The 131,519-nt window shown below is 42.5% G+C and overlaps 4 protein-coding genes and 1 pseudogene across 5 annotated transcripts; 2 read left to right on the forward strand and 3 right to left on the reverse strand.

Moving 5' to 3' along the window:
• Positions 1–538: 538 nt before the first annotated feature.
• LOC139464253 (neurogenic differentiation factor 4-like) lies at positions 539–19,102 on the forward strand. The gene is made up of 2 exons (XM_071245776.1): positions 539–717; positions 17,786–19,102. Exon 2 carries the CDS (start codon positions 17,791–17,793, stop codon positions 18,889–18,891), a length of 1,101 nt encoding a protein of 366 aa, XP_071101877.1. The 5' UTR covers positions 539–717; positions 17,786–17,790; the 3' UTR covers positions 18,892–19,102.
• A 7,296-nt stretch (positions 19,103–26,398) lies between these two features.
• On the reverse strand, positions 26,399–61,263 carry LOC139464846 (PAN2-PAN3 deadenylation complex catalytic subunit Pan2-like). Of its 2 annotated transcripts, XM_071246380.1 has the most exons (28): positions 61,207–61,263; positions 58,618–58,929; positions 56,406–56,575; positions 55,496–55,619; positions 54,807–54,884; positions 53,846–53,964; positions 52,650–52,936; positions 51,676–51,752; positions 49,649–49,776; positions 48,792–48,985; positions 48,148–48,308; positions 47,071–47,199; positions 46,831–46,980; positions 45,921–46,111; positions 44,843–44,881; positions 41,083–41,222; positions 40,310–40,416; positions 39,383–39,481; positions 39,075–39,205; positions 37,072–37,198; positions 35,501–35,698; positions 34,823–34,913; positions 32,724–32,878; positions 32,239–32,324; positions 31,026–31,083; positions 30,239–30,418; positions 29,172–29,265; positions 26,399–28,747 (listed from the first exon to the last, which is right to left on the reverse strand). In XM_071246380.1, the coding sequence occupies exons 2-28, from the start codon at positions 58,876–58,878 to the stop codon at positions 28,542–28,544; spliced, it is 3,780 nt and encodes a 1,259-aa protein (XP_071102481.1). In that variant the 5' UTR covers positions 58,879–58,929; positions 61,207–61,263; the 3' UTR covers positions 26,399–28,541. The 2 variants fall into 2 exon arrangements, with proteins under 2 accessions (XP_071102481.1, XP_071102482.1); XM_071246381.1 differs by lacking the exon at positions 44,843–44,881.
• Positions 61,264–65,207: 3,944 nt separating this feature from the next.
• On the forward strand, positions 65,208–67,979 carry LOC139464254 (ankyrin-1-like). The gene has a single exon (XM_071245777.1). It carries the CDS (start codon positions 65,208–65,210, stop codon positions 67,170–67,172), a length of 1,965 nt encoding a protein of 654 aa, XP_071101878.1. The 3' UTR covers positions 67,173–67,979.
• Positions 67,980–70,475: 2,496 nt separating this feature from the next.
• LOC139464255 (MOB-like protein phocein) lies at positions 70,476–81,598 on the reverse strand. The gene is made up of 8 exons (XM_071245778.1): positions 81,530–81,598; positions 78,925–78,987; positions 76,994–77,094; positions 76,577–76,619; positions 74,882–74,971; positions 73,801–73,880; positions 73,074–73,185; positions 70,476–72,396 (listed from the first exon to the last, which is right to left on the reverse strand). Exons 1-8 carry the CDS (start codon positions 81,596–81,598, stop codon positions 72,271–72,273), a joined length of 684 nt encoding a protein of 227 aa, XP_071101879.1. The 3' UTR covers positions 70,476–72,270.
• Positions 81,599–86,912: 5,314 nt separating this feature from the next.
• On the reverse strand, positions 86,913–124,939 carry LOC139464257 (uncharacterized; annotated as a pseudogene).
• Positions 124,940–131,519: the final 6,580 nt, after the last annotated feature.

Below are 131,519 nucleotides of genomic sequence, written 5' to 3' on the forward strand. Positions count from 1 at the left end.
ACTTATACCTACTTATTATTATTCAGAAGATTTAAAAGTAGCCCACGTAGAGTTATGAAAGATACAATCTACCAGACGATACATTTCTTTGTTGCTTGATTTGTTTTGACTTAAGCAGCCGTGAAACAATGACAGGATTCAGGCACAAAGAACAACTCGAAGATTGAAGACGTGATAAAATTGTAAATCATCACTAGAAGCGACCGCATCCTGCCTAAAGCAAATCTTTGTCTCCAGGTCGCTAAATGTCCCTATAACTCACAGACGGGACATCATTTCCCCCAGAACATTTGTCATTAACAGAGTTTCCCTTCCGTTATCTGGTTATCGTTACAAAGTGGTCTTATCGACGATGTTCAATACCGCTCCAGCTACCGGCGGAGGAATACGTGGCCTCAAACAGTGACAGATGCGAGGTAGTGATGCGGTCGTGGCGGACTAACTTCTGAAGGAGTATGTAAATTTGCATAATAAACGCTGGGTGAGGTTGTGAGATATAAACGAGTGGCGAGTCGTATGGATTAAAGGAGCAGTGATAACGCTACCTCTCGCTTGCCTGTTGTTAAAGGGGACAGTTAACGCTATCTTGGTTCCATCCGGATATAGTTTAACATTAATGGCAGGAACTTGCTCTCTGCTTTTGGACTAGAAAGTTTTCGCTCTCGGCATATGCTCCAAACAGTGACATCTTTTGGAGCAAGTTAAAAACATAATAAGGTATGTAATTTTTGTTTCTTTAATATATTCTGATTCACAATGTATGTTTTAATTACTGCACGACTCGTCGCCAGGGGTTGACGATACCGCCCATGTTTGCATCGTTACGAATTTAGAAAAATATTAAGTATTTTCATTTTCATTTTCCATCGAAAAGAATACACGATAGGCTGAGCATTTGATATTCTGACAAATTGATGAGAAAGTGCACTCAGAAATCAAACCACACAACAAAATAATTTTGACATCGGAATATTTTCATAGATATTTCCCCCTAGAAGCCGAGAAGAAAAGAATGATTTGTTGTTTATTATTTTTTAATAAAACGTCTATATTCTTGTGCTTCATTCAGTAGGAATCATTCCATGAATGTAAACATTTGGTTATGCTCTCCATTTTCCCGTTTTCAATTTAATAGTAATTTGTCATCAGTAATATTTTCCGATTTGTTTATTTTTTCAATTTGTTATTCATAAAAAGTACGTCGTGGAAGATCTTTATTGGTATAACACATTTATAATGGTGATGTAGGTGTTAAATACTCCTATATTTATATAGCTATTTGAATGCATTTAAAAGAATTATATCATTGAAAACCGATATTGCTCACTGTGAATTGTAAGGTGTAACTGTCGCTTGATGCATAATCTGCACTAACGGTTGCTTGCTGTAGATTAGTTTGACAGACAACAGACTTGATAGTTGACTTGTGTAATAATATACGTACACGTCTTGAAATTGTTCAATTTTGTCCACAAGTAGTAGCATAACTGTCATAGATATAATTGTCCATAGCGTTATTTCACGATTAGTCATCCACAAGGGTATACCTTACTATAATGTGTCTAAAGTAGAAAACCATACCGGATTTGCAGACACGCGAATTACTGAGCGTATCTAACTACAGATTATATAGATTTACATTTATGAATAAAAAACAAATGCTAAAAACCATTGTCTATAGCAGAAGTTAAAATTATCAACGTCGTGGTAGTGGTAGTCGTTGTAGGTGTTGTTGAAGTTGAAGGCCATTATTAAACATAACGGAAAAAGACTCCATATTTATTTATTGAATAATGTTGCTCATAATAGTTACTATTTTATGGGGTTTTTTTTGTTTAACGCCACGCTCAGCATTTTCACAACTATATGACGGCGGCCTATTAATTATCAAACCTCGTCCAGACAATCCAGTGATCGGTAGTATGAGCCACTATCTACGCAACTATCAACCAAGACACCGAGCCGACCTCCGACCCATTAAGACCCCTCATACGTCCAGCATTGGTTGTTGAGGACCAAATCCAGCCTGGAATCCCCACGGGCTACTTTAAACATCTACAAATTGATAATGAAGTTTATTAAGTGATAAAAAGGCGGTCGGGTAGCCTGCTGGTTAAAGCATTCGCTCGTCACGCCGAAGACCCGGGTTCGATTCGATATGTAAATTGTGTGGAGCCCATTTCTGTTGTCCCCCGCCGTGATATTCCTGGAATATTGCTAAAAGCGGCGTAAAACCATACTCACTCACCTACTATTAAGTGATAACAAGACAAGGGGGAGACAACTGAGGCAGGGTTGTGTTTCATTTACTCTCTCAAGCAAAGGTGATGAAGCAACTGGGCCTCGATTCAACTTCGTACGGAGAGTGTTGAAAAAACCATTCACCTTGAAATCTACAGTGAAATGCTTTCATTGTCACCCATAGTGGGCGGGGTGGGCAAGCGGTCAAAAGCGTCAGGCTAGCATGCGCCAGGTACTGAGGTATCCCGCTAGTGACTGGGTTGTTATACAGCCTTGGGACCAACAATGTTTCCAGGTCCTTGCAGTGTTGTCACTACCCCTAGTGCACAGTACAGTCACCATGCACACTCGCTCGTCCGATGGTAGATGACCAAATGGTGGAAACACGAATACGTACATACACCCGAAACCCAAGTGTCAAAACGTGTGGTGTCACCCTGGGCAAGTGACGTAGTTCAAATGTGCCTCTGTTCACCCAGCAGGGAATGGGTACCCGATATGTGAGGTGGATGTAAAAACAGTCTAGCGCCCCTGGGCTGCTTAAGTTGTATACTCCCCAGGGAGTTGAGAATGATAACTGGAACGCAAATGTATCCACTGGTCGGAGATAAAAACAGCCTTTGAGCGGATACTAGTACCTGGATACCTGCGGTATATATAGTTTAAGACAATGAACATGTTTAGGGCTTTGAGACAAGCTACTTTTTCATATATATAACCAGTAATAATGCAACGTTAAGAGTGAGTGAGTTGGGTTTAACGCCGTTTTAACAGTATTCCAGTTATATCACGGCGTGTCAGCTTAATGTGGGAAGAAAGCCTGAAGTGATGCAGGTCTCAGACGGTTACTACTTCCGTGAAACCCACGAGTACGGGTATGTTGCAGACAAACCTAGAAACATAATCGGGGTGAACCGGGATTCGAACCCACAATCATAGGTTTCTGGCGTGAACCAAGGGACGCAACTCTGCACAGGGAAATGCGGCGCCTTAGACGACTGGGCCACCCGTGCCCCCGAAGCGTTAAGAACGTAACAAATTGAAGTCGCGTGTTAGATGTGCCATGAATATCATTAGCAAAAGTACAATAACATATAAATAAAATGTATAATTGACAAAAATAACAAGTTTATATTCATATAACTGACTATCAACCCAAATAAAACCTTCGCACAGCGACATCGTGTACTTCGACACCGTGAGGGAAACTGCCGGGCAAAAACCTACTTGAAAAAATTACGAAAGTTGTCAAAAACATTGCCAGGCTGAATAGGCACCGAAACACTGCAAACGTTAGGTCCAAAACACAACTATGATACCCGTATCAAATAATCACCATCACAAACCATTTCTTGTTTGTGTCATGCTTAGCCAGACCGCCTCCGTGGTCGGAGAGCGGAAGGTTCGGGGTTCAATCCCCCGCCGCGTAATACCAAAAGACAATAAAAGATGATACTTGTTGTTACCCTGTCTGGCGCTCGGCATTAAGGGGCTAAAACAAGGACTGGTCGGCTCGGAGTCAGTATACTGTGTCTGAGGGGGGTATTCATGTTAAACTGCGGCATGGTATCTCAGTGAGCTAGCACTATAAATCGGCATCAGTCCGGACCAGTACAAGCAGACACACACGTGAATGCACGTCGCTATATGAGTGCAATAATCTTGGACGCGACGTTAAACCCAATTTCACCACCTCACCTTATGCTTAGCCACCATCAAACATGGGAGTGTACTTTCTTTTGCCAAGCTGTTCAGACCAGGCCAGTAAAACACATCGTCCTATTGCGGCTCTTCTGGATCTTAACTAAATAAACACACATAAATAAAGAATTATTCCACCGACCTCGTGAAGTGGAATGTCTTAGGCTCTAGGCCATATCCACTTACTTGTGCCAACACGAATAAATTGATTGCATAGATTATTATTCTATTCCTTTCTTTGTTTTTCACAGAGAAGCGTCATGTCTCTACGACATAATCAAGAATGACTTTTTATTTATTGGGTAGAATAATCCTTTAATTTCACTCATAATCATTTAAGTCCTTTTAATCATCCGCGATCGATGTTGCAATGTAATTCATCTGTCCTAAATTCGATCACCGTGTAATTCATCTGTAAAATCGTCCGTGCTAAAAATCCACTCAGATCCAGTTCCAAATATTTGAGAAACCCGTTAGAATTGTTGTTGTCTTCCGTGTTGGCCGCTTAAACCACGCCATATGTGCAGTGAAGATTCGGCTCCCAATTAAACCAAACGCAGAAAAGTCGCCCTAACATCGCGACTCAATAGCCGGCACGCGCCCGGACCTCGATCCGGTATTGTCTGCGCGTGCAGTTCTTTGAAGTTGCCGATCACATCTGTCCGGTTTTTACGAGTGATTTCTCGTGTTATGATATATCGCCGTTATTGGCGACGGGGAAAAATCATGTAAAACATTTAATATTTTCCTTTACTATGTATGACTAGTCGGCTTTGTCAACGTTAGATATTGTTAATTTACTGGAATATTTGTATTTATGGGTTAAACACCGAGTGTCAATTTGTGACGTGCCCTGATATAGGTAGAAGCGTCCGCTTATCATGAATACCTAGAACGTCACTTTGTAAAAGCAATATAGACGACGAATACGAGATTATCATTCTTTGTCCCCGATATCAATTCATCCGATTACGACATCTATACATGTTATTAATTATCATTTAATTTTAAAGTTTGTACATTTATTAGAAGTGACCAACTTTGTGACTTAATCTTTCCAAGTGTGTTCATTATATCATAAAGGGGACAAATAGAATTGATTTCGATAATTAATTAACTTTGGTAACCTCATGGACTGTAGTTTCGGTGGGGAAGTGTAGATTAGCTCTAAGTAATTGTACTTGCTGTGCGCAATGCTGTTGGTGTTTTGTTTGTTTTTGCCAACCACTTTTGACCCGTGTCCCATGAAATAAACGTTGTCTTGTCACATTAAACACCCGTCACAAACACATGCAAAGGCAAGTCAGTTATTCACCAGAAAAGAAAACACGGGAAGATAAGGTACATGTCAAAATATGGAATTGCATCGGACATCATTTTTGTCACTGATGCGGCTAATTTTGAAGTGTCCTCCACATTTCTACCATGAAACTTTCTGAAAGCTTTACTGAGGCCTTGAATGTTGTAACCTTGATCAAACAACGTATAAAAAGTCCTATGAAGCTCTTTGAAAGGTCTTCTTAGGTGAAATGGTGGGAGCGGGGATATCGCGTTCAGTGTGATTGTGCGTGTGCGTGTGCGTGTGCGTGTGCGTGTGTGTGCGCTTGCTTGTACTAGTCCAGACTAATACCTGTTAAATAGTGCTAGCCTACTACAACACCATGCCGCAGTTTAACATGAATACCCAACTAAGACACAGTATACCGACTCCGTCTTCTATCCCATCAATCCGCCAGGCAACAAGTACCATCTTTTAACGTCTTTGCTGTGATGAGGATGGGGATCGAACCACAAACCGTCTGGGCAGACGCTCTATCCTCTTGATGGCGGAGACGGTCCCTACCACGACAGCATGTGACGCCGACCGTCCTCTCGACCACCTGTTTGTCTGTTTCAGACTCGATTATTTACAGGCTGCTGTGACATGGCGAGCGTAAATAACACAAAAAACAATGTACATACGGGTACCGTTATTACGCTTCACAAAGAATGTAACGTACATCAAATGTAATTTTATAACTATTGGTAAATTTCACAGACCGTGCCACATCCATATTTACAATCGCTGTGACGAACTTCGAGTAAAATCTGAATAATAACTGCGCCATTCAAACGTTAAAATAGTTTTTGGATCAGAAAATATGAACACAATCAAGAGTCGCCAATACTGTTTCAGCAAAACTTTCATTGTTCACACATGTTTACATTACATCCATGTCTTATGAAATTGAACAATGTATATACATTAGCAATATTTATTTTCTAAATTGTCATATTGTTTTGAATTATTCGAATGTTTTTTGGTCAAGATGATTAAAAATACTTTCAATAAGTATCTATCTCTGTAATCTAACCATCAGAACGAAATTGAGATAGTAATTTTGTCAAACATGTATTGTTATCTTTTAATAAGCTTGAGAACGATATAAGTTTGTTGTTATTCCTTTGATTCTTATATTTACATTACATCTGATATTTCAGTATTGTAGAATATCGCCACTGTGCCTACCAAGCTCTCGATCTTTTCTTCTATTTACGTAATTCGTGATAAGATCGATAATCGAGAAATGCTCCCACGACACTCGCGGACAATTGTCTTCTAATTAATCCAAGTGAACAACACCGTCACTGTGATGTCGACTCCCAATACCCCGGCAGATGGGGCTCATGCAAGTAAAATAATTTACGCACTTGAAAATAAACAGAGTAAAAAGTGTCTTTAATCATTCATATTTGCCAGGCCTGGTCCTGAGTCACTGGTACCAGCTAAGGGCACGGGAAGCTGGCCTGAATAATGCATTGTGGTGTGTGGCAGGGGGGTCTTCTCACGCCTTCGCCTTTATTACTAAGATCAATTGTTTTCGTTGAAAAGTATTAACATAATCCAATCCAATTGTGTTTTAACTTTTAGCTTGGGACATTTTTGTGTTACCATTTCTATTTTTCATTTATGATGATTAAAAATATTTTCAAAACATTTGATATAATAACCAAAATATATTTTAATGACTGGGATTATTTGTATAATGTCTAAAACAGGAAGTATTGAATATTACCTTACAATTCATAACAAAATATTTGTACTGATTTATACGTCAAATATGACAGCATAGTTGATGTGTCAATATTACCCGCATAAAAAGGCTTTGTTTTCAAATAATGAAAGTTTTTGAAAAAATAATGATAAAAAGGGCCATAACCCAAATAACATAATCACCAAAGCTCAATATACTTCATTTAGATTCATTCATATTAAAGTAAATCAAATATCATTATTCCTCGTGATCGGGTTGAGCATCAATTTAGGTTTTAATACATTGTTTTTCGCCAAACAAGTATGCAGATTGACAAAAGAAATTGATGGGATAAGGAAACGCACTTTTACCATTTGTTGGTGATATAAAAGTAACAATTCAAATCAAGCCGGTTCTAACTAATGCATGTCATCAATTCATTTCACTGGGTAATATCCCATTTAATGTACAGTTAGATCAAAACAAGGGGGGTAATTACAGTGCGTCTGAATGTGCACGTTGGCCCTAATGAATCAGACATTGTCAAAAGCGTCCCATGGGGATTCCCCGTCTGTCACGTGACACAAATCGGGGCTGACTATTTGAGCTTGATTAGGTTTGTGAGACTGGGGTTCTTCTAGAGGGGCTATTGTTTTACGTGTCGGGGCATTGTCCCGCCACGAGGTGTGACGCTGAAACGCTCCTTAAAATCAGGGGAGGCAACTCATGCATAACTAATCTGATTACCCATCAGCGTCAAGTAATTAGAGTGTTGATTGGATGATCCGGCACACCAATCAGAGAAATCTATTTAGAATGTTTGGATATTGTCCAAAGCTTTGCTCAACATTCATTTACAAATAATAATGTTCAATCTCAAATGTCTACCAAATGATGGTCCCGAAGCATCTGATTGTAAATTGAATGACTTGTAATATTACATAATAGTCATGTGCGTAAATACGTTACACCTGTTTTAATCATAGGAACCGTTTGGTCTGTTGTGAATTCAAAGGTCTGCGGTGGAAATTGTCATTGATGGAGAGAGTGTGTCTGTTTTTACGCATCTTTTGCAATATTCCACCAATATTAGCAGGCGGAAACCAGAAATTCCACATGCGGGGAATCAAACCCGGGCTTAAGGCTTGACGACCAGACAGTTTCATCACTAGGCTACGTTGATGCGTGGTTAGGGTCGATTTCCGAAACGTGACCGAGTTTGGAATTAAAATATAACGGTAAACCAACTTCAGAACAGTGTGACTTTTTGATAGAATACGCCACAAGACTCAGATTTGACAGCTGCGGAATATAAAACCTTTTATTTCAGAACAGCCTACTTTTTTGTTATCTTATAAAGCAGTTTTATGTATCCTTTGAATCAATTCTGAAAGAATCGCCACGATGACAAATGACATTCGACAAGATTCGGTTTGGTATAACTGTTTTCAATGTTCATTGTCCCATTCGATAAAGTAATAATACTAAACGTAATTTGATCGATCGTAAAAAGTCCAATCAATCAGCTGATACATGCGCCTCACGTGTTGATCCTCCTGTCAATAGCTTTCTGTGAACTTTGAAAAGTGATAAACAAAAAGCTAGAAATTTTTATTAGAGTTGGCAAGATTAAAAGTTAATTATACTAATGAACAGAATCAATGTCACTGAAAAGAGCGCACGCGACACACAGGAGTCGGAAACAGGGGCAGATGGCGTCTCGTGGTTTCCACCAGTCACGTGCTATGACGTCATCAAATATTGTGTCATACACGGATAAATAACGTTATGAATACAAATATTATAATATTCGGTTTGGTTCCCAACTTGTTTTTCGTTCCCACATTCACGTACGTTATATTTGCGGATTTAATCCTACTTAACGAGGCTAAAATCTATAATGAAATGTCAACCCTATCGTCAGTCGTTACCGCAAGCGCAAGCCAAGTGGAAGGCAATATTGTAGGCAGCATTGAGTTTTTCTCCTATTCTCAAGTGCATGTGAATATAACTTAGCGCTTAAAGAACTATGTAAAAAAATATGGTATTACGGATGGACGAAACATTAAAGTTTATGTTGGACTAAATGACCCACTCATGTATATAATACTACTGCGACCCGAGATGTTTGTTTGTTTTCTTTGTATTGTGGTTTCTGTTTGTTGTTTAACGCCGCACAAAGCAAGATTAGAGCTATATGACGGCGGTCTGTAAATAATCGAGTCTTGACCAGACAATCCAGTGATGGACACCATGAGCATCGGACTACGCAATTGGGATCGATGACATGCATCAACCAAGTCAGCGAGCCTGACCACCCGATCCCGTTAGTCGCCTCTTACGACAAGCTTAGTCGTCTCTTACGGCAAGCATAGTCGCCTTTTACAGCAAGCATGGTTGCTGAAGACCTCTCCCTCCCGGATCGTCAGGGTCAGCCCGAGAGGTAACCTGTGCTGTGTGGAAAACTGAGATTAGAATAATCATTGCTGATTGGTTGATATTTATGGTTGTGGGGTGACATGGGGTTTAACGACAGTTATCGTTATTGTTATTGTTCTTATATTGCGACGGACCGCCGTGGTCTCGTAGTAACGCGTCATCCCGGAGAGCGGAAGGCCTTGGGTTGATCCCCTGATGCGTTATACCGAAAGATATTAAACTATGTTACTTGTTGTTACCCTGTCTGGCGCTCGACATTAAGGGACTAAAACAAGGACTGGACGTTGATCGTGGTGTCGACCACCTGTGGATGTGGTTCAGTTGAATCATTTACAGGCTACCGTGATATAGCAAGCGTAAATAACACGTCTTTAAGGCGCTGGATCTACTACGTCCACGTCATCCCAATGAGTTGGGCTTTCGACCTCTGAACAATATTTCAGTTACATCTCAGCATGCCACGGGTAGGCTCGGTGACTCAGTTGCCTACTGTCATCGTACCATGGTAGTTATCATTACTGATAAAATTATTAATCACTGGATTGACTAGACTGTTTCGATTATTTACAGGACGCCGCGATATAGCTGAAATATTTTTAACTGCGTTAAAGAACATTCGCTCAATACGGTTTCAATCATATTGGTTTTAATATTCTCATGGAGATATGAAGTTCGCGGTCCAGCCAATTTTTTTTAAATATGGTGAATTCCATAACTCCTACATGAAGATTGGCAACAATCGGATTTCACCTAAAAAATAAGACCACTGTTTCCTATTTCCGTTTGGGCGAAGAGCCAGACACGCAAACGTTTCATTAGTTGTAACGAGCTTATTACATGCCGGAAGTGACAGCTTAGTGGAGCATGCCGGGACGGCTTGTAGCGGTTCCTCGATGAACAAGTCGACTCCTAGCGCAGGATGAACACCGTGGTAACACTATTCCTACAACGGGTCAGACTACTGGTATCAGTGCCGGGTCAGGTTACAGGTTCGTCAACTTGGGTGCAATATTGCCAAAAGTGATGCGACATCATGCTCACTCTCTCACTGGAATGAACCGGTCTGTGTGGGTTTGGAAGCTGACATGAGCAGTTTATGAGTTGTGTTTTATACTTCCAAAAAAAACGTTAAGGACAACCCGATTCGGGTTATGCTTCACTTGTTTCAAGTGATAGATGTTTGTTTGGCTGATGGTACATCTTAAAGTGACTTGTATTTAAACGCCATCTTTATTAAATATTTTTTACTCGCTTCCATCTACTTGTGTGAACGCTAGGTATTTTCATGTATGTTGAATACATTGCAGCTGATTAACGGACCGTGCAAGTGTGTCGCTGCAAGAATATTAAGCAACAAGGCTTTTTTTTCATAAAAAACAGACACGAGCCATGGATAATGGACAAATAACTATATTGGGCCGACAGCGACTTGTGTTTTTCCAAAGTGGTAAACATGTACGTCCTGGGTCACTCTAACATAAATAGAGATTATTACAGGAGCAAACGAGTGTCAGAGTTCTTGTATTTACCGAGCGAGAGCGAGGATAATACATGAATACTTACAAGAGTTTCGTAAAATCGGTATGACACACATTTGAGTGTAGTAATGTCTTTATTACCAATTATATCTTAATCCTTTTGAGCTATTCTTTACTAAAATAAATTATCACCACCGTTGTCCTAGGAAACAACAATTTGCCGAATGACGTCATCAATCCTCAGCTATGGCGTCATTTCTAGTGTGACGTCACAATGAGAATCAAATGATGTAACAATGCCGTCCGGATGACGGAAACAATGCACTGGTGTTTGAGAGGTGATATTTGCACGCGTGTCTTTTAACACCACACTCAGGGCTATTTCAGATTATGACGGTTTCGGCCTGAATATAATCAAATCCAGTGATCAATATTGTGAGCAACCATCCACGCCGTCGGGTAACGATGACACGCCACCAACCAAGTCACCGAGCATGAGAACCCAATCTATTCAGTCACCTCTTACGTCCTGTATAGGTTGGGGACTTTTTCTAACCCGGAATCCAACAGGGGGGAGTGGAACGTGATATATTGAGCAATGAGCGGAACCCAAACTATATCCATGATGCTTCTTCTATTAAAGGGCCGGGGGAGTAGCTGAGGGATTATAGCGTTCGCTTGTCACCCCAAAGGCCCCGGTTCGATTTCTCCAATTTCTGGTATCCACCGCAGCGATAGTACTGCAATATTGCTAAAAGCGGCGTAAACTCATACTCACGTCTTCATTTTGTATTCATATGGAACAGTAAAATGGTTTAAGTCTTCAGGGGACACGCGCCGACACAGACAACTTGTTATTTTGGAGATTAAATAAAAGGCTATCACAGCATGTTTATTTGCAATTTTTCACTCTCTGTCATTAATGTAATGCCACTTCTCCTGAAAAGTGTCTCAAGAAATAAATCACTTTTAAGGGCCTGTCCTTTTAGATTAACAACACTGGAAGAATGAACAGTCTCGAGTATAATCAAACAAGCGCCCGATATGAGACACCCGACAAAATCAATCGGACGATATCGATCATCTGTATCGATGTTTACTTTTCTCATCTCTCGCTGGGCTGAGAGGGGATGCCAGATCGAGGGTTTCAATTTATCACCTTCTGTTTATTGGCATTAACAAAGCTCCACTATACTCAAGTCCTATGCAAACCACACGTCTGGGAGATTGTGGCATTTATATGACTTTGTGAGCAGAGAAAATGCTTTGAGATTTAGTTTATGATCAGTAATTGCCTGAATGGTCGTAGCGTTTTCATAACAGGTTTTGCAAATGCAGTTCAGGTGTTTTATTAAAGATGCGGTTAATTATTTGAGGGGGAAGTGGTTGGAGATACAATGTGTTGCCGTGTTTTATTAAAGGGAGCTAGGCACAGAGACACTGACGGCCCAGCCGGTTTGAATCAAGTCATTCAAACACAACTTAACCTGTCACTAACTGACAATTAATGATGTTTATTCTAGCAATACGCGGTGTCCCAAATTAAACAATTGTGCTTCATTTTACATATGAAAACATTTACATCATATAGGCCTGGGCTCTTTTGCACAAAGCATCGCACCACTAAGAGTGTAAACATTACTTTACTTGTCTGCTAACTGACAATTAATTATGTTGAATCTAGCTATTCGCGATTAGCCACAATAAACAAAGATGCTTCCTTTTACATATGAAAACAATTACATCATAAAGACCTGGTGCCTCTTGCACAAAGCGATCGTACCACTAACACGCGTGCAAACACTAATTTACTTTTCTGCTAACTATGTGAAAGTTGGGACAGACAGACATTTAAAGATTTTAATTGTGTCTCACTCGTAGGATATATGGTTAAAATATATTTGTCCGCACAGAAAATACCAACGACCAATCGCCAGCGATTTACGAGATATATATTATCAAAAATACTTCCCTTTAATGTGTTCTGAATGTTTCATCATGCTTTTTCAGCCAGATTGTAATTCTTTTCATTAAGAGCTACCTGTTTGAGCACGATGTCAAATGTGTCTTTGTAGGCAGGTCGTAGACGATCGAAATCTGATTAAACCACAAGCAGGAAACGGTGGAAAGAAAAGGACCATATTGTAAATAAACTGGTATTCGAACCCACTCGTATTCGATTCATCGGATCCTGTCACAACTAAGAAACACAACTGTGCTCAGCGCATAGTGGCGCCCTAGATAAATGGACCACCCATTGTATTTGCAGTCAGAAAGAGATGACCTCATGTGGTATACATAGAGAATTTCCTTTGCCACTTTTATCAACGAGTGTTTATATATTTGATATCAAAAGACACGAGGGTGAAATTTCATTTATAATCCAACATCATTCTTCCAACCTTTTCAGTTTGTAGACAGTAATTAGCAGTGTCTTCGGTGTAAAAAATACTGTAAACAGCTTCAGTAGCAGAGCAATTGGTGATGTCATTTGATTGTGACGTCACAATGGTCTGCAAAGCATTGTGATGTAATTCCATTGCAGCGATATTTACAGTGTAGATATCGCTTGATCTCATCCAAGCGATATCTCCTGTGGGAGCCAGTTTTGGATGATACATGACATGGATTTACTGAGCTATTCCGCATGTAATGCGTGTTATAGATGGAAGCATGAGTTTGGTATGAACATTTGCGACTGATGAGAAGGGGCCTTATGGGTGCTAGGATACAATTGTGCTGCGACGTCATAGAGACGTCTGACGTCAACTTACTTCATTAAAAATCGCCATGTGTGTGAACTGTACAAAAATATCTTATTTCTCTCTCCTTTGTTCGTAATGTAATAAAACAACATTTCAAAACCGTTCACTATATACGTCTACTGTCAATAAATCAGACATTATTTCTAAAAACGTCAATTATTTTTTAACTGTTATAAGGTGGAAAATGAGTCCAAATTATTGATGCCATGTATCTCTGTCATAAATAAGAACTGAAGCTTGTAAATTGTATGTTTGTGTTCCTTAGATAATGTAGTTTTGAGAAAATATGAATAAGTGCGTTTGTTTGTTTGTTTGTTTGTTTGTTTGATGTTTAACGCCGCACTCAGCAATATTCCAGCTATGTGACGGCGGTCTGTAAATAATCGAGTCTGGACCAGACAATCAAGTGATTGACACCATGAGCATCGATCCACGCAAATGGGATACGATGACATGCATCAACCAAGTCAGCGAACCTTACCACCCGATCCCGTTAGTCGCCTCTTACGACAAGCCTAGTCTCCCTTTACGGCAAGCATGTGTTGCTGAAGGCCTATTCTACCCCGGATCTTCACGGATCTATAATTAGAAGTGAAAATGTTTGTACCAATAAGGTCTCTTGTCACATGTGTGTGTTCGATGTGTCAGGCCGCACTTTGTAATATTCAAACTTTGTCCAGTAATCTGTAACTAATCGTGTCCGGACCAGATAAACCAGTGAACAGTACTATGAGCAACATGCCACGCCTCCGGGGTACGTCGGGAAAGTCTCTAAGGCAAGCATAGGTTACCGGACTTCCCATAGGGATAATTTACATGTATCCAAGATTATTCCAATATTGTTAATATGAAGCATTTCCTGATCGAGCAGAAAATATTAGTTTCCAATCTTTCCGAGAACTGCCTTGAAGTTGTCTATAAGTAAAAACATTTGGTTATTGTCATATGAACAGAAGTCGGGTTAAAATGGTAAAAATTAACCAAAATGGAACAAGTTGCGATGGATACCAATTCCTTAATCACTTATTACCACTGACTGAATCGGAGTAAGATACTTATTTTCTTAAGGTACAATGTTCGCAATTTTCCTATTTAAACATTTTAAGAACATCGAAAGATTGTGCACAAGTAATCATAAGTAATCGTTCCCTCCCATGGATTTACAAATATATACGTAATTAATATATTAAATATCAGACAAGAGACAAGAGAACTAGAAAAACGCATTTACATTTTAATCATTCACTCAAACCATTTTGTTTTGAATTTGTCTCCATTTAGATAACTTTATTAATGGTGTGTAATATGCTCAGTTTTTCTCATTAAGCGGACAGTTATAATAACAGTTAATTATGCCTTGTATGTTATTCCTAAGTTCTAATCTCTGACAGCTTCAGGACCAAACACAAGCACCAAGTCGGTATGGGTTTTGGCTGTTCTATAAGCGTTCTGTAGTAGTTAATATCTAATTACGATTCTGCTCTTTATAATCTAATTAAACAGTATCATTAAGAATATTTGCATTAGCCAAAAATACGCGCACAAAACCTGAAAAAGTCAGGCGAGAAGAGTAATTGTCCTACAGGGGCTTAGTATAAAAGGGAGGCAACTGCTACACAGGGGCTTGTTAATTAACTTTCGTATGAAACCCGAATAATGCAAACAACAAAAATGAGAAATTTCCGTTATTCACTATAAGGAAGGGAGATAATTGATTAAGGAAAGAATTGTTACGCCATGGTGTAGAAATACCGCTTGTGACAATGCACCCGCCCCAGCCTACACAAAATGAGATGAACTCCCGTCCGTCTCCGTCCGCCTCCAGGCCTTAACACAGCACGTGCTCTATTCAGCGCGCGCAGTGAGGCTTGGCGAGGACAATCGCCGCGAAGAACAGCATCTGTCGGGGTAGAGATGGCCAAATGGTGGCCCGTTTATGTCGACACAATATCCACTCCAGCTTATCATAGGTTCTATAAAAGTACACTTGTAGTTGCAATGATACAAATTTATATGAAGTAGAAATGTTTTCAGTAAATGTATTATTGGTATATACACTAGTATTGCAAATGGATCTATGCGCGGGACTCTTCATTGGAACTGCAGAACAGGAGGGAAATGGGCCTTATCATACAAATTGCAATATTCAAGCGACATCACTGGGAAAAAGAAATAATCGGCTTTGTACACTGGAGCAATATTGGACCTCAATATGAAAACACCCTACAATATATCAAATATTGTGTCAATGTAGTCCTTGTGCATTTATCTCTTATGAAAATCCGGGTTAGGATTTATCTTTCAGCAACCCATGTTTTGTTTGTTTGTTGTTTAACGCCGCACTCAGCAATATTCCAGCTATATGACAGCGGTCTGCAAGTAATCGAGTCTGGACCAGACAATCCAGTGATTGACACCATGAGCATCGATCCACGCAATTGGGATCGATGACATGCATCAACCAAGTCAGCGAGCCTGACCACCCGATCCCGTTAGTCGCTTCTTAGGACAAGCATAGTCACCTCCTACGACAAGGTCTCTGTATATGGTCTCTGATACATGTCACCGTATACCAGTTGCGTGGTATTGCTGAGTACGGCGGTGAACAACAAACAAATCACGTGCACTTCTTTATTGCCAGGAAACTATATAACTTATGACATGATGGTATGGTGATCAATTTCTTTATCATAAGTTGATAATACAACGAATAAGTCCATGTAGCGCTAGTTCCACATCACTGAGGGACATGCTCAATGCGCAACACGAGGCACAACACGAGGCATAACATACACAACCGGGCCCGTGAAGAAGCGACTATGCTTGTCGTAAGAGGCGACTAACGGGATCGGGTTGTCAGGCTCGCTGACTAGGTTGATGCATGTCATTGTATCCCAATTAGATCGATGCTCATAATGTCAGTCACTGAATTGTCTGGCCCAGACTCGATTATTACAGACCGCCGTCATATAGCTCTAATATTGCTTAGTGCGGCTTTAAACAACTAACAAACAAGTAAATAAATACTAGTAAACAAGTTAACTTATGTGTTTGTTTGTTGTACCACACCGCATTCATCACTAATCAAGCTATATGACAGTGGCATGTATATAACCAAATATGGAACACACAAACCAATGATTGGTATTATGAGCAACGATCAATACCGTCGGGGTACGGTGACCCACAATCAACCATTCACCCACCATGACCACCTGATCCACGAAGTCGCCTCTTACCAGCAGACCAATTCTGGCTGAGAAAAGGATATGGAATTATTTTAATGATATTAATGCCAACATGTTAAGAACATATAGGCAATGCCAGCATGCGTTGTAGAACTATATGTTTAAATGAAGGTAAAATGTAGGTTCTTGAGCCAAGTTTAGAAGTGGTTCTCTCCCCACTGCAGTAGAACCATCACAGTTGATCTACCACAAACTACATTTAATTGATTACCATCATTCTCTGAGTATTAATAAGATACAATACAGATTGATAGTCTAAAAAGAATTTTATCTGGAACGTCGTTATACATGTAGAAAACTTTCTCTCATGTCCTAGTTCTATATAAACATCATGACAAGGTTAAACACAACTGCGAATCAATTTTCTATATACACTGATTGCATGGCCGTATTTATGTAATACTGTGGCACCCATTTATTTATCATGATTATGAAGTTGTTATGGAAGCCTTTTAGGGCCATTTGTTTTTTTTGTTTAAAACAATTCTTGAATTTTCAAGGTACTAATCTGAAATTTCAAGATATATACTTCGTTGAAATTTTTAGTTACAATCTTTAAATTTTAACTAATTATATTTAAATTTCAAGATTATAACTTAAAATTTCAACGCAGTATCTTGAAATTTCAAAGAAAAAAAAGACAAATGGCCTTAAGAGGCTTCCGTAAGTTGTACAGCTTTTATAAATTATCTTATTGATGTTTTGACCGTGTCTCTTACGCTTTTTACCCATACATTGTAATCAGCATCTATTGCAACCAAACCATTATTAAATAAATAAAACTAAATTTAAAATTTTGGAACTTTTGCAATAAACTATACGTGTTTGCTAATTTGGCAATGACACATTTTGTCTTTATTGGTCATTTTAATTTAATTGACTTTTTATGTCCCTTCCAGACAAGATGCCAATCAAAACAACAACAGTCGATGACCTGAAGATGGATGATGATTTCGATGAACCTCTCTCTGATATAGATCTCGACCTTGACCTTGATGATGACGATGACCTTGATGATGAAAGTGAAGGTGAGGATCGCCCCGACTCAACAACGGACGACAGAGATGGAAAGAAGAAAGAAAAGAGTTCGAAAAAGAAAGGGGGAAAGAAAGGCGATAAAAACTCTGACGAGCCTCGCGTACCCAAGAAACGGGGCCCCAAGAAAAAGCGAATGACGAAAGCCCGTCAAGCGAAACTGCGCCTGCGCAGGGTGAAAGCTAATGCACGCGAGAGGAACAGGATGCACGGGTTGAACTCTGCACTGGATGACCTCAGAACGCACGTGCCGTGCTACTCCAAAACTCAGAAACTTTCCAAAATTGAAACCCTGCGACTGGCAAGGAACTATATTTTCGTTCTGGGGGATATATTGAAGAACGGGGTTCGCCCTGATAGCGTGACGTTTGCCAAATCCTTGTCGAAAGGGATGTCACAGAACACAATGAATATGGTAGCAGGGTGTCTGCAACTCAATCCAAGAACCCTCCTCCCTGAAACCCCCTACCCCAAACCATACCAATTCATGTACGAAAACGCTAACGAGTTCAGTCCCTCCATTGGTAGCGACTCCTTCGCTCCAGCTTTCCCATCCATCACCGATCCCGGCATGCCTTGCGGTCAGCAGCGCCACCTATCTCCAGCCCAGTTATCTCCCTTCCAGCACCCTGCGCATGTCAACGTAACTGTGTCCAACCAAGGGATGCCCTACAACTCTATGCATCAAAGAAACAGCCATCATGGCGGAAACCGAGAGCCATCCCTCCCGACAGGCACAATGACGCCTTCGAACTACATGAGGTGCGACATGACTTCTTGCGAGGCGTACCCATCCATTCAACATCCGGGTCACGGTTACGGGGAAGTGGTTGTGGACAGCACCCAGGATTGCAGCCAGTATGTCCTCCCTGAGGACCTCGCGGACTTCCAGCCAGAACCAGTCCTCGAACACGAGTTGGGAGTCATCAGCTCCACCAGTGGTTTGTTCGACGTCAACGTATCCGGTTGATATGATGTCATAGTCACGCCCTCATCAACCAGTCCCTCCACCGCACACACACATCTTAGTACGTTTGGATGTAAAATGTTCTTTAATTAACATTAACCCGGCGGTAATTCTAGCAATAATCAGAAACGAACTACGCCGAAACTATGAATAATTAATGTAATGCACAGACACACACAAGTGGAGTGTATGAATATATGCCTCACTCGTCTCATTCCGGGACGCTCGGAATTTTAAATAGGGTGTAATTCGTAAACACTCGCACCTTTCCGTAAATTGTAACGACAGGTCCCGGAATAACCCGAGATGTCCCGAACTGTAAAGTGTGTGTGATGATGATACTTGTCTTTACATGTGTGACTTGAGTGATTACTGCTGTTCAATGCATTGTATAATCAAAGATGTATATTTAACAACCAGTGTATATAGAAGTATCAGGGGGTTTATACAGAACTCCCTAAAGATGGCAGGCGAAACATGTGTTTTGATTGCTTTATTCTTCCAGGTTAGGCGGAAACGGCTAACTTTTATTTATTTATTTTTTACGGGTTGTGCAATAATTGTTTTGTGTTCTTGTCCCGAGATAGCTTGTACTATATAGCGGTATTCATAGTGCAATAATGAATTATGTGTGGTATTCTCTGCTGGTGCTGGATCTCGTTTAGAACATGTAGATATAATTATTGCTAGTTAGATCACCTAGCTGTGCCCCATCACAATATAGATATACAATGTATAATGACAACTCATAAATATTGGTAGAACAATCTGTGTTTTGCACACGTAAAGTTGCAGCAATACGATGGTCGGTGTTATTTACGGGTTACAGTTGTCTAAGACAATTTGCTGTGCAGAGTTGCGTCTCTTAGGTGTGCCAGAATCGGATGATCCTGTGCTCGAATCCATGATTAAACCCGGTTATGTTTCTAGGTTTGTCAGAACCTTAACCCTGCTCGTGGGTTTCTTTCAGTGTTGTAACGTCCAAATGTGGTAGAGCTGGTATGCTGTTAAAAAGTCGTGGTAAACACAACTCACTCACTCACGCTTATTGAGCACACGATACTATTGCAAATTACCCCTTTGACATAATCTTGCGGCAATGACCGCCTCCATGGTCTAGTGGTAGAGCGCCTGCCCGACGCTCGGGGGTTAGATTCCCGGCCGCGTCAAACCAAAAGGCTCCTGTCTGGAGCTCTGAATCAAATGGATCAAACAAGGACTGGTCGGCTCGGAGTCAGTATACTGTGTCTGAGTGGGGTATTAATGTTAAACCACGGCATTGTATCTCAGTGGGCTAGTATTGTAAAATCGGCATTTGTCCGGCAAAATTCACTGTAGCAAATGGCCATAGGTTTCAATAGTGAGTGAGCTGCGATTAACGCTGACTTGAACAGTACATATTTCGGTTGTATCACGGCGTGTCAGCTTGATGAGGGAGGAAAGCCCGAAGTGATGCAGGCCTCAGACGTTTACCATTTTGGTGAAACCCACGAGCACGGGTATGGTGCTGACAAACCTAGAAACATAATCGGGGCGAACCGGGATTCGAATCCATAGCCGTAGGTATCCGACGTGCACAAGGGAAGCAACTCTGTAAAGGGAATTGCGGCGCCTTAGACGACTGGGTCACCCGTGCTCCGATAGTGTTCAATAAGGATTAACGTCATTTAATCTGAAATTCTTTATATACGTGTACTGGTTTAAGCACAAGTGTTAATATTTTCTTTAACTTAGAATGTTTAAAATATTTCAGTAAAACCAGAGCATATTATTTATCCGTGAATATTCGTGTAAAGACATACGCGTGCCTTACATGCCTTAATCAGTAGAATATATTTTAAAATCAATAAAAAATATATTTTAGAAAATTATATAACCAGCCTTAATCGTGCAATGTGAGTGTTTTCTAGTCAACATGAATGCAGATAGTTTACTATATATAAATATATTTATGTCTACAATTGGCCATATTGCCTTACACATATGTACATTGTACACAAATACTTCATTTCACGTTATGTGGACGCTGGAAGGACAAAATTTGGTTTAAAGCATCCATTACCAATGTTATCAAACCAAACTTTATAAACAAATAACTGATAAAAGATTTTAAACACTTCCTTGGGTCCCCTTAACATGAAATACGGGACACATTCGTCGCCACTCCCGATCTTCCCAACTTGCCATAGGCTTGTCACGGAATGACGCGAGAGGACACGAATGATCCTGGATTCTCAACCAATCGTTACCATTCGTTCATTTCCGTAACCTACAAGATGAGGTCGGAGAGACGCGAGTGGTGGCTGATGTTCACGTCGCTGACGCTTCTTCGGTTATCTCCCTTGTATTATATCGACGAAGAAGCCTTTGTGGTGTTTTGTAATCAACATTCCAGTGATATAAACACATTTTTTTGTCAGTATTGAGAAACAATCAGTATTTGTGTGATTACAAACTGCTGATAGTGATTGTTGATTAGTTAGAATGTCTTCCTATTATTATGATTTACAATAAAATATACCAATCATACATTTGTTTGTCATATACATGTGTGTATAAATATATAACTCAGTGAGTGAGTGAGTGAGTGAGTCGGTTTGATTTATCGCCGCCTTGAAGAGTGTTCCAGTTATATCACGGCGTGTCAGCTTAATGTGGGAGGAAACTCCGAATTGATGCAGGTGTCAGACGTTTACCTCTTTTATGAAAGGGGCGGTCGGGTAGCCTAGTGGTGAAAGCATTCGCGCGTCACGCCGAAGACGCGGGTTCGATTCCCGACATGGGTACAATGTGTGAAACCAATTTATGGTGTCACGCGCCGTGACATTGCTGGAATATTGCTAATAAACGGCGTAAAGCCATACTCACTCACTCACTCACTTTGGTGAAACCCACGAGCACAGGTATGGTGCTGACAAACCTAGGGATTCGAACCGACAATCCAAGATTTCTGGCACGTCAAAGGAACACAGCTCTTAGGCACCCTAAACCACTGGGCCACCCATCCCTTTGAAACCATATTTCTCATATAAACCTTCTGACTGATAGCCGGGATTCGAACACACTGGCATAGGTTTCTGGAGTGCCCAAGGGATGCAACTCTGCACAGCGATCCATGCCCCCGCCATATTGAGTGAGTAAGTAAATTTTACGCCGTGTTTAGCAATATTTCATGCTTGCCGTAAAAGGCGACTTGCTTGTTAAGAGGCGACTAACGGGATCCGGTGGTCAGACTCGCTGACTTCGTTGATGCATGTCATCGTATGCTCATGATGAAATCTTACCAATTCAGTGTTAGTGCAGCAAATTGCTCGAATAGCATTACGAGCAGTTCCCATAAAACCTCATGTTATATGCTTTTAATATTTGCAATATTATGCTTCATCTTTATTAACAATACATTATGCTAAAAATACCCCAAACCCAGCATTTTAGTAAGTCATTTCGCTACTATAGTGAGAGGGAGACGGTTGTCTTCAGCGGCACTTCCTGCAAGAACATTGTTCAATGTATTTTACGTACGCTTCAAATACCACTGAAGAGGGAGTAAGTGAGGGAGAGAGTATGGTTTTACGCAGATTTTAGCAATATGACAGTAACAGGGAAGGCCAGAAATGGGCTTCGAACAGTGTACCTCTGTGGGGAATAGAACCGGGCCTTCGGTGTGACGATCGAACGTTGAACTACGAGTAAACCCCACGGGCCTTACCGTATACATAACGTATGCAAACAAATGTATGTATCGACAGCGATGGTATGTATATATTGTAATGTTGTACAACCGCTGCCTATATATATTGTATTGGAAGGGGGTGTACACCATGTTATGAATTCAATCTATTGTACAACCATCCTGATGTATATTTTAGAGGAAGCGGATGTACAACATTTTATGAAAGTTAACTCCCCTCGGCCCATTATTTCTGAAGTGTCGACAGTCAGGAGTGCTTGTGTCATAAACTGTGATTTAAAAAAAAATGTTAATTAATGTTTACATTTATTCCTAAAAAAACGTTTAAATGTGTACAGTACATGTTATCGGCTGGATATTACTTTTTAACAGTGCATATATTATGTATTGTTATCATGTAAATGTTACAATGTGCGACACTTTAATATTTGTGTCACTCCCTTTCTCTCTTCAGTTGACCGAGTGTTGTGATGAAGCCACACAGAGAGCGTCTTAGCGCCGTCTTGTTGCATCGCATCAAAGGCTTCCATAATCCCTCTAATAAACACCGTGCCTGTATTTGTTTCTGAAGGTCCTTTGACCCGGTGTTTATTCCAGACATAGATGTCTCTGCAACGTCGGTTGAACTGGCGTTTATTCTCAGATTTGAACTAATAACGCCGGAGATCGCTTCCGACATATGGTCAAATGTGTGTAGGGTTCATTTGTGGAGCTGAATTCATAATCTGTTCAATATAACACGTGAAGCTATGCATAAAAGTCAGGCAGGTGCTTATTCGTGTTTCCATGGCAAATAATTGGACTTGGGCCAAACGTAGGTAGAATTCACTTCCGGAACATAAATCAAATCATTTGGAGAAAATTCTTGATGTGCTTCTTATAAAATAACCAAATGACGCTGCATGTGTTCTTTTCAACACTGCTCCCATGATGTATGTTATATTACACTTACATGGCCATAGCCACGGTACACGACAAGGAGATTGTAGTAGGAAGTAGATACAAGTTCTTTTCACTTGAGATAAAGGGGAAAATATTATTATAGATAGGGTGTGTTACCGAACTGCCCAAGCTATTGGACTTTCAAATCATACCAACAAGTCTGCGGTATGACATATAAAACTAAGCAGGTATAGGGGTCGTCTCAAAAACAAAACCGGGACGTAAAAGGATATTAGACAGCTTTGATACGGGGTGAGTGAGTGAGTGAGTGAGTATGGTTTTACGCCGTTTTTAGCAATATTCCAGCAATATCACGGCGGGCGACACCAGAAATTGGCTTCACACATTGTACCCATGTCGGGAATCGAACTTGGGTCTTCGGCGTGACGAGCGAACGCTTTAACCACTAGGCTACCCGACCGCCCCTGATACGGGGTGATTAGGTCTATAGTGTAAAGCTTTATGAGCATAAAGTACCTCAGACTTAAAGTAGAATTCGGTAGGAAATTTTAGACACAACTTATGTTCCCTGCACTACATTAATCATTGCTCTATGAGATGGGATTCAGACTTTGAAAGGTAAGGTTTGAAGAGTAGTCTCCCTTTGACTCAACGTCAACGGTTGAAGTGTCAAGTTTTCATTTTGACATGACGTGCGATATGGATACCAGATAGTGTAAACTTTTCGGCATAACACATTCGTTTTGGTGTCTTTAGTTGCCGTATGTGGTGATTTGCCCAATATTTTTCTGCTTACCTTATATGAGGCAACTAAAGTCATCATATTAGCAGAGGGTATGATGCTTCGTTCAGGCCAGCCAGGAGACTTTTTGTTTTTGTACTAGATTCCTGAACCCTTAATGATGATGGCTAGCGCTGATAGTCAACACTCGTGATGATCCAGGTTAGAAGCCATGCTTGTCGTAAGAGGGATGAGTGCAATGTTCGAAATAACGCCTGTCCGGAGGCCGAGGCAGGTAGTTTGTGTTGGGCACATAGTTTCAAATTTGTATGGGTCCTTATGGCTTCAGTAAACCAACATGTCGATTTACTTGTCACAATAAGCTGCACTTTTTTCTTAAACAAGGGCCTGGGTACCGTTTCACACAGCAGACGTAAGCCTTTCGATTGTTCGTGAAAACTACGAAAACACCGGAATTGCTGCCAACTTCTTTGTTGAGAATTTCGACTTCTGTGGCCTAAAAGTTTCTTTTCCTTGATTTCTTTTTGCAAATGTCCTCCATTTTACGGCGTTTCGTCGTCACGCACGTGTTTGGTGGCCTCGGTTATTCCAGTTTTAGTGTAGCTTCCTGAAACAGTCTCAGACCATGGCCTAAACAAAGCCTAAACTCTACGAGCGTTTAAATGTATGACTGCTTTGTGAAACGATAGGGCCTTCAGCCTCTGTAGGATGTTGGTCCTGTTGGCCGACTGGCAATTTTTAAAATTTCAAACCCTGGTGGTCAGACCTAGTGATGCATGTCATCGTATTCTTTGGGCGTAGATTTATGCTCATGATGTCAAACACTGAACTGTCTTGTCCAGATTCGATAATTTACAGACAGCCATCATATTGCTGGATTATTGCTGAATGCGTTAAACAACAAACAAACAAACATGATAGTAAATAATATCCCTTTGTTATTTTTTTATTTCTCCATTTTCATTACAATACTGGCAGTGTTGTAAACATGATCATGATGACAAACAACATACAAAAATATTTTGATCTTGAAGCAAATGTACAGGTGGGTGTGGTTAGTGTGGACACATCTCCAGCTGTCCGTGATGTTTCAAATTAAAACTACTCCTATGTATAACTTGAAACCAAGGAGTAAAAACACAACTACAGTAGTCCCATTACATGGGAGTTTCAAGTTAGTAGGTCATATATTTCCCCCCTCAAACACACTTAGTTTACATTATTCTTGTCATGTCATTTGTTTTTGTATGTACTAGGGCTGGGACGGGTAACCCGGGTAATTTGGGTACCATCTGGGTCGAATAGGATCCGGGTACCCACAGGACTATCTGGACCCCTTGCTAGTAATGTGATATATTGTTTAATGACAAAAATTACCTAGAACTCCATGGTTGCATTACAAGTCACAAACTTTCGCATTTCTTTCTGACTATGAACCAATTCCTTCTCACCTTTATAGGTTTGAACAAAGATAAAACTTCAGTCAACTTCAGTGTATGCATGACCAGATCGTTTAAAATGTGTATCCAAATACATTTTGCCAGGGCAACCCTCAAACTATTCCCAATCGAACATCTACTAGGTAATAGGGGGTCTGGTAGCCGGGTAGTAAGTTTGGACTCGTCCCAGTCCCAGTCCTAGTATGTACACCACCAACACATAGGGCTGCAGGGTAACGGAAACGGAATACATTCACCCAGTATTCTCCTGATGAAGGGGCAAGAAGTGGCCCTGAAAAGTCATTATAAAGAAGATGTGATCCCTATAAAAGTGTCATGTATTCATGTTCTTCCAACTTCTAAATGCCTAACAAAGACTTCACACAACATTGTTGATTTAAGCTGAAGGGAGGGATTACTTAATACTCTCAGCCAGGGATTACTGGAAGGGACTACGTTTTTGGTCACTGTTTGTTTTCTCTGAAAAGAGAACCCACCTTTCTTTTTGTGATCCAACACAATAATTATTGATTTATTTTAAAAACTGAGCAAAAACCACCTGGAAAAAAAATTCACATATACTACTCAGAAGAAGTTAAGGATCATCGATTCTTTCATATTACATTGTACTATGGTTAATCTGCCCTGAAATGAGAGATTACCTGCAGTAATATGAAAGAATCGGGTGATCCGTAACTTCTTTTGAATAGTATATGTGAATTTTTTTTCCAGATGGTTTTTGCTCAGTTTTTAAATGAGTTTAGGTTGCTGACTGAGTTATGTCATGGCATGTTAACATTGTCCCCATGTCGGGAATCGAACCCGGGTCTTCGGCGTGACAAGCGAACGCTTTAACCACTAGGCTACCCGACCGCCCCGTAAGCCCAAAGTGATGCAGGTCTTAGACATTTACCAATCTGGTGAAACCCACATGGGTATATTGCCGACAAACCTAGAACCATAATCAGGGCAAACTGGAATTTAAACGCACGATCATAGGTTTCTGACCCGCCAAAGGGACCCAAGTCTTATCCCACCTAAGACAACTTGTCGACCCGGCCCCTAGAACCATGTTGGACATATAAGCCTGTTGAATGGCATCCTGTATGGACTGACAATACTGATGTGTGAACAAGACATCCTTGTTTAACAAGTAACCATAATGCTTACAAGTGAATAAATGTCAGACTCAGTGGATGATGAGGGAGTGGGTATGATTGTACGCCGCTTTTAGCAATATTCCAGCAATATCACGGCGGGGGACACCAGAAATGGGCTTCATGCATTGTACCCATGTCGGGAATCGAACCTGGGTCTTCGGCGAGACGAGCCAACGCTTTAAGCACTAGGCTACCCGACCACCCCCTCAATGGGTGATGAGTGAGTATGGTCTTAAGCACTAACAATAGCACTCAGTCAGGAGACACCAGAAACTGGTTCCACACATAGTACATATATTGGGAATCAAACTTGGGTCTTCAGCTTGATGAGAAAACGCTCTAACCACAAGCCTACATAACTACCCAATCAAGTCAATAAAACCTGATGCAATTTCAATGATGAAGAAGAAATTCATTGCAATATTCTCTACATATCACTAACAGTTACATGTGATTGATCGAAACAGTTCTTTCTATAGCTACCAACATTTCCATATGGCAATGGTTGAACTGCAATATATGGATGAAAATTTATGTTTCAAATAATAACATTCAAAATATCCTGGCAGTCTAACTGCATTCCACTTTGATGAAACACATACGATCTTCAATAACATCATAACAGACATGATTTACAGCTGTTGAAAAGTCTGTGTGATACTCTACGACATAGATACCTGAATATTGTGGGATGCACCCCTACATTCCGGCATGAGTTGTAGTGTCTGGGTGGAGGGCGTGGGGGGTGGTGGAGGATGGGTTTTATGTGGATTGGAAGCAAGAGAGTAGAGCTTACAGGTCAATATACCAGCAATAATGCAGCAGGTGACACACGAATCAGCTGAATTCTTTCACCTATGTCAAATGTGGGGCATCAAACCCAACAAGAAACGCTTTAACCTCTGGAATCAAGCACCATGGTGGTTGGAGGAGTGGCATCTCAACGTGTTACTCCAGTAGGGGTCCAAAAGGATGAGTATCCTTCCAACTTCACCTGTGTTCTTAAGTCTGCCATGCTCAACTAGTCCTGTGACGACCATCCATTAAATATGTACCTCATCTCAATCTTGTCTGATATTACAGCAAACTGACAATAAACAGTTTCAATCAATTACCAATAAAATGCAACACATGCATTCATCTATGATAAATGTCTTCTTGTTCATTGTGGGTATCTACCAAACTTCGCCCTACTGGTAAATCATCATCACAGGTACATGGCCAACCCCATTGTTGAGTATCTACCAATCTTAGTCCTACTAGAAAATAGTCATCACATGTACATTGCCCCTCCCAGCGATGTCCCACACAGACACGCTGGATCAGATGTCTTACACTAAAGGAGAACTGGATGGGACGTAACAAGCTCCTTTCACACACAACCTCCACCTAGTCAATGAAAAGTTCGTCATATCTAGCAACATTAGTATGTTCAACACGTAAGGCCATCGCCATGGGTTAATTGTTTCAACCCAAAGCTGCCTGACTAAAATGTACAGCAAATGTTTACCAGTTGAGAGGAATTCTACTTGTTCCTGGGAGGGCCACCTGACACAGGAGGTCTACCAGACCACAAGACGCTCACATTCGCTTTGCAAACGACCATCTTACAGAAAGGCTATCTGACCCCAGGAAGTCCACCAGACCACAAGACGCTCACCTTCTCATTGCAATCAACCATCTTACAGTAAGGCTACCTGACCACAGGAGGTCCACCTTTACAGGAAAGCCACTTGTTCATCATAGTTTTCATCCACATCAGGTATCTTCCACTGACACTTGCGTCCAAACTCGTACATCTCCTTGATGGTGCCCTGAACCTTGTCCTCCCCCTCATCCTGCAACTCCTTGTACTTCTGCTGCAGCTTCAGGGCAGTGATGGCATCCTCCACAGAGTCGTGAGTAAACGACTGGATATTAATTTCTGGCAATGACACACAAACAAGCATAAGTCAACCTAGACTGGAGTGAGTAAGTGAGTGAGTGAGTGAGGGAGGGAGGGAGGTTTTGCACCACTTTTAGCAATATCAAGGTGGGGGCTTGAAATTGGAAATTCCAGAATTGGCTTAACACATTCTACGCACGTGGGGAATCGTGGCATGACGAGCAAACACTTTAACCACAAGCCTACCCCACTGCCCCCACGTAAGGAAGAGAACTTATGGATTTCAACTTCTTTGGAGTATCTACTTACTCCTTCATCAGATGAATGTACTCCGAAACGTGTTCCTCATAACAAAGAATTTGACATACATAAATTCTCTCCCTTAGACTGACGCCGTTTCAATTTTATTATTATAACATGTAAATAATATCACAAATAGTATATAACACACAAACAAACTCACTGAGGAAGTACCACGCTAGGAACTTGAGTGAGATCATCCTCTGCCTGGGGAGGTGAAACAGCTCCACTGTATCAGTCACCTGGTCCTTCCGCACCTGCAACATGAACAACATAGTGTCAATCATGATTGATTGTTTGACTGATTGTTTGTTGTTTAATGCCGCCCTCAGCAATATTCCAGCCATATAATGGCAGTCTGTAAATAATCAAGTCTGGACCAGAGGTCCAGTGATTGACATCATGAGCATCGATCCACGCAATTGGGAAGGCCTATTCTACCCCGGATCTGGGCGGTCGGGTAGCCAAGTGGTTAAAGCGTTCGCTCGTCACGCCGAAGACCCGGGTTCGATTCCCGACATGGGTACAATGTGTGAAGCCCATTTCTGGTGTCCCCCGCCGTGATATTGCTGGAATATTGCTAAAAGCGGTGTAAAACATACACACTCACTCACTACACCGGATCTTCGCGGGTGGTCAATCATGAACAACAACTTGACGATACAGGCATTGCTCTACCATCCTCTTATACATTCACGTGTAAACAAACTCTCATTTAAAATAATAAACAACAAGAGCAATAACTGTTAAATTTTTTATGGCAGCTTTCAGATTTGAAACCATATATTCATCACTTCATGATATCAGCATGTCATCCTCTTCATAGAGGTTTATGACAAAATGTGCCATTTGGGAGTACAGTCAGCTTTAGAAATTGGCACTAGTCCTGTAGTCCTTGCCAAAATGCCCAATAGTCATAAGGACTGGTAGAAATTTGCCATTTCTAAGGGTTTTGCTAAATACTATCATTATAAAAACAAGTGCACTAAAATGTTAGCTTCTAACGCTGACAGTGGACCATGTCCAAAACCATAAGACAAGGGGCATAACTCTGTAAAATACTAAGTCTAGACAATAGTTTTGAATTTTCCCCTCACTATTCACACTATTTACACACTATTCCCTCAATGATATCACCACAATGTCCCACTTTGTGGCATAGGATGAAGAAGACCTCAGTCTATTTGATTGACTACCAGTCTGAGCTCCAATCAACAAGTGAGAACTCACCAGTATATTGATGACCCGGAAGTCCTTCTTCAGTCCGTGGCCCACAAACACAACCCCAGCATCAATGAGGTAGCGTAGTTTCTGGTAGGTGGACTTGAGGGTGGTGAGATGCTTGGTGGAGACTGCAGCATCCAGGTCACCGGGCTTGATACCAGAATACTGGGTCAGGTAGTCGACCACCTGAACATGGACACCAAGTCATGGTTATTGGGGGGACAACAGAAGACATAATACTGAAAGGGTGAGGTGAGGTGAGGTGAAATGGGGTTTAACGTAGAGTCCAAGATTATTGCACTTATATAGCGGCGTGCATGTAAGTGTGTGTGTGTGGCTGCTTGTACTAGTCCGGACTGATGCCGATTTATAGTGCTAGCTCACTGAGATACCATGTCGCAGTTTAACATGAATACCCGAATCAGACACAGCATACTGACTCCGAGCTAACCAGTCCTCGTTTTAGCCCCTTAATGCCGAGCACCAGACAGGGTAACAACAAGTACGATCTTTTAAAGTCTATTGGTATGACGCGGCCGGGGATCGAATCCCGGACCTTCCGCTCTCTGGGCGGACGCTCTTCCATTAGATCACGGAGGCAGTCCTCTTTGCAATGGAGCATGGTCCATAATTTGGGGGTGTTTATGGGGGAAGCCATCAGATTTTAACAAATTTGTGGTCACTAAAATTTGCGGATCCGCGGAAGATTCACAGCCCCGAATATACTGAGTTTGTGTGTGCATGGTATTTTTGGTTTTTCACTGAGGAGAGTAACAGCTAACATCCGTCTCACCTGTTCTGGGTTGGCGATGTAGTCATCTATGAAAGGCTCCCCGAACTGAGGTCCCTGTCTGTCAAACAGAAATGTTGTGACACAAATAACAACACCATGGCAACAGTGACTGAGCTTCATATTCATTATTTACACTACATAAAATAAGCGACTTGAACAACAACGTTTGTTGATGGAATGCGGTCACAGGGGAGTGGACTGGAGTGGAGCGGAGCGTGTGGCGTGGAGTGGAGTGGAGTGGAGTGGAGGGGTGTGGAGTGGAGTGGAGTGGAGTGGAGTGGAGTAGAGTGGAGTGGAGTGGAGGGGAGGGGTGGGGAGTGGAGTGGAGTGGAGTGGAGTGGAGTGGAGTGGAGTGGAGTGGAGGGGTGGGGAGTGGAGTGGAGTGGAGTGGAGTGGAGGGGAGGGGAGGGGTGTGGAGTGGAGTGGAGTGGAGCGGAGTGGAGTGGAGGGGAGTGGAGTGGAGGGGAGGGGAGGGGAGTGGAGTGGAGGGGAGGGGAGTGGAGTGGAGTGGAGGGGAGTGGAGTGGAGGGGAGTGGAGGGGTGGGGAGTGGAGTGGAGTGGAGGGGAGTGGAGGGGAGGGGAGGGGAGGGGTGGGAAGTGGAGTGGAGTGGAGTGGAGTGGAGTGGAGTGGAGTGGAGGGGAGGGGTCGGGAGGGGAGGGGTCGGGAGGGGAGGGGAGGGGAGGGGAGGGGAGGGGAGTGGAGTGGAGTGGAGTGGAGTGGAGTGGAGTGGAGTGGAGGGGTGGGGAGTGGAGTGGAGTGGAGTGGAGTGGAGTGAAGTGGAGGGGAGGGGAGGGGAGTGGAGTGGAGTGGAGTGGAGTGGAGGGGTGTGGAGTGGAGTGGAGTGGAGGGGAGGGGAGGGGTGGGGAGGGGAGGGGTGGGGAGCGGAGTGGAGTGGAGTGGAGGGGAGGGGTCGGGAGGGGAGGGGAGGGGAGGGGAGGGGAGGGGAGGGGAGGGGAGTGGAGTGGAGTGGAGTGGAGGGGAGGGGAGTGGAGGGGAGGGGAGTGGAGTGGAGTGGAGTGGAGTGGAGTGGAGCGTGTGGCGTGGAGGGGAGGGGAGGGGAGGGGAGGGGAGGGGAGGGGAGGGGAGTGGAGCTGAGCGGAGTGGAGCGGAGCGTGTGGCATGGAGAGGAGCCACATTAAACAGGTTTAAACGCGTCAATCACGAGGCCACTGCCTCCCCAAGGAACATCTGAGAGAGAAATGAATCACCTACCCCCTTATACATGTAATCCTGGCGACAGCCATGTGGGACGGTTTGATGGTGGAGCGAGTGCCGTCACTGCGTAGCTCAGATTCCTCCTGCAGGACAAGGAAGGATTTGGTTATAATCCTGAATTTGAGCAAATGAATGTTTTATGCCAAAGACAATATGTTCCAGCTATGTTGTAGTACAGTCTGTGACTTTAGCCACTAGTCTAGTAGAACTCGGTCTAATTAACTCAGCTAATAAATAGCCCATAAATTAACATAAGCTCTGCTGAAAATGATGCTAAGAGCCCAGTGATTGACGCCAACAGCATTGATTGACACAATTAGGATATGATGACATGCAATCAACAAAGTCAACGATCCGACCATCCGATCCATTTGGACACCAAGCATGTGTTGCTGGGAATCTATATTCTTACCCGGAACACCCATGAGTTCATGAGTCAATGAAAGAGAATCTGGCATTGAAATAATCAATGAGTTTCTCACCTCCTTGAGTGAAACAAACTCAGCATCGAGACCAACGATTTCCTTGGCCTTTGGCAAATCTTCTGGCTGAAGGGGTGTGAATGTCATCTTGCGCCTCTTTGGGTTCATCAGCGACAGGTCATTGAAGATACAATCTGATCCAACCTGATTTGTTACTGAAATATCAACGCCACAGTTTTAACAGATGTGATTGGCATTTCTTCATATTATCTTGTCCATACTAGGCTAATTAAAATAAAGGTATTGGTCTTCAGGCACCGCCCGCATTATCATAAAGTGCGCTGCATGTTTCGTTTTTATTTCCATTTTTAAAGAAACAAAAAAAGTCCAATGGTAGTCAAGTACTTTATTCCAGTATTTTCCTCATCGAGAAATGCATTTATGTACATGATGTTGGGAGGCCCTTTCCCAGGTTGATTGTACACAACTATTTATTTGGTTAAACAGTGAGTGAGTATGGTTTTATGCCGCTTTTAGCAATATTCCAGCAATATCACGGCGGGGGACACCAGAAATGGGCTTCACACATTGTACCCATGACGGGAATCGAACCCAGGTCTTTGGCGTGACAAGCGAACGCTTTAACCACTAGGCTATCCGACCGCCCCATTTGGTTAAACAACTGTATATTTGGTTACATACTAGTTTGAATAACACCCCCCCCAAAAAATAAACACAACCTGCCTGCACTTTATTTTCAAAAGCCATTGCGTGAAAACCAATTCTTTTATTTTTTTAAGCCCTATGCACATAAGATTTTCAACCAGCATTACCTAGTTTCACTTCAGGCAATATATTAACGGGAGTGAACAAACGTAGTTGAAACGTGCCAATGTTACTGTACATATTAGCAAGACAAGCTTGCGGGACACGTTACTTAGAGCATCAACAGCAACTCCCGCCCTTGACTTGATTACTTACGGGACACGTTACTTAGAGCATCAACAGCAACTCCCGCCCTTGACTTGATTACTTACGGGACACGTTACTTAGAGCATCAACAGCCACTCCCGCCCTTGACTTGATTACTTACGGGACACGTTACTTAGAGCATCAACAGCAACTCCCGCCCTTGACTTGATTACTTACGGGACACGTTACTTAGAGCATCAACAGCAACTCCCGCCCTTGACTTGATCACTTACGGGACACGTTACTTAGAGCATCAACAGCCACTCCCGCCCTTGACTTGATTACTTACGGGATACGTTACTTAGAGCATCAACAGCCACTCCCGCCCTTGACTTGATCACTTACGGGACACGATACTTAGAGCATCAACAGCCACTCCCGCCCTTGACTTGATCACTTACGGGATACGATACTTAGAGCATCAACAGCCACTCCCGCCCTTGACTTGATCACTTACGGGACACGTTACTTAGAGCATCAACAGCCACTCCCGCCCTTGACTTGATTACTTATGGGACACGTTACTTAGAGCATCAACAGCCACTCCCACCCTTGACTTGATTACTTACGGGATACGTTACTTAGAGCATCAACAGCCACTCCCGCCCTTGACTTGATTACTTACAGAGTGATGTTATATAGCTAGAATATTGCTAATATTGTATAGTGTCCGAAATAACTGCCTGCCCGCCTGCCCGTGGCTGGTAACTTTTCTGTCGGGCTGCATGAAATTTTCCTCCACCTGCCCAACTGTCTGGCAGATAATCTTAAGACTACTTACGTATTCAGTTTTAATATTACTCATCGTAGACTTTCAAGTAATTGTTTGCATTAATTCAACTGAATCAAGACACAATTCTTATATTTTGTGATTTTTCAACAAATATTTCAGGTAACTTTGAAGATGGGCAGGTAACACTTATGGGTCACCTGCCCGACTGTCTTGTAGGATTTCAAAATTGTTTCAAACTCTGATTTTATGCACAAGAAAGTAAAAATTGACCAGTCAATACACCTTCAAAGAAAATAACCTTTCAGACACAAAATAGCAACTAAATGGAAGAATTTTTCTCACAACATTCAACAGATGCTTCAAAGTGCAGGCCAACACTGGCATGTGTGAATGGCTGAATGCAGCACTCAAACCTGTATGAGAATGAAATAAGTATTAGTAAAGGGTTCCTCACCTGTGAGATCATGGTACCTGGTGAGATTCCTCTTGACGAAGTAGATGGCACATGGCACCTTCCAATCCAGGTTGAAGTGAATCGCCTCATACTGTCAACATGAAGATCGTGATTAACATATGCATCTGGGTTCATACAAACTACACACAGTGTAACCAATTGAGGCTGCAAACAATTGTGAGTTAGCGGCCATTCAGATTACACATGATTTGCCTTAAATAACAGACCTGTGAAGATCTGAGGTAGAATAAGTCTTCAGCAACCCATGCCTGCCGTAAAAGGCGACTATGCTCGAGGCGACTAACATGATCGGTTGGTCAGGCTCACTTTCATCATATCCAAATTGCGTGGATCGATGGATGCTCATGATGTCAATCACTGGGTAGTCTGGTTCAGACTTGATTATTTACAGACTACTCAGTCACTACTGTCATATAGTTGGAATATTACTGCGGCGTTAAAAAACAAACAAACAAACAAAAAACCTTAAAAAACAACATACACCATCTTATCAGTAATAATCTAAATGAATCTGGACAAGACAATCCCCGGATTGATGTTATGTGCAACGATGCCTGGCCATCCGATTTAATTAGTCGCCTTTTTCGACCAGCATAGGTTGCTTGGGAACTACCGGTACTTTAAACTCCTATCCCGATGCTGTAACTCAACACTCACCTTCTCAATAGGTGTGATGGAGAAGTCATTGAAGAGGTACCACTGAGTGCAGGTGACCTTCTCCTTGCGCTGGTGGAACTCCTCGCCCACCAAGATGTGACTGACCAGATTGCCTCCCGTTTTGTCGTGGACGTGGGTGACAGTGGCGTAAAGCTCATAGTGCTTCACCTTTTCATCCTCGATCTTTGGCAGCGGCTCCTGCAAATGTGTTCAGTCTTTGAGCTGGGCATGTAACAAACTGTCTTGGAATCAAAATGTCTTATGATCGATTCTTTAAAGAACATTTTAGAGGATGATAAGAAATGTTTTACTCTGCAATTACAGTGGACTCTGTAAACCGGCATCTGAGCATTCCGGCACTCTCTCATCATCCCAAGTGTTCACTAGTCTATGTCAAACTATTCTAAGCTCATTCACGGTGTTGTGCCCCTTGTGATGAAAATGCAATGTCCAATCAGACAATCAGACAATCAGAATGCTGTTCTTATTTCACATGGCTTCACAAAGCTGGCGACTACCATAGAAGACGACCAGGTCGATCAGATAACAAAAAGATTTGAGATTTCATCCCTGACAGACAAACAAAATGACACACATGGTCGTGTGTACAACACACAGGTCACAAATAAGGCAAAGTAAAACAACATTGGTCTCGGGGAGTAATTAGATGGGTGACCGCTTGACTTGAGAATTTCTATGGCTTTAGTCCTGCCCCACACAGAAACACATGTAGTAACATGTGGATTCTCCTTAGGCAAAGATATAACGTGCCTTGTTCACCCAGCAGTGAATGGGTACCCAGTAGGATGAAATGAGTTAATGACTGTTAACCTTTTAGCATCTCACAGGCAGCATGGGTTGTGTACTCCCTAGGGAGCTGAGAATGAAATCGCGTGCACACTGATCCACAAGTTCCTCACAGCGCGAGCCCGTTCGTGCAGCTCTCCATACTATCGCTGCCAACAGTCAAAGCTCCACACTGTGATAGGTGGCCATAATCGTGCTTGGAGTTGAACTCGCAACTGACTGACCGTTTTGTTTAAAAGCAAGTGATGACTGCCACGACACCAAATCCTCTTACCTCTGCTAAATTAATTTCTATGTTTGTAAATTTGTATTTCTGTTTCATTACAAGTATCATGTAATCAGATATAGTAAGAATGTAAGGGGGAAATCTTTCCAAACAAACAAAAAGGTAAATTCATATGGGAAATATGGTCAGTAGTAAACCTCTTAAAAATTCACTATGACTGCATTGCCAAAGACAGAAACAAAAGTATCAACATTACTACATTTGGGGTTAGAAGGCAAATTTCAAGATACTTGTAATGGCCGCGCCTACACATATGGCAGCGATATTACTGAGAGGGTAACGAAGGTGTCACATGCTAGGAAGGAGCTAGGCAGCAATAGTATAGATAGCTCCATGAACTAGCTATTGCTTTGAGGAGCTTGACTGATCCACTGACAGGGACAATAACAGTGTAGTGTTTTGAACAAGCCCATGTGTAGCATGGATATATAGGGCAACTTAAATGGCTTATTATAATTAACATCAGGATTACACTGACCTCGTCCGACACCTCTGTGATCCTGACTGTTCCATCATCGTTCAGTCCCATCCTGAGCCCCAGGGGGAGCCACTTGGGGGACGTCTCTTCATCCTCCACTTGTTCCAGAAGCTCATCCAGGATGCTACTGCAAGGGGGGAAGGGGGAGACATAGTAACTCACAGCAGGGCTTGATGTCATAGAAACTGTGTTCAGTGACACATGGTGAACTTCAGTGACACATGGTGAACTTCAGTGACACATGGTGAACTTCAGTGACACATGGTGAACTTCAGTGACACATGGTGAACTTCAGTGACACATGGTGATAACCACCAACAAAGGGACCAGGGACTAGTTAGTTGCAAGCAGACCCTGTGGTCATGCTATACATGGGTGTGGTGCTGCCAAACCTAGAACAATGACCAGGGTTACACTTGCATTTGAGCCCATGATCATAGTGTGTGAGTGAGTGAGAATGATTTTATGCTGCACTTTGCAATATTCCAGCAATATGAGGGTGGTGACAAAAACATTGTACCCTTGTGGGGAACCAAACTCGGGTCTTCTGCGTGACAAACGTCTTAACCACTAGGCTACCCACTGGTCCCCATGGTCAGAAGGGAAGTTTTAAGGGAGGAACTGTGCTCTGCAAATACCAGCGCCTCATGCTACTTGTGAGGGTTAGAAATTTACTATATTATCCAGTGGTCAGAATGTGCTCGGATCTGAGCAGGGATTGTGGAGTTTCAAGTTACAAAATGACTCCATTAACAGACTCAGCGCTGGTCCTTATGCAGAGGGGCCTTGGGGTGGTGGATCTTTAAGACAGATAATGGAGATCCTATTACCAAGCAAAAAACACTGTGTAACAAAGTAAATTAGTGATAATGACTGCTGCAGAATGGTCATCTGTTCAAAGTCCACAAGGAAATGTCACTAGTCCATCCTGAATCTTACCATTCTCAGACTAGCGGACTTTCAATTTCAAACACTGCCCATTGTCCTTTAAATGAGTGAGTGTTACTTCACTATATCCCTGCAGCCTGTATATATCCTGGGCTCGAGAAACCAGTGATTGAAAGAAGGAGCAACATGTTACTGGGCATGATGACATACAACCAGCCAGATCACCTATGTAACCCCCTGATCCTCATTTGTCCGCTAGTACAACAGGCATGTACTGAGGCCTGGTCTACCAGAACACCCACAGGGTGCGGGTGAGCGGGACGAGGATGTCAGGTGGTGAACACCCACAGGGTGTGGGTGACAGGGACGAGGATGTCAGGTGGTGAACACTAACAGGGTGCGGGTGAGCGGGACGAGGATGTCAGGTGGTGAACACCCACAGGGTGCGGGTGAGCGGGACGAGGATGTCAGGTGGTGAACACCCACAGGGTGCGGGTGAGCGGGATGAGGATGTCAGGTGGTGAACACCTACAGGGTGCGGGTGACAGGGACGAGGATGTCAGGTGGTGAACACCTACAGGGTGCGGGTGAGCGGGACGAGGATGTCAGGGGGTGAACACCCATAGGGTGCGGGTGAGCGGGACGAGGATGTCAGGTGGTGAACACCCACAGGGTGCGGGTGAACGGGATGAGGATGTCAGGTGGTGAACACCCACAGGGTGCGGGTGAGCGGGACAAGGATGTCAGGTGGTGAACACCCACAGGGTGCGGGTGAACGGGACGAGGATGTCAGGTGGTGAACACCCACAGGGTGTGGGTGAACGGGACGAGGATGTCAGGTGGTGAACACCCACAGGGTGCGGGTGAATGGGACGAGGATGTCAGGTGGTGAACACCCACAGGGTGCGGGTGAACGGGACGAGGATGTCAGGTGGTGAACACCCACAGGGTGCGGGTGAATGGGACGAGGATGTCAGGTGGTGAACACCCACAGGGTGCGGGTGAATGGGACGAGGATGTCAGGTGGTGAACACCCACAGGGTGCGGGTGAACGGGACGAGGATGTCAGGTAATAAAACATGGGATCCCTGTGTACACCAGAGTGGTTCACTTACTCATGCTCAGGGTCATGCTTGAACTTGCAGTCCTTGCGTTTACATGCGCTGCCATAGCGACAGCTCTTCGCCATCCGACGAGAGGACGTAGCAGGATGCACCTGGTTCTCTTCATCTTCTGCTCTCACAATCTGCAATATGAAGTTGATGTATCATCCAAACACTTAATATACGTAAAGATTTATTTGTCACAATAAGCTGCAGTTTTCTTTAATGAGAGCCTGAAGATTTTAGTCAGCGCCTGCAGCTTCTAAAATCTGTGGGTCCTAAAGGCAGCCTTGCAATTCATTTTTTTATTTTAAACTCACCTCATGCTGAAGCCTCCAGAAGTTGAGGTCCTTCTCGTTCTCCAGTTGGCAGTTGAGGGCCAGGACGTCCGGCAGGTTCTTGAGAGCCCTGCGCTGGGTCTGTGGCAAGATAGCAAAAGTTAACATGATTGAGATAGCAAGCACATATCACATATTCACCACACTACACAGATTTAATTGCTTTGGGAAAAAGTAATCGAGTATGGTTTTATGCCGCTTTTAGCCCTATTCCAGCAATATCACGGCGGGGGACACCAAAAATAGGCTCCACATAGTGTACTCAAGTGGGGAATCGAACCCGTGTCTTTGGCATGACGAGCGACTAGGCTACCCGAAATACACAAGAAAATATGGTACATCAGGGCTCTAGATAAGTAGCTGAATACTTACTCACATGCTATCATGTTATGTCTTTAATCCCTTGTCCGTCCCACAGATACAGAGTAACACATATGATGAAATATGAACCTTACAATGACATTTCATGTGTAGTATCACATGCTTTTTCGGCCCCTTAATGCCGAGCGCCAGACATTGGTATGATGTGGCTCGGAATCGAAGCCCCGCCCTTCCACTCTCTGGGCAGAAGCTCCACCACTAGACCATGGAAGCGTTGCAAATGACACTGTGTTAGTTTGTTGATTAATGCCGCACTCAGCAATATTTCAGCGATATGATGGTGGTCTGTAAATAATCAAGTCTGAACCACACAATCAACTGATTGACATCATGAGCATCGATCCACGCATTTGGGATAAGATGACATGCATCAGCCAAGTCAGCGATGTTGACCACCCGTTCCCCTTAGTCGCCTCGTACGCCAAGCATAGTCGTCTTTTACGGCAATTATGGGTTGTTGACAACCTTTTCTACCCAGGATCTACACCGGTACATTGACTGTGACATGTATAGCGCGGCTGTACGTACATGTTGCTGGTACCGTCCACACTCGTTACACCAGGCCTGCATGGTGCCTTCTCCCATCAGGCTGTGCTGTATCACCTCAGAAAACTTGTACTTCCTGGGACCTTGACCTATAGCGGAACATTATCATAACATATGACAAATAGCCTACCTTAATGTCCTACTTATGAGGAGGGAAATGCATGGATAAAATATATAAATTACTGATATTTTACTATTGCACCTGTGGCAACAATGACCCCAAACAGATTGTAATTCTGAGGAAACTTTGCAGGGATCATATACGCAATATTTCAACATCCTAAACCAAGAAATTTCACATGAAATATGAACACGCTTATAACGAACTGGCAGTTTTTTTGGTCCCAGCCATTTGCTGTATGTAGGCTATATATATAAAAAATACCAAGCACTGTTGGATTTGAGCCACTGGGGTTATCCAGAAGGGCTATCCAGAAGGACTTCATAAAGTTATCTGCCCCTCGTTCACATGAACATGGCATGTCATTGTAAGCCTGAAACTGTGACAGTGTCAAATATGTGCATCTGGATTTTCACGGGTATGTGTAGATCAAAGACCATAGCAGGATACCAAGTTTCAGTAGAAAGTCACATACCTTTTATCAGAGCTACAGATAAGCAGCCTATTCGCGTAAAATACCCCCCACAAATATCAAAAACCAAATTACTTTCAATAAATGCAAAACTCAAATGTATACAGTAGAATATCACATACATGGCATGTTACCATGGTTACAGAGAGGTATATCATATACCTGGTATGTTACAGTCTGGGTAGGAGAGGTTGATGAGAGTCAGATCGTTGTCACGGCTCGTCTCCTGTGCACATCGACACTTTAAGGACAAGTTGGTCTTGATACCGAACAGCTCTGTCACCTTCGATACTTCCTCTTTCCTGCCAACACAATGAAGCAGGTGATTGAGTTGAATTTAACACTGCTTTGAACAGTATTCCATGTATATCACGGCGTGTCAGCTTAATGTGGGAGGAAAGCCCGAAATGATGCAAGTCTTAGACATTTACCACTTTGGTGAAACCCACAAGAATGGGTATGTTGCTGGGAGTGAGTGAGTTGGGTTATACGCCGCTTTGAACAGTATTCCAGGTATATCACGGCGTGTCAGCTTAATATGGGAGGAAATCCCCAAGTGATGCAGGTCTCAGACGTTTACCTGTTTGGTGAAACCCACGAGCACGGGTATGGTGCTGACAAACCTAGAAACATAATCGGGGCGAACCGGGGTTCGAACCCACAATCATAGGTTTCTGGCGTGCCCAAGGGCCACAACTCTGCACAGTGAATCGCGGCACCTTAGACGACTGGGCCCTCTGTGCCCTAATTATGGTGCTGGGAAACATAGAAACCAAATCGGGAATGATCAGAACACTATTAAGGTTAAATCACAGCATGTTGGCTTAACATGGGAGGAGAACCAATCATGAACGCTTAGCATTTTGCTGACCCACTGCCTCTGGTATGACTGACCAGAGATCAAGCAGGCTTAATCTGAAGAGACAGTAGGTTTCTGGCATGCCCAAGGGACGCAACTCTGCACAGCAAATCGCGGCAACTTAGACGACTGGGCCACCCGTGCCCCCACATATATTGTGACAAAAGAAGAGAATACATGAAAAAACTATACAAAAAGTGGAAACTAAGAGAATATATTGATCCAAAGTCAAGCCAATATTTAGAACCGTTATATGCATCTAAAACATAATTTCATTTTTTTTTAATCTTAAAATGTTCACTAATTTTGGGAAAAATAAAGTGATGAATGGATAAGTGAAAAAATATTGGTTACCCAATGAAAAATGTAATAACCCAATAATTATAGAAACCCTTGAGTAAAAACTCATTTGCTCAAAAAGTTATCTGGAGCTCTGATTGCTGTATTGTTACACCAGTGTAAACTAATCCACGAGACTCTGAGCGAACTCACAGAGTGTCAGAGTTCCTGTCTGACCTATAAGCTTCATGCTTGTTTGTTGTTTTAAGCCACACCAGCAATATTCCAGCTTTTGATGATGGCCTGTAAATAATCAAGCTTGGACCAGATAAACCAGTGATTGACATTATCAGCAATGTCCCTACTTGATCCATTAAGTCGTCTCTCACAACAAGCACAGGTTGATGGGAACAATTCTAGCCTGGAATCCCCACACAAGTAATCTGTAGACAAAGAGGACGATGACAGTGGTGCACATCCTAGACATGAGGGTGATATGTTAGTGAAAGATAGGACCTGGTTAATGACAGGATAGTTATCGGTGAGAGCAAGCCCAAGCAACAGTCTTGACACAGTTAACTGTGGAACCATTGATGACGGGGACATACATGGCCCCACGCACAGTGAGTGAGTGAGTGAGTGAGTGAGTGAGTGAGTATGGTTTTAAGCCGCTTTTAGCAGTATTCCAGCAATATCACGGTGGGGAACACCAGAAATGGGCATCACACATTGTACCCATGTTGTACCCGGTGTGATGAGCGAACCCCCATGCACAGAGCCCAAGAAAAGATGACAACAATGAGGATGCATATGACAGAGTGACTCAACCACAACACAAACAACAATTTGACTAACTAATCTGCCACTGATGACCTAGTGAGCCAGTGATGACAGCAACAACACTGATGACCTAATGAGCAAGTAATGACAGCAACAACATTGATGACCTAAATAGCCAGTAATGACAGCAACTTCATTGATGACCTAAATAGCCAGTAATGACAGCAACAACATTGATGACCTAAATAGCCAGTGATGATAGCAACAACATTGATGACCTAAATAGCCAGTGATGATAGCAACATTGATGACCTAAATAGCCAGTGATGATAGCAACAACATTGATGACCTAAATAGCCAGTGATGATAGCAACAACATTGATGACCTAAATAGGCAGTGATGACAGCAACAACATTGATGACCTAAATAGCCAGTGATGATAGCAATAACATTGATGACCTAATGTGGCAGTGATGACAGCAACAACATTGATGACCTAATGAGCAAGTAATGACAGCAACAACATTGATGACTTAAATAGCCAGTAATGACAGCAACAACATTGATGACCTAAATAGCCAGTGATGATAGCAACAACATTGATGACCTAAATAGGCACTGATGACAGCAACAACATTGATGACCTAAATAGGCAGTGATGACAGCAACAACATTGATGACCTAAATAGCCAGTGATGACAGCAACAACATTGATGACCTAATGAGCAAGTAATGACAGCAACAACATTGATGACCTAAATAGCCAGTGATGACAGCAACAACATTGATGACCTAAATAGCCAGTGATGACAGCAACAACATTGATGACCTAAATAGGCAGTGATGACAGCAACATTGATTTTGCAATTGATGACAAAAATGATGATGTGCAAGCCACACTGCTTGTTTCTGTTCTTGTGTTGGTAAAACGACACCCTGACCTGCTAGTGATGTTACACACCAACACCTTGACCTGCTAGTGATGTTACACCGACACCCTGACCTGCTGGGGATGTTACACACCAACACCTTGACCTGCTAGTGATGTTACACACCAACACCTTGACCTGCTAGTGATGTTACACCGACACCCTGACCTGCTGGGGATGTTACACACCAACACCTTGACCTGCTGGGGATGTTACACCAACACCCTGACCTGCTAGAGATGTTACACCAACACCCTGACCTGCTAGTGATGTTACACCGACACCCTGACCTGCTAGAGATGTTACACCGACACCCTGACCTGCTAGAGATGTTACACCGCCACCCTGACCTGCTAGTGATGTTACGCCAACACCCTGACCTGCTAGTGATGTGACGCCAACACCCTGACCTGCTAGTGATGTTACAGTAACACCCTGACCTGCTAGTGATGTTACACCGACACCCTGACCTGCTAGAGATGTAAAACCAACACCCTGACCTGCTAGTGATGTTACACCAACACCCTGACCTGTTAGAGATGTTACACCGCCACCCTGACCTGCTAGAGATGTTACACCAACACCCTGACCTGCTAGAGATGTTACATCATCACCATGACCTGCTAGAGATGTTACGCCAACACCATGACCTGCTAGAGATGTTACGCCAACACCCTGACCTGCTAGAGATGTTACACCAACACCCTGACCTGCTAGAGATGTTACACCGACACCTTGACCTGCTAGAGATGTTACACCGCCACCCAGACCTGCTAGAGATGGTACATCATCACCATGACCTGCTAGTGATGACACTGCCACCCTGACCTGCTGGTGATGCTACACCGCCACCCTGACCTGCTAGTGATGACATTGCCACCTTGACCTGCTAGTGATGACACTGCCACCCTGACCTGCTAGTGATGCTACACCGACACCTTGACCTGCTACAGATGTTACACTGTCACCCTGACCTGCTAGAGATGTTACACCAACACCCTGACCTGCTAGAGATGTTACACCGCCACCCTGACCTGCTAGAGATGTTAGTGAACACATGACGGAACTAGTTACCTGGCTGGCTCTTCTGAGACGTCCTCAGAAGCCTTCGCGCTGAGCAACACAAGATAATGGGAAACAAGGATGAATAAAAAGCAAATGATTTGTGATATGATAGAAACAAGTCATCCTTAGTTCTTGGTTTCTGTACATGCTGCAAAATTGTTCAGGGAACATGTAACAAAGAAATCATTTGTTCTGCCAACAATGTAACGTTCAACTTGTGGCCAATTCAACTACAAGAAACCAGGTAAGCCAAATGTAGACAATGTTTCTACTTTTGTCTAATATGTTATTTCTTCCAGACCATAACACATTATTCAATGGCTAATGGGTCAACATGGTCAAATATACTCCAAACAGGTTAGAGTAGAACAGTTTTTTACATGACTTGTTTTTATCACTATGGAACTGTACATGTTAAAATGAATTGAAAACATTCATTAATACTTCTTGGACAAACATGGTAAGCTAAGGCCTAGCACTGGCACAGTGTATTAATCAAACACATCAAATACTGCTGATGCATTGTTAAAAACAAATCTGATAATGCAAAAAAACATTCACAGCATAACAGTGACATGAGCAATGAACAGTCTGCTGTGAGATGAGGATGACATGGTGGATGATTGCCTTAACTCTTGTTACAATGCTTACCATACACAATGAACTTATATTTAAAACATCCTATGTTTTTCCCCAACTGCATCACACCAAAAGACGTTAAAAGATGGTTCTTGTTGTTACCCTGTCTGGGGTTCAGCATTAAGGGCATAGAATAAGGACTCATCTGCTCGGAATCAGTATACTGTGTTTGAGAGGGGTACTCATGTTAAACTGCCGTATTATATCTTAGTGGGCTAGCACCATAAAAACAGCATTAGTCCAGACTAGTAAAAGAGCACACAGGCAGGCACACACATTTTTGGTGCTTGTGATTATTATCACTGTATAATCAGTTCTGATTGCCACTAGGAGTTATGCATACGTTTGCCAAATAGAAAATCTAAATTGCATGGTACCAGATCAACAATTTACAATATAGATGGAGAATAATTTATTTATCACCTACGTTAACTGAGAATCAACCTACTTGTCTTCGCCATTGCTATCTCCCGCCTCTGCTTCATCTTTAGATTCCTCCTTCTTCTTCCCTTTCTTCTTCTTCTTCTTGGACTTGCTGGGAGTCTGCTCCTTCTTCTCCGTAGCGGCCGCCTCTGTGGACGTCTCGGCAGGGGCAGCAGCGCCGGACTTGGTGTCTGACTCCAGCTTGACGGCAGTCTCCTGTGTGCATAGGGAGGCAGTGAGTAGGGTTCAAGTACTGAACTTGGTTGTATCAGATTATAGACATTATCCCAACCATGCATATATGTCTGCCTACTACCCTACTTCCTGAAACCACAGACTTGGTACTGTCGAGTGGACACTTCTACAAACTGGCTACTACCTCACTACCTGACAACACAGACTTGGTACTGTCGAGTGTCGAGTGGACACTTCTACAAACAGGCTACTACCAAACTACCTGACAACACAGACTTGGTACTGTCGAGTGGACACTTCTACAAACAGGCTACTACCAAACTACCTGACAACACAGACTTGGTACTGTCGAGTGTCGAGTGGACACTTCTACAAACAGGCTACTACCAAACTAACTGACAACACAGACTTGGTACTGATCGAGTGGACACTTCTACAAACAGGCTACTACCAAACTACCTGACAACACAGACTTGGTACTGATCGAGTGGACACTTCTACAAACAGGCTACTACCAAACTACCTGACAACACAGACTTGGTACTGACCGAGTGGACACTTCTACAAACAGGCTACTACCAAACTACCTGACAACACAGACTTGGTACTGATCGAGTGGACACTTCTACAAACAGGCTACTACCAAACTACCTGACAACACAGACTTGGTACTGATCGAGTGGACAATTCTACAAACAGGCTACTACCAAACTACCTGACAACACAGACTTGGTACTGACCGAGTGGACCTGCTGTAGCACGAATCTCTGCCAGCTCTGGATCAGTCGCGGGAGATTCACCTTCCCAGCAGCCTCCTCTGCCTCGCTGAGACACAGACCTAGAGCCGAAGCTTCCGGAATGGTGCGGAATGCTCGCAGGAAGTTACTTGCCTGTAACAGAGAGAGTAAACATAATTGTAAATATAACCTACACTGATAGTCAAAAACTGGCCAACATGAAGACAAGCAGACAGTTCCCACCTGACAAGTCTGGCCCTTCTGTGTGTCCAGCATGTGGTAGAGGAAGCCGAGCTCACAGGACAGACAGAACTCTCTGTGGCAGAGATGACTGAGGAGGTGACATCGCAGGGGCTCAAGGAAGTACAGAACCTACAGGGAGGGAGGGAGAGTGAGAGAGTCAGTAGGACGTCATGGCATTACCGCTATACCACAAATTCAAACAATGCACATTGCAATATTTTAAAGTCTTGTTATTATCTATATTGTTAACCTAAAAACTACACAGTAATTCATTCACAATGCTGTTTTCCCTCGAAACTGATTGATAAAACGGCAGAAACTCTGCAGTGAATTTTCTCACACGTTGTTATCTCCCCTGTATCCATGACTACAAAGCAGCGGCAACCGAGCATACTGAGTAATACTTTACATTTAGTATGCAGAAAATAAAATCAATACGATTCTTATGCCAAAACACAGCCAAATGATTGAGCGATTTAAGTTACAAAACCTACTGAAAGCATGCTTAATTTGAAGAGAAATCTTAAAGTCAAGGGAAAAGGTTGAAGTCATTTATCCCTATGATGAGTGAGTTAATTTTTACTGCATAAGCATTGTTTCATCCAACTGATGACAGCTGTGAGCTTATCAGTCAAAATCAGCATGATCCCCACTTTGAACCCCTGACCAGGATCTCCGAGCTTCCACCACTAAGCTCCTCGTTTACTTGTTTGTTGTTTAACTCCGCACGCAGCAATGTTGCAGCTGTATTATACCAGCCTGTCAATACGTCTGGACCAGACAATCCAGTTATTTATATTGTGAACCATCCACCCCAACAGGGTAGGACGGCACACTGTCAACCCAGCCACTGAACCTGAACACCTGATGATCATACAACCTGAAAAACATTGTTACAAATTGATCCATTTGACTTTGAAAATAACTTTGTGTGACAACACAGCTCCTTCATTTTGGCTCACATTAGAATTCCAAAGCGCAAACAGTGCGAATAACTACATGGTGTGGAAGTTAAACCCTGAAACTGATTATATCAATAAGATTGTATGAAAGGGCAGCACCCCAGCCTGACCTCACCTGCAACATGGCGTTACAGTAGGCATTAGGAATATGGGTTTCCAGACCAGCAAAGTGAGTTTTGTTGTAATGTCGGAAGTCAAAGTCTTCCAAACCAAGCTTAGAATACTTCATCTCAACTCGTCTGTATTTCTTTGGTACAGTGACAAACGGATCTTCACCTGAAAAAAAGATAGTCTTGATTATCATCTGAACATTTTGGATGAATCAAAGAAATATTTATAAATTTTGTTATTTATAATTCTTCTTTTCAGTTCCAGTGTACATCCAGAGATTCATATTGTGTCAGCTTAATGTGGGAGGAAAACCCAAAGTGATGCAGGTCTCAGATGTTTACCACTTCGGGAAACCAACGAGCATGGGTATGGTGCTGACAAACCTAGAAACATAATCGTGGCGAACCGGGATTCAAACCCACAATCATAGGTTTCTGAGCAACGATCCATGCTGTCAGGGCACATCAACGACCTTGACCTAGTTATCCATCTGATTCATTTGGTTCTCTCTTACGAGTCGCATGTGTTGCTGGGGATCAATTCTAACCAAGAATCCCCAAGGAGTGTTAAGGTATGAATGGAATATAACGGAATGGACATAGAATATTCTCATAATCAAGGATTGGAATGAATTGATCAGTCACTAACCTCTCCCCAGAGGGGATTCTGGGACACTTGACTTGCGAGTGTGAGTTGTTCCTCCAGTTGTCTGCATGTGCACTTCTTTCGGCAGCTTGTAGGGTATCTGGTTCCTGCGTTCCTTTCCAGAATTGGGAGCATAGCCTACGTTGTGATAGACTTTCATGGTACGAAGGATCTCGGGGTCGATAGGCTTAGGCTTCCTGAAAGTTGATGTGACATTCTTTACACACTGGTCTTGCATGGGTAGAAAAACAATGTTACAAAACTGGCTGAACATATTCTGAAGAGAGGTGTTCAAGATTTTATTTGTTTGTTTGTTGTTTACAGTTTAATGCTGCACAATATGCGAGCCATATGAGTGCACTTTGTAAATAATCAAGTCTGGACCACACAATCCAGTCATGGACATTATGAGCATCGATCTACGCAGCTGGGACATGTTGACTGCATCAACAAAGTCAGAGACCACACATTCCTGGGCCCTGTTCCACAAAACAATCTTAGCGCTAAGATGATCGTAACTCCTCTACTTAAACATAGGCTTACGACAATCATAGCACTAAGATGGCTTTGTGGAACAGGCTCCTGATAGTTGCCTCTTATGACAAGCATGAGTTGCTGAAGACCAATCCTAACTTCAGTCTTCAAGGGTCAAGCGTTCAATGAGACTGAAAATGTGTGTAAGAATGTTCAAACTCCACATACATTCATTTTGTTTTCTTACACCTGTCCAAGCTGTTTTCCTGGTTCAGTGGGCCTAATGCAGATTCTGGGAAAAGTAATAAAAATTTTGAATATGGTCTGTTAAAGGATATACTGGAGGATTTAATGAAAATGTTGAGGCACTGAGAGGTGTGACCTACCGATACTTCCTGGCTGACAGGTTGGTCTGCCAATCAGACAGCAGCTGACCAGATGGAGGATACACCATGGGGACCATGGATACCGGAGCTAGCTCGTCGTTGATGTGGATGCTCTGGACAGGCTCAACCTATATACACAGAAATCATACTGTTGGTTCGATGTTGCACTTGGCAATGTTCAGCTCTTAGACAGCTGCCTTTAAATAACTGAGTCTGAACCAGAGTATACAGTGATTGATTTTAAGAGCAATTATCCAGGCATTCAGAGTATGATGACAATCAACTAACTCATCCATGAACCTTTACACTGCCTTCATTGCAATGATGTGCAGCAATGCATTGGAACCACTTCCTCTATACTAGTCCTGTTACCAGTGACATACAAATCCCCACCATAGACCATATTGTCAGTTACGTCTATAATAGCATGAATTGGGAAATGTCACAACCATCTCAGTAACAACCCATCTCTGTCACAACCATCTCTGTCACAACCCATCTGTCACAACCCATCTCTGTCACAACCCATCTCTGTCACAACCATCTGTCACAACCCATCTCTGTCACACCCCTCTCTGTCACAACCATCTGTCACATCCATCTCTGTCACAACCCATCTCTGTCACAACCCATCTCTGTCACAACCATCTGTCACAACCCATCTCTGTCACAACCCTTCTCTGTCACAACCCATCTCTGTCACAACCATCTGTCACATCCATCTCTGTCACAACCCATCTCTGTCACAACCATCTCTGTCACAACCCATCTCTGTCACAACCATCTCTGTCACAACCCATCTCTGTCACAACCCATCTGTCACAACCATCTCTGTCACAACCCATCTCTGTCACAACCCATCTCTGTCACAACCCATCTGTCACACCCCATCTGTCACAACCCATCTCTGTCACAACCCATCTCAGTCACAACCCATCTCTGTAACAACCATCTCTGTCACACCCATCTCTGTCACAACCCATCTCTGTCACAATCATCTCTGTCACAACCATCTGTCACACCCATCTCTGTCACAACCCATCTCTGTCACACCCATCTTTGTCACAACCCATCTCTGTCACAACCCATCTCTGTCACACCCATCTCTGTCACAACCCATCTTTCACAACCCATCTCTGTCACAACCCATCTTTCACAACCCATCTCTGTCACAACCCATCTCTGTCACAACCCATCTGTCACAACCCATCTTCCACAACCCATCTCTGTCACAACCCATCTGTCACAACCCATCTCTGTCACAACCCATCTGTCACAACCCATCTCTGTCACAACCCATCTGTCACAACCCATCTCTGTCACAACCCATCTCTGTCACAACATTCTCTGTCACACCCATCTCTGTCACAACCCATCTCTGTCACAACCATCTCTGTCACAACCCATCACTGTCACAACCCATCTGTCACAACCCATCTGTCACAACCCATCTCTGTCACAACCCATCTCTGTCACAACCATTTCTGTCACACCCATCTCTGTCACAACCCATCTGTCACAACCCATCTCTGTCACAACCCATCTTCCACAACCCATCTCTGTCACAACCAATCTGTCACAACCCATCTTCCACAACCCATCTCTGTCACAACCCATCTGTCACAACCCATCTCTGTCACAACCCATCTGTCACACCCATCTCTGTCACAACCCATCTCTGTCACAACCCATCTCTGTCACACCCATCTCTGTCACAATCCATCTCTGTCACAACCATCTCTGTCACAACCCATCTCTGTCACAACCACCTCTGTTAAACCATCATTCAAATTGGGAGTCTTTGCCTACATTTGCTCCCACTAGGGGCTGAATGTTACATGCATCTTGAATTATTTTCCTGATACTCATGAACATTCAGGAACCATACAGGAACTTTCATGATTTCATGAATATGGTCTCGAAGGGCTGGCCTCTGATAAACCCATGAAACACATAACATCATTCATGAAACAGATGGACATTCAACTGAAACCATGCCCAGACAAGGGAGATAATCTAATACTTACGGGATCAGGAAACTCTGTAGGCTGTGAGTAGGCGTTGAAGGTGGGGTGGTCCCTGTTTGTGTACAGATGGATGTAGCCTGAAACAGTGGCAGTGTGCACAGCAGATGTAGTCAGGGGTGCCACACAAATTCTAAGTATCAAAACAATCAGTCCCCTTAGTGAGTGAGTACGCCCCTCTTAGCAATATTCTAGCAATATCACGGCGGGGGGCACCAGAAATGGGCTTCACACATTGTACCCATGTCGGGAATCGAACCAAGGTCTTCAGCGCCACGAGCAGATGCTTTAACCACTAGGCTACCCGACCGCCCCATCAGTCCCTGAACTTTTAGCAAACTATCAAGCATGTTAAATGTAAGAAAGAAATTCCTCTGTGTCCGTGAGTTTTTAACCCTGCATTCACCAATATTCCCACTATATGATAGCAGCATATCATTAATTGAATCTGGGAAAGACAATCCAGTGAACAATATAATGAGCAACAATCCATGCCGTCATGGTACGTTGACTCGCCATCAACCAAGTCACCACCCATTCCATTAGGTTGCCACTTACGACCAGCATAGATTGCTAGGAATCAGTTCTAACTCGGAATTAGAACCGGCACCCAATTAAGACTCCTCTTACAATTACCACGGGTCCCCATGGGGATCCAAATCTGAACAAAGCGAAGTCAATGTTACAAAAATTGTAACCATGGTAATGCTGCACTTTGTAAAACAGGGCCCTGACGTCCACTCTAGGAAAAATCTAAATATTTTTTACATTTGTATACTTATCCTGCATTACTCCTTAATGCATCCACTGCTTTCCATTAGGTAAGCAGTAAATGCATTAAGGTGTAATGCAGGATATTAAGCAAAATAATTAGTTAAATCTAAAAACATTTTACATGTGTATACTTTTCCTGCATAACACATAATGTAGGATAAGTAGGAAATAACATCCAAACAGAAGATGGCTGGCTGCTTTACCTGATGAGTCTCCGAAGGACAGGGCGTTGCATGAGGACGAGATGTCGAAGCTGGTGAGTACGGCGCCACCTGTGTTGACCTGGTAGAACATGCTGGAGTTGGACATGGTGTTGTTGGGGTCCACCAGCTGGAAGTGACCCACCTGGGACACCACAGCCAGCTTGTTGGAATAGTTGGGGACGAAGCGGAGAAACGTGGGGTCGAACGACACCTGGATGGGAGCCACTGCTCGCATCACCCGCATGTCATACACTTTGAGGAACCGGTCAGCCTGGAGGTTACCCATCCTGTAATACAGACGAGACAGTTCTGAGTATTCTCAGACAAGAGTCACACCTTCTTTCAGTCTTCAAAGAAATATCATTTCGCAAAACTTATTGTGATTAACTAACAATGATAAAGTTTGGAGAAAACTGTGTGTGTTTGTTGTTTAACGCCACTCTCAGTGATATTCCAGCTACATGACGTCTGCCTGTAAACAACAAGTCTGGACCACACATTCCAGCAATTAATATGATGAGAGATGATCCACATCATTGAGGTTCAAGTACATGCTATCAACCAAATCACCAGTCACACAACCCAATTCTCACTGGTGTGAGAGGAACTGTGCAAGCTCATGCAAAACTGAAGTGTTACTTCAGGACCATCTTCTCCAGGCAAGCGTGTCCACGAGCCCATATCAAAGCCCCTTCCTCCCATTGCCACACCATGACCAATCACGAGTTGTGCCCCTTGTAATGAAAACGCGATATCTAATCAAATCGCTGTTCCTGGATCATATAGCTTTACAAAGATGGCGAAGATAAAACAAAAATATTCAGAATTTCATCCCTGACACGAAAACACAGGCAATCGTTGGAGGGGGTTTAAAAGATGAAAAAGACATATTTGTGTCAACAAAGACAGGCAGCGGTAAATCACTTTTATATAAACTGGTACCAGTCTTGGATGTTAATTTTATGAAATATTCTCTGGTTGGACTATCAATGTGTGAGATAGACAATCATATTTAGCACAGGAAAGTGGGCTTGATGTGGCAAGGGTTAAAACAAGACTTTGATAAAAAGTCTGGTGGGTGCTCTTGTCTCTGGAAGATGCTTCAGGACTAGCAGAGGCTTAGTCACAGAAAGAGCCTATTTGGTCTTATTAACTGCAGTGTATGACCTGCATGGATGTGTTTTTCTTGTGCCTACCTGTTTGAGAAGCCACAGGTGACTAGGAGGTGATCATGGAGATCGAAGTCTGACAGGGTGCCCGAGTGAGCTTCCAAAACATGCTCAGCCTTCATTGACTGGGGGTCATACAAGGTCACCTGCAACAAAACGGTCAAAGTCATGTATACAATAAAGACTGACTATAACGTGTATTCACATTTGCTGCAGATACCTTACCTCAGTTGAGTCTGACTAGTCACCTCTTGCTTGTGAGTGTGACTCCCCACTCCCCCAACACACTCTCCCCCAACACTCACATGCACACACACACTCCCCCAACACACACACACACACACTTTCCCCCAACACTCACATGCACACACACTCCCCCAACACACACACACACTTTCCCCCAACACACACACACACTCTCCCCCAACACACACACACACACTCTCCCCCAACACTCACATGCACACACACACTCCCCAAACACACACACACACACACACACACTCTCCCCCAACACTCACATGCACACACACTCCCCCAACACACACACACACTTTCCCCCAACACTCACATGCACACATACACTCCCCCAACACACACACACTCTCCCCCAACACACACACACACACTCTCCCCCAACACTCACATGCACACACACACTCCCCAAACACACACACACACACACACACACACTCTCCCCCAACACTCACATGCACACACACACTCCCCCAACAAGCACACACTCACACTCCCCCAACAACAAGCACACACTCACACACACACACACACACACACTCACTCTCACACACACACACTCCCCCAACAACACGCACACACTCACTCGCACACACACTTCGACTCACACCCACACATACTCTGACTCACACACACACACACACAAGCCACACCCAGCCACACACACACACCCACACACCCACACCCACACACACCCACACACACCCACACACACACACCCACACACACTCACCCGTCCACTGGTGTCCCCTGCACAGATGTACTTGCTGGAATGACGGAAGATAGCACATCCAGGCTCCTTCACTTCAAACTGAAAGAGCAACACTCCTCAAATAAGTTATCACAAAACAAATATTCTTTTCACAACACATTATTTGCAGAGGATTTACATTTTTGAAAAACCTGAGACAATATTCTTTCAATCTGGAAGCTTGGTGACATCAGTGAGACTGCTAGGTCCCGATCGACAAGGTTTTACAACTGACTTCTGCAAATTTGCAGGCAAACCACAAAAAAGAAACCTGTTAGAGTTGACCATTTCTGATGTGGTCATCTAAACACTGTTCCCTTAAACTGTTTGCTCCCCACAAAAACAGCCTCCATGGTCTAGTGGATAGATCATCTGCCCGGAGAGTGTAGACATTTTTAAAACCTGTTGTTTCTCTGCCTGGCGCTTGGCATTAAGGGGGAAAAAACAAGGACTGGTTGGCACAGAGTTAGATTACTGTGTGCAAATGCAGCATGGTATCTCATTACGTTAGAACAAGGACATGTTGCTATACATGATATCAGTGCAATAATCTCAAACGCGACATTAAACACCACTTCATCTCACCTCACCTTCAACATGTTCAAACAGTAAACACACAAGTTTATACAAATCTCCCTTACCGAAGATACATGTTTGCCCTGTAACGTTACCTGGTTCACTTCGATGCCCTTGTTGAGGTCGACCTCAATGACCTTGGTCTGGTGTCCCCCCATGAGCACTGAGTGGGGGCCGGTCGCCATCATGCACTGCATGTCCTGAAGATTCCCATCCCCTCTGTTGAACAGAAGTTGTACTGGACATATTTTCTACATCTGTAAGCACTGTTTTGCTTGTAATAATAAAATTATTTGAAAAAATAAATCAACGAAAAAGACACTGTCATACACAGTTGGCGACTCTCATAACTGCTTGATGAACACGTGTAAACAAACTACCACATCTTGCGCTCATTTACATTACTGTGAGCATTGTTATATATACATATATGTCATTGAACCGCCGTCATATAGCTGGAATATTGCTGAGTGTGGCGTTAAACAACAAACCAACCCTGCCGAAATGACAATATGCTCCAGGTCAAAATGTGTCACTTTAATAACGTGAGCAAGATCACTCACATTTTTCGCAATAATTTCAAGATGAACAGTAGATTATTGACCCAAACTAGATTCTATCCTAAAATTTAACTCCTACTATATATATGTCTGAATGACAATCACATCCCCATCCTCGCCATGGCATTTTTCAAAATTCCAAATTATTATCCAAATGTAATTAAGCAACCCTAAAAGCTCCCCCCCCCCCCCGAGGTTGCCTTAACTTTTTGACAAATCTTTTTAGACCAATCCACTAATGGCCTGGCGGGCCCGTGCGCGAAGTAAAAAACCCCAACTCAGTCAGTCAGACAATCTCACATGAGTCAATATGGCCGACATTGGGTCTCCACACCCCTGCCAGCCCTGAGTGTGTGGGGACAAAACAGGAACACACACTCATGTACACAATCCCTGCAATGACTGGTCCCTAAGTGTGCATGTCTACCTCTCTGCTCTGACTTACATGTAGTTCATGATGGAGAAGCCCCGCCGGACTGACAGACGCATGCTGTTCTTGGTGAGAGACAGGATGCCATTCTCCATGGTCAGAATCTGCCGGATGTCATTGGATGCGTGGACGTGGAATGAGGTGTATTTCTGCATGTCAGACCCATAGTAGGAGGTCACATGGCCCTGTAAACAGAAGCAGGAACAACTGACACGGGACAGTGAGAACGGGACTATAGGGGTGAAACAATACATCGCTGCACAGATGCATCGTGAGTTTTCAATAGGGGTGACTATGGTCGGGAAATCACTATTGCGATAACTATTGATATTGAAAGAAACTATTGCGATAACTATTGATATTGCCAGCAACTATTGCAATAAATATCTATAGTTTTCAGTGTATCATTTAAGATGGATTTTAGAGTTGAATTGAACCTTGGAACTGAAGTTTCCTTTGAATGTGATAACCATAACAACAAATAAAAAGTCAAGTTTGAGATATGACTGATTTGGGTTTTTTTTACCCTAATGATTTGATAAAAAGAAATTTCCACATTACCATGTGTAAATTACTACCAGCCATGATCAAAAGAAAAACAAATTTGAACAGCATTGCATCTATTTTATTGATATGGTAAATGCAATCGAAACTATCGATATTCCTAACTGAAATCGGTACTATTGATTGGAAACTGATTTAACAATCAATTTATTGACTTTCTGTGCTTACCAATAGCAATATATCGATATTTCGATTTTTCATGACACCCCTAGTTTTCATGCGATGATACAAAACATGATACGTCTTTTTCTGTATTAATACAGTGTTATTGTCAGTCAAATATTGCAAAATGTGTTGTGATTAGCTTTTCAAGTTCACTACTGAAAATAGCCGCTATGAGCATGTGTCTACCAATAGTGAGTGAGTGAGTGTGGTTTTACGCCGCTTTTAGCAATATTCCAGCAATATCATGGCGGGGGACACCAGAAATGGGCTTCACACATTGTACCCATGTCGGGAATCGAACCAGGGTCTTCGGCATGACGAGCGAACGCTGTAACCACCAGGCTACCCAACCACCCGTGTCTACCAATTGCCATGCAATATTAAAAGTCAAGAAGTTTCCAAGTGATTTGATGTGAATATGCGTATCGCGATACATATCCTATCGTGACCTTGCTGCATCGTTTCACCCTACTGGACGTACACTGACTGAATGTTGTTTTACGTCAGCTTTTACAGGGATATCATGGTGGTTTGTCAAAAATCAATCTTAGTCCAGGCAAACCCGTCTTGACAGTGGAGAGCAGTATTACCAGTAAACCATGATTAGAAATACAAATGACAATATGTTTGGAAATTTGGCGCTTTTTTTAACAAATCATGCATATTTTCATCTTATTGGCAAAATTTACAAAAGTGACAAGTCGAATTGAAATTATGAAATTTAGAAATTAGCAACTGATTCCTGTGATTGAAAAATTAATCATTTTCTCTCATAAACTGCAATACAAAAGCCAGGCTAATACTCATACCTAGTGGTTGATAACATGAACAACATCCAACATCATTGAGGTACAAGGACACATAGTGTGTCAAGTCTTAACACCACCAGCATCCATCACATCCCCACTTCAGTCAGCTGCTATCACAAGCGTGTGAGATACCACATGTATGAAGGACCTGGGCCCCGCTCCACAAAGTGATCATAGCACTACAACTGTCATAAGCTACCATAAAAGAATGGCAGTTATGACCACCTTAGTGCTAAGTCGAATTTGTGGAACGGGACCCAAACAGAATCCCCAAATGAACTAGTACCCTGTCATTGAACAATACATTACCAAAGAAGGAAGTAAAAGAATGGTGACAATTATTCATTTTATAATATATTTAGTGATGATGTACTATATGTTAATCTAAAAACATAAAATTAGTATTTCACTCCGAATGCTCAGCATGTTTGTGTGAAATAACTCATTTTATCAGACAAACTCTCGGTCTGCCGCTGGGCTTTGAGAGTTAGAACATAAAACATTACGAAATTCATCAACACGACTGAGAAAATGTCCCTTTCATGAACTATGATGAGAAAACGTCATTGTTTGACAAACAGCCTAAAAGCATCAGACTTTGTTACGTTTGTTTGTTGTTTAACGCTGCACTTAGCTATTTTTCAGCTATATGACGGCAATCAAAAGGGCATAAACAAAAGCACACTTACACTCTGTGTCCCTGCCCAAAGTAGTTCCTGTGTGTCAAAGGTCATACATGAGACCCCGTACGGACTTCCCCCGTCCATGAACACGCTGTGATGGTGAGTGTACTCGGACCTCTCTCCCCCAGGGTGGGGGTACATGTGCTCCATGTTGTCCTGGTAGCCTTCACCCCCCATCATGTTGGGGTTCATGGGAGGGGGTGGGATTATCTCCCCTTGTATTCCATCAGGCCGAGGGAATGTTGGGGGCATGCCAGGAAACTCCATTATTGATGCTGTCCACTTCCTTAAATAAATCTGTGTATGATCCTAATACATCTGAAATAGTTACGACAACCAGCATTAGCATGATTAAGGTTGAGAAAATACACTGATGCTCAGCAACAACCTGATTATTGGACATGTTGGAGTCCACCATCTTTTTTTTAAAAACAAAACAAAACATTTGTACCGTATTTGCTATAATATGTGCCCAGGGTGCTTTACTGAAACTACACACAAGTTAAATTTGACTTCTGAGATAGAACAGTAGTGAACAAACTCAGTTCAAACGTCAACAAAACTAAAAAGTATTTGATAATACTTACAAGGCAATTATATACCTATTCTGACCTTGTTTTTTTCACAAAAGTTTTAATATAAACAGAAAATATAGACTGTCATGTACATGTTCAGCCTCAGTAGGGGGCACTACATTATGATTACTTTGTGATTGGTCTTGAAGTTGGCCAGGCACTACTTATATTATTCGTATTGGAAAAGGGTGCTTAATCATGTTAATATGGCAATGCGGTCTTGGTTTTCATTCAAGGTGGAATTCTTAATCAAAATTCACTTTTGTTCACTTTCGATGACAACAGATCTTTGTCCACATTTTGAGTGAGTGAGTGAGTATGGTTTCACGCCACTTTTAGCAATATTCCAGGAATATCACGGCGGGGGACACCAGAAATGGGCTTCACACATTGTACCCATGTCAGGAATCGAACCCGGGTCTTCGGCGTGACGAGCGAAAGCTTTAACCACTAGGCTACCCGACCGCATTTGAGGAGTGATAAGGGAAAAGATTGTTTAAATTTATTTTTTTTAAAATACATGATTGGAAGCCAATTTAAAATGACTAAGTGAAACATAATGCCTACAGTGCACACTGGGAGACATTTCTACAAACAGCTTGGTCCATGTTCTCCATGATCCAAGCAATCCATCTGACAAACGGTCACTACAATCAACCATTTTGGGCTTATTTTGCCCAATTGGGTAATTTAGGTTTGTTCTTATAGCATAATGAAAACATATTAAGCATTATGTTTTGTGACTGGAGAAAAACATGAACAATGGAAAAGCTAGCAAGTAGTTTTCAGGCAGGTAATTGAAGAAATATTAGGAGTGATGTTTGATACTGATAAGCAACGGGATCCAAGCGTGAAGGAGTTGGGAGTAACCGATCCCAACCCTATGGATTGAAGAGGCACACAAGATCATGAAGTGTGATCCATCAAATTCAAATTGCACTATCTACAAATATAGCTGTGCCCAGTCTTTCCCGAAATTGTTTGGAGAAAATATTTTACATAAGAAAAGGACATTAGCCTAACCAAGCTTCAAGAATGTTCAAGCTAGCAAAGCGAATTTGACCAACCACTGCAGAGACTGTAGGTTACCCCCACCCTATTCCTAGCCCTTGGAGCCCTTTTCTGATCAAGCTCCCCTTTAGGATCATAGGAGTCATATCCCTCTTTCTGGATTAGTTGAATAACCCCTTTTAGCAAATTAATCAAAAGTAATTAAACGAAACTATGTACAATTTTAACAAGTTTTGAATCTAACAGAAAAAAGGCTTCTGTACATAAAAGCAAACAATCAGGTGATGATCACTTGGTAAATGAGCACTAACTATCTATGATAATGCCCATGGTGCTGTGGAAAAGTGTTGGCTCATTTGATCAATAAGCACAGCCTTAAGCTGGCAACATCAGTTCAATCCTCCACACAATGCTTATTAAAATCCGTAAAATTGTAGGCCTACTGTAAAAGTGCAGCCTCTACTCCCGACGTGTAGATCAGCCTGCAGATGGAGCCAATATTATAGCAGCATAAGTTGCACCCAACAAACTACCCAGTGCCCCTTGCCACAAAGCGATCTAAGAGCTAAGCTGATTGTAACTCAAATTACACATAGGCTTACGGTAGACGTATTGCTAAACTCGCTTTGTGGAACGGAACCTTTAGTCTTGCCGGGAATTTCAACTGGCACTTTGCTGTTGATATGGGGCGGATAATTATTGCAACGATCTCAAAGGAATGTGGACAATCGGAAAGACAGAGACTCGTGGATCAATCTCAGTAATGGTGAATTCATTAAATAGCCGTAAATGCTTCATCAAATACGACAAATTTTGTCAGCAGATCTTGGATGAAGTTTTTAGCCAATGTTTCAAGAACTTCTCTATCTCAGGCGATCTAATTGGCGATTGTCAGACGTATTCATCGAGAAAAACTACGATCAAGGGCAAACCAACAACCTTAAACAATCACCATCAACTTTCGTTAGGTATCAGGTATCGTAACCGTAGAAAATCGTATGAATCTTACCAATATTTGCATTTTGGGCATACAAACACAAACACGCTTCTGGATTACGTCCCTTTAATATCGGGTTGATCAAAAAGTAGAAGTGAACATAATAATGTTAATATGCACTTCGGTTTAGTGTGCAATCATTCCCACCATGCTAAATAATCCTTTCAAATTCCTTAAAAATCATTATGATAACGCATTTCTCTGTAGTAATGTCTATTGTGAACGATTTTTAACTCATGATTTACATTCTTTGAACCTTCGTTTCGCTGTGATACATTTTCGTGTTACCCTATGTTGTGTGTTCATAACCTGATAATTTAAACAATACACGCTACATGTCTGAGCAAGAACAGTGAGATAGACAATAGGTATAAATAATGCCAACGTTTGTTCCAATTAACTCGACATTAGAATCCCTTCCACTGTGTTCCTGGTAGTCTTGTATTAGTAGTGGTAAACCAAGGGAGGTAACTCTGTCTAACCAGCTGCGAGCGAGAGAATAGCTGCTCGTCGCCTCTCTCCCTCATATTATTCAAGGTGAGAGTTGTTGGTTGCAGTAGTTATTTAGCATATCCCGCCATTTGTACACATGTTTGGGAAATAGCATACCATAAAGTTAAATAAATGACAACAACGGAATTCCTTTTGAAACTTGATCACAGTCCTAGGCTACCTGTTGATCAAAGATCAATATTCAGATTTGAAGCGAACCTGACACGGACCTGATGTGAAAGGTTGGCCCACAAAAGGTGAGCTTCCTCAAACCAGTGGTAGAAACTAACAGGTTTGATCAACTAGTCCTTATAATAATAACATATAGCAAAATTCTTAAAAAGGGCCAATTTCTACAGTCCTTATGATACTATTGGGCAGTTTGGCAAGGACTACAGGACTAGTGCCAATTTCTAACGCTGCAAACGGGGGCTAACTGTCAAATTCATGAATATCACACATGTAGCGCACACAAAGTGTCCAAGTGCAATATGTCTTTTTTAAAAGTGTATGTGTAGGCAGTAGAAGCTGCATTCAACAACCTTGTCTAATGTGGTCTTATGAATTAATCATAAGCATTTTCAGAAATATGTGAAATAAATGGCCTCTTACCTCTCAGGTCTTAGAACATTGGATGGAAATCTAATTATTATTTTATCACAGAGCCTTATCATGATAAAGGGATGAAAATATACTCATTTGAAACATGAAGTCAAAATGTAATATGGATGTATGCTAGGGCTGGGATGGGTAACTCGGGTTCTCGGGTCGGGTGGGTCCTGAGTAAGATCCGGGTACCCACAGGACTACCTGGACCTGTGGTTAGTCACGTGATATATTGTTTAGTGACAAAAACTCACTATAGCGCAGTGTTTACGCTACAAGTCGCTAATGTTCGCATTTCTTTCTGACGATGCACACATTCCTTTTGACTTGTAAATGTTTGAGTAAAGAAAAAGCTTCAGTCAACTTCAGTGAACGCATGATCTGAATGCTTGATACATGTATCTAAATAGTTTAAGCCAGGGCTGCGGTAAAACAATTACCAATCAGACATTTTGTTCCCAACTCTTGAGACTTACAGCAGGTAACCGGGTAGGTTCGGGTAATAGGGGGTCGGGTACCCGGGTAGTAAATTTGGACTCGTCCCAGCTTTAAAGGGGCACTGATCTAACGCAATTCCCCGGGACTGGTTGTTGCCTTTGTTATTGTTTTTTCCCAGTGAGTACCCGGATGTAGAGCAGAAATCTAGACTAGCTCGCGATCTCTGTTGCGCCATTCGTAAGCGCATTAGTCACTTTTATGGGTAGTAATAAGGGCGTATGGTCACATTGATCAACAAAATGAAATACAGTTTTCGAGATAATAAGGAAATGTAGGCATCTTTGTGGGTAGCATCGGTAATGGTAACGAAGTTTTGATAAGTCACTTGCTTGGTAATTTTGCGATTTTCGTTTACACTATTTTGACTTGCAACACAAAGTAAATATTTCACCTGAGCATTTCTTTTTTTATAGTGTGTATATTTTTTTACTGTCAAAATGTGTAACATATTTGTTAAACGTCTAAATATTCAGTTATTTTACAAAGTGACTGAAAAACATTTCCATCTGTATTATTATGATAACGAATTCCAAACATTTTGATGTTTAATGTCATCACCAAGAGACTGAAAATGTTACGTTGAAAAGTACATTTCTATGTTGTTTGGCTTCTAATCCTACATAATAATCTGTTGTGATGTTTGTAGGCCCTTTTGATCGTCTTAATCAATCTGGACAGATTTTTTAGTCAAAATGACTGAAATATTTACACATTTTAAAAATTGCCTGAGAGAATCACATTTTACAAATTGACAGTAATCTATACACGCTTACAAAGGAAATGACCTGTGAAAACAACGTCTATCGCGCATTGAAGAATTTCCCAACCAAGACGTAGAAAAACAAGAACGAATCGGTTCAAATGAAGGAAAACAAAATGTAAATACCATAATTACAACTTACCAAATTTATGTGTATAAATAGGCAGCTTCCTTATTCGAGGAATGTATCCGTGAATATCCTCACAAAGGAATAATATCCCACTCGTCTGCAGCTATACAAAATAACTTATTCGATGTCACGTGTCTCTGTAACTATCAAATATTCTAAAAGATATATATCGTTTCGGGTGTCAAGTCTCAAGGGTCGGCTGAGAAAGGCCACGTGACAACTACTTTCATTACGTCGACGGCTCCTAAAAAATCCATTGAGTTTGATAACAATGAGCAACCAATCAACGTATTATCAGTTAACCCTTTGAAAAAATTGTATGTTGTTTTTACATCGGCACTTCACGCCATGATATGAGTGTATTCCCTTTGTTTTAGTAAACCTAGACATGTAAACACTCACTTTTGACATATCCACTGTGCAAGATAACAGTGATTAATCAATCAACGTATTTTCTGTTAATCCTTCGATGACTAGGAACGATCCGTTGATTTACAAAAAAAAGTAAATCAACTGATCATTCATCTCTTGCTGGGCTGCCACGTGCATATTACATAACCTCACTTCAAACCTGGATTTAGATTGAATAATTACCCCAGACACAATAAATGCCAAATGAGAACCTTTGTCAGGTAATCTAAGTGGTGCTACCACTAATTGTACCTGTAATAAATTCATTAACTGAACATCAAGTGAATGACGACAAATACACAAGTGTAGGGTTATACGAGAAAACGTGTATGACAACAAGGGAGTAGTAATCGTATTACACAATCCGAAATCCGAAAATGCTTTCACTGCATGGATACTTTTTTTAGTATTAAACTATAACCATCTGGGGTATTTCCAAATGACGACTTCCGATGAGTTCCGCTGTTCTTTTTGTCTGTTTGTTTAGGCTGAAGAAATTATTTAACATGCGCCCTTTGTCGAATCTTTATAGATCACAGTTAACCAGTCAGTGTTTATGCAAAAATGCGTAAAACAAATATTGCCTCCAGCCTCCAAGTTTATTTAGCTGTCCTTGCAGACGGTAGCCCAGTCTCTGGTCACGCTCAGTTGCGTTGCGTATCATCCGGGTACTCATGGGGGAAAAAACAATAACAAAGGCAACAACCAGTCCGGGGAATGGCGTTAGATCAGTGCCCCTTTAATGTATGCTCATACTATTAACCTCTAGTTTGTCTGTGTCGCTGTCCCTGTTGTGATTTGATCTTTGCACAAAGATTTGATCATGCTTTCATCTTGTTTATGTGGTCACATTGTACATGTAACATTTTGAAGATGATGTAACTAGTTATATTTTCATTGTTCCTGAGAATGTTGAGATTGATAACACTTTTATTTTAATATTATCTGCAGCATTAAGAGTAATTAGTTACACCCAAAACAGTCTGTTAGTCTTAATGGGTTTGTCATCAAGTTAGTGGGTAAATTATGATGTTAAGTTTCATCATCCCATTGTCTGTGGTAGTATATCAGTTAACACTTTCAAACTACACATTAATTTATATTCCAGCACTGGTCATGATGATGGCACCTGCAGCATGTGTCTCCATGGAGATGATCTCTGAGGCCATCATCAGTGGTGCAAGTGATAGAGATGTCATGGCCACATTCCACAACAGTGGCATGTCACTGGAAGATCTCACAAAATGGAGGCATCCACTTCTGGCCATCAATGTATTCCAACTTGCCATTTTGTATAAACGAGCTGATCTGGTCCAGTCTCTTGGAACAATTAGCCCCTTCTTCTTGTCTGACAGATCCTTGTATAAGAAAGAGATTGTTTGCAACACTGACAAAGCCTTGTGTGTCTGCAGAAGATGCCAAACATCTGAGAATCGAGATATAAAGGACTCGGGAGATTCGGTTGGACAGGTACCCAACATAGCTGAGGAAACATGTGAAGAAGAGGCTTCAGGATCAAGACACAAGCAGATAATAAACACATCCTCATCAGTAAGAAGCTGCAGCTTGTCTCATAAATCAGATGTTACTCAGGAAGATATGTCCACTGATCAAGACGGCAACGGCGACATGATCATTAACCCACCCCTACATCTTGCATGCATGGTTGGTTGTATCGATAGTATCAAGTATCTGTTAGAAAAACCAAGTTCCTTTTCGTTGAATGAAGTTGCCTATGTGTCTATAGCTGTAAGGACTGGGGAATCAAAGACAAGCAGCATGTACTATTCCTTGCCCTTGACACAGAGCAAGAGAGGAAAGCCATTTGAATTTTGTGTCTCTGGTGGACATGTTGATTTTGCCTTTTATTTCCTGAACAATATCATTATTCAGTGTCTAGCTCTGAGGTTTTTGTATGCCGGAGTCCGGGAACCATCCTCCATGCTCCACAAGGCATGTTCTATAGGATGTGGTCCTTTGGTTGAGTTGCTGCTGAAGAACTCTTTCCGTGACGTCATCAGCCTTAGTGATAAGAATGGCAAGACGCCGCTTCATGTGGCGGTATGGAATGGCGACACGGACACAATCCACCACCTTCTGGAATGTGGAGCATCGGTCAATGCTCTTACAGAATCAAAAGGTTGTCTTCACATCCTGTACCGATCCAAACTCCACCCATACAACTACATTGCCAACACAAAGCTGCTCATACAATTTGGCGTCAATGTACACATCACAGACAAAAATGGTAAATCTGCTCTTCATATCCTTGCTGAGGAAATTGGCATCAGTCGAACTGATGTGATGCGGTACTGGAAGAAAGCATCCAATGCGATCAGAGAAATGACGTCCTCGAAGTGCAACCCAGAAGGGGATAATTATTCTATGAGCACCTACCAGAGCGATCTCATCACCTGTCTGGAACTGCTTCTAGAGAAGGGCATGAACCCAAACAAAGTAACTACCAAGTCAGCGTTCAACGAGACCGTGTTGGAAGTCCTACTGCAGTACAGTTCCCTTCCCTACACCCAGACCACCCTGTGGAACAGTCCACTGCTTGTATACCGGGCAGTGGAACTACTATTGTCCAACGGCGCCAACCCCAATATTCCCAGCAGATGCTCAGACCTGCCGATCTTCACCTACTTCATCATGAACCATCTCAATGATATAGAAGATAAAAATATGAAACACAAATTTATTCACCTGTTTAGTTTGTATGGTACCGACTTCGACCGTCCATCTATGAACGGATGCTACCCATTGGTGGCAGCTGTAGAGAAGCAGACTTCTCTGAATGTGGTGGAGCTGATTGGTAGTCTGATGGACATAGAGCATCTGCATCATGCCATGATGACTGTCCAGCAGAGATTCCTGCCCCCTCTCATGTATTCTAACAAGCCTAAGGAAGTAGACTTTGCATATGGGGTTGTGCAACTGTTTGAAAAGCTAAGGATAAGATCACTGAGACATCTTTGTAAAGTTACAATTTTGAAACAAGTTACGTGTGCAGCTAGAGATATCAAACAGCTTCCTCTGCCAAGTTACCTGAAGACTTATATCACCACTGCCTCATTCTAAGCCTGTTAAAAGTCAGATCATATGTTTTTCTAGTTTTATATTGTTTTACCAATATTTTAAAATTGTGGAAAGAAAAAAAATTATACATTCAGGGATATATATAATTAGAGATTTAAATTTAAAAATTTTTTTTTATTGTTTAACGCGGCAATATTCCAGCTATATGATGCGGTCTATAAATAATTGAGTCTGGAACAGACAATCCAGTCATTGATATCATGAACATCAATCCACGAAATTGGGATCGATGATATGTATCAACCAAGTCAGCAAGCCTGACCACCCGTTACCGTTAGTCGCCTCTTACGACAAGCATAGTCGCCTATTAGGGCTATCACTACCCCAATTAGAGATTAAGTACAACGATAAAGACAACAAACAGTAACATTGAGTAAGTAATGAGCCTGTTGGTTTTGTTTGCTTTTATTTCGTTAAATTTGCTATAAAAATAGTTATTTAAAGAAAAGATGCTGATAAATATTTTTCAAAATGAGCACACTTATACTGAACAGAGCATTTTTTATTTATTTGCAAAAATTATACATATAGACAAACAATGTTTTTCCATGTCTCTGTGTCGCTGTGATGTAACTGGAATATTGTTCACAGCCGCATTAATCCCAACTTTATGTATACAGTCAAACACCACTGTGTCGAAGTTGAAGGGACCTACGTAAAGACTTTGAGTTATCAAAGGTTCAACACAACCGAAAAGGTTGAATAAAGAAGGAATACACAGGGATGGAACTGTTAATTTGAAACAATCGTAACTTTGACACATCAAAATTCGACACTACAGTGTTTGTATATAGAGAACTATTCAAGTTATTACCTCATGCATGAGCTGTGAGGGTTGGTGGTGTGTTTTGATAATTGTTTCCTTACACTGTTCATGTAAATATATGTGTATGATCAAGTTTTCTGTGATCAGTAAATTAGGTTTTTGTTTCAAATATATGTCTACTTTGTATTGAACACATTAATATATATTTATGCTACTATTTTTATGGTACAGTGTTTAAATAACATGCACTCATCTGATTGTTTGAGTCAACCCAGAGTCCAGTTACTTGGGTCAGCCTCATCTTGCCATATTTGGGATTCGAGGACTGATCAAGTCTTCAGTGTCCCATTGGAGTTCTCAGGTATATATGTTCGACCTGTGAAGAACAAGCTAGGAACACTCCCCTGTTCGTAATGCTAGTCACTGAGGGGATTCAGGATTGATGTAGATCCCCAGTGCCCAATACTAAGCTCTCAGGGGATTCAGGATTATGTACAGCCCAGTGCCCAATACTAAGCTCTAAGGAGATTCAGGATTGATGAAGATCCCCAGTGCCCAATACTAAGCTCTGAGGGCATTCATGATTGATGTACATCCCCAGTGCCCAATACTAAGCTCTGAGGGGATTCAGGATTGATGTAGATCCCCAGTGCCCAACACTAAGCTCTGAGGGCATTCATGATTGATGTACATCCCCAGTGCTCAATACTAAGCTCTGAGGGGATTCAGGATTGATGTAGATCCCCAGTGCCCAATGCTAGTCTCTGAGGGGATTCAGGATTGATGTACATCCCCAGTGCCCAATGCTAAGCTCTGAGGGGATTCATGATTGATGTACATCCCCAGTGCCCAATACTAAGCTCTAAGGGGATTAAGGATTGATGTACATCCCCAGTGCCCAATACTAAGCTCTGAGGGGATTCAGGATTGATTTACATCCCCAGTGCCCAATGCTAGTCTGTGAGGGGATTCATGATTGATGTAGCTCCCCAGTGCCCAATACTAAGCTCTGGGGGGATTCATGATTGATGTACATCCCCAGTGCCCAATACTAAGCTCTGAGGGGATTCAGGATTGATGTATAGCCTAGTGCCCAGTGCTTGTTTGGACTAACTTGGATTTTCCAGCCTACAATGAATTGTTCAAAAATGGGTGGGGGCACAGGTGGTCCAGTCACTTATGGCACCTCAGTTCACTGTTGCAGAATTGTCCCTTGAGTACACCAGAAACCTACAATCATGGGTTCGAATCCCAGTTCACCAGATTTTGTTTCTAGGTTTTTCAGCTCCATACCTGTATTTCACCAAAGTGGTAAACATCCAAGACCTGCATCACTTCACGCTTTTCTCCAACATTAAGCTGACACGCAGTGTTGTAGCTGGAATACTGTTCAAAGCGGGGTTAAACCCAACTCACTCACTCACTCATAGATGGGTGACAAGGAGAGTGAGTGAGTGAGTATGGTTTTACACCGCTTTTAGCAATATTCCAGCAACATCACAGCGGGGGACACCAGAAATGGGCTTCACACATTGTACCCATGTCGGGAATCGAACCCGGGTCTTCAGCGTGACGAGCGAACGCTTTAACCACTAAGCTACCCGACCGCCCCGGTGACAAGGAGAGACTAGCCATGATGTTTTGTAGCATGTTCAAGTCACTTTCAGAGCTACTGATGATTTAAATGTGATTCGTCATGTTTCCAGGGTTTACTCCATGTTTATTTATGTACCTGTTCTGCCATGTCTTTCTGTGTTATGGTCACTGAACTATTTCACAAGTGTCTTTCAACAGTGTTATGGTCATTGAACTATTTCACGAGTGTCTTTCTGTGTTATAATCACTGAACTTTTTCACAAGTGTCTTTCAACTTGTTTCTTCCATAACTGCTCATTTCTTGTCTAAACATGCTGAAGATATATGAACACTGATTTTACTTTTATGATACAAAGAGTGTTTTTATCGTGTGTATTGTCAACAGTGTTCAACAAGTGCCAAGGCCCAGTGATTCTATTGGAAAGTTCTGATCAACCAAAACCAACAAGATCTGGCTCTTTTTTTTGCATGAGCTGATATTTCATATAAATATCGTCTAAATAAAATATTTGAATTGCCTTTTTCAAGTGTTTTCTCTTCACTCAGAAGTCGGTGATTTTGCAAGAGACAAATGTCATAAGGACATTTTCTTGATCTTAGCAAATTTTAAAAGGACCTTCCTCTATATAATGTTACAAAATCGTGTTTCAGTGTCCTAGAAACTTCACGGAACTGAAACCCTGAAAGAACTGTTTATTTTGCCCATTCTTGATTTTCCACTCATGATAGTACTGTAAAGTAGAGATCAACTCACAGCTGCAGTCATGACAACTGTCTCCATGACAACGGTTGCAATTTGATCCTGTTACTGGTACTGGTCAACACACACAGGCTTTATGACAACAGCGACATGGTGGTACACCTGACATGCTAGAATGGCAACCAACCTCGCTCTTCCTGGAAAAGATTACAAAATACCTTCATACGAACACAGATAGTTTATTTTACGTCCTATGATATTGATGTGCTGTACATAAAGTGTAAGCATTGTTACAAAAACACAAACTTATACACTGTACATTGCATGTCATAATTTGTTCAGAGATACACAAAATCTATATTTCCTGAAGTATCTATGACAACAGAAACGTTTTTCTTATCAAGTCAATGTTCTATCCAGATTATATTCTATTCTGTGATCTCTCAGATGAGTATGATTGTCAATTTTCAGGAGCCAAAACAAGCACTTTACTATTAAAATACGTAAACAATTACTCATACTGAATCTATAATACTCAAAACAAGTTAAGGAACACCTACAATTTGAAGGTTGTGAGTTGCTATACCCACAAGCCATGACAGATCAACAGTCACATGTTCCTTAACTTCTTTTGCGCAGTATTTATATATATCAAAAGAGGATAATACACATGCATGCAAAAGTTGGAAAATTTTATCGCTAACAATACGGTATACGACTACACAACACTGGCAGTACAAACATGTACACACACTGATAAACATGATAAATACACATTATATACAATATATACAGTAATTGCTTTCTTGTGTCGTCCGTGCCACACCATTTGAACACTGTACAAGATACTTCTTTGAAATGAACTAATTTGGAATATACAGCTCTCCTGTCTAAAATTAATTTATATCACCATGATAAACTGGAGAGTAATGTAACGGTGTAAATAACTGAACATATCCTGATACAGCATTACGAAGCAACAATGAAGCAAGGTGGACAATGGAAAACTGAATCTTTTTGATATTTTTGTGGGACATTTGTTATTTTCTAAACCTATCAGTGCACTGATTACATCCCAGAGAACCTACAACGTGAGGAAGTATCTCGTTGTCCCTAGTACTTGAACATGTTGAAGAGATTTCATAATAATGAAAAATGATTAAAGGAATTTATCGGATGCTTGTAGTTTTTTTCTATTATGCATTTATGACAACAATTTTGTTTGTGGCTGCAAAACAGATTCGATTTGATTTTTTTGTGTGTTTTGTTTTGTCTGTTGTTTAATGCCCCACTCAGCAATATTCCAGCTAAATAATCAAGTCTTTATAACACAACCCAGTGATTGACATGAGCATCAATCTTTGCAATTGAGATACGATGAAATGCATCAGCCACATCAGAGAGCCTGACCACCCGATCCTGTTTGTCCCCTCTTATGACAAGCATTTATATGCAAAGATAAAACAGGTGGTGCATTAATGAGCATGAAGTTCTTGCATTGTAAAAGATATTGTTCTGTAAAAGATAGTCATCTGGCACCAAAGAATATCTGTCTGGTGAAAAAACCTGACATATCACGAACTGGAAAACCTCAGTTCTCTGAAATGGGTAAGCTATTCCTGTTATTTACATGAAGTTGGGGAGAAGCAGATTCCTTGTAAGAGATCTATCCCTGTTCATGCCACATAGTATGCCCTCCTCATTCAAACACATGGAGGTGCATCAGTGCAAGATTTCCTGACACAACACAGGGAAAGAGAATAAGTCTACTAGCCCTAGTGAACAAAATGTTCGAAACTTTACCATATGTGAAACTGGTTCAGGGTAGCGTTTATTTCTCTTCCTGCAAAACATGTATTGGGACACCAAGTATCATGGTGCAAATCTATGTTGAATGTTACACCCTACAGCACATGCTTCGCTACAATCTGCTCTAGTCTTTCACAATGCTGTTACATGGTGCTCTAGCAGGCTGAGTATTGTACTGCTGCTCCCTGAAGTCAGCCGGGACAGATACTCTAGGCTTCACTCTCCCCTTCTATAGACTGCTGGTCCTCCAGTATAGGAACAATAAGGTTGTCTTTGGACATCAGATTGTATTTTGTCACAAACTGGGTGAATCGACGGCACAGGTAAGTCTCATTCTGAAAACACATACAAAATGTACAAAAACTGCTTCCATGTGATTAGAACAAAAGAATGGCATCTTCAAACCAAAGCATATTATTCATGTTATTAGCTGACCAACTGTAAACTGTCCAGTCATTACATCACACCTGAGGGTGAAGTGAGTGAATAATTTACCTTGCAGTCACATCATCCTCTAAATAACCTAGTCCTAGGTTGTAATGGGGATCCTAGGTGCATTGAGTCATGGGGACCTAGAATTCCCACAGGGGACAATCATCTGGTATTTGGGACATTGTCTGCCCTAAAATCCCCAAGGGGAGACAAGAATTGAGTACTGGGAACATAGTCTGCCAAGTGATGTGAATATTGTACAGTACTATACAGTAAAGTACGGTTATAACGAACTCAAAGGGACAACTAATTTTAGTTCGTTATAACCGTAGTTCGTTATAAGCATATATACAGCAAATAGTCGAGATAAAAAAAGTAAGTTTGTTATATCCGTCGGTTCATTATAAGCGTGTTCGTTATAACCATAGTTCGTTATAAGCATATACACAGCATAACTACAGCAAATAGTCGGGACCCAAAAAGTAAGTTTGTTATATCGGTCAGTTTGTTATAAGCGTGTTCGTTATAACCGTAGTTCACTGTACAACTATCTGATAAAATTTGGAAATGAAACGCTCACCTCATATTCATCAAACAGTGTTCTGTGATGGAAGTATGCATGTGAGAATATTCGATACACACGGCGGCAGACGGACCCCAACTTGGCTACTGAGGATTCCTTGATGCTCACTCTGGAACAAAGACAAAACAGGTGAGGTGAAATGAGGTGATGTTCCAGATTACCGGTATTGCACTTATATACTTATTTAGGGATGTGTGTGTGTGACTGGGGGGTTGGGGGGCTTGTTCTCGTCCAGACTAAAAGGTTATGAAAAAATTACATGCAAATGCGTTAAATTGAATTGGGAAGGGGGGCGGCAATATATGAAAATATGTTTCAGTCCTACCAATCTTACCCAGACCCCCACCCCCCAAAAATAGGCCCAGTCACTAATACCAGTTCCCTCGCTGAGATACCTTGCCACAGTTTAACATGCATACCCCAATCGGACAGATTATACTGATTAAACAATTCTTGTTTTATCCATATAATGCCAAGTGCCAATCAGGGAAACAAACAGGGATCTTTCAACGTCTTTTCGTATGATGCAGATAGGAATAAAACAATCAAACTTCCGCTCTCTGGGCAGTTGCTCTATGAACTAGACCGCGGATGCATTCCTACGATTGATGAAACGTGGGGCCTGACAATCATCTATTACATCAATCATCAGGTACTGCGGACCTATTCTGCCTACGAATCACCACAGGGCCTGAGTCACAAAGAGACAGAGAGATGTTGTCACCTGCTTGGGAAGTACTTGTTGCTATTAAGTAGACAGGCTGCTCCATCCAGGGTGTGCCGGGTGTAGTCTATTGCTGGGCACTGTCACAACAAAAGTTACCCTCAGTGAGGTATGCCACTGTTACATGTAGAGCAGAGTGTCATCTCATTCTTGCGATATGATACGTATCACACTACTGTTTGTTTGTTTGTTGTTTAACGCCGCACTCAGCAATATTACAGCTGTTTGAAGGCGATCTGTAAATAATCGAGTCTGGACAAGACAATCCAGTGATTGATATCATGAACATCGATCTATGCAATTGGGATACGATGAAATGCATCAACCGCGTCAGCGAGTCTGACCACCTGATCCCGTTAGTCGCCTTTTACAGCAAGCATGGGTTGCTGAAGACCTATTCTACCCTGGATCTTCACGGGTTCACACTACTGACTTACAATACTACTTAAAAACAAGGCCATCCAACATAGCACACAGTTACTTCCCTTTACGTGTGTAAATAATCAAGTCTGGAGCAGACAATCCAGTGATTGATATCATAAGCATCGATCCACGCAATTGGGATCGATGACATTCATCAACCAAGTCAACGAGTCTGACTAAATTAATTCACAGCCACAGAAATGTACACATTTATTAAGATTACCATGACTAAGATGCCCCAAGACAATTAAGACAGAAACTTCAAACAATTCATGGATCATCTTATTCAACATACATATCAGCATCAAATTAATTGATTGCAGGTATACATAGAAAACCATATATCTATACACATACAGAATAACTAAATATATTATCAACTGATACCTTCATGTCCTAGTAGCGATACTAAAACTGACAATCAGAGAGCACGATGACACTCCTAAAACTGCCAGTCTACAGAAATGGCAAAACAAAGACAACTCCAGGCCAGTGGGAACAAGAGTTTTAACACACACTGACAAAATAATTTACACCATCAATAATATTAAAATGATTATCAGGGTTGCACAGAAAATTTGACAAAACCTCAAGGAAGCCCCCTAAATTTCTTTAAGCACAAATCTTAAAGTTATTTCCCATATCTCTCAGCCCTTACCTCCTTTGGAGTCTTGTGGGCAGCACAAAGGAAGATCCACTGTTCCGTGGCAGTCATCTGAGTGCATGTCTCAGGGTTGCAGTCACTTTGCTGATGAAAAACACTCAATTTACAAACAGTAATTACAAAACTCCTATCAACCTTCCCTTGTGTCAGGGCTTGAACAATTTAATTGTAAAATTAAATTAAAACAAAATCAGTAAAATATAAGTGAAAAACAAAATGGTAAGGTCAAAAGAAACTAGTTGTTTTTCAGGTAATAGCACCACAATAGTTGCAATTGGTTAGAGTCAAAAAATGTATTGTGCAAATTCCAAATCTGCCTGTGTGTTGGTTAGCAAGAATTAATAAACATTAATAGATTACTTCCTTTGCTTTGAGTGACGACAGGGAGGAAAATGGCTTAAAACTTCGAAACTGTCAGCAATACTTTATTCATTTCCATTACATTTATGTAGGTGAAATGGGGTTTAACATCGCGTCCAAGGTTATTGCACTTATATAGCGACGTGCATGTACGAGTGTGTGTTTGTGTGGATGCTTGTACTAGTCCGGACTGATGCCGATTTGCTAGCTCACTGAGATACCATGCCGCAGTTTAACATGAATACCCCACTCAGACACAGTATACTGACTCTGAGCCGACCAGTCCTTGTTTTAGCCCCTTAATGCCGAGTGCCAGACAGGGTAACACGAAGTACCATCTTTTAACATCTTTTGGTATGACGCGGCCAGGGATCGCACCCCGGACCTTCCGCTCTCCGGGCGGACGCTCTACCACTAGACCAGGGAGGCGATCTACATTAATGTAATGGCAATAGTGAAAACAGCCCCAATAGTCATCCCTACCCTTCAGTCAGCTCCGACAAGGAGCATGGGACACAGGCACCTTTCCTGCCACAGAATCTCCCCAGGAAACAAGTTCAGATCATGTGTCAGGATGATGTTTGCTTCCTGTTGTTTAAGTGAGTGAGTGAATATGTTTTTACACCACTTTTAGCAATATTCCAGCAATATCACGGCGGGGGACACCAGAAATGGGCTTCACATAGTACCCATGTCGGGAATCGAACCCGGGTCTTCGACATGACGTGCAAACGCTTTAACCACTAGGCTACCCGACCGCCCCCCTGTTGTTTAAGGCCACACTAACAATATTATAGCCAATATTCAATGATGGTAGCCTGTGATTACTCTGAGTCTGACCAGACGAACCAGTGATTGACGCTATGAGCAACATTCCATGCAGGCAGGGCATGGTGACACACAAGAAAGAATCCCACTAGTGACCTTACAGCAGATAGCACAAGGGACCTCTTTTCTAGCCACAGAATTGCTACGATGTTAGGATGATGCTTGCTTGTTTGTTTGTTTATTTTGATTAACATCGCACTCAGCAATATTCCAGCCATATGACGAGTCTATAAATTATTCAGTGATTGACATTATGAGCATCGATTCATGCAATTGGGATGATATGACATACATCAGCCAAGTCAGCGAACCTGACCACCAGATCCCATTATTAGCCTCTTACGACAAGCATAGTGGCCTTTTACAGCATGCATGGGTTGCTGAAGACCTATTCTATCCCAGATCTTCACAGGTGGATGATGCTTGTAAACCTAATGATGACATCATATCTGTCATCATGATCATAAAACAAATCAGCAAACATTGACATATGAAACATACCTGTAACTTAACTGCCAATCCATTAAGTTCCATACAGAATTGTCTGAAAAATAATCATGTAATACAGCTTAAGGGGTATTTGAAATATGTCAAAAGTATAGAAAGAAACAAACAAATGAACTGAATAACATAGCTCAGAACATGCTTTTATAAAAGAAAATTGGTTTACAAATCCCCTGGCTACAAAAAATTGATATGTGTAAATAAGATGAAAAGAAGAGTCTTTTTTATTCCTGACCTCAAATGAGTAAAAACTCATTTACTGTTGCTATCAATATAAATAAATTATTTAAAATACCATAATAAAGACCTGTAAAATCATTTCTTAAAAAACTTCAAAACACAATGAATAATGACCAATCAGGGTGGGGGCGTGGGAATGTGTGTCAGGACCGCAATGACATCAGGGAGACTCACCTGAGATGTTCATACTTCCATACCCCCTCATCCTGGCCCTCTGGGGGGGTCAGGATCTCAACAACATTGGTGAAGTCCTTTCTGATAGCTTGTTGGATGAACTGAATGAAAACAAAACATCTACTTCAGAGGTGAGGTGAAATGGGGTTTAACGTCGCGTCCAATATTATTGCACTTATATAGCGACGTGCATGCACGTGTGTGTGTGTGGCTGCTTGTACTAGTCCGGATATACTGACTCCGAGCCGACCAGTCCTTGTTTTAGCCCCTTAATGCCTAGCGCCAGACAGGGTAACAACAAGTACAATCTTTTAACGTCTTTTTGTATGATGCGGCCCGGGATCGAACCCTTGACCTTCCGCTCTCCGGGCAGACGCTCTACCACAAGACCACGGAGGCGGTTTCTACTTCAGAATGCAGGGTTAGAAATTGGCACTAGTCCTATGATCCTTGCCAAACTGCCCAATAGTTAAGGTATCATAAGGACTACCGGTAGTAGAAATTTGCCATTTTTAAGGGTTTTGCTATATATTATCATTATAAGGACTAGAGGACCAAAATTGTTAGTTTCTGCTGCTGTGAATGTATCTTCAAAACAACCTTCACAAAACAATACTGATTTACTTAACAGATATGAACATGTGTTAGAGTGAGTGAGTGGGACGAGCTTAACTTTTACACCAACTTGATACTGTATCGTATGTATGACGACATGAAAGCCTGATGTGGCAGTAACACTAGAATGACAGCGGTCAAGACTTGACCTCCCTTGGACATGGAGTATTGGTCAGATCTTGACACAGACAGAGGTATCAAGTCAGAGTAAACAATCTGATAAGAATGAGACTAAATTTACATTTAACTCCTTTAAAGATTCTATTGGGCCCAAACATAATCAGGGATGAGATATTTTCCTTTTCAGCTGAAACTTCTTTGCAATGGAGCGTGGTCAATAATTTGGGGGTGTTTATGGGAGGAACCATCAAACAAATTTGTGGTCACTAGTATTTGCGGAAATTTACTGATCCGAGGAAGATACTCCTACCTACAGAATGCTTAAGCTATGAAAAACTAGTCTGTGACTGAAGCCTGAAACCCATATCTAGCAAAACTTCTTTTGATCAAGCAAGCTTTTTCAATAAAAGTCCTCACTTTAATACTGACTCTAAATCTCCTGGAACATGTGTAAATGACAAAGTGAGTGAGTTAGGTTTAACGCTACTTTTAACAGTATTCCAGCTATATCGCAGGGTGTCAGCTTAATGTGGGAGGAAAGCCGGAATTGATGCAGGTCTCAGACGTTTCCCATTTCGGTGAAACCCACGAGCACGGGTATGGTGCTGACAAATCTAGAAACATAATTGGGGATTCAGGATTTGAAAACCACAATCATAGGTTTCTGGCATGCCCAAGGGACGCAACTCTGCACAGCGAATGACGACTGGGCCACCCGTGCCCCTGGAAATGACAACGTGACAAGATCATGCTAGAATACTCAAACATTTTTGGACAGACTGAAATAAATACCATAAGTGGCCATGTCTCTACCTTTGACAACAGTCTTAATGCCTGAAATGATATAGGGGGGCACGGGTTGCCAAGTCGTCTAAGGCGCCGTGATTCGCTGTGCAGAGTTGCATCCCTTGGCACGCCAGAAACCTATGATTGTGCGTTCGAATCCCAGTTCGCCCCGATTATGTTTCTAGGTTTGTCAGCACCATACACGTGCTCGTGGGTTTCACCGAAGTGGTAAACGTCTAAGACCTGCATCACGTCGGGCTTTCCTCCCACATTAAGCTGACACGCCACGATATAACTGGAATACTGTTAAAAGCAGCGTTAAACCAAACTCACTCACTGAAATGATATAGAATCACAATAACTGTAGCACTGATGGTGGAGTTGTGACCTTTGAGACAAGCCCTTCCTACCTGTTGCACTGCAAGTGTGCTGTCCATCTCCTCAAAGGACTCATCCTGCCAGCTGCACCAGTTCTAGATGAACAAAAAGGGTGTTGAGAGTTTAGCATGTTCAGTTTAACGTCACATTGAACTGGTGAGATGAGGTGAAATGGCGCTTAATGTTGCGTTCAAGATTAATGCACTTATATAGCGATGTGCATTTGTACTAGTCCGGACTAATGCCGATTTTATAGTGCTAGCTCAGAGACACCATGCCACAGTTTAACATGAATGTCCCACTCAGACACTGCAGGGGCGGTCGGGTAGCCAAGTCGTTAAAGCGTTCGCTCGTCACGCCGAAGACCCCGGTTCGATTCCTGACATGGGTACAATGTGTGAAGCCCATTTCTGGTGTCCCCCGCTGTGATATTGCTGGAATATTGCTAAAAGCGGCGTAAAACCATACTCACTCACTCAGACACTGCACACTGATTCTGAGGTGACTAGTCCTAGTTTAAGCCCCGTTTCTATATTGGCTCAGGCTGCAGACTTATGCTCACTCTTCACAGATCTCACATGCCTCTTTCATCCTTAGGGTAAGTTGTGTTGTGTTAAGGGTAGGTTACCCCAACTCAATCCTTAGCCCTTGGATCCTCTTTCCAATACTTCACTCCTTCACGATCCTTAGGGTCGGGAACCACATGCCGATCAAACACCCCTTTTATGATCCTTAGGGTTAGTTGGGAGGTAGGGCATGGGTTAGTTTAATCTTTTGAGGAATGAATCATATGTAATATGGAGAGGTTTTTTTCTTCAAGTTTTGAGTTTTGCATGCGTAGAAAGGTAACCAATCGGATACTGATGACTTGGTAAATGAGCACTCATTAGTTGTGATAGCGCCCGTACTCCCATGGTAGGGTGTTGGCTAATTAGATTAGCCCATCAGCTATGTTAGTTCAATCCTAAAAAGTCCTGAAAAAGGGAGCCCGGTAAAGCGCATAACTTCCAAAAGCTAATTGAGTGTTGAATTTTATGCATCTAAACATTTCACAATATGTAAGATCTGAAACCATATGGGTACGCTAGATTATTGCAGTAGTTAATTTATAATTGATCGTGATGGCACATAATTACTAACCAATGAAATATGTTGTACTCCAAATGTTTCTTGTTCAAATTTTATGACACATCAGTTAGGATTGACTGATCCATGCCAATTTTCTTTTCCATGTTGGGTCAACAAAGTACTTGTAATCAGTGACACAAGGGCGGGCAACTCTATATTATCACTGTATCATTATAAAAGGGACATCACCCAAACAAATGGGTTATTTTCTAACCAATTCCGAATGGAGGCAGTAATTCCACTTCACAAATCTTCCAGAAACTATCACTAAAAAAGTTAAGGTGTTTACTTACGAGTTGCCAAGACATACAGCAACGAGTCCTGTATTCGATCAAGCTATGAAATACCATGCTTAGATTTGCATAAGCAGACAGTCGACAGGGGATGTGGATTCCAAGATGTACCAACACCGCGATAATATGTCATGTTATAGGCCTATATTGTCTGGTATGACGTGATACAAGAACTAGGCTAAAGAAATTGATCACCGATATCATTGTTTGCGAGTACATCTGGCTAATTCAAAACACTATAAAAAGCTCAACCACGATTTCAATGACCTGTAGGGAGTAGTGCACTTTACCGGGCGCACTTTTTCAGATCCAATTAGCGCTGTGGGGGCTCGAACGCGCTTCGCCGGCTCACCGGTTCTGCTAATTAATGCGTTAATTAGCCGACGCTCTACCACTGGACCACAGGCGCTATCACATGTAATCAGTGCTCGTTCAACGGGTCATTAGAATCCCCATTGACATGCTCGCGTAATCAGTAAACAATGAATTGCGCATGCGTATGACGTCACGGTCCGCGCTCCCATTCATGTTTTCTTGAAATCACACCCGCAATTGTTTTTGTCAGCATGACCGACCAATGGGATTAAAAGGATTAACGCTTGTAAAGGTAAGAATTTATGGCTCACCCTTGCCCAAAGCAGGCTAACCCTAATGACCGAAAACGGGTGTTGGATCGTAAAGACGTGTAAGTTTCCCTAAGACCGATAAACGGGTGTTGGATCGTAAAGACGTGTAAGTTTCCCTAAGACCGAAAAGGGGTGTTTGATTGTAAAGATGTGTAAGTTTCCCTAAGATCGAAAACGGGTGTTTGATTGTAAAGATGTGTAAGTTTCCCTAAGACCGAAAACGGGTGTTGGATCGTGAAGCGAGAGTCACCAGAGCGTGAGGCACGGTAACGGTATAACGAGACAGCAGTGGCACTATAGCGCGGTAATTGAGCGGATGGTAGAGCTCGGGCTGCGCCCGGTAAACTGCATTGTTGCCGACCTGTATAGTAAGTTTGCAGAGTGGGGAAACTATAGTGCCTGTATGTTTTCATCATCATGAACAAGAAGTAGAGTGGTTGACTCGGACATTGTTTCATGTTTGACAAGGTGCTACTGGATGGCGAATCAAACTCGCAAATTGTTTCACGCCGCGTCATCAATAATCAAGCACGTTCACGCGTATCACAGACCAATAATTGAGACATATGTTGAATAATCGTAAAACACACCTGAGATTTAGTACCAGGACGATTCCTCCTAACAATCGTGCCTGCAGTATCGGTGGCAGCCATTTTCATTTTGGTCAACAAGGGACATAACTCTGTAAGACAATTATATCCTCCGCAAAACTCATCGTCTTTGGAGGGGGGGATCGAATCCTGTGTTTTACATATGATTTTTGTTTCTTATTTTGTGTATACGTGAACAATTATGATTTAAGCGTCATACCACTGAAATAGAGAAAATACAGATTTGCAGATTAACCAAGGGTTTCTTCTACAAACTGGATAATTATTTAGGAGACAAATGCTCAAAGACTCGTGCAAGAACAGAACTAGCCAAACACAACAAGGGGGTGTTTTAAACTCTCATCACATTTTTAGAATATATACATTCAACAAACATTAGCATTTTATTACATCATAATCGCCAAACACCTTCTTACATAAGACATTCTTGCAGATATTCGTCTTACATGAAATATTCAGACATTCTTCTTGTATTTAACATTCAGATTTTCTTCATACACACAACATTCTCATCGACCCTGTACATGATTAGCATAAACAATAGGACCCTGTGTGCACAATGAGTATATAACAATACGACCTTGTACGTGATGAGTATATAACAACACGACCTTGTACATGATGAGTATATAACAATACGATCTTGTACATGATGAGTATATAACAATACGACCTTGTACATGATGAGTATATAACAATAAGACCTTGTACATGATGAGTATATAACAATACGACCTTGTACATGATGAGTATATAACAATACGATCTTGTACATGATGAGCATATTATAATACGACCTTGTACACGATGTGTATATAACAATACGACCCTGTACATGATGAGTATATAACAATACGACCTTGTACATGATGAGTATATAACAATACGACCTGTACATGATGAGTATATAACAATACGACCCTGTACATGATGAGTATATAACAATACGACCTTGTACATGATGAGTATATAACAATAAGACCTTGTACATGATGAGTATATAACAATAAGACCTTGTACATGATGAGTATATAACAATACGACCCTGTACACGATGAGTATATAACAATACGATCGTGTACATGATGAGTATATAACAATACGACCTTTACATGATGAGTATATAACAACACGACCCTGTACATGATGAGTATATAACAATAAGACCTTGTACATCATGAGTATATACCAATGCGACCTTGTACACGATGAGTAGTTTTTAATGTAATCAGTACAGTCAGTATAGTATGGCTATACGTGGCCATGTGCTTCCGGACACCATATCCTCCTGTCGGTGTTATCTGTGTGAGGTCGTGACACTCAATGACTGCACAAGTCACATGATACCTTGAGTCTTTGCTGAAGTGTACGAGATAAGGGTTTGAACAAACAAAACCAAGACATGTGCGTATTTTGCATAGCCTGATGAGGCAATATATGTGTGATTTCTTTTCGTGTGCGATGTGCACTAGGATGTTTTAAACTAAAGAATATGATTTTACTTTTTTCATAATTAAGCTCTTTACACATAATGAATGAAAGAATGAATGAATGTCTTTACTTCCCCCATATAAATCCGAAGATTCTCAAAATATATAGATTATGCAATATAATTAATAAATAACGAAATCATCATACGTATCAGTCTTAAATTGATGCGCACCAGCCTTAGTGTCCAGGTCCTATAATGTGGCGTACCACTCCTACTGTGCAGGTCCTATAATGATGTACACCACTCCTACTGTGCAGGTCTTATAATGTGGCGCACCACTCCTACTGTGCAGGTCTTATAATGTGTCGCTCCACTCCTACTGTGCAGGTCCTATAATGATGTGCACTACTCCTACTGTGCAGGTCCTATAATGATGAGCACCACTCCTACTGTGCAGGTCCTATAATGATGTGCACCACTTCTACGGTGCAGGTCCTATAATGATGTGCACCACTCCTACTGTGCAGGTCCTTTAATGTGGCGCACCACTCCTACTGTGCAGGTCCTATAATGTGGCGCACCACTCCTACTGTGCAGGTCCTTTAATGTGGCGCACCACTCCTACTGTGCAGGTCCTATAATGATGTGCACCACTCCTACTGTGCAGGTCCTATAATGTGGCGCACCACTCCTACTGTGCAGGTCCTATAATGATGTACAAAACTCCTACTGTGCAGGTCTTATAATGATGTGCAACACTCCTACTGTGCAGGTCCTATAATGATGTGCACCACTCCTACTGTGCAGGTCCTATATTGATGTGCACCACTCCTACTGTGCAGGTCCTATAATGATGTGCACCACTCCTACTGTGCAGGTCCTATAATGATGTGCACCACTCCTACTGTGCAGGTCCTATAATGATGTGCACCACTCCTACTGTGCAGGTCCTATAATGATGTGCACCACTTCTATTGTGCAGGTCTTATAATGATGTGCACCAATCCTACTGTGCAGGTCTTATAATGATGTGCACCACTTCTATTGTGCAGGTCTTATAATGATGTGCACCAATCCTACTGTGCAGGTCTTATAATGATGTGCACCACTCCTACTGTGCAGATCCTATAATGTGACGCACCACTCCTACTGTGCAGGTCCTATAACGATGTACACCACTTCTACTGTGCAGGTCCTATAATGATGAGCACCACTCCTACTGTGCAGGTCCTATAATGATGTGCACCCCTTCTACTGTGCAGGTCCTATAATGATGAGCACCACTCCTACTGTGCAGGTCCTATAATGATGTGCACCACTTCTACTGTGCAGGTTCTATAATGATGTGCACCACTTCTACTGTGCAGGTCCTATAATGATGCGCTCTACTCCTTCTGTGCAGGTCCTATAATGATGTGCACCACTCCTACTGTGCAGGTCCTATAATGATGTGCACCACTTCTACTGTGCAGGTCCTATAATGATGCGCTCTACTCCTACTGTGCAGGTCCTATAACGATGTGCACCACTCCTACTGTGCAGGTCCTATAATGATGTGCACCACTACTACTGTGCATATGTCCTATAATGATGTGCTCCACTTCTACTGTGCAGGTCCTATAATGATGTGCTCCACTTCTACTGTGCAGGTCCAATAATGATATGCACCACTACTACTGTGCATATGTCCTATAATGATGTGCTCCACTTCTACTGTGCAGGTCCAATAATGATGTGCACCACTACTACTGTGCATATGTCCTATAATGATGTGCTCCACTTCTACTGTGCAGGTCCAATAATAATGTGCACCACTTCTACTGTGCAGGTCCTATAATGATGTGCACCACTCCTACTGTGCAGGTCCTATAATGATGTGCACCACTTCTACTGTGCAGGTCCTATAATGTGGCGCACCACTTCTAATGTGCAGGTCCTATAATGATGTGCACCACTTCTACTGTGCAGGTCCTATAATGGTGAGCACCACTTCTACTGTGCAGGTCCTATAATGATGTGCACCACTTCTACTGTGCAGGTCCTATAATGATGTGCACCACTTCTACTGTGCAGGTCCTATAATGATGTACACCACTTCTACTGTGCAGGTCCTATAATGGTGAGCACCACTTCTACTGTGCAGGTCCTATAATGATGTGCACCACTTCTACTGTGCAGGTCCTATAATGATGTGCACCACTCCTACTGTGCAGGTCCTATAATGTGACGCACCACTCCTACTGTGCAGGTCCTATAATGATGTGCACCACTTCTACTGTGCAGGTCCTATAATGATAAGCACCACTCCTACTGTGCAGGTCCTATAATGATGTACACCACTCCTACTGTGCAGGTCCTATAATGATGTGCAACACTTCTACTGTGCAGGTCCTATAATGATGTGCACCACTTCTACTGTGCAGGTCCTATAATGATGTGCAACACTTCTACTGTGCAGGTCCTCTAATGATGTACACCACTTCTACTGTGCAGGTCCTAGAACGATGTGCACCACTTCTACTGTGCAGGTCCTATAATCAAACTTATTTGCTTGATCTGCCAAAGTGACCAGGCATACATGGTCGCCCTTTAAACTCATTCTATCTTTCAAGGCTGTAAGGTCAGGTATATTTTGATTTGATGTATTACTGGACTCTGGACTTCCATATCGAGATACATGTATCATGTCAATTTGAGCTGAACTGTTGACATTCAACCCTCGTATAAGGACAATGCTGCGATTAGAATGGATTAGGTGGAGTGAAATGAGTTTTAACGTTGCGTTTTAAGTCACTGCACATATATAGCGACGTGTACCTCTGTGTATGGCTGCTTGATCTAGTCCGGACTTATACTGTTTTTTAGCGGTAATTGATGGATTTTATAAGTGATACAAAAATAAGCAAAAAGTGTCAAAATTAACCAAAGCACGACAAGGAAATGTTCGGAACTCCAGTGCTGTCCGAGGAATCACATAGGTAACGGAATAAGACCGAGCGGCTGCAGATGGTGCTGTGCGTTGACGCGCTTACCTCCCTTCCTTGAAACACGTAATTCATTGTAAGTGAGTGAGTGAGTGAGTGAGTTGGGTTTAACGCCGCTTTTAACAGTATTCCAGTTATATCACGGCGTGTCAGCTTAATGTGGGAGGAGAGCCCTAAGTGATGCAGGTCTCAGACGTTTACCACTTCGGTGAAACCCACGAGCACGGGTATGGTGCTGACAAACCTAGAAACATAATCGGGGCGAATCGGGATTCGAACCCACAATCATAGGTTTCTGGCGTGCCCAAGGGATGCAACTCTGCACAGCGAATCGCGGCGCCTTAGACGACTGTGCCACCTGTGCCCCCTAATTCATTGTAAAAAATGGACAACAGTTTATTTCTATTTTAGTTTATTGGCTTCCAGAATACAGCTATAACACACATAACATTAATTTAACAAAGTGAGTGAGTGATTTTACCACTTTTAACAACATTTCATCAATATTACAGCGGAGGAGACCAAATATAGAGCTTCACATATTTTACCTATGTAAATAAAGCGATAAAACCCTTTCCATATTCAAAAGAAATCTCTGCATAAAGCCGAGTCGATTGTACGATTCCGACTATGTGATGAGCACGTGTTTATGAATCACTATCAAACAGTAATGATACCAGGTGTTCGCGAAAAGGTGAGCGTACCCTGCCTCACTGGTGGCACCCGTCACAAACACATGCAAAGGCAAGTCAATTGTTCGCCTGAAAAAAACACGGGAACATTTGGTACAAGTCAAGATAGGAAATTGCATCGGAATGTAAAATAAGGAATCCGACCCTGGTCTTTAGCACGAAGAGGGAACAACTCATTCACAAACTAAACCTGAGGTGCTTGATGAATAATGGACGATTTGGAGGCAACAGGCGGAGTTTATTGTATCGCATCACGTCAGTCAGTAAGTAAGGCCTCATGTGACACGTACCGTATTCGACGTAATAAGCACCCAGGGCGCTCTCAAAATTAGAAATAGGGGGCTCTTATTAGAATATTTTTTTGGTGGAAAAAGATAAATTTCGTGGTTTATGCTGACAGTCTGAACTGTTTATATACGACAGATATATTTTTTGAGAATTTAATTGCCCATAATTAAGGGTGCATATAACACACGAGGGCGTATTATACACGAATAAATAAGTCTTGTGTACATTGATCAATGGGAAGGGATGCTAATTGGGATTGTTCACTTGCCATATATTAGCAAACATCGCCGCCGGCGCTTATTAGAGCGGGGCGCTTATTACGTCGAATACGGTATTTGTTTTTTCACCAGACTTAGTATGTACAACATCAAAATATAGATAAGAAGTATAGCTATATACAATGTGTCGGGAGTGTTGAACAATGCGTCATGTCATAGAGATTAATATTTGCACTGTATCATATTTCATCGCTCGCTGACCTGATCCAAATTGCGTGGATCGATGCTCATGATGTAAATCACTGGATTGTCTGGTCCAGACTCGATTATCTACAGATCGACGTCGTACAGCTTGAATATTGCTGAGTGCGGCATTAAACAGCTAACAAGCAAACAATCATCACGTGGGCTGTCCGGTCGTTTTTATTCGTCCCCCGTTCATCCTAGATGCTCTCCATGTTGACGATAGTGTCGGTATGTTTGTATGTCTAACTGGGTGGGAGGAAGTCAAGACTCTCACGTTGTGGGCCGCCGTTGGCCATGTTGATGCTCTGAAACTGCATGTTGATGTAGTTTGTTGACGTGTCAGTTGCAACCTCGCTGGGGGGTACAATGTCTTCCGGGTGAGCTAAATCATATGCAGTGTTATATGTTACAGCACTCTTAAACTCATCATTATAATCATAAGCATCGTTGACGTAATAAGGCCTTGCTTTCATTGAGACCGAATCCTCCACATCCGCTTCATCGTGCTCGGAGCCGTAAGCCGAATCATGTCGCTTGAACCTTTTCCCAAACCATCCAGGATCCGACTTCTCGAAATGTTTGGCTTTGGTTACAGCTTCTAAGAAGTTACGGCCTCCCGTAGTGGCTTGTAGGTTGTCCATACCATCAATCTGTTTCCTGTTCTCAGCATTAATCTCATGGATGTGGCATACCATCTCCCTGAAATGTTGAGGCAACTTATACTGAACCCCCGGGCTGACCTCCTTCAGGACGAAATCCTCCTTCGTGTACTCAGAGTATACTAATATGGTCTTCTTGAAGAAACCGGGTTCCGAGGATTTGGCCATCACATGCGTCATGGCTGGGGAGAAGCTGTCCCCCTCCGGCCCTTCGTCCTCGGCTCGGTAGGAGACGTTCGTGCTCCGAGAATCAAACAGGTTGAACGCAGCCTCCGAGCTGATGACGATGACATAGTCTGCCTGGTCGATGTGTGTTATGATCCACTGATAGACGCCAGTTGTCTGGACGGTGCCACGGTACCAAGGCAAGAAGAACACCTTGCAGTTGCAGCGGTCCTTCAGGTAGATGGCCAGATTGGTGATGACATTGATGTGATCTTTGTGGTCTTCAGCATACAGCAAATAAACCTTCTTCACATGATGCTCTGGAACATACAGGCGTGGGCGATTTAGAAAGGAGATAAATGTTCTCTGTTTGCACTTTAGAGCTAGGTTGTGTGTAGATTTGACCACTATATATTGACTTTGGAACCGACTTCGCTTGTCGAATGTATATTGCAGATGACTGTGTGTCGAAATAATTCATGGTACGTGTATTCAGCCACGTTTACTTCAATTTAGTCACGTTTACTGATAGCTTGATCTTTTCCCTAAACAAAATACATGGTTAGATTGTGAATAGGAATTCGGGTTAAAAGCGATTGACAAAACACACCCCGCATTATCTGACGGTTAGAAGTTCGTACATTTTGAGAAAAAGATTCTTCTTGGGTGTTGTAAAAAACAGGTGTTGTTATTGACAGCATGAGATGTAACTGCATGAGATGTAACTGCACAGTAACTGCGTGCGTGCGTGTGTGTGGCTGCTTGTACTTGTCCGGACTGATGCTGATTTATAGTGCTAGCACACTGAGATACCATACCGCAGTTTAACATGAATACCCCACTAAGACACAGTATACTCCGAGCCAAACAGTCCTTGTTTTAGCCTTAATGCCGAACGCCGGACAGGGTAACAACAAGTACCATCTTTTAACGTCTTTTGGTATGCCGCGGCCGGGGATCGAACCCAAGACCTTCCGCTCTCCGGGGGACACTCTACCGCTAGACCACTGAGGCGGTCCGGGCAGTGTTGGGGATTCATTGCATGTCGAGCTCGTCACGTATGACACATGTGTCCGGTTACCGTCTTCGACACAATACTTACACGCCCATTCGTGCTAAAGATGGAAGAGGAAAAAAAGATGTCCACTCATACACTCACTCTATCTTTCAGTGTTATTCAGTAAGGTTTCCAGCATACCATGATGTGTGTACTTTTCGTGCAGAAGATCGTTCTGACCAGACTGCAGGGTAAAAGTGGAATCGTTTCTGGCTGAAAATATATAAATATAAAAAGTCAATGCAGGAGAACCACTCTTGATTATCCGCCCAACCAGATTCCATATGACGTAAAGGTCAAAATAGCTGTTAAAATTATATATATGAATGGGCCACTGAAAATCAGTGATGACACCATGTGTTCACGAAATAAAAAGCAGTCAGGTAGGATTCTACACCTTACACCCTACTGTTCCACAATGCACTTTACTGACTAATATTGTTCTATACTGCACGTTACTGAGTAATATTGTACTCTACGGTTCCACAATGCATGTTACTGACTAATACTGAACCCTGCTGTTCCACAATGAACGTTACTGACTAATACTGTATCCTACTGTTCCAAAATGTACCTTACTGACTAATACTGTACCCTACTGTTCCATAATGTATCTTACTAATATTGTACCCTTCTGTTCCATAATGTACCCTACTGACTAAAACTGTACCCTACTGTTCTATAATATACCTTACTGACTAAAACTGTACCCTACTGTTCCATAATGCACGTTACTGACTAATACTGTACCCTACTGTTCTATGATGCACGTTACTGACTAATATTGTACCCTACTGTTCCACAATGCACGTTACTGACTAATATTGTACCCTACTGTTCTATAATGTACCTTACTGACTAATACTGTACCCTACTGTTCTATAATGTACCTTACTGACTACTACTGTACCCTACTGTTCCACAATGCACGTTACAGACCAATACTGTACCCTACTGTTCCATAATGTACCTTACTGACTAATACTGTACCCTACTGTTCAATAATGTATCTTACTGACTACTACTGTACCCTACTGTTTCACAATGCATGTTACAGACCAATACTGTACCCTACTGTTCCATAATGTACCTTACTGACTAATACTGTACCCTACTGTTCAATAATGTACCTTACTGACTAATACTGTACCCTACTGTTCCATAATGCATGTTACTGATTAAAACTGTACCCTACTGTTCCATAATGTACCTTACTGACTAAAACTGTACCCTGCTGTTCCATAATGTACCTTACTGACTAATACTGTACCCTACTGTTCCATAATGTACCTTACTGACTAATACTGTACCATACTGTTCCATAATGTACCTTACTGACTAATACTGTACCCTACTGTTCTATAATGTACCTCACTGACTAATACTGTACCCTACTGTTCCAAAATGTACCTTACTGACTAATACTGTACCCTACTGTTCCATAATGTACCTTACTGACTAAAACTGAACCCTGCTGTTCCATAATGTACCTTACTGACTACAACTGTACCCTACTGTTCCATAATGTACCTTACTGACTAAATCTGTACCCTACTGTTCCATAATGTTCCTTACTGACTAAAACTGTACCCTACTGTTCTATAATGTACATTACTGACTAATATTGTACCCTACTGTTCCACAATGCACGTTACTGACCAATACTGTACCCTACTGTTCCATAATGAACCTTACTAACTAATATTATACCCTTCTGTTCCATAATGTACCTCACTGACTAATACTGTACCCTACTGTTCCATTATGTACCTCACTGACTAATACTGTACCCTACTGTTCAATAATGCATGTTACTGACCAATACTGTACCCTACTGCTCCATAATGTACCTCACTGACTAATACTGTACCCTACTGTTTAATAATGCACGTTACTGACCAATACTGTACCCTACTGCTCCATAATGTTCCTTACTGACTAATACCGTACCCTACTGTTCAATAATGTACCTTACTGACTAATACCGTACCCTACTGCTCCATAATGTTCCTTACAGACTAATACCGTACCCTACTGTTCAATAATGTACCTTACTGACTAATACCGTACCCTACTGCTCCATAATGTTCCTTACAGACTAATACCGTACCCTACTGTCCAATAATGTACCTTACTGACTAATGCCGTACCCTACTGCTCCATAATGTTCCTTACTGACTAATACCGTACCCTACTGTTCCATAATGTACCTTGACTTATATTGTACCCAGACTCTGAACTGACATCCCCCCCCCCCCCCCCCAAACACACACACATACCACCACCATGTTGCATAATTCACTTTACTGAGTTGTAGTGTACATTCCTGTTCAATGATGCACTTTTCTGACTTAATAAAGCCGTTCCATAACTCATAGCTGAAAAACTATCTATAGTCTCCATACAATATCCCAGTCTCCAGGAATATTTAATGGTCGGTGCCAACTTGCGCGCAATCTGCAGTGCCTCTACTTACCAGCACGTTGTTTTCTCCACAAGAGGACGACGACCATAGGTACAAAGACAAGGCCGACCAGACCCCCAACAAGCGACGCAACTATCGTGGTCACATAACTAACTGCAGCTGAAACAGTAATAATATTAAAATTACAAAATTAAACATGTCACAGTTCTTGATTAACAGATAATGAGACACACGAAAGATGTCAGATAAGATAAAACGGTTTCAGTAAAATGTAACCGATTTAAGTATTATTAAAGTAACATATCGCGGCGTTGTAAAGGAAACAAAAGCTCCAAATTGGGAATTTCACCTGCTTTCGGCGTGACCAGCCAACGAAGGGATATATCCTGATATACGTTTATTCCGGAGTGATTGAGTGAGTTGTTTTGCGCCACTTTGAACAGTATTTCAGTTATGTCACGCAGTGTTAGCTGATGTGTTGCAAGCCTCACACGTTCTCCTCTTGTGTAAAAGCCACGATCGCGGGTATGCTGCTGACAAATCTAGGATCATTTTCATGGCAAATCTGGGATGATCATAATTCGTCGGTTCCTGGTACGCCTAAGGGAAGCAACTCTGCACAGTGAATTGCGGTGCCGAGACGATTGGGCCACCCGTGTCACCCCACTCTCCCTTCCCCGCTGGTAACATGTATGTTTTGGGTTTCCCCCCAATCTAGGCCTTACCTGGTGGAGTCCCAATAGGGTCTGTGGTCCTTGTGGTGTCTGTTGTTCCCGTGTGCGCAGTCGGGGATGTTCCTCCTGTAGGATGGTGAAGGATACGGTTCTTCAGAACAGTTGATCAATTTTTCAATGCAATTTAAATCATATCTTTTATTTTGATCCTTTTCCCTCTGTGTGGGGATCTGACACCTCCATAGGAGGACGTGTCTGGAGAATTTACATACCTGCAAAGCGTGTTAATGTGTGTATCTCGAAAACGAACTAAAACGGCTATTTCCGAATGAAGATGAGAAAGGCCGTGCGGTTATATTGTTGCGGATATTACACGACGAATGCCGTGTTTTCTACATCTAAAAGGGGCCATTATCGACTGCATATTTGTGTTGCGGCTTTTCTTTTGTACAAATCGAACTTACGAAATGAGGTGGTAGAAGGAATTAAACCGAAAACGTTTAAGATTGGAGAATATAACGGCTGCTGAAACAAGTGCCTGATGCCCGGACCGGGAGTAAACTAGAGAGCAAAAGAAACTATACCCTGAGGTTCATTTAATGATATGTTTGATTTTCAATTGAAAATATCTTAAATTAATTATATCATACTCCAAATATAAACCCTTCCTACGCTTATTCAGCACTCAAATAATACTTCAACATGGTTTTATTTTCTAAAATATAATTTGATTTTATAACATATAAAAATAAAGAAAAAAACTATATTTACACAAACTTACGCAGATTTTTACACAGATTACATTTTGAAGGAGTGAGCGATGGGTAAATATGCATTTAACAACGGTTCCTTCAATATATTATTTAAATAAAAAACAAACTCGGTATACTCTCTCTTTTCCTCAGTTTATATATAGAACAATGACTTGTGGATACAAATACCATACACTGTCAAATCCCGGACAGTTCCCATTGAAATCACCAGATGAACACATTTCCGAATTAGCCAATCACCATAGTCCTGTTAATGATAAACCGGCAGCAAATCATTTTCAGGGCAAATCTGCTGTGAGCATAATTCGTCGGTTCCTGGCACGCCTAAGGGAAGCAACTCTGCACAGTGAATTGCGGTACCGAGACGATTGGGCCACCCGTGTCACCCCACTCTCCCTTCCCCGCTGGTAACATGTATGTTTTGGGTTTCCCTTTCACATACCACCCCAATGCATTTTCAGATACGATCTAGACCTTACCTGGTAGAGTCACAATAGGGTCTGTGGTCCTTGAGGTGACTGTTGTTCCCGTGTGCGCAGTCGAGGATGTTCCTCCTATAGGATGGTGAAGGATACGGTTCTTCAGAACAGTTGATCAAATTTACAATGCAATTTAAATCATATCTTTTATTTTGGTCCTTTTCCCTCTGTGTGAGGGAATGACACCTCCATAGGAGGACGTGTCTGGAGAATTTACATACCTGCAAAGCGTGTTAATGTGTGTATCTCGAAAACGAACTAAAACGGCTATTTCCGAATGAAGATGAGAAAGGCCGTGCGGTTATATTGTTGCGGATATTACACGACGAATGCCGTGTTTTCTACATCTAAAAGGGGCCATTATCGACTGCATATTTGTGTTGCGGCTTTTCTTTTGTACAAATCGAACTTACGAAATGAGGTGGTAGAAGGAATTAAACCGAAAACGTTTAAGATTGGAGAATATAACGGCTGCTGAAACAAGTGCCTGATGCCCGGACCGGGAGTAAACTAGAGAGCAAAAGAAACTATACCCCGAGGTTCATTTAATGATATGTTTGATTTTCAATTGAAAATATCTTAAATTAGTGATATCATACTCCAAATACCAACCGCAATGACGCTTATTCAGCACTCAAATAATACTTCAACATGGTTTTGTTTTCTAAAATATAATTTGATTTTATAACATATAAAAATAAAGAAAAAAACTATTTTTACACAAACTTACAAACTATTGAAGGAGTGAGTGATGGGTAAATATACATTTAACAACGGTTCCTTCAATATATTATTTAAATAAAAAACAACCTCGGTATATTCTCTCTTTTCCTCAGTTTATATATAGAACAATGACTTGTGGATACAAATACCATACACTGTCAAATCCCGGACAGTTCCCATTGAAATCACTAGATGAACACATTTCCGAATTAGCGAATCACCATAGTCCTGTTAATGATAAACCGGCAGCAAATACAGTTATTGTCCTGAATATGGGGTGTCCAGATTAACGGGTCCAAAGTGACGAGGTTTGACTGTGTACCGTCTTGCTTTGGGGAGGGTTTGTGCTATACTGAATTAAACTGTTGACGATGGCTGGAATGTAACCAGAGGGAAAAAACGACACTGAAAGAAATAAACACTTAAAATGAAAACAAGGAGATGCACAAAAAAATATATTTATGGAATCCTATCCGTGATACTTGCAGGATGACCAAAATGTCACTGAGCTTGTTTACACGTGGGGATCCTGGAGCACATATAGTGGCGTTAAACATACAAACAAACGTCGCTCTCTCACAACGAATACCCGAAGAGTTTGATCTAAATAAGATAAATCTAATAACAATGATCCCACAACAATATGCTGTATAACCTGTATAAGCTAACTTCGACGACCAAAAACATGTACTCTGCCTACATGTAACATCGATGACACAAAATAACTATTCTCGTTGGCTGAAACTATCAAAACAGATCCCATAACAATATTCTACACCTCCCAAAACTAACATCGACAGAAAAATCTCATAAACATCTTTACCCAAAGATCTGAGGACAACCCATTACAAGTCATGTGAGAACGACCTTTCACAAACTTTGATCAACCTATGAAATGGCAAACATGAAGTAGACAAAAGCCAATCAGAATTTTATGGCACCAGTTTCAAACAGGTGACTTCCATTCCATCGATTCAACATTGTAAAGCTGAACACAAGACAATCCTGGAATGTCGAATACCTGTGCAAGCCGTGAAAAGTCTCGTTTCAAATGTTTATCCCATTGAGTGAGTGAGTGAGTGAGTGAGTGAGTGAGTGAGTGAGTGAGTGGGTGGGTGGGTGGGTGAGTGGGTGGGTGAGTGAGTGGGTGGGTGGGTGAGTGAGTGGGTGGGTGGGTGGGTGGGTGGGTGAGTGAGTGAGTGAGTGAGTGAGTGAGTGAGTGAGTGGGTGGGTGGTTGGGTGGTTGGGTGAGTGAGTGAGTGAGTGAGTGAGTGAGTGAGTGAGTGAGTGAGTGAGTGAGTGAGTGAGTGAGTGAGTGAGTGAGTGGGTGGGTGGGAGGGTGGGTGGGTTAGTGAGTGAGTGAGTGAGTGAGTGAGTGAGTGAGTTAGGTTTAACGCCGCTTTTAACATTATTCCAGTTATATCACGGCGTTATTCCATTGAAGCGATACATAGACAACGAGGTGGGAGTAACCATAGAGCTAGTAAGTGTCGTTCGAATACCCGGTGTTAACATTTTCTAGGTTGCATGATAAGAAAACACATTCTCACTGTCACTCTCCCGATCTGGTAAGTGACGCTCTGATTGATCGGATGAAGATCGTTCTGACGTAACATGTAATGTGATGTCGACATTTTTTTTGGCAAAAACGAGAACTGATTTTAATGAGATTGTTCGACAACCTCAAATCAATATTCTACATTGACTTAATACTGGTCACGCTTCTACGTGTATATCCACTAACGCTGAAACAACGATTACTCCAAATTATTCTGCGCTGGCAAACAGGCAACACTGATCACGCACGTGTTGTACATCAGATAAAGCTAACATTGTAGGCCATCACCTACCATCTGTAACCACGGAAATGTCTCCAGTTGTGGTAATGATGCATCTTATACACGAGCGGGTAGTGTCGGAGTTCTTCTCGTAACACAGACAGCGGCTGGGTTCGTTCCAATAGGGATCATCTGGTTCGAGCTGAAAGTAAGTGAGGATGGTTTTACGTCGCTTTAAGCAATATTCCCACCATATCATCTTGGGCTTAAGACCTTTGTGCTACCTTTGAGCGATCAAAAACTGGCCAGGACGCTCAATGGTCGCCTAAACCCAGAAAATCATGTTTCTGTGTAACTGCTCCAGCAGTTGTTCAGCAGTAACTGTTCGAGTTGTTCAGCGTCTGCAACCACAATGAAACACTGCAGGTACAAGCCCTCTATCTATAGGCAGGCTGAGGAGGCATTACAGGTAGCTCAAAGGAGGGAGAAAAGAGGCATAAGTATTGCCATGGTGTCTCAAGGGTTGTCGTTGTCGCCGAATGGAGGCACGGCGGTCGCCACAGTCATCGTTCAATGCACGCTGTTGGTCGCCCAAAGGAGGCACAAGGGAGGCAGAAGCATCGCCCAGATTGACAGAATATTTTTGCAGCAGAACGTATCTATTACCTGCTGACCATTTGGCGGCCACTGTGCCTTCATTCTGCAACAACGGCAATGCTTGTGCCTCCCTTCTGCCATCTTTGAGCAACCAACCTCGTCGGCGACCTTTGTGCGACTGTTTTGAACATGTTCAAAAACTTTGAGCCTCCAACGACCTGGCAAATTCTATGGTCGCACAGAGGTCGCCATCCTGTGTAAAGGCCCCATAATTAGTTAGGTATTGAATACTGTTATAGTGTAAATATGCATCAAAAAAACATTTGGAAATTGTTACAAATCCAACCTTTGAAATGATAGATTTCGTCAAGACAGTTTTCATGTTGCAGATGTTATATTAAAGCAAAGACGACAGAAGGCTCGAGTTTACCAAACATAAAAAGGAATCGATATTGAAATGACATTTCCTACTGATCATCATGATTATTTCGATGCTGTCATTGTCATTCACTTAATCATCAGAAACAAAACACAGTGATTTCAGAGAATCTGTAAAGGGATGAGTAATCGGTCAACAGTTCACGGTATACATATTTTCTCATCACAACACAAACATGAGTTCATTGTTCTATCATTTGCTTGGTGCTTATATACATTTCCACACAAATTCAAATTCATATGCATAGATGTGTTTTCGAACAGATCGGCATGTTGACCCTTGATGTCAAAGAGAAATTCACATTAATAAAGACTGGTTTGAGTATCATTTTAAGCCATAAATTCACGCTTGACATTGATGAAGATCATAAGTATTTACTCCTAAAGATCTTAAGGAGTTAATATTTTGCCTTGCTTTGTGACAGTACCTTTCAATTCATGTTTTACAAGACAGGTTATACGTTAAGGGTATGCCACCAAATACTGTAGAATCAGTGATAGTATTGTGTGTATCACCAAGTTTACAATGAAACGTATGACCCTTGCGCTTTGCGTTTTTTGATGGATTATATGTTAGGCGCCACCTTGATATCAAGGGACGAATGCCACATCGCGCTTGTCTAAAGGCTGTAATGAGATCATTTGAAAAAACCCAAGAAAACACCAAGCAGGGATTACTCAGCCTTGGCCAACACCTTGTTGAACTATATATCTGTTCGAGATTTCACCTAGAGAATATAAAACAATGATGTAGTAATTTCCACGTATTTCCTCTATTCATGTAATTTGTAAAAAAACTCTGTTGTGCCATATTCTATTGAATGTTTTTTCATTATCTAAGAAAGGGCCACTGACTGCAGAGTCACTTTGTATGTAAAATTGAATACCTTCGATGAAAGTAAATACTGACGTAATGTAATAGCTCAGTGGTTTTATTCTGAAATATCAGGGAAATCTGGGTTGAATCTACATAGTTTCTATACGTTTGAGCAGTATTTTTCAAAGAGCTCACAAAGACATGTTGTTAGAATAATACCTTTTTAAGATCTCTCATTCTTCCCCTCTTATATTGGTATGACCCTGCCAAGTCTATAGTCATAAGGTACGTTTTGCAGGTATGTAATTACAAAGTATATATAAAGAATAAATAGGATGTTCTCCTGAATAAATAATATGTTTATTTGTAATTTGATCCGGTCCTGGAGATTTATTCCTGCTGGTTGATCTGATGGCCTCTCGGATCTGGATGTAAATTCTTTTCCCACTTCCTCGTCATGCCTCTCTAGTATCTGTTTAAATATCTGTACCTTATGAGTTTTGTCATCTTACAAACCTCATCAAATCTTTCATAATTGTAGGGTTTGGCTAAATCTGAAACATATTTACCACATAAATGGCAAATATCTGAGGGTGTAGAACCACTTTCATGCTTATGGTTAAGTATATGTATATCGGCCACAAGCACTCGGTTTATAAAAAGAACTTATATCAAGTAAAGCTAACCTCTCAATTTCCTTAGGGTAATTGTTTTTGATTTTCGATAGAAACGCCTTAAGTGTCTCCTTTTAGTTTTATAAGAGATGCGCATATCTGAGTTTTGTCTCTGGGTTTAAAGTGTTTTAGCCATGCACGTCAAGCAACCATCATACGGTAATGTGTATCATTAAGTAACATTTCCCATTTGGGGATACATTTAGAAAGGCTTTTATTCATATGGTCCCTGTATGAGTCAACATTTCCAGGCTGACAAGGCAGATTACAGTCGGGAAACAGTCACATTGGTACAGGGGGCAGTCGGGTAGCCTAGTGGTTAAAGCGTTTGCTCGTCACGCCGAAGACCCTGGTTCGATTCCCGACATGGGAACAATGGGTGAAGCCCATATATTGTGTCCCCCGCCGTGATTTTGCTGGAATATTGCTAAAAGCGGCGTAAAATCATACCCACTCACTCACACTGATACATGGGCATATCATCTTGACTTGCTCTGTTCCATTTTTCCCGCACAGCGACGGTGTGTTGAAGTTGGTGGAATCAAACGGCATATGATCTGTCGACTATACTATTCAGGGTAAAAGTAGGGCAAAACTTAACGATCGTGTCATTTATGTCAATTATTCATTTGACTGGAGGAGATTAATAATGCTGCAGTGTAATATGATCTGGACAGTAAAACAGTAGAATGATGTGCAATTATTCTTTGATGATGTTTTCCGGTATTGTGTTCATGCGCTTTCAGAGTTACAATTATGCCCTTTGCATACGGTTGAAACGCTGTAATAGGCACCAAAGAACCTGGGCCCACTTGCACAAAGCGATCTTAGCGCTAAGACTATTGTAAGACTATGCTAAAGTATGGGAGTTACGATCATCTTAGCGCTAAGATCGCTTTGTGCAAGTAGGCCCTGGAGACTACCGTTGCCACAACAAAAATAATTTGCATTGACAACGAGAAATGTTATATGAAATAATCTACACTTCAGTGCCTTTTAGCGGAAACAATTTACCAAATAAATCATGTGAACTCTACACCCATAAATGGCCATTGTTGGTGTGCTCTCTGCTGTGAAGTTGAGCTCTCCGTTTTAGTTGTCTCAAACAACAAACATTTGGAATCAGTGGTAGTGTTTTTCAGAGGCGTAATCAGGTGCCGAGAGTAAACAGACTCGAGTTCCGTTCAATATGCAGATCTCACTCGTGGATGCATAATTTGTATGCACAATGTTCATACTGTATTAGACTATTGTACACTCTTCATTTCATTTCCCGAGGCAAAGGAGTTAACTGACTCTAAAAGTCCAGTTTCCACCATTGCCGAACTAAAGTACTCACGGAAATGAAAAAACAACTGTTTTTTCGATCTAATATTCAAACAACTCAATTAGTACTAATTGGACCTTGGCACAAATACAGCGTATCAAAGGGTTTTATGTCTTTTTACACGTAAAAGTGTGTAAAAATATGAACAAAACAGACTATTGTGAAACTGTGCATAACCAGGTGTTAGTAGATCAAGGTGAATGTCCATGACCTATGACACCTTGACGACAGGTGAAAACAGGTGCTTGAAATCCACGTGCATGTGATTTGTCAGTGGTTAGTGATTTGTGAGTGGCATTGTGGGATAGTGAATCATCCTCAAAATATCAGAACGTAAAAGTAACATATTCCCTTCTCAAACAACAACTTACATGTCATTATTATTATGTATATAAACATAGCTGTTATTTGTATTGTTGTTTTGATAACTTTTTTCCAGGCTAATTTGCATAATGCATATAGCCTGTTTCTGCCATGTCAATGTGGACTTAGTTTTATTTTTGAATGTTGAAAGTGCCTACAAATTACCTCCTGTAAAGTACATAATGTATTGAGCACTGAGATAAAACTAGCAAATCCAGACTAGTGCTTTTCCAGTTGTTTTCTTATTTCGTATTTACATCTACGTAATGCTTTGTGTCGATTACTAAATCCAGCAAAACAGGGTTTTTTCCATTTCCATGAGTACTTTAGTCTAGAATTTCTGGGCTCGATCGTAGCGCTATTACGAGTTATGTCCCTTCTAGGCCCCTTCTATTGACCAATCAGATTCCACCTCTCAGATCACTTGCATTTGCTTCAAACAAAAGTGTGGCGCCCAGTGAGGACGATCTGATCGATGATCAAAATATACTCAACCGCAAAAGAAACGTCACTATGGATAGATATATGAGAAACCTTATTCGTCCAAACATACTTTGAGACACATTAAAAAGATTAATCTTGGCAAAACTGATCATTAATGTTAAAGTGAAACACAACACTAGTTTCTGAGAAAATGGCATCACAAGTCAGTATCTCGTGTGTCCATCATGTGCATTGATGACGGCCGTGCAACGTCGAAACATGGAATGGATGAGGCGGTTGATGAAGGCCATAGGCACTTGAGCCCACACTCAGAGGAACGCCTGACCGAGTTCAGCTGCAGTCGGCCTTGGACGGACGTCATTCAGCCGTTTTTGAATCTCGTCCCATAGGTGCGCAATGGGATTTAAATCGGGAATGAGGACTGGCCACTGCTTGGTTCTGATGCCATTCTGCTGGAGGAAGTCTCTTCTCGCAGTGTGAGCACAGGCGTTATCATGCTGAAACTCGTGGTTGCGGTGACGTGCCAAATGAGGTAAGGCGTGTGGTCTCAAGACTTGATCAATTTACCGAGCTGCTGTGACACCAATGCCTCTCCCAGGACCGATGTTCTGGAAGACCACAGGGCCAACCCTCTGTGCAAGACCAATTCCAACCTACACCATGATGCTCGAACCACCCCATGGGTCTCTCTCAACAACACAAGCATCCGAATAACGTTCCCCACGGCGTCGCCAGACTCTCTCTCTGCCATCTGCTGTTGAGATACAGTAACGGCTGTCGTCTGAGAAGAGGACTCTTCTCCACTGCTGGTGGCACCAATGCTGGTGCTGTGTTGCACACTGAAGACGGTCCCGGCGATGACGTGGTGTCAGAATGGGTCCTCGGTTAGGCCTGTGAGAGTGGAGGTGTCTGCTCGTCAATCGTCGACGCACGGTGTCCGCACTAATGAGTCGCTGGTGTGTCCCCATGGTCTGTCGAGCAGTTTCCGCAGCAGTAACAAAGCGACCTTGAAGATGCTGTCGTACAATCTGACGATCGTGACGTCGGGTGGTGACCCTTGGTCTTCCACTACGTGGTCGGTCATCTGTAGTGTTGGTGGTCTGGTACCGTTGCTGGAGCCTATATATGGTCCTTACGTGGACTTGAAATGCATTGGCTACTTGCCGGGTGGTTTGTCTACCTTGCAATCGTCCAAGGGCTTGGTGTCGCTGATTTCTTGTCAATCTTGGCATGTGGTAGCAATCCAATAACGAATGAATGTTATCCGATGTGGGTGGATTTGTATAGGGCAAAAAATGGGGAAACGCATGTACATATCAATTTGCACGGAACTCACGTGCATCGGGTTACCATGGCCGTTGCCATAATGCGTTTGGTCGATCGGTTTTATTGTCATCTGTTTGTTTTTTTATCATCAAATTTCATTTTTCCGGACAAGGTAATGTTAACTTTTAGAAACTTTGATAAACGTTACCCAGATATTTAAATGACAACTTTTCATGAAATGTTACTTGGGGTGACGTTTCTTTTGCGGTTCAGTTGTATATTGTAATAAAACGGGTCTTACTTCAAGAAGTGCACCAACACATGAGAGCATCTTGATTAAAAACAGGAAAACAACTGGACATTATCTTTCGACGCCCAGTTGACGGTACACATCCTTTGCAAATCCTGCTCGACGTTGTTTACCGACCGGATGTCGATTTCGTTACGCGATTTTGATTGGACTATGCAAAGACTCGTTAGTCCAGCCGAACTATAAGTTTATTATTGCAGCCTAGTTCGGCAAGGGTGGAAACTGGACTTTAACAGTCACTTAACTCCCTTGCCACGAGAAGATGTCTTCATTTACAACATTAACGTTCCTATCTCAAATCACAAAACACGTACATTTCGGTATGACTCGGCGGTAGAGTATTAAAACGTACGTAACAACATCAAACGAATTAACGTTTTTCTGAGAAGATTACAAAGGGCGTCATACGACTCTTGCTCAAAAGTTGTTTAAAGTACATGTGGAGGACATTTCCAAATTTGACGCATCAGTGACAAAAATATGTCCAATGTAAAGCCCTATTTTGACTTGTAACATATTCCCGTGCTTTTTTCAGGGAGCAATTGACTTGCCTTGGCACGTGTTTGTGACGGGTGTCACCGTTGGCACTAATTAATAGTGGTTCATAGGCGCATGCTCATGATATTGTCTGAATTTGGAAAGATTTCTTATGAATATGAAAACGGTTTTGTCACTTTTATTTTATTTATAAGGACATTCCTCTTTTAATCATCGACGTCATGTCTTTGTAGGTATCGTGCCCACAATGACAGAGAGGGCCCCCTGCAACATCCCTATGTCATGTAACGTCGCATGACCAATGATGTTGCTCCATTAATTAAATGTGTTTAACAAAGTGTCTTTGAGCGTTTGTTTCCAAGAAATCAATATGGGTCTGCTCACAACCGAGTCTGAGTGACAACGGTAAATCTAGCATGTCCCCCCCCCCCCCCCCCCCCCACACACACACACCCTTGCACGTGCTGTCCGTGGTGCTTCATGACTGTCACAGGGTCACATGCATGCCATCAAACATCTACACGGTAATGCCGTAACATCGTTAAACATGATACACACCATTAAACATGTACGCTGTAAAACCGTCATAATACACACCATCAAACATGTACGCTGTAAAACCGTCACAATACACACCATCAAACATGTACGATGTAAAACCGTCACAATACACACCATTAAACATGTACGATGTAAAACCGTCAAAATACACACCATCAAACATGTTCGCTGTAAACCCGTCACAATACACACCATCAAACATGTACGCTGTAAAGCCGTCATAATACACACCATCAAACATGTTCGCCGTAAAACCGTCACAATACACATCATCAAACATGTACGCTGTCAACCCGTCACACATACACGCCGTAATACCTCTACAAACATCTACACTAGTACTGTAAAACCATCACACATCCACACCCATCCAACGTGCACTGTAACACCGCCACACGCACACGCCGTAACACCGTCAAACATCTACACTAGTACTGTAAAACCATCACACATCCACACCCATCCAACGTGCACTGTAACACCGTCACACCCACACGCCGTAACACCGTCAAACATCTACACTAGTACTGTAAAACCATCACACATCCACACCCATCCAACGTGCACTGTAACACCGCCACACGCACACGCCGTAACACCGTCAAACATTTACCGTAGTACTGTAAAACCATCACACATCCACACCCATCCAACGTGCACTGTAACACCGCCACACGCACACGCCGTAACACCGTCAAACATCTACGCTAGTACTGTAAACCCGTCACACATCCACACCCATCCAACGTGCACTGTAACACCATCACATGCACACGCCGTAACACCGTCAAACATCTACGCTAGTACTGTAAAACCATCACACATCCACACACATCCAATGTGCACTGTTACACCGCCACACGCACACGCCGTAACACCGTCAAACATCTACACTAGTACTGTAAAACCGTCACGTATCCACACCCATCCAACGTGCACTGTAACACCGCCACACGGACACGCCGTAACACCGTCAAACATTTACCGTAGTACTGTAAAATTGTCACACATCCACACCCATCCAACGTGCACTGTAACACCGCCACACGCACACGCCGTAACACCGTCAAATATCTACGCTAGTACTGTAAACCCATCACACATCCACACCCATCCAACGTGCACTGTAACACCGCCACACGCACACGCCGTAACACCGTCAAACATCTACACTAGTACTGTAAAACCATCACACATCCACACCCATCCAACGTGCACTGTAACACCGTCACACCCACACGCCGTAACACCGTCAAACATCTACACTAGTACTGTAAAACCATCACACATCCACACCCATCCAACGTGCACTGTAACACCGCCACACGCACACGCCGTAACACCGTCAAACATCTACGCTAGTACTGTAAACCCGTCACACATCCACACCCATCCAACGTGCACTGTAACACCATCACATGCACACGCCGTAACACCGTCAAACATCTACGCTAGTACTGTAAAACCATCACACATCCACACACATCCAATGTGCACTGTTACACCGCCACACGCACACGCCGTAACACCGTCAAACATCTACACTAGTACTGTAAAACCGTCACGTATCCACACCCATCCAACGTGCACTGTAACACCGCCACACGGACACGCCGTAACACCGTCAAACATTTACCGTAGTACTGTAAAATTGTCACACATCCACACCCATCCAACGTGCACTGTAACACCGCCACACGCACACGCCGTAACACCGTCAAATATCTACGCTAGTACTGTAAACCCGTCACACATCCACACCCATCCAACGTGCACTGTAACACCATCACATGCATACGCCGTAACACCGTCAAACATCTACGCTAGTACTGTAAAACCATCACACATCCACACACATCCAATGTGCACTGTTACACCGCCACATGCACACGTCGTAACACCGTCAAACATCTACACTAGTACTGTAAAACCATCAAACATCCAGACCCATCCAACGTGCACTGTAACACCGCCACATGCACATGCCGTAATACCGTCAAACATCTACACTAGTACTGTAAAACCGTCACACATCCACACCCATCCAACGTGCACTGTAACACCGCCACATGCACACGCCGTAATACCGTCAAACATCTACACTAGTACTGTAAAACCGTCACACATCCACACACATCCAATGTGCACTGTAACACCATCACATGCACACGCCGTAACACCGTCAAACATCTACACTAGTACTGTAAAACCGTCACACATCCACACCCATCCAACGTGCACTGTAACACCGCCACATGCACACGCCGTAATACCGTCAAACATCTACACTAGTACTGTAAAACCGTCACACATCCACACACATCCAACGTGCACTGTAACACCGCCACATGCACACACCGTAACACCGTCAAACATTTACGCTAGTACTGTAAAACCATCAAACATCCAGACCCATCCAACGTGCACTGTAACACCGTCACACGCACACGCCGTAATACCGTCAAACATCTACACTAGTACTGTAAAACCGTCACACATCCACACCCATCCAACGTGCACTGTAACACCGTCACACGCACACGCCGTAATACCGTCAAACATCTACGCTAGTACTGTAAAACCGTCACACATCCACACCCATCCAACGTGCACTGTAACACCGTCACACGCACACGCCGTAATACCGTCAAACATCTACGCTAGTACTGTAAAACCGTCACACATTTACGCCTTTGTACTGTCACACCGTCACGTTGTAGACTGACCCTCAACTCCAGATTCTATCTAGCACTATTGGCGAACTGAAACTTACCCTAATCTTGTATGTATCCGTCACATCAACAGTAAACGTAATGGTGATTGAAGTGGCATTATCTGCAGGTTTGTCGTAAGTCTGAAAAAGAGAGAATTTAAGTGTTATTTTTTAATTTGAATTTTAGAATGTTAATCTTCAGGTATGAAAGCGGGGCGACCTCTATTATCTGTTCGGTTCCCCAGCGAACAAGTAGTTCAGCATGCGGAGAGGCGAACACCTGAGTATTAAATATTGATGAAAAAACATCTGGTGTCGACATTCTGTTTACTTGAAACTATGACATAAATGAATCAATACAACAATTCACTCTGAAACCAATTTTTGTTTATGAACCCGATATTTGATCCACCACTGCTGACAGAACAATAAAATCGCTACCACTGATCTGACACAAGGCAGAGTGGTATTAGTCGTATAATGGTTGCCTCGTATGTTGCAGCTAGTCTATCGTGAGTAGAGTATATGTATGTGCCGATGGCATTGTATGCGATGCGATGCGATGCGATGCGATGCGATGCGATGCGATGCGATGCGATGCGATGCGATGCGAGGCGATGCGATGCGATGCGATGCGAGGTGAGGCGATGCGATGCGATGCGAGATGAGGCGAGGCGATGCGATGCGATGCGATGCGAGGTGAGGTGAGGCGAGGCGAAGTGAGGCGAGGCGAGGCGAGGTGAGGTGAGGTGAGGTGAGGCGAGGCGAGGCGAGGCGAGGTGAAGTGAGGTGAGGTGAGGCGAGGTGAGGTGAGGTGAGGCGAGGCGAGGTGAGGCGAGGTGAGGTGAGGCGAGGTGAGGTGAGGCGAGGCGAGGCGAGGTGAGGCGAGGTGAGGTGAGGCGAGGCGAGGTGAGGCGAGGCGAGGTGAGGCGAGGCGAGGTGAGGTGAGGTGAGGTGAGGCGAGGTGAGGTGAGGCGAGGCGAGGTGAGGCGAGGCGAGGTGAGGCGAGGTGAGGCGAGGCGAGGTGAGGCGAGGCGAGGTGAGGTGAGGCGAGGCGAGGCGAGGTGAGGATAGGTGAGGTGAGGCGAGGTGAGGCGAGGTGAGGTGAGGCGACTGAATGGGATCGGAAGTGGTGGGAAGAGCAGGGACTGTATGGAAATAGGTCGAGATGAGGTTGTGTGACATTAAATGAGATGGGGAAGGATGGGATTGAACGTGAATGGTATTGTGTGGGATGCGATGTGATGTGAAAGGATATAATTAGGTAGCATGACATTGAGATGTGAAGTGATGTGATGTGATGCGGTGGGCTGGAGTGGGGTGGGGTGGGGTGGGGTGGGGTGGGGCGGGGTGGGGTGGAGTGGAGTAGAGAGGAGTAGGATGTGATGGGATGTGATGGAGTGGAGTGGAGTGGAGTGGAGTGGAGTGGAGTGGAGTGGAGTGGAGTGGAGTGGAGTGGAGTGGAGTGGAGTGGGGTAGGATTTGATGGGATGGAGTGGGATGGGATGGGATGAAATTGGGTGGGATGGGATGGGATGGGATAGGATGGGATGGTATTGGATGGGATGTTATGGGATGGGGTTGGGATGAGATGGGATTGGATGGGATGGGATGGGGTAGGATAGGATAGGATGGGATGGGATGGGATTGGATGGGATGGGATAGGATGGGATAGGATAGGATAGGATAGGATGGGATGGGATGGTATGGGATGGGATGGGATTAGATGGGATGGAGTGGGATGGGATGAGATGTGATGGGATCGGATCGAATGGGATGGGACGGGACGGGATCGAATGGGATGGGACGGGACGGGATGAGATGGGATGGGGTGGGATGGGATGGGATGGGATGGATGGGATGGGAAGGGGTGTGATGAAGTGGGAGGGGAGGGGTTGTCATGGGATGTGGTTGGATGGTAATGGGATTTGGAATGGGATTGGAAGGGGATGGAGTGGGACAACATGGGGATAGGACTGTATTGTATTGTATTGGATAGTTTAACGGGGGCTTAACAGCTGAAAAGAACTAACAGCTTCAGGAGAGGAGCAGAGCCATTAGATTGTGATGTCACGGTAACCAATGACGTTACAATGGTCTGCAAAGCATTGTGATGCAATGGGGGAGGGGTGCGATGGTTGTGATTCAGAGAGACTCAGGGGAGGATCAACAAAATGTTTGGAGGTTACATAATACACATGATTTGGGTAGGGTTATGTTAAAGTGGGAAAATATTATAAAGTGTTTTTGCATTTTGTCTTTTATTTTCAGTAGATTAGAGCAATTTTATAAAAGACCGGCCTCTTTCATCCATCTTTCGATTTTCATCCCTTAGTTGTAAACGACCCAAACACGTATATAATAAACAAAACAAAAATTCGATTATACAGTAAAGTACGGTTATAACGAACTCAAAGGGACTACTAATTTTAGTTCGTTATAACCGTAGTTCGTTATAAGCATATATACAGTATAACAACAGCAAATAGTCGGGACCAAAAAAGTAAGTTCGTTATATCCGTCAGTTCGTTATAAGCGTGTTCGTTATAACCGTAGTTTACTGTATCAACATAGCAGTCCGAACCATGGCTGCAGACCTAAGTAACCTGTTTCTTGCTTTCATCTCGAAGGATTATTCAACGAGTGAAACTAGCTCTGCTGGAACTATTAGCTCCAAGATAAGTAATTAAGGTGATCAAAGTGCATGGTCCCAGACTTACTTTTCCCTGACAAGTAGACGCCTGGACGGTAGATATCTCGCATCTTTCTAGGTAATTTTGCGTATCTCTTTCTCCCACAAGGGTAAAGATGTAATTGGTGAAACCGAAGTCCTTGGGGGCGAGGCTGAAGCGAGCTGTGATACCTGCTGGGACTGTGGGGTAGCTCTTCGTATAGGACACAGTAGCTGACCAGTGTCCCGGGGACGTGCCATCTACAACATTCAGAGGTCCAGATAACTTTTTGAGCAATCGAGTTTTTACTCGAAAGTTTCTATTTTAATTGGGTTATTACATTTTTCGTTGGGTGACAAATATTTTTTCACTCATCAATTCATACCTCTATTGTTTTTTCCCAAGATATGTGACAACAACATACATGCATATCATCTACAACATACATGCATATCATCTACAACATACATGCATATCATCTACAACATACATGCATATCATCTACAACATACATACATACCATCTACAACATACATACATACCATCTACAACATACATGCATACCATCTACAACATACATGCATGCCATCTACAACATACATGCATACCATCTACAACATACATGCATACCATCTACAACATACATACATACCATCTACAACATACATGCATATAATCTACAACATACATGCATACCATCTACAACATACATGCATACCATCTACAACATACATACATACATACCATCTACAACATACATGCATACCATCTACAACATACATGCATATCAACTCCAACTTACATGCATACCATCTACAACATACATGCATACCATCTACAACATACATGCATACCATCTACAACATACATGCATACCATCTACAACATACATGCATATCAACTCCAACATACATGCATACCATCTACAACATACATGCATACCATCTACAACATACATGCATACCATCTACAACATACATGCATATCATCTACATCATACATGCATACCACCTACAACATACATGCATATCAACTCCAACATACATGCATACCATCTACAACATACATGCATACCATCTACAACATACATGCATACCATCTACAACATACATGCATATCATCTACAACATACATGCATATCATCTACAACATACATGCATATCATCTACAACATACATGCATACCATCTACAAGATACATGCATACCATCTACAACATACATGCATACCATCTACAACATACATGCATATCATCTACAACATACATGCATACCATCTACAAGATACATGCATACCATCTACAACATACATGCATACCATCTACAACATACATGCATACCATCTACAACATACATGCATACCATCTACAACATACATGCATACCATCTACAACATACATGCATACCATCTACAACATACATGCATATCATCTACAACATACATGCATATCATCTACAACATACATGCATACCATCTACAACATACATACATACCATCTACAACATACATGCATACCATCTACAACATACATGCATATCATCTACAACATACATGCATATCATCTACAATATACATGCATATCATCTAAAAGATACATGCATACCATGTACAACATACATGCATATCATCTACAACATACATGCATATCATCTACAACATATATGCATACCACCTACAACATACATGAATATCAACTCCAACATACATGCATGCCATCTACAACATACATGCATACCATCTACAGCATACATGCATATCAACTCCAACATACATGCATACCATCTACAACATACATGCATACCATCTACAACATACATGCATACCATCTACAACTTACATGCATACCATCAACAACATACATGCATATCAACTCCAACATACATGCATACCATCTACATCATACATGCATACCATCTACAACATACATGCATACCATCTACAACATACATGCATACCATCTACAACATACATGCATATCATCTAAAAGATACATGCATACCATCTACAACATACATGCATATCATCTACAACATACATGCATACCATCTACAACATACATGCATATAATCTACAACATACATGCATACCATCTACAACATACATGCATACCATCTACAACATACATGCACACCCATCTACAACATCCATGCATATCATCTAATATTGGCCTTTGTCAGTGTGAAAAAGGCTAATTGATAATAACATTACTTATTCATTTTTAAGAATAAAAAAATTGTGTGCTATACCCGAGATACTGAAATTTGTTTTAATGTGTAGCGGTTCACGTAATCACGTGGCACGTGCTATTAAGACGATGGCGATAACTGGTAAGACGACGGTAAAGTTCTATTTCCACTGTTTTGATTCCCTATCGTAGCGTTATAACAGAAATCAACTCAGTCTTATTCCACAGAAATAAATAAAATGGCGACAACTGGTCAGTGACACGCACACATGCATCCCCCCACACACGCCCTACGCACACACACGCACACATCCACACCGCACGCACACACGCACACATGAACCCCCCCCACACACGCCCACGCACACATGCACGAAAACACACGCACCTGCACGTGCATGCATTTTGCTATATAAGTGCAATGATCTTGAACACGACGTTAAACCCCATTTCAATTGAACACACTTACAATACTGACATACCACCGGACTAGTATACCTGCATGCACGCCAGTTTACTTGCATACCAACTGATCACTGTACGAACTTATAGTCCAGATACATACCAGTATACCTTAGTAATTACTGCCATTCCAGTCTAGCATACTGGAACATATCGGCAAACAGTTAGCAAAACTCTGGGGGAACGGGTGGCCCAGTCGTCTTAGGCGCCACAATTTGCTCTGCACTCCTTGGACACGCCATAAACCTATGATTGTGGGATTAAACTCGATTTTGTTTCTAGGTTTGTCAGCACCATTTCCGTGCCCGTAGGTTTCACCGAAGTGGTCTTAGACCTGCTCCCACATGGAGGTGACACGCCGTGATATAACTGGGATACTGTTCAAAGCGGCCTTGAACCCAACTCACTCACTCACTCTGATCACCTCGAATGGACTGCAGCTTGAAGAGCTGGCTCTGCGACTTCGATGCACTTGATATGGGCAGAGTGTACAACTGCAGTTCATACAGGTAGTCTATGCCGCCTTCAAAACCTAGCAGTTTCTTCCTGAACTTCAGCTGAAATTGAAGTTTGTTACCGGTTGTATTTGTTTGTTTGTTTGTTTGTTGTTTAACGCCACACTCAGCACTATTCCAGCTATATGACGGCGGTCTGTAAATAATCCAGCCTGGACCAGAAAATGCAGTGATTGACATCATGAGTACTATCCCTGCAATTGGGATACGATGACATGAATCAACCAAGTCAGCGAGCCTGACCACCCGATCCCGTTAATTAGTCGCCTTTTACGACAAGCATAGTCACCTTTTACGGCAAGCATAGTCACCTTTTACGGCAAGCATGGGTTGCTGACTTTTTCCTTCCCGGATCTTCACGGGTCTCGCGATGAATGACCAGCTGCAAAGAGAGCGTTTACCCTGTGTTCGTTTGAGATTTCCGGTAATTTCTACAATTGTGTTATCGGAAGGAGACCGAGGGGCAACAGAAAGTATACCAAGTTTGTTATTGTGAAATTTGAAAGACCTATTGTTAATTTGATTATTTCGGTTTAACCATCATAATATCGTTTACTTAAGATATTTCCAATTGAAAATCAAACACATGATAAAATCACCAGAGAGGTACAGTTTCCTTTGCTTCTCAATTCGTGTGAAATGCCGCCCGTTTGACAGTGCCTCTCACACTAATGAAGGACAAACATAATTATCATGATCACCTGTCACGGTCTGGCTGAAATATTGCCGCTGTGACTTTAAATATTAACTCTTTCACACTCATGATTACCTTATGGTCATCTGTGGTAAAATTGTTTTGGGAGAAGTCAAGAACTCGACACACGGGCTGTGGAAAGCCAGCAGTGACTCTCTGGATCTTCACATAGAACCCCTTCAGATTCTGGAACCCGGATGCTACAAACACAATATACAACGTATATATGGAGTAAGACGAGTTCTATGGATGAACAACTTCTTTATTACAATTAGTGCGACGTTTCGGTGTAGATCCTAACACCTTTATCAAGCAAGTGATCATGATGGATTGTGCTAAACAACATATCTTGCTTGATAAAGGTGTTAGGATCTACACCGAAACGTCGCACTAATTGTAATAAAGAAGTTGTTCATCCATAGGACTCGTCTTACTTCATCACACCAACTTCTAAATGCCACTGAAAGAAACGTATATATGGTCGATCGTTCAGGTAGATTCCAATTTAGCGGTGAAACAAGTGGTAATCAAGACCATATTATTTACAGATTTGATTTTATTTTATTAATACGCGCTGCTGTAACACGTTGTTAACGTCACCTTTGGTTTTACTTCAAAGATGCATGTTTTCACAAAATATAAATCGTCAAGGCCAGAGAATAATAAATTTTGATTATCAAACGATTTGATTTGATTGGGCGTAGAATGCAAAACAGTCGTGGTAATTATATAAACGTATCACTGAAAATCAGTGACGATCCAGGTGTTCGCGAAATGGGTGAGCGTGTCCTGCTCTAGCAGTAGCACCAGCCACTCTGACAAATTGCATAAAAAATAAATCTTTGTCTGTTGGGCCAGGCGCACAGCAGTATTGTCGAATCTTGACCAGACAGTCCAGTGATGGACCAGACAATCCAGTAGCACCACAGCTTATTTACTCATATTGTTGAAACAACAAAAGATATGTTAACATGATAATGATAATGTCATACGTCAAAACCAGGCTGGAATATCTACAGATCGCGGTCATATGGCTGTCACGTTGCCGGGTACAGCGTTAGACAACAATCGCACGAAGGAATGACGTTCCAAAGGTCTGACGCCACCTCTCGGGATAATGGCATTGCATCATCGTAAAAGGAGGATGGAGGGGTTCTGTCCAACCCGCAGAGCTAGCGACAGGTACATGAAAGCAGCACACAAAGGGTGCCAAAATGACATAGAGCCTGTTTTTTTGCTTCTTATAAACAAGTTCGGATTTATTCAAGTAAAATCCTCCTTGTATTTTCTTTCAGCTAAAGAAGCGTACACGTGCAGCTTGCATGATAACAGGGATATGTTTGGCGACGAGCATATATTGTTTGATGTATTGTTCGCTTGCATGTTTGTTTGTTTGTTACTTAACGCCGCACTCAGCAACATTCCAGCTGTATAACAGCAGTCCGTGACTAGTGGAGTCTGGAGCAGACAGCGCAGTGACTAACATCATGAGTCTAGATCTACACGATCTATGTAGCATGCATCAACCAAGTCAGCGAGCCTGTCTACTCGATACCGTTAGTCGCCTCTTATGACAATCATTGGTTGTTGAAGATCAATTCTAACCGGATCTTGTTTGATGCCCTGATTAAACATCTTGTGATGTGCTTCCGTATCTTACAGATGTTATTAGTGATGTCTAAAGGCTGCTTCCTCTCGGAGGAACTGATCTTACCACAAGGGAGTACATAGAGTCAGACAATAGCTCACATTGTACAATTTATCTGAAGACGTCGCGCAGCATTCGTCATGCGCATTGTTAATCTTCTAGCACCTAACAGAAAGCTTGGGTTGTATACTCCCCATGGAGCTGAGAATGATTCTTGAGCGCACATTGATCCAGTGACCGGGGTAATGATAGCGCTTTGAGCAGGCCTCTGAGTGGTGCGTGCGCAATATATGGAGAAATATGCGCAATATAAATAGCCCATAATTATTATGTATAGATTAAAATGAAAAATGCAGCAAAGAGGGTTTGGGTAAACCTGGCACAGTCAGGCTGTTTAGGCTCATCCTCAGCTCAGGGCCCTTGCCCCATCTACACGCAGCCCAGACAGCGAATGGGACTTCTCCCAGGAAGTGCTGCCAAGTCAAACCCACCAAGAAGTTTTCGGAGAATGTGACGACTCCCCAACACTGCATTACCCAGATTGACAGAAGGATTGTATTCCTGGTAGCAAAACCCGGGTACTCTCCCAATGTCAGTCAACAGATTGGAAGGTACCAAACCTAAGGCGCCGAGGACAATGGGGAGTCGGACAACTTGGTACTTGGGATGCAAGCGTGACATTTTGAAAGCGAGGTCCGCATATTTGCCATGTTTTTCCTCAATCTTGTCAATCACATTAGTGTCAAATGGGACAATTCAATGATATAAATGATTTCATTACATTTATCAAAAAGGACACGATCAGGTTTGTGGGCCTCGATACGTCTGAGGCTGTAAATGGGCCTATTCCAAAGAATTTTGTATTTATCATTTTCCATGACGCCCCCTACATATTCCGGGTCATACCGTGGATGGACCTCTGTGTGAAAACCACAAGCATGGCGAAGACGGTAATATAATGATCGAGCCACTCCATCATGTCGCTTAAGATACTGTGTTTGTGCCAAAGCTTGGCATCCACTGACAATGTGTTGGACAGTCTCATTAAATTCATTACATAATCTACATTTCATATTTACATTTTGATGCAAAATCACACATTGACGGTTTCGAGTGAGAAGTGACTTGTCCTGAGCAGCAAACTGAAAGCCTTCTGCTTCACTTAATACCCTGAATTTCTTGTTTCGTCTAATCAACAACGCCAAGAGAATATGTAAGGATGGATACAGCATATGTATTTGTGACTTTGACTTTATTGCGAGCATTCAGCTCTGAACTCCAGACGTTTGCCCGGATGTCACCACTGGATGTGAATATAACTTTCTTTATGTCACTATTCAAACAACGTGTGCCGGATCAGTACATCATATTGCGTTATCAATAACTTAGATATTCGTTCATTTTTTATGTCATTGAAGCAATTCAAACGAGTATTTGTTTACGAAAATTATTTTAAAACAAATCTTTTCGCACTAGATTAAGACACTTGTCTCATGCGGTGGAATTGAGACCGGCAGACACGGTAGCAATATTGTTCTTCGAGATGCAAGGACAATGAGCTGGAAGATGAGTTTCCCTTTGTAATAAAATGTCCATTAGATTACCACAGCTCAGATCACGTCACATTTATAAATTATATTTATATAAGTTCATTCAGTCAGCAGACAATGTACATAAAGCATTCCAGCTTAGAAACAATTAAATGCAAACAATGTTTGTCCATCCTCGCCACCCAGTACATCTTGTGTTACGATGTGTGACTAATTTGTCTGTCTGTCTGTCAACACGGCGGTGGAGTAGCCTGGTTAAAGCGTTTGCTCGTCACGCCAAAGACCCGGTTCGATTCCCCACATGGGTTCAATGTGTGAAGCCCATTTCTGGTGTCGCCCGCCGTGATATTGCGGGAATATTGCTAAAAACGGCGTAAAACCATACTCACTCACTGTATGTCAACATCAACGCCAGAGAACAATCAGCCTCGATCACCCGCCGGGACAGATTCCACCAGGCTCAAAAAGCAAAACAGCGGTGAAAAACACAGAAATTGACCACTGAATGGCACCACACGCTCACGATAAGGACAAGCATGTCCCGTTCCACCGGCAGAACCCACCACCCACAAAAACATCCACCAAACGTAAGATTTGTTGCCTGGCGCCGCACTTGAGAACGGTGAGTAAGTGTTTGCTTTATTTACAGCGGTATGTATTCACATCGCGGGAGATCAGAGACGGTGGGTATCGTTTAGGGGTACATAACGGTACGAAGTTCCCGCCTCTGGCGCTTGCTCTCCACGACATTTGTGTTTCACGTTCTAAAATGTTGACCGATCTGTTGTTTGTTCACGCGTAACAGGGGGCACGGCTGGCCCAGTCGTCTACGGCGCCGCGATTCGCTGTGCAGAGTTGCGTCCCTTGGGCACGCTAGAAACCTTTGATTGTGGGTTCGCCCGGTTCGCCTCGATTATGTTTCTAGGTTTGTTAGCACCATACCCGTGCTCGTGGGTTTCACCGACGTGGTAAACGTCTGAGTCCTGGATCACTTCGGGCTTTCCTCCCACATTAAGCTGACACGCCGTGATATAACTGGAATACTGGTAAAAGCGGCGTTAAACCCAACTCACTCACTCACTACTTTATAATATCCAAGTGTCTTGTAGCGATTGAAATCTGGTGATATAACTCATTGCCACTATCATCGGAAATAAATCATTATCAGACAGACGGGACAAACGTGGCCTTCACAAATCGGGTCGACCACGTATCACTACTAGAGCACAGCACAGATTCATACGGCTTCTTCACTTACGTGAAAGAACCACCAACCACGGCCACCTCTACAACTAAATCAATACAAGGATTGCGTAGGATATCAGCCCAGACAGTGAGGAACCGTTTATGCGCTGAAGGTATTCGCGCTAGACGACCAGTTCGAGGTGTCATTTTGAAAAATCTGCATCGTCGGCTCCGACGTCAATGGTGTCAAGGTCACAGAGTATGGCTACAACTGCGAATGAGACAATTTTGGTTTAGTGACGAGTCACGTTTTATGCTTCGCCGTGCGGATGGTAGACGTCGTGCTCACAGGCGTTGTGGGGATCGTTATGCACGAAGCTGCTGTCAGGAAGTGGACAGATTTGGTGGAGGTAGTGTGATGATGTGGGCAGCCATCTCCTACACTGGTAGAACAGACTTGGCTCAAGTTTTGGGGAATTTAACGGCACAGCGTTACACGGATGAGTTCCTCCGCCACACGTCCTTCCCGTTAGGCAACAAGCGAACGTCACATAACATCAAGACAACGCTCGACCGCACACGGCGAGACCGACAACAGTCTTTTATAGGAATGACAACATTCAGGCCCTGCTTTCGCCCGCAAGGTCTCCAAATTTAAACCCAATCTAACATTTATGGGACGCACTGAATCCACAACAACAAAACCTCCGACAGTTGGCACAAGCATTGTAGGAAGAGTTGGTGAACATTCTCCAGGCTACAATTCGGGATCTAATTGTTTTTATTGGACGACGATGCTGTCATTTTTGGACTCTATTAGTGGCCATACAAGATATTGAGAACAAATGACCTTCACCTTGAAAATCGACTGTTCCATGTGTGCTATATGGAACCTGGGTCAATGACAATTGTTAACAATTGATACATTAAGTATTTACATGATATAAAAAATATACATATAAAAATCATGTTTGCGTTGTTATTTTTGCAGAGTATATACTACCCTGTATAAGTTTAGACTTACCACATATATTTACATTCAATTTGACGTTGGCACTATATAAAAATGTATTGAGTCAAAATGCTGGAAAAAAGCATCAAAACAATTTCTATGCCAGTTGAACTATGAAGAATGAGATAAGAACCCAGAACTTTCATGCACTTTATAACTGGCGCATGACTGAATGGACCATTATCAACGGATTGGCTGCATGAGTTTCAAACGTTTTTGCCTCCACTACGAAAAGTGATTGACAGCAGTGCATGATCGAAACCAGATACCCGAGCGTATTTTGCGTGAATACGTGCGTGCGTGCGTGCGTGCGTGCGTGCGTGTACCCACTCAATACTAAGCGATGATGCATGGGTACAGTGTATTAATCATAATAAAGTACATTTGAGGATGGTTACAGACTATTCAGAAGCCTACCTGCTGTGGGCGGTGTCCAAGTGATCACTATTTGTGGGTAGCGGATGCCCGACGTCTCATTACGGTAGAGGGCCCCATCAACCACCAGGGTTTGCGGTGGCCCCATGAAGTCTCCCCCTACATTCGGGGGCAGATCAGCGTCGTTACAGCCTGAAAAAGACATTTTAAGCTTTGCACGTCGCTTAAAACAATTGGGCGGTTGTCTCGAACCGAGTTATAAATCCAAAAGCATGCATGACGTTGACATGTGATATCACTATAGACTCACTGCCATTCTCCAACCGCAAACATGGCGTTGCCATGTGACATCTAATTACAATCATTGTCAGTGTCCACCATATGCATGGCGTTGACATGGGATATCTCTTCATACTCACTGTCAATATACAACAGATGCATGACGTTGAAGTGTGATATCACAATGTATTCACTGTCAACATTCAACAGATGTGTGACGTTGACTGTGATATCTCTACATACTCACTGTCAATATACAACAGATGCATGACGTTGAAGTGTGATATCACAATGTATTCACTGTCAACATCCAACAGGTGTGTGACGTTGACTGTGATATCTCTACATACTCACTGTCAATATACAACAGATGCATGACGTTGAAGTGTGATATCACAATGTATTCACTGTCAACATTCAACAGATGTGTGACGTTGACTGTGATATCTCTACATACTCACTGTCAACATCCAACAGATGCATGACGTTGAAGTGTGATATCACTATGTATTCACTGTCAACATCCAACAGATGTGTGACGTTGACTGTGATATCTCTACATACTCACTGTCAATATACAACAGATGCATGACGTTGAAGTGTGATATCACAATGTATTCACTGTCAACATTCAACAGATGTGTGACGTTGACTGTGATATCTCTACATACTCACTGTCAATATACAACAGATGCATGACGTTGAAGTGTGATATCACAATGTATTCACTGTCAACATTCAACAGATGTGTGACGTTGACTGTGATATCTCTACATACTCACTGTCAATATACAACAGATGCATGACGTTGAAGTGTGATATCACAATGTATTCACTGTCAACATTCAACAGATGTGTGACGTTGACTGTGATATCTCTACATACTCACTGTCAACATCCAACAGATGCATGACGTTGAAGTGTGATATCACTATGTATTCACTGTCAACATCCAACAGATGTGTGACGTTGACTGTGATATCTCTACATACTCACTGTCAACATCCAACAGATGCATGACGTTGAAGTGTGATATCACTATGTATTCACTGTCAACATCCAACAGATGTGTGACGTTGACTGTGATATCTCTACATACTCACTGTCAACATCCAACAGATGCATGACGTTGACACGTGATATCTCTATATTCTCAGTGTCAATATCCAACAGATGCATGACGTTGAAGTGTGATATCACAATGTATTCACTGTCAACATTCAACAGATGTGTGACGTTGACTGTGATATCTCTACATACTCACTGTCAATATACAACAGATGCATGACGTTGAAGTGTGATATCACAATGTATTCACTGTCAACATCCAACAGATGCATGACGTTGAAGTGTGATATCACAATGTATTCACTGTCAACATCCAACAGATGTGTGACGTTGACTGTGATATCTCTACATACTCACTGTCAATATACAACAGATGCATGACGTTGAAGTGTGATATCACAATGTATTCACTGTCAACATTCAACAGATGTGTGACGTTGACTGTGATATCTCTACATACTCACTGTCAATATACAACAGATGCATGACGTTGAAGTGTGATATCACAATGTATTCACTGTCAACATCCAACAGATGTGTGACGTTGACTGTGATATCTCTACATACTCACTGTCAATATACAACAGATGCATGACGTTGAAGTGTGATATCACAATGTATTCACTGTCAACATTCAACAGATGTGTGACGTTGACTGTGATATCTCTACATACTCACTGTCAACATCCAACAGATGCATGACGTTGAAGTGTGATATCACTATGTATTCACTGTCAACATCCAACAGATGTGTGACGTTGACTGTGATATCTCTACATACTCACTGTCAACATCCAACAGATGCATGACGTTGAAGTGTGATATCACTATGTATTCACTGTCAACATCCAACAGATGCATGACGTTGACATGTAATATCTCTACATACTCACTGACCATATCCAACTGGTGTATGACGTTGGCATGTGATATCATCATATGCCCATGTCAATATCCAACAGATGTATGACGTTGAAGTGTGATATCACTATGTATTGACTGTCAACATCCAACAGATGTGTGACGTTGACTGTGATATCTCTACATACTCACTGACAATATAAAATAGATGTGTGACGTTGACATGTAATATCTTTATATCCTCACTGTCAATATCCAACAGATTTATGACGTTGACATGTGATATCTCTGTATACTCACTGTCAATATACAACAGCTACATGACGTTGACACGTAATATATCTAAATACACACTGTCAATATCCAACAGATGCATGAGGTTGACATGTGATATCGCTATAGATTCACTGTAAATATCCAACAGCATGTATAACGTTGACTTATCGATATATACTCACTATTAACCTCGAACAGCTGGCACGACAGATCGTCTCTCTGTAATACAACACGACGGAGGTATACGCGGACAACAGTGCAAGTATCTTAGTAGAATGTGAGTGTCTAATCAAGATGCGAGGTGCGTTAACCTGGTCCAGATTTAGAATGTGCGAGACAAACATGTATTCAGATGTAGAATGGGTTACCCTAAATCAGATTTAGATATAGATGTTCATTCTGAATACAATGTATTAAGATGCTGCTACCCTGTGGATATTGAAATGTGTGTTCTGAATACTGTTATAAAGACTTTGTACTCTAGTGTAAACAAACAAAACACTGGGGATGTGATTGAAGTCTACGACGTGTTTCAAGTGATGTCAACCATCGCGGCTACTTTGAAACGAATGTGAACCACTCTAATAAATCACTTTCTGAAGATTGGTAATGACGGGCTTAAGCAGGGCTTCGTCTATTCTCAGGGATGACGTAGAGGGCAATGTCCGAGTAACTCTCAATGACGTCATTCTATTGTTTGAGCGCTCCCTTATTTTTAATAATAATAATAATAATAATCATAATCATAATAAAGAGAGAAAAACGTTTCCATATCCAATAATAATCTCTGCATATTTTTTAAGGAATTGAGAGGTACGAGGATAATCCCCTACTTAAAACACATCTTTACTCTTACACTTTGTCAAAACATCCTGAAGAATCATACAATATGTAGTGTAAAGACAATGGAGCACTCAAGCAACAGAATGAAGACACGGACACAGAATGACGACACGGACGCAAAGGACGCAACTCTGCACAGCTAATTGCGGCGCCTCAAACTATTGGGCCGTAATCAAATAGCAATGAACCTGAATTAAAGTGAGTGAGTGGGTATGGTTTTACGCCGCTTTTAGAAATATTCCAGGGATATCACGGCGGGGGACACCAGAAATGGGCTTCACACATTGTACCCATGTTGGGAATCGAACCCGGGTCTTCGGCGTGACCAGCGAACGCTTAAACCACTTGGCTACCCGACCGCTGCCAAATAGCAATGAACCTGGCACAAAGCCCTGCAAAGTACATTGATTGTGTCCAGACCAGTCTGGTTTACTTCACAACTGAACTTCTATTAATTGCAACATTAAGACATATGTAATATAAATGATAAGAGTGAGTGAGTGAGTGAGTTGGGTTTAACGCCGCTTTTTACAGTATTCCAGTTATATCACGGCGTGTCAGCTTAATGTGGGAGGAAAGCCCGAAGTGATGCAGGTCTCAGACGTTTACCACTTCGGTGAAACCCACGAGCACGGGTATGGTGCTGACAAACCTAGAAACCTATTCGGGGCGAATCGGGATTCGAACCCACAATCATAGGTTTCTGGCGTGCCCAAGGGACGCAACTCTGCACAGCGAATCGCGACGCCTTAGACGACTGGGCCACCCGTGCCCCCTAAATAATAAGAACATCCCTACCAGGTGTAATACAATAGTACATTACATCTATTACGTGATACACCCCTCCGACTTCCAAACCCATTTGAACAACAGAACGCACATAACACCACCCTTACACTTCAATCACGACCCCCCAACAAACGTCTGCAACGACACGACTATTAACCCCATTTATTCACGCCTACACGCATTATGTACACACTCTCCCGCCCAGCCCCTAAGTCCCCCAACCCCACATTCATCACAGACATCCGGCTTTCTTCTTCCTATGTACTTGTGTTTGTGTGTCAACCTGGCCCAAATAACTGCTGATCAAGGAGTCAAGTTATATCCGGTTCATGGGTTGCATTATACAAGGCAGGGTATTTTAAACCTATAGGGAAATTGATAGAGATGCGTGCGTGCGTGCGTGCGTGCTTGCGTGCGTGCGTGCGTGCGTGCGTGCGTGCGTGCGTGCGGTCGTAAGTCCGGATTAATGCCACTTTTTTTATTCTTGCCCAAATAGAAACCCTGTCGCAGTTTAACATGAATATCCCATTCAGACACAGTATACTGACTCATCCGAGCCGACCCGTAATCCCGAGCGCCAGATAGGGTAACAACAAGTACCATCTTTAAACCTCTTTTGGTGTGACGCGGCCGGACATCACAGCACCGTAACTCATCCCCCCTACTTACAAACCAATGTAGGTGCTAGTATCTGTTAACCTGTCTGTTTGCCTACGCGATCTTCATACTTTTCATAATAAAAGTATTTTGCGAAAAGAGATGGTTATGGACTTATGATTATAAACTCCTTTTTTAAATTATTTTTTTTACAGAAACACGCACATGTGTAAGAAAAGAAACTCATGGGTCTGGACAAGGTCTCAGGGGGCTGAGAATGAAATCGACTGCACTCCAATAACCGCGACAAGAATGGTGTAGCGCTTTGAGTGTGTGAGTGAGTGAGTTTGGTGTAACGCCGCTTTTAACAGTATTCCAGTTATATCATGGCGTGTCAGCTTAATGTGGGAGGAAAGCCCGAAGTGATGCAGGTCTCAGACGTTTATCATTTTGGTGGAACCCACTGACAAACCTAGAAACATAATCGGGGCGAACTGGGATTCGAACCCACAATCATAGATTTCTGGCGTGTCCAAGGGACGCAACTCTGCACAGCGAATCGCGGCGCCTTAGACGACTGGGCCACCCGTGCCCCCTGTAGCGTTTTGAGCATGCCGCTGTGTGGTTAGGAAATATAACCCAATACGAATGATTCTGTTATTATTAAACCCTATACATTTAAGAAAGCGATCAGGCTGGTTATGCCCACGAATAGCTCAGGACCCTTGCCGCTCTACACGGAGCCCAGATAGCGTTACATTATTACATTTTATGCATATATTATATGTGTGTAATTTACATATTCTAACTTTACATTCGTGATATTCTCATTTCGGCTATAATTTATAAATGACGTTAATAAAACCTCGTTAAAACGGATAAGTCCAACCGGATAGACGAATTTGCAGACTAACGAATCATTGGTATAATAAATAAGTATCCTCTCTCGTCCTGACCCATTAGTTCCGAAACTCCCGCTTTCAAGACTATCCTGAGAACACCCACATAGGATTTAATTCCGAGACAGTCAGAGTATATTTTTTCCTCGGCCAAAAATGCAAACAAGATGGAAATTATAATTAAATGTACTCCGTAGGAAACGATATCGTCCAGATTAACTGGGATTCACTGTACTGAGGTTACCATCTCTGTATTGACGTGTCCCAGTTGAGTAGAGCGATGGTCATGTGGTTAATCACTGGATTGTCGGGTCCAGACTCGATAATTTACAGACCGCCGTCATATAGCTGGAATATTGCTGAGTGCGGCGTTGAACAGCAAACAAACACTCAACAATCGCCCGAAGACGGGTTTCTCAATTAACGGGGCCCGAGCCAAGGAGGTTTCACAACAATCTCACTTCGGCCATTACCGGTACCGGTACTCGGCATAATGTAAACATTTTACCTATTACTGGTAGTTAGCCTTATATATATCACGTTGCAAAACGGGGCGGTCGGGTAGCCTTGTGGTTAAAGTGTTCGCTCGTCACGCCGAAGACCCGGGTTCGAGTCCCGACATGGATACAATGTGTGAAGCCCATTTCTGGTGTCCCCCTCCGTGATATTGCTGGAATTTTGCAAAAAGAGGCGTAAAACCATACTCACACACTTACGTTACAAAAGAAACAACGTGCAGACTGTGTTCTGACTTACCTCAGTTCCCCATACTTCCAAGGAATCCGAGTCATCGTTAGAACAGTTCCCAGTGAGGCCAATATCTCGAGGGAACACCACAGGCAGAAATACAACACAGAGTGTCCACGCATAGTGATCCATGACAGAGAGAGAGTGACAAGCCTGCAGTCACACCAGTTATTCAATCAAACACTGACTTCGGCTGAAAGCGTCAAATGTAATCTGTGTCACGCATGGAGCATGCCTCTCAGAGACAGCGCAGTGCAGCGATATGCATCCTGTTGTTTGGGGATCCTGCCAACAGGGACCAGTCATACGTGTTTATAGTAAATCCTTTATCTCTAATGATAAACTGCCCCGCGTGACGGGATCCCGCTGCTGTCTTGGAGGAAATTTGAGTGTAATGGTAAACAGATTTTCATTGAGGGGATAAAACAAGGAATGGTCTGCTCGGGGTCCGTAGACTGTGTCTGAGTGGGGTATCAATGTTAAATGTTAGGCTTTCCCTAAAAAACCGGTTCACACGCACAAACACACACACGCACGTTCGGCCCAATTTCACCTCATCTCAACTGAAATCATCATATGACCTGCTCACCAGGTGCAATGAACAACGTCCATGCTGTATGAGTGATCTGCAGAGGTTTCTTATGAAAACTGCAACTAGAATGATTGATTATCGTCAGTTGGGATTTTGCCAAATAACCTGAAAGCCACACGTATTAAGTACGAATCAATAATTAAATAATTAACACCGTTGTGTCGATTTTACAGTTGTTTCGAAGTGGAAACATGGTCTCTCCATATTCCTTCTTCATTCATCAGATTTCGGTTGTGTCGAACCTCGGCTAACTCGAAGTATTTACATAGGTCCCTTCAACTTCGACACACCCGGTGTTTGGCTGTAGTTGCACTCATGGTTCTAATACACATTAATCACCGAGCGCCACTCACTTCTCTTCAGCGACACTGTCAACCTCAAACTGTTTCAAAGGTCTCAGAAATTTACCACTTCGGTGAAACCCACGAGCACGGGTATGGTGCTGACAAACCTAGAAACATAATCAGGGCGAACCGGGATTCGAACCCACAATCATAGGTTTCTGGCGTGCCCAAAGGACGCAACTCTGCATAGTGAATCGCGGCGCCTTAGACGACTGGGCCACCTGGGCCCCCTTACGGGTATCAGCAATGTTTCGACGACTGTTTCATCCTAGTAACGTTTCGATAATGTCTGTAATTACTTTGTCAAAATCAAAGGATATTTTCTTTTACCCAACATTTTGTTTGTCTGGAGCAGAGAGACCAATGACTGATAACATGAGCACTAACCCGCGCTATCGCCGCACGATGACACGCAAACAACCAAGCCACGGAGTCTGGTCCAAAACTTTAGCTTTTGGAGAACTGTAAAAAATTGAACTTCAGCCCAGAACGTTTAAACCAGTGGTGGATGGGATAAGCAGCGATTGAAGCTGTCAGCATTGGCACAAATTGTGTCCACCCGATACCCATTCGTCGACTCCAACGACTAGCATGTGACAGTGCCGGGATCTTGCGGTCGTCAGGATCCTGCCCTCGATAACAAAGCGAGGCGAGGTCGTGCCTCTATATATCTGTCTGAATGTAATTAATGATGGCATAACGTCTTTGCCTACAACACATCATTATGTCTCGGGTTTCAGGAACTGTATTAGCATATAAAGGTCCCACCTGATCCAGCTGTGAACTCTGTGATTTAATGTACAAAATGAAACAAATGAGTCATATGAGAGAATTTAAAGAGTAAGTTATGGCCATACTGTCGATCCTCTGTGATGAGTGATTTGCACGTCGATTAGAAGTTATTGACATTCACGACAGAAGTTGACCTGAGAGAGGGAAACCCTGACCAGGGCCCCAGTGTGTGGGTACAGAGAGGGTTCTCGTATGTCAGTCAGCCAATCACAACCTGATATCTGTACACGGACTCACGGATGTTTGTTTTACACGGTTGATAAAAGCTAAAGAGAAGAGTATTTTTTCCTTACTTCCATATCCGGAATGGGGTGAAGTGTTAGGTTTGATATAATTGTATTTATAGTGACAGAGTGCAATAAAACCCAGCATCATTTGATCTGTTTGGGAACTGGTACAATATATTCCGACATGGAGCGGAGGCACACACACAAAGCGCACAAGGACAACACACACATATACACACACAGCGCACAAGGACACACACACACAGCGCACAAGGACACATACACACATAAAGCTCACAAGGACAACACACACACATACACACAAAGCGCACAAGGACAACACACACACATACACACAAAGCGCACAATGACACACACACATACACACAACGCGCACAAGGACACACACACACACATAAAGCGCACAAGGACAACACACACACATACACACAAAGCGCACAAGGACACACACACAAAGTGAACAAGGACACACACACATAAAGCGCACAATGACAACACACACAAACACACAAAGCGCACAAGGACACACACACAGCGCACAAGGACACATACACACATAAAGCGCACAAGGACAACACACACATACACACAAAGCGCACAAGGACACACACACAAACACACAGACAAAGCGCACAAGGACACACACACATAAAGCGCAAAAGGACAACACACACACACATACACACAAAGCGCACAAGCACACACACACAATGCACAAGGACACACACACACATAAAGCGCACAAGGACAACACACACATACACACAAGGCGCACAAGGACAACACACACATAAAGCACACAAGGACACACACACAAAGCACACAAGGACACAAACACATAAAGCACACAAGGACACACACACATAAAGCGCGAGGCGCACAAGGACAACACACACATAAAGCACACAACGACACACACACACAAAGCACACAAGGACACAAACACATAAAGCGCACAAGGACAACAGACACATAAAGCACACAAGGACACACACACAAAGCGCACAACGACACACACACACACACACACACACACACACACAAAGCGCACAACGACACACACACACAAGCGCACAAGGACACACACACAAAGCCCACAAGGTCACACACACATAAAGCGCACAATGACACACACACAAAGCGCATAAGGACACATACACACAAAGCGCACAAGGACACACACACACAGAGCTCATACTGACACACACACAAAGCGAACAAGGGTCCTCACACACAAAGCGCACAAGGACACACACACACAGCTCGAAAAGACACACACACACACGCACACAAAGCGCACAGGGTTTACCTCACATATAAAGCGCACAAGGACGCACAAGGACACACACACATCTACAGACACACGCGCTCACACGCACACAAACATACACAAAGCACACATACAGACCCATACGTGCACGCGCGCTCACATGAACATGCACCCACAAGCTCGCACAAACACAAGCAAGCACGCAAACACACAACCACACACACATACAGAAACACGCACAAGCACGCATACACACCTAACCACATACATACATACAGTTACACACATGCGCACAAACACATGCAAGCACGTAAACACATATACAGACAAACAAATACGCACACACACACAGCCACGCATACACACAACCCCACACATGCAGATATGCACACAAGCTCGCACATACACATCTAGATATGCACACAAGCTCGCACACACAAACACATACACATGCACACTTATACACACACAAAGCGCGCACACACAACCATAGGCATACATATACAGACACACATAAAGGCACACAGGACACAGGCACGCACATACACACACACACACACACAATCACGCACACATACAACAATACACACATAAAGACACGCACACAAGCTCGCACACACACACATACTGACACACACACAAGTTGGTTGGTTGGTTTGTTGTTTAACGCCGCACTCAGCAATATTCCAGCTATATATGACGGCGGTCTGTAAATAATCGAGTCTGGACCCGACAATCCAGTGATTGATATCATGATCATCGATCCACGCAATTGGGATCGATGACATGCATCAACCAAGTCAACGAGCCTGACCACCCGATCCCGTTAGTCGCCTTTTACGACAAGCATAGTCACCTTTCACGGCATGAATGGGTTGCTGAAGACCTATTCTACCCTGGGTCTTCACGGGTGACACACACACACACACACACAAGTACGCACACGAATACAGACATACATATACGCACACATGACACGCGCACACGCACAGGCACAACCACACACATATATGGACACATACAAGCACGTGCACACACACAACCACACACATGCGGACTCACACACGCGCACACACACAGCCACGCACACACACAGCCACGCACACACACAACCACACACATGCGGACTCACACACGCGCACACACACAGCCACGCACACACACAGCCACGCACACACACAACCACACACACATAAAGACATACACAGGTACAAACACACGAGAGCATACATATACACACAGACACACGAAGGCAAGTAGTTTTGGGGAAGAAAACAAGTAATGGCTTCAATAATACACTACAATAACTGTGTGAGCACGGGGATCCACACTGTACAGGTAAGCACTGATTTCGCGTTTCTGGGATGAAGCTGTGTCTCGACCATCACTTTTACACGTCCAACTATCGATTGTTCCAATTACCGGAAGCACGCACCTGCCAGTCAACTAACTGAATTGTATCACTTGTTCGTGACTGCCAATAACATTGTAACTCAGCCTAGCATAATAAATCTAGCTGTCAAATGTATTCGACGTTAAGGATTAAGAGCAGTTTTGTCACGGTGGTCAGTAGAATGTGATTGGTATGGCAGATTTCTTGTAACACGGCTCGTTGGGGCCACTGAGTATGGAATACTGTAAGGGACGTTCTCGCGATCTTTTTCAACATTGCACTTCTGCCAAAAGACGACAACGCGAGAATGCGATATCTGGACATGCAATCTCGACTTGTATAATCAGGCCACAAAAGCACGACATTTAATTTTTCGCGTTTTTGAGGCTGTCCGTGCGCACGCGTAATATCCTAAGATCAAGAAGCATACGCACTTTGTTAGTTCTGTGGTCATACTTCTTTCTTGCTCTTCATTTTCCAAATAGCATTAAGCAAAATTATGACACGCTATGTAATATAAACAGAGAAAGTCATAGTTGTTACAGTGTCACCCGTTGTTATAGTGTCATGGGTGCCTATAATTACAACCCGGCTCTTGCTCCATATAATTCAACAAAAGGAACTGTGTTCATACATTGTGTGCTGGTGGGTGACAATGTGGTTGGTGTGAGTTTGGATGAGTTGGGGTGTTTTGGCTTCACGGTGGGAAAAAGCCCAACATGGCGATAGGGGTAGACGTCCATATAGGTTAATGCTGCGCCGGGTATCACTCCTGTGCCGCTTGGAAATGTTTCTACTACTTCAAATGTGTTACAAGACATTGCTACTTTATAATATGGGGGCACGGGTGGCCCAGTCGTCTAAGGCGTCGCGATTCGCTGTGCAGAGTTGCGTCCCGTGGGCACGCCAGAAACCTATGATTGTGGGTTCGATTCCCGGTTCGCCTCGATTATGTTTATAGGTTTGTCAGCACCATACCCGTGCTCGTGGGTTTCACCGAAGTGGTAAATTTCTGAGACCTGCATCACTTCGGGCTTTCCTCCCACATTAAGCTGACACGCCGTGATATAACTGGAATACTGGTAAAAGCGGCGTTAAACCCAACTCACTCACTCACTACTTTATAATATCCAAGTGTCTTGTAGCGATTGAAATCTGGTGATATAACTCATTGCCACTATCATCGGAAATAAATCATTAAACGAGTTTTCAGAATCCGGCCCCAATGACAAATCAGCTGTACTTGTCTCCGTGACGTAAACTGCATGAAACGCGTTGAATCAGTAAGACTATCCGGGTATAGTGTCCCACATGGATCAATACTACACACACGTTCCGGTGTGCGTGGATGACCTGGCTGAGTTGTCATAAATCCAACATGTCATACAAGTTCAACATATTCTGATCATAGGTCGATCTAGAATATGATGTGTGTGCCCACAACTCGATTTAAAAAAACACAATTTACGGAAACTACATTTTTCGAGTGTTAAGACGCATTCATTTTTCTTAATTATGCGCATATCTTACTGTCTGATGACAGACGCTAGTGTACAGATGCTACTGTCTGATGACAGACACCAGTGTACATGTCCTACTGTCTGATGACAGACGCTAGTGTACTTGTCCTACTTTATGATGACAGACGCTAATGTACAGGTCCTACTGTATGATGACAGACGCTAGAGTACAGGTCCTACTGTCTGATGACAGACGCTAGTGTACAGGTCCTACTGTCTGATGACAGACGCTAGAGTACAGGTCCTACAGTCTGATGACAGACGCTAGTGTACAGGTCCTACTGTCTGATGACAGACGCTAGTGTACATGTCCTACTGTCTGATGACAGACACCAGTGTACAGGTCCTACTGTCTGATGACAGACGCTAGAGTACAGGTCCTGCAGTCTGATGACAGACGCTAGTGTACAGGTCCTACTGTCTGATGACAGACGCTAGTGTACTTGTCCTACTGTCTGATGACAGACGCTAGTGTACATGTCCTACAGTCTGATGACAGACGCTAGTGTACAGGTCCTACTGTCTGATGACAGACGCTAGTGTACTTGGCCTA

This window comes from Haliotis cracherodii, unplaced genomic scaffold, assembly GCF_022045235.1.
Source record: "Haliotis cracherodii isolate W230 unplaced genomic scaffold, xgHalCrac1.p SCAF_17, whole genome shotgun sequence".
NCBI lineage: Eukaryota > Metazoa > Mollusca > Gastropoda > Lepetellida > Haliotidae > Haliotis > Haliotis cracherodii.

Bases quoted from the DNA above. Each gene is read 5' to 3' on its own strand.
- LOC139464846 (XM_071246380.1), bottom strand. From the start codon at position 58,878: ATGGAGTTTCCTGGCATGCCCCCAACATTCCCTCGGCCTGATGGAATA. The intron at 46,112-46,830 runs GTCAGTACCAAG...CTATGCACACAG, and splicing joins TGCTACAGCAGGTCCACTCG to GAGACTGCCGTCAAGCTGGA. The intron at 34,914-35,500 runs GTGAGTGTTGAG...TCATGTTGACAG, and splicing joins CCATCACACCTATTGAGAAG to TATGAGGCGATTCACTTCAA.
- LOC139464253 (XM_071245776.1), top strand. From the start codon at position 17,791: ATGCCAATCAAAACAACAACAGTCGATGACCTGAAGATGGATGATGAT.
- LOC139464254 (XM_071245777.1), top strand. From the start codon at position 65,208: ATGATGATGGCACCTGCAGCATGTGTCTCCATGGAGATGATCTCTGAG.
- LOC139464255 (XM_071245778.1), bottom strand. From the start codon at position 81,598: ATGAAAATGGCTGCCACCGATACTGCAGGCACGATTGTTAGGAGGAAT. The intron at 73,186-73,800 runs GTGACAACATCT...TCTTTGTTCCAG, and splicing joins AACAAGTACTTCCCAAGCAG to AGTGAGCATCAAGGAATCCT. The intron at 72,397-73,073 runs GTGAGCGTTTCA...ATGTGTTTTCAG, and splicing joins CACTGTTTGATGAATATGAG to AATGAGACTTACCTGTGCCG.